Source organism: Neolamprologus brichardi, chromosome 6 (genome assembly GCF_056152115.1).
Source record: "Neolamprologus brichardi isolate AB-2024 chromosome 6, ASM5615211v1, whole genome shotgun sequence".
Classification (NCBI taxonomy): domain Eukaryota; kingdom Metazoa; phylum Chordata; class Actinopteri; order Cichliformes; family Cichlidae; genus Neolamprologus; species Neolamprologus brichardi.
The window spans coordinates 31,388,710-31,532,888 of NC_142109.1; the positions used below are offsets into that span (position 1 = coordinate 31,388,710).

Sequence of the window (144,179 nt, forward strand, 5' to 3'; positions counted from 1 at the left end):
AAAAACCAGCTGAACATGAGAGGTTTTTGGACCAATTTTGTGTTCTCCATTCTTTAAGCACCGGTTTGAGCACCGTTTAAGCACCAGCACCGTTTCAAAAGTACCGGTTTGGCACCGGTATCGGATAAAACCTAAACGATACCCATCCCTAGTTACAACTATACAGTAGATTAGTTGGATACTTCAAAGCAAATGTTAAATACCTGTAAAGGGGAAAAATATTGTCACCGCACGTGAAATAAAATCCTGCTAGACTAAGAGGAATCACTCACTTTTTTCCCATTTAACAATCTCTTTGGCGTGTTACTTGCAGCATTCAGAAGTTCAAAGCTTATGTAAAAGAAATGTGAGTGTGGCAGAGGTGTGGTCTCTGAATCCGCTGTAGGGGTGGGGTGATGCAGCAGGGGGCAGTGTCATGTAGGCACTGCCCCTCGAGCAGTGCCTGCACGGTAATCAAGGACAATCCAGTAATCAAGGACAATCCGGAAATCAAGGACAATCCGGTAATCAAGATCTCCCTAATTTCAATGATGGCGGGGCCAGAGCATGGGAGACAACTGGAGAGCTATCTGACTGGAGCCAAAAAGTGCCAGTAAAGTTGAACATTTGTAATAAAAATTGCTTCACAAGCACGTTCTGTCTGGTGAGTGTTGACTGGGGTTGACAGTGAGAAATACAGGAAAGTTAAAACCCAAGAGGTTTCATGCAAACATAGGCATTTCCCAATAAGAATTGACAGTGAATGTTTCATGAGAATGCAGCCACTAAGGACTAAAATATATGAAAAAGAGTAAAATTAAGATGAAAACTAGAGACAGTGAAGAGACATGAGAGAAGGTGGAGTGGGCGTCAGAAGAGAAAAGCAGACGGCCTCACTGAGAGGGAAATATTGAACAGTAGTGCAAAGCGGCAACATATCACTTAAAGTGCTTTGCAAATTGGATGGACATAGACTCAGCAACAGTCTGAGTGAGTGAGGAAGCGGAGAGAATGAGGACAGAGGGCGTTGGCTCTGAAATGTGTAGTGGAGTGTAAAGAAATCTGTCGCTTGGAAGACAGCGTCAGACAGTAACATGTACAATGAAGACACTCATTAAAAAGCTGGAAGTGAGTAAAAAAGGACCACATGGAAAGGAATAAAATCAGAACCGAGATTTGAATGAAGTGTTGGTATATTTGTCTTTATCTTCCCGTGCGTGTGTGTAACATTTCATCAGCCCGCTTGCCTGTCTATCTGGAGAGACTGACTTCATGGTTGAATCAGCTGCTTGGCCTTTTTTGTTTTTAATCATGTTGGGGTCATAAAGTCCAGTAATGGTTTGCAAAATGCTATTATGGGTATATTCTGTAAAATAATCATGAGGATGCAATTTGTATATACAATATATTCATGGTTACGTGATACAGTATAAAATCATAATGTGGACCACTGACCTTAGAGAGGAAGTTATTGCAAAAGACTTCACTTATCACAGCTGCATGTTATTTAAGTATATGACAAAAGAAATTCACATGCGAGCAATTTTGAATATGAATGAGGCTTTTGAGGCAGAAAAGGGAGAGAAAGGCAATGAAACAGAGAGAGATGGGACTTTTTTTGTACATTGTTGATTCAGCAAAGTCGCATTGTACTTTGTTAAATGCTTCATTGAAGCATGCGCATGTATGTTTATGTGTGTCAGAGGAATACTCGCTGTCTTTAGTCCTTCCCCATGTGAACATACGCATACAAAAATTCATGCAAGCGTGTCACAAATGCAGCCCGAGCTTTGGGGTTCAAAGCCTGAGCCCAACTGAAGCTGTTTTGATACACACATAGACATGCGCCAGTGCCAACACACAAACACACACAACAACAACATCTTTACTCAGTGGTCCTGAATCAGCAAGAAGGTACTTGCAGACATTCCCACTGAGGTTAAAATGTTCTATTTACTGCTTTTCAGCCTTCAGACACAGGCATACACACCCATGCATAGAAAAATAAACACACACAGTGGTTTTGTTACTTTTGAGGACACAGAACGTTCATTCCTTTGAGGCTCACCACTAACCCTAAAATCAGCTACGATAGGTCACTCTGAGGCCCAGCCAAGACAAAGTCCTCCCAGCCTAAAATACACTAACAAGAACAAAGGGATGTCAAGAGACTGTCCTCAAAAGTATAGTTAAATCCCACTCACACGTGTGTGTGGATGTGCACACACAACCTCTAAATCCTAGTGCTGCAAGACTATAATTTAGCAACATTATATTTGCAGAATAGTAGTTACTCACTTTCTTTAAGCATGACTTTTGTGCATATGCTATATTCCAAATGATGCTTCCTTAAGAAAAATAAGCAAATATGATGCCTAACAACCTTAAAGAGAAAAAAAGAGCAATTTACTTACAGATTTTATTCTGTGCTCAAGATTTGCTGTTTGTCATTGTTAGAGACATGAAAGTGTGATGTACTTTTGTCCATAATATTCATATTTTTAGCAAGCTGGTGACTTAATATTTACATGCATACTGCATAATAATAGAAATGGAAATACCTTTATACATACAGTATAATAAAGTTACAAGCACCTGACGTGTTCTGTAGTACATACTTGAATTGAAGGCCACATATTTCTCAACACATTTTCCTGACATGCCTTAAATCAAGTAGTTAATCATGTTTCTTGGGCAGCAGGTGTGTTTGGCACAGTATATTGACAGATAGAAAAATAACAACCTGTTCAGGATTGCTAGGTTTTAGGACTAAATATGGGACTTCATAGCCAAGATTTTAATTTTTCTTAGTTCAGTCAGTTAAAAAAAAACCCTGAGGCACTCAAACACAACAACGTCCACCGTTAATTGAAATAAAAACCTAGTGCACTTTCAAAAATACATATGTGTATACACTGGCTATTTAAATGCAGTAATTCAAATGGAAAATAGTAGCTGTAGATTTCAGCAAAAAAAAAAAAAGCCTTTAGGATTGCACCCTTACATTAATCAAATTTTCCTTGGTGAATTTGTCCATTTAGAAGGAGAATTACTGCTTGTTAATAAACAAGACACACTTTTGTTTAGCACTTTCTAAGTGATACACAAATCTCTCTTTTTCTTTTCTTTCTGGTATGGGAAGATTTCTCACTTTACCTGCTTATATTATCAGTGAGTAGCTTATTATTTTTTTTATGGGCCTCACTGCATTAATTATTAACATTACTCTGTTTACGTATGTGTTCTGGCAACATGTTTTTGGACATGATACCGATCACTAAAATATTTGTGTAGAATTATTTAAGGTGAAGCAATAAAAGGCAAGAGTGCGATGCAGCATACAGAAATTGAATATAAATCATGGAAATATAATATGTTACTTTATCTTTAGAGCATCTCACTTGTTATATGATCATCAAATTCTGGCATTTTTCCATGTGTCTTTTGCCAAGTTCAACACTTGCTAATTATTTGCTGTATTATCCTCTGGGAAAGTTGAACCAGATAGGTGGTGGGAATTATGGTTGGAAGTTTTTAGAATAAAAAAAAAAGGATCCTGCATGTTAGACACTGATCCATAAAGCTGTTCACTGTTCACATTCCCATTTGAAGAAGGACTTGCATGCACTCGGCCGGGAAGTGGATCTGACACTCTAAAATCGGCTCAGGGATGCTCTTAGTGAATTTTCGCACATTAATGCTTTTAGAGCATCCACAAACATATGCACACACATGCGGGTACACACAGACACTCTTACAAACATACGCACCCCAGACTCACACACAAACTCATCTCTTGCTAATTCCTCTCTTCTCCTCCCTCTTTCGTCTCCTCTCCTCCCTCAACCTCCCTTCACAGGCTGCCAAGCTAAGCCCAGAGCAGTTAAATAATCACTAAGGCTTCCAGCTGGCATAAAATGCTGCAGTTTTTCTGAGAGGAGGGAATATAGCAGGGACAGCAGGACACAACAGCGGCATGCCAATATGTATTGATATTGTGCTGACAAAATGTGTTTGTGCATGTTTGTCTGTGTGTGCACTCAGGAAGAGCGGAGTGGGAATTGTCAGTATGACATACTTCATTTGAAGAGGCCTATTTTATTGGCAGGATGCTTTGATGAAGTTTTCAAGGCTTCCTTGGTCTGTGAAAGAGATCATTCCAACAGCACAAGCGGGCACTAAGGATCTAACTGTGTGGAAAAAGAGAAAACAAACTAAAACCCCTCACTTTACTTCGATCTGTTTTGTGTGTGTGTGTGTGTGTTTATGTGTGTGTGTGTGTGTGTGTGTGTGTGTGTGTATGTGTGTGAAAAATTATGTTTTCCTGTGCTTGTTTGTTGCTATGACTATTTGTCCCTGTGTGTCTTCACGGGGGGAAAAAAAGAAAATAGTGAACTTGAACTCTCAAAAATCATATCTTCAACCTGATGCAATAATTTGCAATTCTTATTTGCGCTCCCACATTCCCTTAACGTAGGGTCAGTTTTTAAAAAAAACTTTTGGTTTTTTGTTTATTAGACCGCTCTGCAATGCGGCAAAATGCAATTGTGATTCGAAATGCTGATTGGGAGTACAGAAAGACCTGTGAAAAAAATAACAATTTAGCTGAAGTATTTATTCCAATTTCACAACGCTGGCTTTCAAAGCTGGATGGTTAGGTTATTTTCTACAACAGTAAACCGGCTTTTGGGGCTTAATACCTACAGTATCTGCCACTGAAAGCAACTAAAGCAACTAAAGCTTAAAGCCATGCTGTTAAGTTTGGACACAGACAAACACACACATGGGTACACACATGCACACACACACTGAAATATTATATTTGAGCATTCCTTCCAGCTCAACATAGTTGCAGGTACCTAAATGCAATATTGGCCCATGGGTGATATCTGTAAATACGAACACTTCAAAGGAGCTCATGGCCACTGGGTTCCCTACACACACATTCACCTGGACACACTCCCATCTTGAGTTTAATCCATGTATTTTTAAAGTTGACTTGCCATCATATTTTGGGGTATAGGTAATGTGTGAGTAACTTTATCCCACTTGAAACAGCCAGAAAAACCCAAAGGTCTCAGAGAATCTTTAAAGAGTTTCTCCTCACTCCAGCCCTGATTTATGCTACTTACTTAGCAAAGACAGAAGGTAGTAAGTAAATCAATCATACATCCACTCAACCATTTAGGATGTCAGTTGGTCTGCCAGTCAATCATTCTCTCTGTCATATTCCCCTTTCTTTCTCTCTCCTGGTCCCTCTTTCTCCATATTTCTTTTTCTTTCACTAACCCCATACAAATGCTTACACACCCCCACCCACACACACACACAGAGCTCAAAGACACGCACACACAGACGGGGTGTAACAAGCAGCGGGGATTTTTGATGGCAGCTATTTTTAGCAGGTTGTATCTCGGTGGGTTTGGTAATTTTCTCTCCTCAGTAACAGTTACCATGCAGAGACTGTTGTTATGAGGAGCGGTCCGAGACGGCCAATCATCTGCCTCCCTGCATGATGGATGGGCAGACGAGGCATTTGGCACATTGGCAAGGGAGAGAGAGGGGGGAGAGAACAGCCATGACTGTTGAGTTTGGTTATCCATTAGAATACCTGTGCACACACAAAAGCACATACTGTAACCTACACATTATCTAATTACGGGACCTTTATGGATATAATGCACAAATATCCTTCGGTTTCCATGCAGACTTATACTGTAATGGGCACGTAAGGCGGCAGCATCTGTGGATGATTCATAAATTATATCAGCAGACATCTCAGATTTCACAGTATTGAAACAGAGTAATGAAATGATTTCAAAGCTGTGTTTGCGATTTCACACTTCTATCATCATGTTCGGTCTTTATTGATTTCTAATAAAGAAGACCGCATTTGTATAGCAGCTTTTTCTTTGGCTTTGAAGAAACAGTAGTAGTTCAGATATTTAGCAAAATGCAAACAAAACAAAGCAGTCAGCTACATCCGAGCACTACCTGTGATGCTGACTGCATTAATGTTTGAAGCTGACTCTGCAAAATTCAGAAATTGTATAGGAGTGCCAGCAACCAAATGAGCAATATTAATAATAAGAGCAAAAGCAAAACAGAAGAAAATGGCTTATCATTTACTCGCAGGTTTTTAAAGCATTTTCCTTTAAATTATTCTCTTAAAAGAGCAGAATATTGGTATATTTTCAGATACACTAGTTAGTCACTCTGATAAGCAATTTCTGCACAACCCTGCTCAGTGTTTGCTATCAGAGGTTTTTGCTGAGACAGCTTTACTCAGCTAATGTTAGTCGAACAGAAAGTAGTCTGATACTTTCCAGGTACCCTGTCCTTAGCTGCAGCTGTCCACAACAGTATCTTTATATTGTGAATTAGAAACAGACAAAGTAAAATTCTACCAGCAGCTAATTGATACCAGAGTTGTGTTGCACCCCTTCAAAAGAGAGGTTATCTACCAGCTATAGTGATTGCACGTTTTTCTTTTTCTTCTTCTTCTTCTTCTCCAGCCTACCTGTTAACTTTAAATAAATCTGCTGTGGAAAACTTTGCAAGAAATTACCACCACACCACAATAGCCATTTTAACCCACACAGTGCCAGATTAAAAATAAAATAGGCCAAAATCACGTTCCAGCACAATCCCCAAGGAGCACTGATAGATGTACTTAGTTTTGTGGGTGATTTGCAAAAGTTGTGCTAGTTTCTAGTCACAGATGCTGTCAGTGCATTACATTATAACAGCAAACCAAGAGATGATATTCAGTTGCGAGTAACAGGACAGGTGCACTTGCTTGCAGTCTCGATGACAGAGTTATTGTAATGGAAAAAGGCTTCAGTAATTTACAGGCTCTGATGCAGTCTATTTCTATATTCTGTGACTGGTGGTGTTAACAGTGCCACCACACTCTTGCTAGATTTGTTTATTAGAAGAAAAACTCAAAGTGGATTCAACTGCCTTTGTGTAAGTCCACCACAAAAGACTGTCACATGTTAAAAGTACAGCTCATGAGATTGTGGGGAAAACTGTGTGCTGTCCATTGTCCATATAAGAGTTAAAATTCAGTGTAATAATATTTTCTGAAGGAAAAATGTCTTTCTAAAGTTTATTAATGTAACTGAATTGATGAGAACAGGAAAAAAAAAAACAGCACCTTGAAAATATCAACCCAAAAACATCAAAATGAAAAATAGGCCACTTTAAGACTTCCCATGCCTAACGTCAATCTAAGGCCTGATGATGTTGAGAAAAGGGTCCAGTGTCAACGCTGTCACCCCTATTGTTCCTACTTCGTTTGTCAGTCATTTTGCTTTGAAATGACTGACACTGCACATGCTGTGAAAGAAGCCTGCCACAGAAGCCACAATGAAAAGTTCCAAAAGCAAGAAAGTAAAGAGCTGGAAGAAACGTTCTTGCTTCTGGTATTGTGTGACTCCTTTTAGTTGGAGGTTCCAGGTCTCTGTTCACAGTTAGGTGGTTTGGTAATCGGTGCGTTTTTATTGCATCATGATCTAGCATTCCAAATTAATTTACATGAGTGGACAATTGTCTCACCTAGCAATGTGTCTAGGAAGGTTCTCAGTCATCCAGGTCATCATAGTCTAAGGAGCTTGGAAAGAAAAGCGTCTGGACTTTTTAAGTTGCTTGTAACTTAAAGAAGTCCAGCTCCTTAAACCTCATTTAGCAAGAAAATTCATATACAAGGGGGTCAGTAGCAAAAATCTCACCTCCTACATGCATTCTTTTCACTGCCTATCTTAATAAATACTGAAAGTTTGTTTTTTTAAATGCCAGTTTGCCCTGGCCCAATTGTGAAGGAGGACTGCATACTGATAAAGGAAAACGAAGGAAAAGTAAAAATATAAACAGTAGTAGTGTTACGAAGCATAAGCTAGAAGATTAATGAAATGCATTGAATTTACCCTCCCAAGAAAAGGGTGAAAAGTTTGATGTATATAATACTGAATGTGTACAGCATTTTTTTCTTTCTCGCTTTTCTCGCCAAAATTGGCAGCGGTATATAAATAAAACAGTGATAGAAAACCTTGTTCTCCCTCTAGTAAATGCAAATAAATCTTAGATTTTAAGGTTTTAAGTGTTGTTAAGAGTGGCTGTTTTTATCCCTGTCGCTCTGCTCCCTGGAACTTGGAAGAGCTGTGAAGCACATTATTTGCTGAGTGTATCATTTGATTATATGTGACTGACACATGTCAGCAGAAACATATCTTTATAATAACTGAAGGGAGCATGTCCATGATAGAACTCTATGCTAACTACCTCAAGCCCTAGTGATTCCTCAGTGTGATGGTTTACACATTTGCCTAATGAGCATAAACTCTAGTTCAAAATCCTGGACGGAGACACAAATGGTGTTCTGCTGGGAAAGACATCCAGTTGTAAAAGTCTACCAAACCAAATAATGTGGGGTGACAAGGGAGAAGCAGAAAGCAGCATTTTGTATCTCAAATGTTCAACATGTCACGTAGTTTGGTTTTAAGACTTGCGTTAATGTCTGAATACATTTTATGCAATCAAACCAGAAGCAGGTACAAGAAGTGATGTTGCAACAATTCCCTGAGCAAAACTGCTATTTACCACAGAACAATAGTTGTTGCTGATTTTTTTCCTCTCTCTATCTCTCCCCAGGACACTCAAATGAATTTGCAGAGCCAGGTATGGTAAGCTTTTGATCTACTGGTGGAAATGGAGCATGAAGTAATAAAGAAAGAAATAGAGAATTTGAGCAGGCCAGGAAAAGCTGGTCATTTTCGGGCAAAAAATAAATATTTGAAGTTTCTTTTTTTCTTTTTTTTTAACGGTAGGTTTAACAGAGGATAGATTGTGATTTCTCTGCTATTGTGACGATAGGAAATGTGGGCAAAAGAAGTTCAGGGCACAGGGCATGGGGAACAAAAGAAATGATGAGTCGAAGCAAGCCAAAAAGGAGAAAGCCATTATAGAACTCATGCTGTTTTGGGTTGTTGTTTTTTTTTGTTACAACTTCTTGTCAAACTGCTAAAATTTTAACAGTGCCTTAAATAAATAAGTATAACAACATTGTAGATGCTATGCAGGTGACACTTGATTTATCTTTTCTAGAGCTCTTTCCAGCAGACACTGACTAGATGTCAGCAGCGTCCTTGTGATGTTACTTTGGCTCTGGCTTTTCTGGTCTGGTCATTGTTTGTCTGCCTTCCTAATAGACTCTTGGTGTGTTGCTCATCAGCTGAAGGTCAGAGTACCTGAAGCCAGTGCTCCACGGCTATAGTTCCAAGCTTCACCAGACATTTTGTTCCTTCCTGTACCATTAAACAGTGCTCACATTACTTTAAGGCCCCCACAAAGCCTAATATAGCTGATTATACTGACATTATTTCTTGGTTTGTTTTATTTAGAATGCTAACATAACAGTGTTTGACACCACATATACGCAGGAAAAAATATTGCAGAAAGCGTTTTTGTTTTTGTTTTTTGTGCGTGTGTATCTATATGTGTGTAAGACAAGCTTAAAAGAAGTGAGCCCTGACTCAGAGTCAGAAGCAATCATGTCCTGTAACTATATCTGCCATTTACTGGGTTATAGAGTTACGAGAAAACACAAGCGCGTCTATACCTTTGCCTCCAAACAAATGAAAAATGAAGGTGATTCTTGAAGGACAGTAGGACTGAATAGGTTAAAATTGCTTTTGGAAAGCTCCAGGGCAGTTAGGCTTGTGCTATCAAGGGTTTTTCATTGTATCTGAGAGAAAAGAAAATAGGACTAAATAATCAAAATGGGCAGAATGCTCTGTTTTATTTTACAGTTTTATTTGTAATGTATCCTTATATAGTCAGTCACTCAACCAATGACACGTCAGCAACAAAATGTGTTGAAAATACTATGGCCTGAAGCTTTAAAATGGAATGGATTGATTGGAAAATGTAAGTGGAGATGTATTTAAGATAGTAAGAGAGGAATTAAAACATTTCCGGTTAATTTCCAGTTGGAACATTGGGGATAACTGAAGTTATTGCTGATAAATATACAAAGAAAATGGTGTTGTACTTTTTGCGACCGGGCACCTGTGTCAGGTACCCTGCTGGGATAAATAAGCTGGCCTGTATACATATATATATATATCACTTGGAAATGGTGGCCCTGATGAAATGGGCTGGCCTTCTTAGAGTCTTTGAGGGCCATCAGTTGTGTTGTGCAAGGATGACATAGTAAACAGGCTTATTCAGCACTGGAGTATTACGTCTGGCTGTCCAAGTACATATCTGACTTTGCGTTTATTTATGGCCACATGCAAAAACCATGAAATGACGAGTGAATCAACTAAAGAAACCACAGTGAAGTAAGAAATCCTGCGGCTGAAGACGATGTTTATTAATAAGATTATCATAATAATAAATTAACAATTAACTGCTCTTTAGATTAGAGCGTGCATCAATGCTTCTCAGAGTTCAAGTAGTCAACACATTTTAGAATTGAGTGTTAAAAGAATACTGTGACTCTTCATGGTCAAATGGCCAGGAAGAAAGCACTTCAGTGGGAAACCAATAATAGAAGGGAACTTCTTGGGTAAAGAAACACATTTGACTAACAAATCGGTAGCGTACTTTAACAGTTTTTCTTCTAACTGGCATGTCTTGATGAGGTGCAGACTTATATCTAGCATTGCTTGGAATGTATGTATAACTTGCTGACATTCTGAAGCTCGTGTGTAAAGTGGAAATCAGCAACTAAGGCAACATAGACAGTTGCCAGTTAATAGCCAGAAATCTTTTTGGTAAGTGCAGTGAGTTTCTTTTTGAATTTAACTCCCTTTGAGAGCCTGAAAACTTTGAGTTTGAACTTTTACTGCTTGAAAACTAAATTTTCAATTCTTTGTTTGTGAGGGAATATAAAATAAGACCAGGGTACTTCGATTACAGTAGTCTCTAGTGTAGGTGGGCAACAGCTGCTAAAACCGCACCCCATACACTACAATCAGCTGCACCTATCCCAACCCTTTAAATATACCCTCCCCACAAACAATGGAATTGCAAAAATAAGTAATAATAATAAAAATGCTAAATAAGCATTTTCCAGTTCAAAATATTATTGTTTTATGCCAAAATGACACAAATATGATTGATATTAAATTGACAGCATATCTTCCACTCACTCTCAGATTTTACTTATTTATTATTTACTTATACTTATTTACTTATTAAGTGTTTTGAATAAATGTTAATATATGTGTTAATATTAAAATATGTATTTTTCTTTTGTTTTTGATATTTTGTCCTTGTGGTTGATCACATATTAGATTGTTTGTATATATCACAATAAAAGTCTGAATATACTGAATGAACCCTGAATATATAGAATGAAAGTCTGAGTATACTGAAAGAAAACTAATGTTACAGAGGCCCTAGCACCCTCTTGTATTTTAGATGTGTAACATTATATTATGTGACAAGAAGTAGAACTATGAATAACTCAGCAGGGAAGCACCATTTCTAAGTAATGAATACATAGTTCGGAATGGAAAATGCTTGTACTGTATAAACGAATACTAGTAAAAGGGTTCAGTACTGTACTACAGATAACAAAATTTAGGAACTATTTCATAATAGAAGATTCTATGTACTGAAGCTTTTGCTGGCCTTTAGCAGTGCTGTAAGATGAACATGTGGAATGAAATTTGAAATTCCTTTCCATTGTACAGGGTGGGCCAAAAAAAAATGCCCCCCAAGGTCTCTCGATCTGACCCCCTTAGACTTTTATCTTTGGGGTCATCTGAAGGCAATTGTCTATGGTGTGAAGATACGAGATGTGCAGCACCTGAAACTACGGATACTGGATGCCTGTGCTGGCATTTCTCCTGCGGTGTTGCTATCAGTGTGTGAAGAGTGGGAGAGGAGGGTTGCATTGACAATCCAACACAATGGGCAGCACATTGAACACATTTTATAAGTGGTCAGAAACTTGTAAATAACTCGTGAAAGAATAAAGTTACGTTGAAACCAAGCACACCATTGTTTTTCTTGTGACATTACCAATAAGTTTGATGTGTCACATGGCCCTCTTCCTATTGAAAAAACAAAAGTTGTATCCAAGATGGACGACTTCTAAATGGCCACCATGGTCACCACCCATCTTTAGGAGTTTGCCCCCTCACATATACTAATGTGCCACAAACAGGACTTTAATATCACCAACCATTCCCATTTTATTACGGTGTATCCATATAAATGGGCCACCCTGTATAATGTCGTTTTATTGCTAACAGGTAAGCAGTAAGTAAAGACAAAGTATAAAGCTAATACAAATTAAATTAACCCACTGACTGCAAAACATAAAAGTCCAAATAGGAACAGTTTATTTGTTCTGGGGTCTGTGTATTGCAGCTAATATTTCCAGTGCCATTACCACTGCTAAAGGTTAGCTAAGCGTTCCATACATTTGGTCTTTGACTGAATATACTGATTTACTCACTAAATTTCATCACCAGTAGTACAGTACTGCACCCTATTACTAGTATTAGTTTGGACAGTGCATGCATTTTTCATTACTGAGGAATGCTACTTCAGTGCTGAGTATTTTGCACTGCTACTTGTTGTACTGTCTTTATTACCCATCTAAAACAGAAGATGACACCAAAGCTTCTGTAACATCATTTTTCATTCGGTATATTCAGACTTTCATTCACTATAGTCATAGTTAATTTAATATATTTTTCATATATATATATTTGAGGTTCATTCCATATAGTCATGTTTCACCTCCTAATATTGCAGTAGTCATACCACCTACTGTGTAATACATTTATTCTCCAGGGTCTGGGAAAGCACTAATGAAGTATTACAGACCTTTACATGTATTCTTAGATCGGAAAGTTACTCCATAACTACCTGTTACCATTAGTTTCATATTCATATAATGTTGCAGTTAATGAGTACTCTTCCAACTGCCTGATTTGCTCCAGTCTGCATGCCAACTATCCCTGGCAAAATACTAACCCCAAGTGCTGTCTGATGCATCCATAGTATGCAAATGTGAGAATGATAGTTAGAAGCACTTCCATAGAAAGAGGATAGAAATGGGTGAATAAGGCAAGTTGTGTGAAGCGTTTTTACTTCAACAGCTTAGTTGAAGTAAAAACATGCTATATAAGAACCATTCTGTTTACCATTTCATTGCAGTTGTACAAAGAAGAACATACAGTAACATTTATTTGTGTAAACTTTATGTTTTCAGTGCTGATTTTCCTGAGGTAGGGAAAAATGTACCAAATAGAAATAATTAGGACTTACAACAACATAATTGGACTCAGTATTAATAATCCTCAATGCAAGTTTCAGTATACAACAAATTGTTGTATTATGACAAAGATAATAATTATATCAAATTCATTACTGCTTAATAAATGTTTTTGTGGCAGTAGATTCAGCCACCAAACATGCAGTGTATATATACACATACACACAACTCATCACTATAGCTATTCCAATTGCTTGTTATCACTGAAGACACACACTTCAGGTGAGCCGGTCTGTCTTGCCTGCACTTTCTCTCTCAGGAGTTCAGGTATAACAACACATTTCCAAACCTGACATTTAATCCACGCAAACAAATCACCGTGGAGATCCCCCATCTATCCATAAGCTGAAATGTATTTATGGTCACAACCACACACTGGCACACACACGCACACACATAGTACATGCACACAGTCATAGTAATATTACAGAGCACCTCTCTCAGAACCCATCCAGACTGTCAAGGGAATATGCTTATTTGTGATTTTATTGGAGAAAACGGTGTCCTCCATTTCCATTATTGGCGCCATCTCACAGCCCACTAGGGGATCTGGGATAGATGTACCTGTATGTGTGTCGGGTAGGTTATGTGTGTCTATGTTATAGTTAGGCAGGGGTAAGATATTGCTATCTGTGTTGAATTTAGGGCAATTGATTTGCACAACAAACTGGGTGAATGTCAGTGTTATTTGGGTGTGCTTCATGGAGCTAAGCATTATGTTAGCATTTGTTGTGTTTGTGCATATCTGTTGGTTTTTGGGTGACGTGGGGGCAGGAATTGGACAAAGTGAGACAGACTAAGGTAGAAAGACCAAGAGAGAGAGACAGAAAAAGAGAGAGAGGGTGTCGGCACTCCAAAAGAAAAAAAAATGGCAGTTTTCTGACAAGCTAAGCTGACTTAAAATGCTTACCAAGGGCCATATTGAATAAAGATGATGGGTTTAGCTAGGTGGAGGAGGAGGTAGGGGGCTGAACTGGAGGCTATGTGGGAAAAGGGTTACACTAGGGACAAGGAGAAAATAGTGGTGTATACAAAAACAGACATTCTTGAAGTCAGTTAATAATATTAGAAATGCAAGTAGACCTCATGATACTTAATTTAAGTTTGTTTACACTGAAGGAGATTCCACAGTCTGTAAGTAGATCATCTGAGAGCTATTATTATCACCATTTAATTGAAGTCAGTTTTTAATTCACCTACTTATTCCTTTGTCATTCTTTATTATAAGCACGAGGAATACTGCAGAAAGAGAGGTTGAGAGCAAAAAAGGATTTAGAAAGTTGTGTCCTCAGCAGGCTGCACTGACACTAATGACTTCTGACCATCTACTGGACAAACAGACAGATTTTCAATCCTCTGTGTTCCCCTCCTCCATCTCTTCTCCCCCCCATTGTCTTGAGGGCACACTATTATTTGGGTGGAATTAGCTTTTACCACCATCTTCCTCTATTTGCTTCCTCTCGTCTCTTCTGTTATCTGTTTTTCACTTTTTTTCCATTTCCTTCTACCTTGTTTTCCTCTCTTTTTTTCATTTTTCCTTCCTCTCATCTTTGCACTCTTTCCTCGTTTTGTGCCTTTCATTTATTTTTCTCACGGTCCTCCTCTCCTTTATTAGTTTATTTTTGCCTTTGCCTTTTCTTTCCTCTCAGTTTTCATTTACTATGCCCTCTTTTTGTTTTCTTTCCTTTTCTCTTGTTACTAAATTTACCTACTTTACCAATTTTCTTCTGTCCCTTGTGTCTCTTCCTGCCGTCTTTCAGATTTTTCTCATCTGCCTGTTTTTGTTTATTGCTTGTTCTCACGGTTTCTCCTTTAATTTCCTTTCCCATTTCTTCTCTACTCTATTCTCCTTGTTTTTCTGTTTTTGTTTTTTATATTACTTTCCATTTTCCCCATTTCCTCAGTTACTCTGAACTCTTACTTTCTAATTTTGCTGCTTTATCTGCCCCATTCTTGTTTTCTTTTCTCCTTTGATTACATTTAATTTCTCGTATTTTTCTTTTCCTCCCCCTTTCTACTTGTTGTCTTTTTTTTGTCTGTTCTTTGCCGTTTGTACTTTTCTTTAATTGCCATTCTTCTAATTTTCTCTCCTATTTTTTGTCTTATGAATCCCCCCCCCCCCCCCACACACACACACATCCCCATTCAACCCCCATCTTCCTCCTTTTCCTCCCTCTTTACCCCAGTCTTGCTTCTCAGTGTGTCCAGAGGGCGTCAGCCGGCAGCAGTTACTCCCGTCTGTCCTGCTGACCACCAGGCCATGCCACGGCGCAGACACTGATCTGATGTGACAGCTCTCTCATTATTTAAAGTCAGAGCCAGTCTGTGCGTTTGCCTGTGTGTGTGTGGGTATGCACACATGCACGTGAAAGTGTGTGAATGTGTATTTGAGGGTTGACTGGGCAATAGGATGTGAGTGTATTAGTGCCTTTCTTATTGTCTATGTATGTCTTTGCTCCTCTTTTCCAAGGGCCAATGAGGACAGAAGAGAAGAGGGCTAATGAAGTGAGTGTTTGATTGGAAAGCAGAGAACCATATCAATGTTAAACGGGATGTAAGAGAGGGTGACACTGATGGTCTCGTTTGGCCAAAAAAAAGTCCTTTCTTCATTGAAACGAATTGCAGGCAAGAAGAAGAAAACAAGCAAAAAAATAAATAAAAAAAACACCTTAAATCATCATCAGTCTGCCTTTTCTGCACTGCTCTCTCTCGCTCACACCCTCTCTCTGGTTAAGTCTTAATGCAGCCACGGCCCTCATCTTCAAACATCGTGGCCAGGTGAGTAATACAGTGTGCATCTCGACTGCATGTTGTTAAGTCACTAAATAGTACACAGGAGGCTAAACCATCAACAATCATCTTAACAGAGTAACCTAGCAACACCGATTCATCATATAAACACTGTTGTTTGGCAACCACTGAAAAATTGAAAACTTGCCAAATGGGAGATTTAAACGTGCCTTGTCTTACTTCTTGTGAATAGCCCAAAATGAGAGCAGCACAAGTGTCCACTTTGTAAAGTACATGCTAAATGGGCACTTAACGTGCCAAAAGACTGAAGTGGGCTGAGCTAGGACCACAGACACACACATATATATAACCACTCTCTCTCTCTAGCTTTTTCTATCCATCCTGTCATTTTCTCCTACACTCATATATTCTCACTGTCAGCTCAAACAGGGAGCATTTGACTTTTGACTTCTATTTGGCCGTCGACCACCAAGTCCAATCTAATCTAATAAATATTGTCCACATGCACAAACAACCCTACATGTGCGCACATGCACATGCACACACGCTCTCGCGCACGCACGCGCGCACACACACACACACGTTTAGAATAGAAGCACCGGCTTGAATTACTTCAGATCTGTAGCTCTCTCAGATGCCCAGGGCCAGAAACCTAACTTCAAGTGACCCTGAGTCAGCTTAAGAAAACTGAGGAGAACAGGTGGAAAAATGGTGTGAGGAAAAAAGATGAAATGAAGAGAGCAAGAATCAAATTGCTGAGGCCAACATGTACCTGTCAGTTACAGCATGTCAAGAAGGCGCTTTCCTGAACTTCAGGTTTGTGAAACGAGACTAACATATATGCATTTGGACAACAAATTCACTTGTGTTAAATTTAAGCATTCAAACGCATGATTTTTCTCTCACAGGAACATTCTTAGGCTATTCTGTCCCTGTGGATATCATAGAAACTGTATCCACCTGTGGCCTGTGCATGTAATGAGGTTAGAGAAAGCACAAGCTTCTCCTAGGGCTCTAATACCTGTGTTGATCTTTGCTGGAGTGTGTGCATGTTAGCTAGAATCACTGCGTGTGCATTCATGTGGTCGTGTATGTGTGGGTGCATACCCCTCTCCAGGCTGTAATACACGGTGGACTATTTCAGACCATGCCCTTGTGTCTGTCTCCATTCATATTGGCTGCTGGCTACCTGAGGGCTGCTGGAGCCCTCTGACAGATATTAAAGGAAGGAAGTCCGCCAGCAGCAGTACTATATGAGGAAACACAATTGGAGGCCTGACTTTATTGTCTTAAAGGTGCAGTTCAAGTAAAAGTAAAGTCAAGAGTCAGACTGGAAACATGATTAAATGAAGAAATGGTGGAAGAAAGCATGAGTTTATTGCAGATTTATTGTCTGTTTGTTCAAATGGAAGTGGGAGTGGTCAGAAAAAAACAACAGAAACAACAATCATTTATTGTTATACAAGTCTAGGACAGCTGAAATGAAGGTAGAGAGGTGTGCTGCAAGTGGGGCATGCTACAAATGCAAAAAAAGATTGATGGGAAGAAGTCAAATGAAGACAAGGAGGAAGGCATTACTTTACAGTGGAGTGTTTGTTGCTCTAAATCAAAGAACGATGAAGAATAATAGGACTATATTTCTGTACCAAAGTATCACAGGGGAAACTATAACCACGTTTTTCAGTCATTTGATGTCGGTTGAATATTCCTCAAACATGAAAATAAAACCGACTTCAAAACAGCGTGAAAGTCCTTAATCATCATATTTTTTCCTGATAAGATTTTGTAGGCTGATCTCTTGGCTTAAACCTATGCTTTTGCTTCTTGTTTGCACCACCAGTTATTTACATCTGCAGTTAATTAACAATGTAAACAATGCCATCTATAATATTAGCACTGATGCATACTGTTTGGGTCACATCCTGAGCCACTGGCAACCCTTAGGGAAACGAACCTTTTTGGATGTAAAGAACAAGAGAGCACAAAGGTGGAGTATGTGGGAATCTTGGCTTCGCTTGGTAAACATTATGCTATTCTCATCAGGCGGTAAATTCACGGCTAGGTAACAAGTTAAAAAGGAAAAAGGTTTTGACTTTGCTTCAAAGGTTTGCTTCTTCACATGTGGTGATCATATTCTGTTCTCTACAGGATGGTTTTTTTGCATTTCTCGGCTCTGCCTGTGAATCGGTGTTTTAGCCGTTAAAATTTAGAACACCAGTGTGTGATGTTGGAAAGCATTCATTCTCTTCTCTAGATATCTACAAGTGGTTTCCCAATGACTGTTTTGCAGCAACCCCCATACCTGACATCAGCTTAACCTGCAAATCCTCTTTGGCAGGTTGGCAGGTTGGCACATTGGGTATGTCCAGCATAATTTTCTCTGTGAGTTGGGATATGAAGAGTTCAAATGTGGATGTCATTTCATGAATTCAAGCAGAAAAGCTTTTAGGCCCGTGATCCACTCGGATTGGATGTTACTATGAACGCTGACTGTTTTTTCAGCTTGCCACAGTGAACTCATTTTGATCATTCTTTTATTTTGTTTTTTTGTGTCCTGTCCTTAATCCCCCCCCCCCCCCCCCAAAAAAAACCAAACAAAAACAAAACAAAAACAAAACAAAAAACCAAACAAAAAAAACACTCATGTCAAATGTAGTTGAGACTGTGGAGGCTCTTCATTCATCTGAATCTATTTCAAAGGAACTGTCACATCTCCAATTTGACTCTCTCTGTGAAATGGCTCTCTTTATCTCTATGAATCTGTCCAGAGCAACTTAAAACTGTTATTGCCTTCTAAATCTTCAATGCTTCATTGTTGAGATTTTCATCTTACAAATAACACAGAAACATCCATCTGATCACACTTTAATCTATCTTTTCAGGATGTGCAGCATTTTTAGAGTATCACTTATTTTCCAGTAGGTGTATTGATCAAATTTATCCAAAGACAGAATGTGAAACCGGGTTTGTATTCATCTACTCAAATAAGAGTCTGGCCTGGTTATAACCCTCCACACACTTGACTCATCAGTATCATCTTCCATCGCTTGTGTTCAACCTGTCGACATGAACTCAGAGGCAGCAGAGGTAGAACTTTAAATGGAATCAATCAATAACTGTCTCTAGATCAAAATGACCCAAGAAAGGACCTTTTGATATAAACTCTGCACTGAAATCGGGTGCACATATAGTGACTGTTAAAGACTAAGAATGAAGTCACTAAAGGATATAAATGTCCATCCATTCCATCCATTCACTTCCGCTTATCCTTTTCAGGGTCGCGGGGGGCGCTGGAGCCTATCCCAGCTGTCATAGGGCGAGAGGCGGGGTACACCCTGGACAGGTCGCCAGTCTGTCGCAGGGCCAACACACAGGGACAGACAACCATTCGCACTCACATTCATTCGCACATTCACACCTAGTGACAATTTGGATTATCCAATTAACTCATCCCCACAAGCTGCATGTCTTTGGACGGTGGGAGGAAGCCGGAGTACCCGGAGGGAACCCACACAAACACGGGGAGAACATGCAAACTCCACACAGAAAGACCCCAGCCTGATGTTGTTATGTTGGAATTGAACTCAGGACCTTCTTGCTGTGCGGCAACAGTGCTAACCACCGTGCCACCGTGCTGCCTAGGATATAAATGTAACTATGTTTTTCTTCATTCTCTAGTGCAGTAGTTCCCAAACTAGTGTACGCGTACCCTCGGGGGTACGCAAGTGGCTGTAGGGAGTACGCGTGGGTCGGACTTGGAGTGGGGATCAAAAATTTTAAAAGTCGAAATTTTCGCTAGTGCAGTTTTATGTGGCTATCAAATACATGACTATATACCACCCTCTGGTGTTCAGCAAAAAGATAGCTCTGACAAAATACATGGGCGTGACTTTCCCAAATGACTGACACCTAACAGTTGAAGTTGCCTCCAAGCATTCAGTTTAGCGCGAAAATGGACAAGTGGTTAACAAGAAAAAAAAAGGCCCTACCACAGAGACACCGGCCACAACAACCAATCAGCTCATGTCTGAAGATGCATTTTCCATTGACCCCACAGGTAATTGTTCAACAACAATGTGTTCGTCAGATTTGGATGCTAGCACGGAGGTATCTGTGGTTACTAGCCAAGTGGCTAGCATAGCTGGAGCAAGTCATGTGGAAAGTGATGAAGTGTCTGATGCAGAGCGTCAAAGTGGGAGAAAGCATGACAGCTCGGACTGTAACACAACCTCGTCAAAGAAGCGCAAATATGATGACAATTATATTTCGCTGGGGTTCACGTATATAAATATTGGTGGATTTTCCCGGCCACAATGTGTTATTTGTGCAAAAATATTGCCTCAGAACTCAATGAAACCTTCACTTTTGCGCAGACATTTAGAGACAAATCATCCCCATTTGAAAAATAAACCAAGAGAATATTTTGAGCGACAGCTAAAATCACTTTCAACAAGTAAAACCTGCATTCAGGTGCCAGATCTTATGAATAAAAACAGACTACAAGCATCTTACATGGTCAGTTACAGAGTGGCTAAAAACAACAAACCCCACACTATTGTGGAGGACCTCATTCTCCCTGCTGCTTTAGATATGGTAAGGACAATGTTGGGGGAAAAGGCAAAAAAGACGATACAGTCCATTCCATCATCAAACAATACTGTCTCACGGCGCATCAATGCAATGTCAGAAAATGTTTTACAGCAGCTACTTCTGCGCATACGCCACAGTGAATTTTATGCAATACAGCTAGATGAGTCCACGGATGTGGCTGGCCTGGCGCATCTCCTCATATATGTGCGCTACATTCATGAAGGAACCATCGAGGAGGACATGCTGTTCTGCAAACCGCTGGAAGAAAGGACAACTGCCGCAGATATTTTTCAAAAGCTGGACACATTCATGAACACACATGGACTTGTGTGGGACAGATGTGTTGGCGCACGGGCCAGGACTGGGAGACACAGAGGTGTGGTTTCGCGTGTGCAAGCAGTCGCGCCAGATGCCTCCTGGGTACACTGCAGCATCCACCGAGAGGTTCTTGCTGCAAAGGGAATACCTGTCCATTTGAAACATGTTTTGGACACGAGTGTAAAAATGGTTAACTTTGTGAAAGCCAGGCCGCTGAACTTCCGCTTATTTGCTGCGTTGTGCAATGAGATGGGCAGCGAGCATGAGACATTATTACTCCATGCAGAGGTTCGCTGGCTATCTAGAGGGAAAGTGCTGACACGTTTCTTTGAGCTGAAGGATGAACTTAAAGTTTTCTTCGGTAACCATCCCTTTGAGCTGTCTGAACATTTGCATTATGAAGAGTACCTTACGTGCCTGGCTTATCTGTGTGATATATTTTCTCGTCTGAATGAGCTCAATCTCGGATTACAAGGCATTTCTGCAACTATATTCAATGTTCAAGATAAAGTTGAGGCCATGATAAAGAAGTTAAACCTTTGGAAGAACTGCATGGATACAAACAACACTGAAGTCTTTCCCGTGCTGCATGATTTTCTGTGCTCTAATGATCTCACACTATCAAAAAGGGTAAAGCGCGAATGTAACGTGCACCTTGAGGAGCTGGCGGTGCAGTTACGCCGATACTTCCCAGAGACGGACGGCTCAAATGATTGGATACGTCACTCGTTCACCGCCGTGCCTACTTCATTATCACCGTCTGACCAGGAGAGCCTAATTGAGATCGCCACAGATGGATCTCTAAAAGTTGAACACGCTCAAAAGACCCTGGCGGATTTTCTGGATAGGACTACGCACTGAACAGCCCGCGTTGGCTAAGCGCGCTGTCAAGACTTTGATGCCTTTTGCCACCACATACTTATGCAAAAGGGGATTTTCTGCTTTAACAAACATGAAAACAAAATACAGAGCAAGACTTTGTGTGGAAAACGATTTAAGACTCAGCCTTTCCCAAATTGAGCCAAACATTGAAGAGCTGTGTGCATCTGCTCAAGCACATCCATCACATTAACCTCTTAAGCCCCAAGCCTAACTGATCTCCTGTCTTTTGCCCCCGTATCAGGGGGCGTTGGGGCTTAAGAGGTTAAATAAAGTTCTGTTTAATGAAAGTTCATATATGGCCTTTATGCTCTCGACAAAATGGTGAATTCTAATAAATCTTTTGATACACTGCTACTATTAAGTAGTAAAGTTCGTTATTAAAATTCTGTCATTACTAAAATATATTAATAAATTCATTTGGTGGGGAGAAATAATCGACTGTGCAGTATTTATTTTTATGCGTGCGGTATTGCAATGGTTTTATAGACACTAATTAAGAGTCGTTCGTAGCAGGGGGTATGCGGCTGAGGGTGACATGTCTCAAGGGGTACGTGGCTGGAAAAAGTTTGGGAAGCACTGCTCTAGTGGAATGCTGTAACCACATCACAGTGTCAGTAGTGGTCAGCAGCTTTGGACAACTCCATCTTTTCATTCCCAATTACTGAAGTTAAAGAAGAATATAATACTGTGCAAAATTCTTGAGCTACCCCTCATTTCTTTATATTTTACAAATGGGAAATAGATACAGTGATTCACTGAAACAGGTACAAATATATGTGAATACAATATAGAAGGCAAAAATCGACATTTCATAAGTCTGCATTTGATATGACAATCTTTATTCTTCAGCATGGGCTGAACTTTCTTAGGTAAGCTTTATTTTAATTTTTCTAAGTAGTTTTCAGTAATAGTGCTCCAAGCTTCTTGAAGGACATTCAACCCTCTTCTTCTGATGTTGGCTGCCTTTTCTTCCATTCTCTGTCAAGATGATCCAACATTGCTTAATTAATGTTGAGGTTCAGGCTCTGAGGAAGTATGCTGGAGAAATACGTAGTCTTAATTCCATCAGTTTTGACAAAGTCCCCAATACCATTGGCTGAAATGCAGCGCTAAAATACGACAGAGGCACTACCATGTTTTACAGGTAGCTGTAGACTCACAACACTCACTGTTCTATGTGTCTCGTGACCTCCTGATAATGATTTGAGCCAAAAAATTCTAATTTAGATTTATGACTCCATAAGAGCTGTTGCCATTGATTTTGAGTCCAATTCTTGTGTAATTTGGTATACCTTAGCCTTTTCTTGAATTTCTTTTCCTTAAGAAGGGCTTTGTGACAGCCAGCCTTCCACTGAGACCATTTCTGATAAGGTTTCAGCAACTGTAAATGGATCGATTCAACAGCCAGATGCATTTCTCAGGTCTTTTGTCAGGCCTTTGCTGAAGTTTTTCTATTTCTTATGGAAATGACATTTAGATACTGTTCATCTCCTGTAGATTGTTTTTGGGCCTGTGACTTCTTTTTGTCCTGCACTTGCCCATTTTCTTGATTTTTGTAAGAACACCCATGAGATCAAGACCACTTTCAAAAAACATAGCAGAAAGTGACCCAAGACTTTTGCACAGTACTACATATATGTATCAAGTCAAGATTAGACATCATACTCCAATAACTCCAGCAGAATGAGAACAACCTGTGGTAAAGGATAATGAAGAAGCTGCCTGGAACACAACTAAATGCAACTAGGGACAGGAGGTTGTGTGTCACATTTTAAAACACCAAAATATACTAGGACAGTAGTATATGGACTTCCTCGAGTAAAATTGTGGCATAAGGCTTTTATCTATTTTGTTCGGACAGATTTCCCTTTTTTTAAATGCATCCAAACAATAGCTTTGTCAAAATGAAACACAAAACAAAGCTGTTAAAATAATCCCCTTGCCTTTCACAAAAGAGGAATTTAAACTTTATAGTGAGAATGTTTTTTAATTAAGTTTGATTTAGTTTCTTTGAAAAGAAAGAAAAATATAAGGTCAAAATGAAACCCTTGGCTTCATGGATGAAAGAAGTCCACTTGTCGTTATTATTAGTCCAGTGTGGGATTCTAAAACTTCAGTAACATAATTATAATATTATTTGCTGCAATTGTGAATAAAAAAGCAAATTTCAGGCATAAAACAGTGAGTCGGTGACACTGGTGTTACTGAACCTTTTCTAAAACATTCTTCTCTGGAACTACAACAAAAATTATGCACATCCTGCTTCCATTGTAGTCATGAAAATAGCAGCTGGCCACCTAGGTCAATGTTCCATGTTTGTTTCAGTTAAGTGTTTATGACAAAAATGACCTACTGTCATGGTCTGGGTGTGTGGCTGTAAAATTCCATTGAAGGTCTGGACCTCCCTGGTATCCACCCATGGGCAGGGCCTACAGCCCCCCTCACCTGAAGCTGATTGAGGCAATCAGGTTGGAGATTTAAGCTGCTTGCTGACACTGCTTCCTTGCCAGTTCGTCAACTACCCTATTTACTCCAGGAAAACTCCATCATACTGAACCACTCATCTTGGAAATCTGGTTAACCCGCCAGCTCTCGGAATCATCTCCTTGCCTCACCTGCCTGCCCTCCTGCCCTTACACCACCTCGGGACCTTCACCACTCAGGACAGCTGCCACACGCCACCTAACCCACCTGGACCGCACCACCTCTCCCTCAACGCTTCCATCTCCCACCTGCACATACTTACCTAATCACCAGCAGCTGCCGTTGCTTTCTTGGACCTGTCCCCTTGCTTGTCCCTCTCCCCTGGCCAAGACCCTCATGCCCCACATATCAAGCCTTAAATCAAGTACTAACGTGAACGTCATTTTGGTGTTAGTTAATAAACCTTTGTTAAACCCTTTACTCCGCCTTCCTGCACGTGGGTTTGATTTTTGGTGCTCAGCCTCCGGTCGTTTTGTGACACCTACTATCCAAAGGCTCTATCTATCTATCTATCTATCTATCTGATAGATCACCAAATCGCATCAATATCACACAGTGCTTTATACTGTAAGGTAAAGAGTCTAGAATAATATAGAGAAAACCGCAACAATCAAGTGACCTCTCATGAGCAAATATTTGGCAACAGGGGAAGGAAAAACTACCTACCTTAACAGGAAGAAACTAGAGGACCAGGCTCAGGGAGGGGGAGGTATTTGTCACAACCTATAAGGGGTGAGGAGAGGGAATCAGGTCAAAAGATGAACTGTTGAAAATTAAACTGTATTGTTTCTTTGTACAGGTGTTATCGGACCATCTGTATTTGAATTATGTAGACATTAAACTGAGTGAGAGCAGTGCCCTTAGAATTCATGGTTTAAGACTAACATCAGAGAATTAATCTAAATTTACTACTTAATTAAGGCAAAGGATTCTAATTCAACCTTCTGCTAGTTCCTGGCATCCATTCTAATCAGGTTATCTGAATACCTAACACACATATAAATGACACACAGACAAGCACCTGCTGAGAATCACACATATGTACTTCTGACAAATAGAATAAGTGATTGGCACTGATACGTAGAACTCGTGTACTGTATGGAGAAAAATACAAACTGTTTTGGTGATAAACGGTGAGACTATGAAAATTACTGGTGAGATCAATCCTGAGTCCAGCAGCCAGCACTGGAGATCAATAATAATTTATTGGTTACTTTCTTGCTTTTATTTTTTTTTATTCTGTGCTTTTCAGTCTGCAGAGGTGGACAGAAGACAGGATTAAGAAAGTGTTTGTGTGGCCTTGGAAGTTGATTAAAAACAGGTGCTGTGACAATCACATCAAAGTGATGGAAGCCGTATGAGAGTGTGTGTGTGTGTATGTGTGTGTGTGTGTGTGTGTTTCAATGGCTATTGATTGTTGATCATAATTCTCTAGGTGCAGTCCAGGACTCTCCATCACAACAATTCACTGGAGTCTGCATTGACTTATGGGTTGCAAACTTCTGTCAGCACCAACATGCACTGAATAACAGAACAGAGGGAGCTGATAGATGGATATCGGGAAGGACTCAGAAAGAGGAGTGAAGGAAAGCAGGAAATCCATTCAATAGAAGTTAATTTCAATCTCCAGCAGATTCCACCAGTAACCCAGTATAAACTGAAACATTGCTCCATCACTGCGAGAGACCCATGGCTTGTTTTGCTTCCACTACCAGCCCTCGCCCTCTTCATTTCCCTTGCATTGTAGCGCCCTCCACTGACCATTTTCCAAACTGCGGGGATGAAACAGCAGAATTTAGAGCCTCCCCACTGACAGCGGTTCATTTTTTCTACAACGAATCAAACCACGAATGTAGTGAGGCGTCTCCATGGTGTTGCTAAGGAAACGCAAAGGCATTATTACACACATTATCAATCCAACAACCAGAACCCCTAAGGCGGTTCACAGACACTACAGCAGGTTTTTTACTGGGACTATGGAGAAGGGAAAAGGGAGGAAAGGAAGGGAGTCACGAAGAGGTTCATGTCAGAGTCCATGACTGACTACAACAAAAGAAGAGAGAAGAAGACCCACAGAAAAGACCAGTAGTTAATGAAGACTGACAAAGGACTGTGGGAAAGACAGTTGGATGGAGCATTAGACAGATATTAAGATGGAAGATGAAAATAAGACAGAAATGGCAAAAAAAAGAAAATCAAACAACCAGATGGAAGATAGACAGTCCAACAGACAGCAAACAGTGAAAGACAGGCAGATGAACAGACAGGCCAACAAACACATAGATGGACAGGCAAGCTGACAAACAGGAGAACTAAGAGGACAAAATGACTCCATAACCCATAAAGTATTTTTCCATGGTAAACATACATACAATCCACTGGCCACCTGGTTGGATTTAACTGTGTACTGGTTATCAGGAGAAGACACACACATGCACAATTACACACACACACACAGACACAGCTTCTGTTTTCTCAAGTTAAACTATAACCCATCACACATTGTCTTCCAAGCTCCTTCTGCACAGACCAAACTTCATATTGTTTGTACGCACTTCAGTGTGTGTGTGTGTTGTGTGTGTGCTCGTTTCAAGTGTCTGAGTACAGTATGTGTGTGATGAATCCAGTATTTAGGACTGTGTGATTGGAGGAATATATAACAAAAGGTCAAGCTGTCAGAAAAACAGCCAAGCTCACAGAGCCCACAGCACTGCGGAATACCAAAGATCCTGCACTGCCATCACGGATTCTCTGCATGTGTGTATGGACCAATGCTGGTTTACTATACTGGATGTGCTCTAATGTGTGTGCAAGGCAAAGAAAGATGGCACGCATTTTTCCTTTTTCCTTCACACTCACACGTACAAATTACACACACACTCATTGCATCGCTGCATGATTCTTTTACCATCCATTCCTTTTGCTGTGTGTGTTTACTCTAACTGTGAGCAAATCGATTAACATGCTCCACATGTAAACGGATGGATAGTGAGGGAGAGAGGAGATGAAAGCAGAGAGGATTAGTTAACACAGCAACTCCTGATAAATGCATAGACCCCTTATTATTCCCTTAATGAAAAAGGATGATTCTCTTCATTGCCTCCCATCCGCTTCGTTCTTTTTCTCTGCCCTCACTGTCTCCCTGACCTGATAAAAGTTTCAGTCCACCTCCTTTCCTTCCTGCTTTTATTTCCCTCCTCCTTTGTTTCTCCTGTGGCTTATCCCAATCTTCTTCACACAGCCTAAATTCTCTCTTCCTGCCCTCCAATCGTATTCTCATTGTTTCATATATCTTTTTCTTTTGCCAGTTTTATTGTTCCCTCTTTTCATATCTCATCCTTTTCCCCCACTTCCTTTCCTCTCCTCTTCTCTTCATTACTTCTGCCACCCTCCCACAGCATTCCCTTCCCTCCTCCCAACCTCCATGTCACAGGGTATCATGGTTAATTAGGCAGTAGTGGATTTGGACTCTCATTAGCGTTTCAACAGGAGCGAGGAATGCCTTCGTTCTTATTCTGCCAGTGTACGCCCCCAGCCCCACCCCACCCCTCTACCTCCGCTTTTCCTTCTGCTTCTCTTTCACCATCGTCTTCCTCTCTCCTTCCCTTTTTTCTCTTCCCTCTCTGAAGACAGGATAAGCTGGCCCTGAATTGGTTGTCCTGAACTTTAACTTGTTCCCTTTTTGCTTTGATGAAAAGTTGGGCTTTTTTTTCCCTACCAAGGAAGAAGGGACATGTGCCAGTTTGTGCTTGTGCTTGATAAACTGCCAAAAATAAGGAGGAAAAAAAGAGAAATGGAAAGTGTCACTTTGAAGTGGGACCTACATTGTCATTTTCGGAGGCTTTATATATTGCAATAACATGTGGCGTCATAAATAAATTGTCCTTGTTGGGCATTCTTGTTGTATAAACTTGCTTTTACTGCAAAGTTTCACTTTGAAAATCGGTTAGCATTTGCACAAGTTAAAATCTGTCGTTCCAAAGCAGCAGGTAACCTGTCGCTAAATTTTACCTCTTTGCACTCTTTTGAAAGTATTCGTGCTCTGTTTTCCACCATTTTGTTTCCAGTTTGTATTTTGTGCTGCTGAGCTTGTAAATGGCCTCTCCCAGTGAGACTGCACCTGCATTAGTCAACCCGATAATTGTGATTAATTATAGTAACACGCACGAATGTGCTTGCACGTAGGCGCACACACACACACACACACAAACAGCTCATTGCTACAAGGTACCTTTGTCCTCTGTCTCTTGCAATTGCACAGCACAGGCATTCAAAAACAGGATACACTAAATGCTTTGGATTTTGATTTTTTTTTCCAGTACAAAAAATATCTTTGTACATATACGGAACCTGGCACATTATCTTGCCAATTGTGCTGGAGCAGGATTTTTGTTTTCTAGCCAGTGAAGAGGTGGGTTCATTTTTTTCCAGTTTTATACCCTTGCCCCTCCCCCAAAGGACTGCTATTTTACCACTTGCATTGTGTAACTTTTTTCTTGCTGCACTGCGATATTTACAATCCCTCTGTCATTATGTTACAAATGGGCATATACTAAGCCATTCTGCAGCAGAAATGTATGCAACTATGTGACAGGTGAGCATGAATTATACGATCGATGGAGGAATGCACACACCCTCAGAGACTGCCGTGTAATAGCTGAATGTGAGGGAGCAAATAGAAATTGCTCAATCCAAGCTGATCTTCGTGATGTATTGAGTAATAAATTGCACATTCACTTTTTTAAAAAACATATTCACAAACACAGTCGCAAAGGGAGTTTCTTTTGTCTTAAGCATTGTGGGCGAAGCATTTTTGCATTTCATTTGATACGAGTGACGCTGGGTAACGGTAAACAGAAGTCTTACAGACACGGTTTTGGCAAAGTGGCATGCTGTCGGAGATTTGAGACACTTCAAGGTTGAGAAAACTGTAAATGCCACAGATTCAGGAATGGCAGACAGGTCTTATACTTTTTGCTCTCAAAAGAACAGCCATCAGTTCATCAGTCTGGACTATCGTGCATCAAATGTCACAATGGCTCTTTTTTTCCTGAGGAGTTTCAAGTTTGAAATTTATATTTCAACTGATCTTAGTCTTGCTACTTAATAAGGCCTCAAACACAACAGTTGCACAAGTCATTGAAAGAACAGTTTGGGCTCTTAGTAAATTCTTTCATTTTCTTCTTTTGCCAAGACCTAGATGAGAACACAGATGCCAGTCTCATGTCTGTATGGTTAATATGAAAGTACCGCTAGAAGTGTTTTTGATGTTTTTTAAGCCCGTTTTGCATGGATTAATTAAATGAGATATAACTGTGACATTTCTACTGTAGCTACAGGCATGAGAGTGGTATCAGTTTTCTCATCTAATTAGCATGAACAATTTGCTATGTGCAGTTCAGCAGCTCATGCACACACTAAGATTGTTCCACACCTGAGATGGTCTTCCAGTGAACTGATGAGGTCAGAGACACAAAGGGGAACAGTGTAGGCTAACTGTCTAACTTGGCACATCTCTAAACAGAGAGAACGAAAGAGAGAGATGGTGATAGCCTCACTGCAGTATGTTGGATCTGGGCTGAATGCCAGGTGAGCTCTCTCACATGTGACTCTGCAGCGTTAACTTCAGCTGCCCAGCAGGACCTTGGCAACCCTGTGTGCGTGTGAGTGTGTGTCTGTGTGTGAACTGACTGTGTATGCATCTGTGAGCCTACATGTTTTTGTGTCATATAGTACAGTGGCTGCAGGCCAGTGGCCCTGTGCACATCACAGACAACATTTCATTGCCAGGATTTTGGAGGTAATCAATTGCCGTTGAAACAGCACTACTTGCAAAACCACAACGGCTACTGTGGCCTGTGCTCCATCTGTGCTCGTCGTCTCTGCCTTGCTATTAAATTCAGCTGTAATATCCCTCAATCTTACATCCAGACTTTTAACTATGGCTTTTTCCTTCTCACACCATGACAAAAAAATAAATAAATCTTTGGATTTGCCTTGAGGAAGAGAATCTGTTAAACAATAATTTACAGTTTGAATTCACAGCAATAATAAAGATTACCCTATCTACCAACTCTGCCAAAGGGACCCAGATCAAGGCAGTGTACCCTTTTACGGAGGCACTGAACTGAAACTCTTAAATTACATGTATAATGTTGGGTCAGGAAAGATATGCGAAAAGCCAATTTTCATCTGCTGCCTGCAAATTGGTTAACAAAGTAATCTTGATCTTAATTTTCATCTGTGCTGTACTTCCTTTTTCATTATTTTCTTTCCCCATTTCCCTTACTCGAACTTCAATTTCCTCAATTAGCCTTTCACTTCTACTCTAGCGCGTTCCCGTCGCGGTCACTTTTCTGTGCGTCAGATCTCTGTTTCCTGCCATATCAATTCTTCTTTCCTCTTCTCCCTCATGCCTCTGCATCATTACAGACCTTCACACCCTATTGTACTCCTGCTAAATCCACTGCTCATTTTCTAAGCTATTAATATTATCGAAAACTTTTTTTTTGGCAAGCTTAGCTGATTGTTTGTGTGTGTGTGTGTGTGTGTACGTGTGTATGTGTGTGTGTACGTGTTTGGTCAAGAAGGCAGCTCATATTTCCACTCATGTCAGGTGATTCTGGTGCAGACAGGCCAGGGTCACACTGGCTGTAAACCTAATAACACACAACTCACATCATTCATTGGCAATGTGAACACATATACACACATATAAATTGATTGATATATGTGTAGGTGTATGCCAGATTTATATGTCTCACTAAATGCAAACATGTGATGTTAGTGTATGTGGTCCGAGCTTCTGCTAAGGAAAAATGTGTGATTGTAGAAGGTTGGTGGCACAGTGACTGACCAGTACCAGCCTGGATATGCCAGTGCTAGTGAGGCTCATGCTTATTCTCTGCACAGGGCAGTTTATCAGAACAAACAGTTCCATTTAATAAATGGTTTTATTAAAGAGTACCGAAAATGCTGTCTGAAAGAACAAGCTTCCCAAATGCTAAAGTTCACAAACATTTGCTAATTGTCACTTAGTGAGATAATTACCTCTGTAACAAGCCGGACAATGACTTCACACATTTTATTTAAAAGGCATATTTGTACTAATAGCTCCTATCTCATAATTCTCAATGAACTTTTACTCTTTTAACCAAAGAATTTATTTGTTATTTTTCGACTTCACTGTCAGAGTCATGGATCAAGGTTAAAGAGTGAATCCTACAAAAAATGAAATAAAATAAGATTCTCACACAGGGGCTGGATCTAGCCTGTGCTGATTTGACTGAGCTGTTAAAAAAATAAGCAAGACAAAGAACAGACGCTAGAACAGCTGACTAGTAAATCACTAGTTGCTGGTTTGAGCCCCTGTTCAGGTGCAAGAATTTCTGCGATGACTGTATTTACATGATCCATGACAAAAAGCAATCATAATGAACCTAATTTAAAAGTGATGCATGAGTATATATATTTTTTCTTTTACAAACAGTAGGACCATGTGCACTGCATACTGGCTTATTTTGAGTTCTGTGCATGATCTTAGAGTCACAGCAGTCTGTTGCTTCTGACCTCTGTGTTTATACCTCTGATCGTGTTAAGAGGTTGTGCTGTGGGAGCCCGTAGGCCATATTCAGCCTCAGATACAGACAATAAAAAGAGGGAAATAGCCTTCTGGTCAAAATAACAACAACAACACTGAAGTGCCTAAAAACCAGCAATACCTGTGGTTTCAAAAGTACTTCACGTGTTATTGACGGCTGAAGGAAAATGGCTTACTATAAACACTTCTTAAATGTATTTTGCAAATCTTGTCAGTTACAAGTCATTAGCCAATGAGCTAGTGGTTTTATAGTTAGATTCACCCCTTCTCACCAGAGCCTGTTTCTTGCTACCAAAATGCCATCAACTGAAACCTTCATTTTGAGGCTTCAAATCGAGACTTCATAAACAAACAGGTAATGTCATGGTAGCTACATCCATCTTTTATACTTTCTATGAGTCCACATTAGAAAAGATACTTGCATATTCTGCGCTGCCTTTTTCATAGGCTAAAAGAAATAAGAAAAAAAACATCTTGTATCCATAGCTAGATCTCGCCTAGTTCCACGAACTTAGAAATCAACTGAAACTTAAATGCTTCAAAGGCACAGTTTTGAATTTTAAGTCTTGCAAGTTTGCAAAAAACAAGGGGAAACCCAGTGTGTGTGCAGTATATTGAGTGACTGTACAATATGTGGGATGCATGCTCACCTTTCTCTTTTGGATGACTTTCAAAGATTTTGCCAGTTTGCAATAGGAGTTTGGCTCAGCTTCTGCTGGCAAGAGAGGCAGAAAAATACTAGAAGCTATAGAGGAGGAAAGAGTGCTTAAATCAGCTCTGTGCAGTACTTGCACCATCATTCACAGCTCCCCTTTTCTAAATCAATTTCTTATTCTTTGGTTATGAGTAAAATACTATAGCCACGCAACACCTACCCATGAATTTACACTGAATATATGAAATATGCACCGAGATAAAAAGAAAATGTGACCACAGTTTTTTTGATCCATTCAAACTTGTGACAGTATGTGCTCTTGGTCCATGACCTCAAAACGTAGAGCTTCTTCACAACGCATGTGTGTACGTGTGTGTTTTTCTTTTGTTTAAACTTGGTATTCTAAGCTGTAGTTGTTACAGTCAGATTTATCAAATAAGTCAAAGGGAGCTCAAGAGGCATACTGAACAGTCTGAACTTCCTTTGACTCCCTTCAACTACTGTAAAGGCAAAAAGTAACAACTGATATTAATCTGCCCATCCAGTCGATGATGGAAGAGGGCTGAGCTCCTCTCGGAATATCACAGGCTCATTTACAAAAGAGCTAGAGGAAGACAAGAAGACGGGGCATGGGATAAATTGTCTGGCATCTGTCCAAGGATGTTTATGTTAATTCAGAGTGGCCCAGCAGCAGGGGGCTCCCGGTGAGTGTGTTGTTAATGAAATGGAATTGAAAGAAAGCCTTATTAATGATCTGTAATCTTCTAAGGGTGATTTCTTTATAAATGAGAGTAATCCTGAGATTTTTTCCATTAGTAAGGACAATTTAAAAGGAACACAGTGCAGCTTTGAACGCTGTCTTGATGAAAAATTGTTAGCAAAAGGAAAAAAGAAGAATAAAAAGCAAAGGCTTGTTGCCTCGCAGATACTGAGCGCAAATTCAATACGGATGCCTCATGCATTTAATGTCAGCATCACTGCAAATACCTTTTGAGATCTGCGATTTTTGAAACATCAAAACATCAAAAAGTGAATCTCGAAGCTACAGTTGGAGGCCTGCCTGATCTCCCAGGGACTGACTTTAATCTTTACACCGTCTGTTTATACCAAAGTTGGCTTGAGCCAAAAACATCCCTACAATATTCTGTTCTTTTTGAAGACCTCAGGCTTGAGCACCGTTTTCTGCAGCAATCCTTGAAATCGTACATTATTTTACAAGCTTACTACTGACCATACATTAAAGATAAGGTCATGCACTCAAAAGTACAACAAAATACTCACACATCAATGGACAGGCAGGCGCATGAACACACGTTTACATCTATGCATGCACACAAAGACACACACGCCAAACTTCTCAGCTCTTTTGACCGCAGGATTTCCGTAGAAACAAAGTATTGATTGAGCGGGTTGCAGAGACCTTTGAAACGTAGCTGAATTGTGTCTCTGATAATAGGATCTCTTCAAGTTCCACTCCAATAGAATGGCTTCCAGCAGCTTTCTGCATGGCTCCTTTACACTTTATGCTACTTTTGTCTCTCCAAATGATCTGCTAGGCCTTGGGGAAAACTGAGCAAGCCCCACTGTGCTGCTGTAGACTTGGATCATGATGAGACAATAATGACTTTCTTTACACTACAGTATGTCATCAGAATTATCTGGGATTGGGTTAAACGCAGCATGTTCACATCCTGGGGCATAGTATGATGTCATGATGCCACCCATGTCTCCCTGTTATACACAAGTACCTTGGCTTCAGTGCCTTAACACACCAGCTGCAGCATTACTGGCTGACCTCCATGATCATGCTGAAAAAAAAGTTTGGGAAAAAATCCTTAACCTATTAAGTTGACTATCACATTAATATTTCAAGTTTGGTGCTTAAGTCTTAAGTCTCTTAACCTCCTAGGACCTGCCGTCCACATATGTGGACATCACATTTTGGGTTATTTAGACCAAAATACTAAATTTTGCTCAACAATGGCCTGATATCCACTTACAAGGACATTACACTGCTACTGTTCTATCGAAATTTAAAACAAATATCCTCATATGTGGCTCTCATTTTTCTTAGAAACAAAAATCAGGTAAAAAAAAATCTGGTAATTCTTTGTTTTTACATTCATCAGGTCCCAATGTGACCAACCCATATGGAAAAGATATATATATAAATCTTATAAAGTTTTTATCTGTCTTGTATGAAACTTGTATGAAAAGCATACAAGAGTGAAAACACATATAAGATCCCTTGAAAAATTATATAATGAAACTTGTATGTTTTGTATACTTACTAAAAAAATATATGAAAGTAATGAGAAAGTGGCCACTTTCATGAGTAAATCATATATGTTTTTTACTATTTCTTTTCCATATGGGAATTATCAAAGAGAAATTAAAAATGCATGCCATGGAAGAGTTTGGGTCTTAGGAGGTTAAATCTCACAATAGCTGGTTTACTTTAGTGGTATTATTATCAGATTGTCATAGAGCTGGCAAAATACCGACTTTCATCTCTTAAGTAGAAGTAGATAGTTGTGTTAAAAAGTCCCCGGTACAAAATTGAAGAACTGAATCTTTGCTCAAGTGAAAATGAAAAAGTGAAATGTACTTGAAATATATATTTTACAATTTTTCACATTTTACTATGTTACTCTGAAATGTACTCAACGTACAAAAAAATCTTGTTGAAGAACATGTCAGTCAGGCTTTTTGTTTTCCAAGCCAACCTCATGTCATATTAATATAGTAATAAAATAATATTAAAAGAAGATGAATGAACTCATCTTGGAAATAGAAAAATGTCTTTATTTTCTGTTGCCTATATTTTAAATGTGGGACTTTGCTTCCACACCCAAAGAGGACACTAAGTATAGTCAGGGGTTAAAGTAGGAATCAGGGGAACCTGAAGATCTGGTATAGTGGTGCAGCATAGGTCACTTAAGTCACAATAACTGTATTGTGAGTTCCAATAGATTTTGTCTACAGGCTGTGATCAACTGACTGTGCTGCTGGTGTTTGTGGATTTAGCCATATGAATTTAACAAGATAAAAGCAGATGTTACATGAGCTATCACGTCTGATCTCCCACCCCTAGACAGTATAAAGCTAGTATAAAAGGTGGAACACAGTGAGGGAATCTAATCAGCATCATCAGCTTAAATTTAATTTGATGTCTGTTATGTAAACTAACTCTGATAATGAACACCACAGCTGTTCTACACCAGTCGAACATATTGCATTTCTGTTACCTTCATCACAATACTGCAAACTAACCAATGTAGCTGCACTAGATGCAACCTTTGAGAAACACAATGTTAGTATGCTACTATAGTTTTGAAGCATCTTTCACAATGAGAAAAACAAAAAACTTCAGAAATACAGATCCAAGAAAAATATATTGTATATAAGCTTTAAATTTTCTATTTGTCTAATATTACTGAAGAGTCCTTACTTTTAACAATAATCTCTCTTCTTCCTCTCCTGTCCTGTCTTCCTCACATCTTTCTCCGTCTCTGAGTGAAGCTAGCTCACATTCTCGTCTCTCCTTGAGAGACCGCGCAGTCTGATATTTGTCGAGCTGTTAGAAAAGTTGCAAGTGGTATTACCTGCCACTTAAAGACATTACTTCCTTATTGCTCTCTCCTTTTCTGTAGCACTAGCTTGACGTGAAGCACAGGAGTGCAATTAATGAACACTTGCACCAAAAATACAATTCTGGATTCATCCAGCCCACTTTAACTCTTGAGCATAGTGTTATAAAGGATCCAGGAATTATAAGTTTTTTGTCTCTTTCATTTCTTTGTGTGCGATAAGCACTGCTGAATTGGTTTGATGTCCACTGGCTATGCAGTTACACAAAATAATCAATAACTCCCCTCAAATATGTTAAACCTAAAGGAATGGGTCTGTTTTAAAAATGTAAGGAGAAAAAAGTAGATGTATGTGTGTTGTAGAATGTATAGATAGTCTACTGATTGACTGATTACTTAAGTAGAGTAACAACGTATTTGTACTTTAACACTTGCACTTCTGAATTGGCATAATTTTTCTGATAATTTAAGTATACAATAAAATATAGCAATGGGTAGTGATAATAAAAGTTTATTTTTGTTACCATTCATTAATTACATAAATTGTCATACATGGACTGCTTTTTCTGTGAAATGCTTTATATAAACCATCATAGACATATTTTATATCTATGACGTTATGTATATAGCATCTATATAGACAATAGGCTGCAGTAAAAGACCAATACATGGGCTGTATAAATAAAGCAAAAAAGCAAGGTTTCAACTGCTTTAATAAAAGAATTTCCCCAAATTGAGATATATGCAACATATAGTATTTAATTTTAAAAAGGTATCATTGTGTTGTTGAACCTCCAAGTACATTTAATCTGTCACTTTTTAAAAAGACTTTATGTCCATTGCTTAACTTTAATACAAGGTATGACACTTCAGAAAAGAATATGTCTTGTACCTGTACCTATCTCTTTATTTATAACCTTATGTGATCTTTGTTTCAAGTATTCGCTAGCTGCGAAAATTAAGTAACTCAGTACAATCAATTTTTCTTGCATTGACTTTAGAGCCGTTCGGGTTTCCTTAAACCTGCCTCATATTCTGCATTTGAGTGGTCTTTAACTGAACTGATCATTATTGAAATACATTCCTCTGTGAGATATATGAGATGTTGCACATCATTACAAATTTGAAAATTAAATTTAAAAATGTATTTTTTTCATACAATGTTGTATGTTCATAATATATCAAAAGAATCTAGTCTTAAATCTATTCTCCAATTAGCACTGTCAAGCATAAGAAGTAAAGATGGAGTCTCTGACCTTCATGCATGCACATGTCACACATCATGGCCCAGTTTTTTCCGGGGCGGTCATCTGGGAACATTTCCAGAGTGCTTTTTCATTTGCATGTTCTTCTTGTCCTAGCACCCTCCCATTCCCTCTTTATATATATTGCAAATTATTTACCAAACACCGCATTGAGACAGCATGATGTGTTTATTCACTCAAAATGATTTCCCTGGACACCACTGAGGGACCATGCTAAGTTAATTGAACCTGGGCTTAATCCATGCCTTTCCCTTGTTCTGTTTCCCCCAGTCCCACAGTCTCTAGACAGTTCTGTACCGAGGTCCAGTGGGAAGCTGTAAGTTTAAGTGGTGTTAAATATTAACCGAGGAGAAGGTATTAATTCATATTTTACGGAAAGTCTTTTATTCCTCAGTGCTTCCAGTAAGGTCTCCTGTGGAAGCGAGTAGTGGAGTGAGAGGCATATACAGAGCAGAGAGAACATGTTGGATGAGAATGCAGGATTTATTTGCTGTTAGAGGCTTATAAATAACCCTCTAAAAGCAAATATTGAACAATTTGTTGATATAGATCAAACCAGAATTTAACCCCTCCTTGGCGAGCTTTGCCAGTGCTAACTGCATAAATACCATAAAGCCATCTTATCAGGTCATCTATAAGATCACTCTTTGAATTCAGATGATATATTTGTGACTTTTAGCTAGGTTTGTTGGATGCAGCTCCCATTATTGATATGAGAAACCAAAAGTGAACCATAGCCATATCCCATCCGCTTCAATAAACCTGTCTGTAGCATTGACAGTGATATATTAAATTACAATGAGACATATAATCCATCAACAGATAAAGTACCCAAAAGTTCTCTTAGCTCAGTACCAAGCAAGTAGTTGGTAGTTACCAAATACTGTTGGTAGTTAAGTACGTATATCATCTGACCTAAATTATATAATTCCCTTGGTGCAAATATTGTATTTGCACCTGTATTGCCAGGAGGATGCTGCTGGCATTATACATCTACAGCAATATTTGCCACAAAGACTGAGAAGAGCAACAAAGTCCACAACAGTAGGTAAAAAGATGTAAACTGTCATTGAGGAGACTACAGCTTTTTGTTTTGTTTTGTATTTATTTTTGCTGTAGGGAAATTTTTTAATTTAAATAAGTATTTTGTCTTGCTTATTGCATAATATTGTTTCTAATACACCATCTAAAATGGCTACTTCTTATAGGAAAGCTGGGTGTGTTGCACTATAGGGAGGTATCATGATACCTAACTATGAAAGTGATTCTGCCCAACCATCCATGTGTGTGGAACAGTATAAAAAACCTGCCGACATGCATGTTGTCACTTTTCTGAATAATGATTGCACATGACATGTTTACTCACACAATGTGTAAAATATAATAATATCTTACACATAATAAGTCAAGTTGATATATACAACAAATGTCACGTTTCATGACACCACATTCCTTGTTTGCTTCTGAAATTATAAATAATTTACGGTTTTATGCTAACATGTTCCTGCCAGTGATTATTCTGCTTCACAGAAATGTTGTTGTCTGCACTGGACTTGCAACTCACTTGTGTATGTGACTGTGGTGATACATGTCACTGGCATGTGCTGAAAAGTGGCACCTTTATTTGGCAGGAGTTCAGACATTGTCCGTTGGCAGATGGCATTGAGTAATCACTTTGGAAATTCTCTTGGTGTCTGTAGGTGTCTACAGGCATATGTGTCTTTTCAGCTTAAGAAGAAGAGATATGAAGGTATCACTGTGTACAATGAGATGGAATAAAAGGGGCTGGTATTGTTCAACCAATATAGTTGGCATGAGATCAAACTTGTCTCTAATATCATGAACAAAATAGTTTGAAAGTGACTAAAGTCATTACACAGTATAAAGACAGTGTACCTTTCATATATTCATATCTAAAAAACGATGTCCTTAAGATATAGAAGATGTATTCTAGCCCGTACTAAAGTCTCAGGGAATCTTCACCTATTTTCCATATTTGTACAAAAATATAAAGAAATGAGGGGTGTAAGACTTTTGCACAGTACTGTATATTTGGCATCCCCTAACCAAAACTGAGACAGATAAAAATAAGAAAAACTTCAGTGCTAAGTTTTTGGTGGCCTGAACTACTTAACAATGGTCAATGATTGTTGTAATTAATAAGAAATATGTTCTCACTTAATTCTGACAGGCTGTGTGAGGAATACTGAAATATGACTAAAATCCAAATCTGCATTTGTTTTCTTTTGTCTATTTGAATGTCTGAATGTGTGTATTACTGTGTTTGTGTGATTTTAGTGGGGTATGTTTGTGAGTCTTTTGTCATGATGGTCCCCTGATTGAACAGCTGTCACTACTGGCTGAGTGTGTGTACCAGCCAGATGGGGAACACAGGGGTCAGTGGCACTGACACATTGCCACAAGATGAGCTCATACACACACACACCCACACACACACCCACCCACACACACACACACACACACCAATCCACTGGGTTATAATTATAAATAATTATAATGAATTTATAATTATTATTATAAATAATAATTTATATTTAATTGTGTTGTGGTTTGCAGTGTTTTGTGTAGTTTCACTTTAAATTTGTTTAAAAGGAAAAAGCTAAAAATGTAAATAGTTAAAAGTTGAAATATAAATAGTTGGTTTTTGTATTTTATCATTTATTTATTACATATTATATGGAGTGAATAAATAAAAGTATTGTGGCGTGTTGGGGGAGCAGCGAGTTCTCTCCCATCATGCCTTGGGACATGTGCTGCTGTTTAGATGTTCTTGTTTTATTGTTTATGGTTACGTTACTTTTAACTGTTATCTTCAATGTTGTGTTTATACTACGGTACAAAGTCACTGACAGTTATTGTTTAATAGAAAGAATGCAGTACCATAAGTGAGTTCCATTATGCTGTTATTGACCCTTGGAGCACATTGTAGCATCAGTAAGTATTTAATAAAGAGCTCCCCCTATTAGCTTGGATTTGAACAGCAAATTCCAACTTCCTGCAGAGCTTCTTTGCTAAGTTTTCTTAGTATATTTATGGTGGCCCCTAGAGACAAAGCATGTAAAAATTCCATAGAACGTACAAACTCTGAAGCATGTACAAACTCAAGAAACATACAAACTCCAAAACACGCAAAAACTCCATAGCATATACAAACTCCAAAACACGTACAAAACACAACGGAAGTGCTCCAGGATGCTAGGGGCAGTGTTGAGCTTTGTTACCTAGTGGCTACACAAGCCAGGAAGTACCAACGGCCGGATTTGATGTGTGGTACTAACAGGTAAATGAAAATTTGAATATATATGAGTGCTTGTGTATAAATACACAAACACTACACATAAGCTTTCAATTGTGTAATTTAAGTGATCTAGGTAGCTCTGTTTTGGAAGTTCAGTTAACGCTAGAAATGTGTTTTGGAGTTTGTACATACATTGGAGTTTGTACGTGCTTTTTGGAGTTTGTACGTGTTTTGTCTCTAGGGGCCACCGTATATATTTAAATATAAACATATATAAATAAAACAACTTTTTTTTTACATTAGTAATTTCTTTTGTGCGTAATTTTATATTGTTGTTAATAATAAATTAATTAAAGTAACAACACAACCTGAAAAGCCGGTTGGAGGCTGAAAGAGCCGGCTCTTTTTAGTGAGCCGAGCCGAAAGAGCCGGTTCTCTAAAAAGAACTGGAATTCCCATCACCACATTCTACACATTTAACTCAAGGTCTTGTATGAGGTACTTTAGCCTGTTGTAGTAGCTGTACATCTGCAAGCTGCACTGCAACCCACCTCTAGCAAAGAACCTCTTTTCGACTTTTCGCCAGGGTCTGGCTGCTGTTCTTTCTGTTTTGTGCATAGAAAGTCTGCAAGCTCCAAACTTTGAGTATGCTGTTGGTAGACTGCATGTTTAACAACCTGCTACCAGCATATGTCAACAATCTGTCCTGCCAGATTCAAAGGAGATATTCAAAATGCGTTCTCCCATGTATATGTACATGTATCTGAATGACTGCCTGGGCATATGTACACATCCATGTAAAGACTGTTTGTTTAGTATTTGAATGTGCTTTTTGAGTTTATTTTTACTCCTATTTTTTGCTTACTTGTGTGCATCCATTTCTGCGTGAATGTGTTCACTGTTTGAGTATGAGCATTCATGATTCCATGGAAGATCTAACATGCGAAGTCTCTCATGTCACCCATCAGACAGGATGTAGACCGGAATTCATAATCAACTATTAAATTAACTATTAAAAACTACTTAATTAAAAATAAAACTTACCATGTTTATTAATTATAAATTAGCATGCTACACAGCAAATTCAAAAGTGTTAAATGTTTTGGTGTTAGTAGTCTTAGAGTTAATTTTACTCTAAGTAGAGTCACATGAAGGTACGTACCACAAGAAAAGGCTTTTGTGTTTCTGTTCATGGAGTGAAACTATGGAACAGTCTGAATATGGAATTAAAGCAATGTCCAAACATAAAACTGTTCAAAAAGAGTTATAAAAATATGATCTTCTCGAACTATAAAGAAAAGGAAAATATTGAAATTAAGTGAATGTCTCTATTTAAAAAACAAAAAAAACAAAACAAAACAACTCATGATGTGATATTATAGTATATAGTATATCAGAAATCTGTTCGCTGTTTTTATTACAAATTATATCAGTAAGGAAGCTGACTAAATATTAAACTGATAATTTATGGCAAAGGGGTGGGATTAAATAAGTGTTTACTTCTTCCCACTCCCTTTCAACATGTAAATTAATCATTTTTTTTGTATGTAATTTATACAGTATTTTTTTTTCTTTCTTATTTTATTTTCTTTTCTAAATGTACTTGTATATTGTTCACATGTTGAAATAAATAAAAAAAAATTACCAAAAAAAAAAAAAAAATTCTTTTAATGTAACTCTGAGGTGTAAAATGATAGTAGTTAAAATCGAGTGTTAAAAATGAGTGTTTCTATTTCAAATCTGGAGGTGTTACAATGGAAACATTAACTCTTGACCTCTTAACTCTGAACTCCTACAGGGGCTATGACACCAATAGAGTAAATTCACAGACTCCGCCCCCAGCACGGCTCCAATCGAAGCTGAAGTGAAGCCGTTTCAGAACATTTTGCTCTACATATTTGAGTTGTTTGCCATGCTTGGTAAGTCATTTTTTCAAAGATTGTTTTAATTATTATTATTAGCTTTTACTCCTGTGGCTCTTTGGAGTTGAGACAAAGCTGTGTGAAAGGCATTAGCCATGTTGCTCGCTGATAGCATAATATTCTGTTTTAGCTAGCTGAAAGGTATTGTTTGCGGGCAAATACCACAGCCTTGAAAAAAAGCTTGCATGTGAATTTTCAGTTAAATATTTTGGTCAAATACACCTAAAACAATGTCTAGAATGTGAAATGTTGGTATAATGGTGCTACTTGAAGCCTGAAAACGATCTCCCATAAAAAAACGAGCAAACAGCAGTAGCAGACATCCTGACTGGGTTCTACGTTAGCATTTAGATCCCTCCAAAGTTTTGTGCACACGGTTTAGGTAAAAATGAAAAAGGTTGAGGTTTTACATTTAGTTCAGTATTACCTGTTGCCTGTGTCCTTGTCTTTTGGGAAAATACTTTACACAAGTAATGGCTCAAAAAGGATTCCTTTTTTTTTTTTTTTTTACTGTGCTGCAATTGATTATTTGTGCCATTAATTAGTGTCAACTAATTTTTATTCAATCTCCACATAGGATATGCTTGTGAAGATGGAATATGAGGGAGAGCAGAAGTGCGTTGAGGTTCCACAAAGTGATGAATGAAGGACATGCATATTGTATTTTGTATTTATTGAAATAAGTGATGAGAAGGCTGTTATTTGCATTTACCAGCTCACCTATGTCAGACTTTTTGATAAACAAAATTCTAATGAAAGTGAAAACATGTACACTGTTACATCTTTCAGAAAATGTTTTGAAATTGTGGTGCACAGTTCAGAATAAATGTTTTTCAAAAACCATTGCATCTTTTTAGTAAATGTTTATTTCCAAAAGAAATTTCTAGAAGTTCAGAACAGTAAAATTCTCGCTTTTTAGAATTAATTAGAAGATAACTCTTACGTAGTTAAACTAAAATACTCTTTGAGAGTTAATATATAAACTCTTAACACCAAGTGTTAAATTATCAACTCCAGACAGATTTGGTGTTTAACACTAAATCAGAGTTAACGTACCAACTCTCCAAAAAGAGTTAAATTAACACTCTCTGGTGTGGACCCATATAGACACTTTAATAGTGTTGAAATCAAATCTGACAGTGTTAATTTGGACATGCTGGATTTGCTGTGTAGAAACATTATAATCACATTCTGTCCAGAATGTACCCATTTTTTCATTTCATTTTTAATTTATTTGCTAAAGGTGATTTTTCATGCTTATTATTATTATTATTATTATTATTATTATTAAGGCAACATGGACACTTTTTCCTGTGGCAACTCTTGTGAAGTCAAATTTTACAAGTCTGTTGTGTTTATATATAACACTGGCTCATTTTTAGGAACAATTTTAACGTTAGCAAAAACTGCTCACATTGCAAATTCGCAACTCTATTTAACTCTGGCCTGAAGGAGTAATCGCAACCATAGAGGACATACATTCAGATTCAGTCTATATAAGTTTGTAAACACAACATCTCCCTTTTTAAACAAAAAGCAATTCTCAGCTAACGTAAAGTGCAGATATTAATCAAACATTAAACAACATTTTCTTTTCTTTTAAGGGTGTCTAAGCAACACATCCATTCATTTTTTGTTTTCTGGCAACTTAAGGAATGGTAATTGCAAAAATAAAGCATGGTGTCTGTGATAAACCACATGGATCAAAAGGCCAAGCATCTGTCTTTAATTTAGCTTATCCAACTTTTAGTCTGGACCCCTATTTCAATAACTAAATCAGGTTTACTTTTGTTTTTGTTTGTTTTTATTTCTTTTGAAAATACCAAACACTTTGGCAGAAGTCATGACTGAAATTAAGCATAACTACTTTAAATCAAATTCACATTTTTGTTTCACAAACACGTCCTTTGTAAGATTAGCATAACAGTGTCTGCTGCATTTGGAAGTTTACCTTCATCACCGACCTATTTCATGACATAGTTTTTCGTCCGTGGTGGGGGTTGCCTATCCCTTTGCAGAGTTGAACGTTTCTGTGTTAGGCTGATGTTTTCTTTGCTGTATCAGCTCTTGGTGCTTATTTTGAGCTGTCTGGGCAGAGTGAAAGATGTGCTGCATTCCATCTCTTTCCATCACTGAGAAGGAAAGAACTCTGACCCATTTGCTGCCGTACCAACAATGGATTGTGCCTGAAGCACCTACAGTCACTTTAGTAGGTTTAGCACCTCTCCTCTTGTTTGTGTATAATGCACTTTTGTCCTGCGTCTGTACCACTTCAGCTCTGATGCGGTCATACTGTCCGATGGAGGCAGGATATCCAATTTAGTCCGCGTTGGGCTCCCTCGGAGGAGCTGGAAAGGGGACCCACCATGATAGCCGTGAAGCAGTTCTGAAGGCTAACTACAGTTTTCCAGGGTCGCTGAGTAGCTTGTGCTGTCTGAATAGAGTCTCTCAGTACTTTGTTAATGTTCCACACCTCCATTTCCCTGAGGATGGTACACACTTGTCCTGACGTGATTAATGTCACTTTCAGTCAGAAAATCAGCAAAGGGAGTGGATGTGAACTGTGGCCCACTATCGGTGGTAATGGTGCAGAGGTTTCCTTCATGGGCAAAAACAGAAGTCAGGAATGCAATCACACTTGCAGTTGTGGCATTTGGGGTGAATGCAACTTTAGGCCACTTACTAAAAAAGTCAGTAAGGGTGATAGCAAACCTGCAGTCATAGGTCCCATGTTCAAATGGACCAACAATGTCGACTGCATCATGTTGAAATGGACCTTCTGGAAACTTTGCAAAAAGGTTTGCATCGGGGGAGGTGAAACAGCAGCTGTTTTATCACAAGCCTGGCAGGTCATGCAGGCTGACAGGATTGAGTGGACAAGTTCATCCATGTGTGGCTACCAGTACAGTGCATTGTACTAAGTACTAAGGCATTGTTTAGTACGAACTATGCCTTGATGTCCTTGGTGTACCAGGTGAACTTTTCCTCGCAGAAATTTAGGAAATATGAGCCAAGTGCCTCTAAATATCAGAGTTGACTCTGCTGCCAGTTCATCTTGCATGAGGAAGTAAGGTTTGACTTCATCTGGAAGGGACTTTTCACTTTTACCCAGCCTGAAAGAATGGTCAGTCTCAGTTTAGTTAGTTTGGGCAAATCCTTACATTCTGCTTTAAAATCAACAAGTGGGATTGCTGTTAAGAGAGGAAAGATTTCAGCTATCTCTGTGATTAAATGCTGTTCAGCATCTTCAGCTGTGTTAATGGTATGCAAGGGGAACACATGACAGGCAGTCTGCCATGATGTTCTGGCTTTTTGGACGATATTCCATGTCATGTTGTAAACACATCCGTCTAGCTGAACAAGGTGCAATCCTCATGCCGGCTCTGTTCATCCCTTTAGTACTTAGCAGAGTGGTGAGAGCTTAATGATCTTTTCTGAGGGTAAACTGGTGTCCCCATACAAATATCCTCAATCTTTCAACCGCCCATACGCAGCCGAGGGCCCCTTTCTATATTGTCGAATATTTCCTCTCAGCTGGAGACAGGGTGCGAGAACCAAAAGCAATGATTTGTAACCCATTGCCTGAATGTAGCTGTGTCAGAACAGCCATGTCCTTTGGTGCAGGAGCTTTAGAGATAGCAGTCAGGTGGTCTGGGCTAGGGTGCAAGCCCTCCTTTGACATGTCCCAGGAACGGAATATGCATCTGCCCGAATGAATTTTTATTGGAATTGATCTGCAGACCAACATCCTTCAGATGCTGGAGAACAGCCTGTACGCGTTCATTGTGTTCTTCTTTGGAATTCCCATACAGAGGATTCCCAGAGGATATATGGTGGAAACCACAAGAATTTAGAGCTGGAGCAGTAACCTTCATGCGGAAGAGGAATAGAGGCCAAGATCAAGGTAGCATGGATATATGTAAGCCAAAAAATCAGAACTGCAAAAGAAGAGACAGCTTTCCTAGCAGCCTCTTTGTGGTTTCCATTTGCCTGTAGGATTCCCAGGTACTTGTAGCTGTCCTTGATGTCTGCAATTTTGCCTTCTGGTAGTGCGATCCCCTCAGTTCTGATTACCTTGCCTCTCTTTGTTATCATGCGACTACACTTTTCTCCAGTCCGAATGACATTACAGTGTCATTGCTGTATATCCTGGTGGTGTGGATCAGTGAATCAATGTCTCGTTCAGTCTTGGCATACAGCTTGATGTCATCCATGTAGAGGAGATGGCTATATATATATATATATATATATATATATATATATTTATATATATATATATATATATATATATATATATATATATATATATATATAAGGGCTGGGCGATATGACCCAAAATTCATATCTCGATATTTTTTAGCTGGATGGCGATATAAGATATATATCTCGATATTTTTTTAAAGTCATAAGGTAAGAACAAAAAGAGAGTTCTTAGTCAAAGCTGTGTCCCAGATGTCACACGGGCACTTTTATTAACATACAGCATAGATGTACATGAAAAAAAACTACTCAAAAATAAATTATGAGCATTTATTATATAATAAAAGTGCTCCATAAATAAAAGAAAACTATGTTGTTTTTGTGCATAACAAAGAGCTCACAATTGCGCAGTCAAAATGTAAACTAAAAGACGCTGAGCATAATAACAAGGGCAGATTTCACAGCTGCTCTGTTCCCAAGTTCGTGACTGACAGCCTTGAGTTTGAAATCCGCTTCATAACCGTGTCTCTTAACCAGTGTTGGGACTAACGCGTTATTAAGTAACGAGTTACAGTAACTACGTTATTATTGTGGTAACGAGCACGGTAACTATTTATTATGCCAAAATCAGGAACGCGTTAGTCGTTACTGGGATTTAGATAGGGTCGTTACTCGTTACTTCGTGTGGTGGCTATCGCGGAGCTTCCACAGATTCTGTAACATTGGCAAGTGGTGGAGGCCAGCAGGTGGATGAGGGAAAGGGGACACAGAAGGAAAAGAGACCCGAGGCGGCCGCCGGTCCAAGTGTGAACTGAACTTCAGGTAAGAAGTTATGACCTGCAGTCTATCTGGGTCAGATATAAACCAAGTTTAGGTGGAGTTTATTTTCGTTATTCTGACTTTTTCCGTACTGCGTACTAGCTAGCATGACGGAGTTTCTATACAGCTGGGTGGGTGCTATGAAGTTAATGTTGAACTTTATTTTGTTCATAAGTTATTAGAGTTGCCAACCGTCCCGTCTGGTATTCAGAGAAAATATTAGGCGTTTCTTATTGAGGTGAAAAGGAACAGTTTGTCCCGTAATTCAGCTACAATGAAAAAGGCACAAAGCTGGAGTTATTCTGTGTCTTTGCTGCACAGCTGCCTCTTCTTCTTTCATTCTCCCCCCTCCCTCTCCCGTTTCTACTTCAATCATGAAAACTGATCAATGATCAGCTGATCGGCTCTCTTGTTTGTTTATCGCCCACTTTGCGCCAGAAAGAGGAAACCAGCCGATGTTTAAACAACAGCAGCACGTTTAAGCTTGATCAGCTGTTGTTAGAATTTATTTAATATTAATTTCTAGTATCAGCTGATGTTTGCTGGAGCCACAGCTGCAAAAAAGCTGCTGGTCATGATATCGGTTTGGTTATCTGGTGAGAGGGAAACATGAAGATGAAACCAGGAGACGTCCTTACTGAATCATCAGAGCTGAACAGGTGATGGAGAAACAGGTTTACCTTTTAGGTGACATGAATGAGTTGAAGTGAAGTTATGAACTGTTTCTGAGAGACAAATAACCCCAGGATCCTTTTTAGGTAACTGACAGCTGGTAACTGTGCAGGTGCAGATCTTGCAAAGTTTTGCCAGGGGGGCCAGGTAGGGCATTAACAGGGAGAGGTGGGCAGAAAGAAATACTTCTTTCTTTCTTCTTATTCTCATTTAAAATGTCTAGCTTTTAAAAAATAATTATCTGAATCTTACAACAAACGATTGATAGATTGATGCATATATACCATCAAAACAGTGTACATCACTGTCACAAAAGCGTTTGTTTTCATTCAAAGGCTTTATGATTTTTCCTATAATGGTGGGCCAGTCTCTAGTCAAAATGCCCGGGCCGATTTTTTTGTCCCCATCCAGCCCTGTATGCAGCTCATCTGCAGTCTTGTGTTACCTACATCTTCCTATTCAGAAGGCAGAATTTCCGAGTTCTGAGTACAATCAAAGCACCACGACTGCAGTTTTTGTGTTGGATGTAAAAGGCGCACATGACGCTGTGACATAGGCTAGAATCATGGCAGCAGTCATTGACGGTCCAGGCGTGGGATTACTCTCGTGGAAATATGCACATTATCTTTTCCTTTCTATTGGTAGGTGGCACAGTGCACTTGTGGCAAGTAAGGAAGCTAGAAGACTGGCAAAGTTATGGAAGCAACACATTAACAAGAGAATTCTGAGTAAAACCAAAGTTACTTTCCCTAGTAACTAGTTACTTTGAAAGTAACGAGTAACTTGAAGTAACTGAGTTAATCCATCAAGCGGTGCAGCACCGTAGCTTACCAAAGTCGTACTAAAACATTTTTTGACAGATTTCTGAGCGCCGTGTACCACATAAAATTGGTTCGCGGTCATCAAGCACAACCAGAATTCATACATAAGGCGCACTGTCGATTTTTGAGAAAATGAAAGGATTTCAGGGCGTGCATGGCATTAGCGTGGTTAGCTCGTTAGCGTGGTTAGCTCGTTAACACGTTGACGCCGTCCAGCCCCACGCACGGGGCGATGCGCAGTAACTCGCTAACGGAGATTTGCCGTGTCCATCTTGTTGCTGCCTGCAGGTGAAGCGATGGGGGAGGAGGGGGAGTTGTGTTCAGTGAAGGAGAGGCGAGGCCGAGTAACGTTGCGTAAAGACAAAAGCGGACGAAAGAGAGGCAAACTTGTGGCTCCACAACTATAATTATAACGTAACATAGACTATATCGATATAAAAGATATTGTCACATCTTATATCTCGTATAAAAATATATCGATATTTTTTAAAAACTCGATATATCGCCCAGCCCTATACCAAACAGCCACTTCATAAATGCATGGCACAACATAGGCGAGACGAGACTCAGCTGTCCATCTGCATCAATAGGACAAAGGTCACTCTTTCGAGGGCACCCAGAGAAGACAGATGGTTTGAAAGAGGAGTAAAGGAAGCCATCTATGCCTACTGTGAATGACATCTTTGAACAGAGGGTGTGGCTTATGACACCAACTGTCTGCTATCTATAATCCAGTTTTGAGATCCCTTCCTGGATGCCTTAACGCCCATTCGGATCTTGGGTTATATGATCTCAGTAAGTCACATGTTTGGGTGGGGCAAGGACTCAAAATGGGTTCACCTGAAACCTTGGCTGATTGCAACCCATATCCATGTTCCCACCTTAGCTTGTGTGATTAGGCATAGGATCTATAGGGTGTCCACGAGGGACGCTCCCAATGAGGCTTAAAAATCTCTCCACCAATTGCTCTTAGAAGTGAAGAAGCTTCTCACATGAGAGATTAAACATCTTCAAGAAATTTTAAAAAGTCCAGACGCTTTTCTTTCCAAGCTCTTTAGACAAGCATAACACTCACATCTTGAATTTATTGCTGCTGATGACTCGTAAGCAGACCACTAAGTGCTGTTAATGCTTTTAATAGGTGAAAATTAGGACAGGCAAGAACAAGTTATCTTTTAAGTAATATCAGTAAGATGTTTACCACAAAGCCTTATCCCGTGGGTACAGGTAATCCATTGCCAATGGCATTACCATTTTTTGCAGCGGAATGGTAGGGACACTGCTAAGATTTAAGTTGAGCCCTTATTTCCCTTGAGGTTATGCAAAGCATCCCAGTTATATTCACATCACACCCTTTAGCTGGAAGTAAATGCACAAGAATGTTTTATTGAAAGGTGTTGATATGGAAACCAGTGAAGATGTACAAAAAAGCCATTGTGTTTGAGGAGTTCAAAAGAATATGTTAAAGAGTGATTACCAGATTAGATTGCTCATTAAGATGGGGATGTTTTACTGTGTGTGTGTGCTTTTAATGTCAAGTCAAGTCACTCAGCTTTTATATGATTTCACAGTAGCATTGCACCATGCTGGGATAATCTTATAAGAACATGAAGCTGCGTTTGTCTCTTAGATGAAGTCTGTATCCCAGTGTCTCCAGAAAATGACAGATTAAATATATTCTGCTTGCATCATGCCAGTGTTTTCATGGTTCTGTTGGGAGACAGCTGAGAAAAGAGGACCAAGGCAGTCAGTGCATGTTCAAATCCCTCTTCATTGAGTGAAAAAGAAAAAGCCAGCTCTGGCCTCCAGTCATATACCAAATACACACACTCTCATAAACACACAGACACACACATAAAAGTGCTTTTTTCACAGCTGCTCTCATACACTCTGTGATTTTCTGCTAGTGTCACTGCGACCAGCTTTGTATTGGCAGTATCAGGAAATGAGTCTATTCTGGAGTGAAACACACACATAGCTACATGCACATATAAACACAAACCTCTTCACAAGTGCACAGGCACTAGGCTGTAGAGTTAATGAAGGGTTCAGGCATGCTTTTGCCGAAGCCTTGGCCCAAAGTTGCCCCTTTGGCATGGCATGAATAATGCATAAATGCACAGTGGGTGCCATCAAATAATAACAGACTACTCAGACGCGCCCAAGCACACAGCCACCCACCTACCCCCGTACACACACAGACACAAACACACCCAGCCATGAACTCCCACCATGTGGGAGGAGAACCAGGAGTGCAAAATGCCAGAGTTGAATAATTCTGTGTCTGTGGGATTATTAAATCTCAAAGTGGGTGGGTGGGGCAATGCATGAAACCATATGAAGATCTGTCAACACAAACACCTCAGTCCAAGCGTGAACCCATTTCACAGACAAGAAAGATCTAGTGAGGATAGAATACAAACTTTTATATATAAGTACTCATGTTGAGGAGGAGAGAAAATAAAGAGAATGTGAAACAATGTTTGATATACAGTAAATCACATTTCATTAGTTTTTTTGTAAACTCTATAAAGATTTTTTTCTTAAAAGCGTTCCTTTTTCTCACTTTCTTGTTTTTTCTATTTTCCACCTGGTGCTTCTGGTGCCAGTAAATTTACAAATGCCATGCATCTGATGCATATTATGCATGATGCAGTTTCCCCAGCTTGTCCATTATGCCCATGGAAGAAAGAAGTTGATTGCCCAGCGCTCTGATTTGTTGATGCGAAGGAGATGTAGAGTTAATATTTTATTATTGACCGCCATGTTCATTCATGTGTAATGATGTCATAAAGTGAAATGGAGTTTGGAAAAACTCTTTATGTAGGCCTTCCTATCTCTCATTTTGTCATCATCTGTAAAATTTCACAATATAGCAGAAATGATGTGACTGAGTCTCTGACTGGGTATGCTAGCAGTTTTGTTAATAATATCAACCCAACATACAACTCAGGAAGTTCCCCAACCATAATCACTGGATAAACAGTCAGTATGCCGCATGCTGTATACTTACTCAATGAGGAAAGCTATCAGTGCAGCGTAGGGGTGGTACAGAGAGAAGCTAGATGGCTTTTATTCTACATCTGACTTCAGGCAGATGTGGTAAGGCCTTCAGAAGATCACAGAATACAGGACTACCAACAGCTTCAAGAACAGTCTGTTAGGTGATCTCAAAACCGTCTACACCCACTTTGAGACCTACAGCTATAGCGCAGAGAGAAGACGCACATACACAACATAGATAAAGTGCTGAGGATAATTAACCACTGAAGGGCAGCAGACCAGCAAACATCCTTGGGCGGGTTCTCAGAGTATGTGCTACCAAGCTGACTGATGTTCTCACCTATATCTTCAACCTTATTCTCAGCCAGGGGACCGTTTCATCTTGTTTCAAAACTACAATCATCGTCTCTAACTGCCCACCCACATGTCTGAATGATTACAAGCCAGTAACACTCACTGAGACTGGCTCCTAGACATCGACTACCAGGCCCCAGTTTGCCAAGATTGGTAACAGCTGTACTTTCTGTGCAGGCTGAGATAGTTTGGTATGCCACCTAAGATCCTCAGCAACTTCTACAGCTGCATGGTTGAGAGCATCTTGACCAGCTGCATCACCATGTGATACAGCAACGCTAATGCAGTGGTGAAGACTGACCCCTCAAAAATTATTAGGACTCCAATGTCCTCTTTGGCAAAGACCAAAGGATAGCTACCTCCATCCTGAAGTGGCCTGCATACCCCCAACATAAACTGTTTACACATCTATCCTCAATCTGGTGGTAGAGAAGTATGAAATCTAGGACCTGTAGACTAAAGGTCCATTAGTCCATTCCAAATTGTACGAATATGTACATAATATATTGTAGCTCAGATTCTTTTATTTTATTTTTATAGTTATATTTTTTGCTCATCTTATATTTCATCTGTATTTATAATTTCCTGTTTTCATCCACCTATTTCATTTAGGGTCTTTTTTTTTTGCATATGTAGTTGACAGCACTGCATATTTCTTTGCTGTGCATATGACAAAAAAACTTTGCAACTTTGTGAGTTGTTGCAGTATTCAAATGACTAGTGTTATGGAATGCATTTTGTCTAAATGTTTTGGCACCATCAGGGCAGAAACTAATTGGCCTGAATTCATTCTGCAACTTGTCAGTGACATTACAAATGCAGGCAGGATCATATAACAATCTCCAGCTACAAGAAGAACAAGCAATCCTACAACAGATGGCATGGCCTCCACAGAGCCAGAATCTTAACACCATGGAGTCAGTCTGCAATTACATGAAAAAGGAAGCAACTGAAACAGCCTAAATCCATAAAAATAAGCAGTAAGTTCTCCATGTACACCATAAAATGATCAATTTCAGTGCATACAGATAACTATCTAGTGATCTTTGTGGAAAAAAATATAGGCAAAAATAAACGGTGCTTCTATGGTACATCAAATGGATATCATATGGAAGTACTATACAAACAATTTAAATTAAGAAATTAATAAAGCTGGTGTTTGAAGAAAAGAGGTACAAACATCGATGAAAAGATAGACAAAACAAACAAGGGAGCAAAGGAAGAGTACAAAGGAACATGAAAGCAGTTTGTTGGTCAGAAAGGGTTATCCATGGATGGATGGGCTGATGAAGTGATGGAAAGAATCCTGGTACCAGTAGCCAGAGAACCAGCCGCAGAGCCATGGGTGGGAGCAAGCCAAGCCCAGGAGCGCAAGCCCAGCCCTGGGTCAGTCTGCTCCAAACTCCCCCACTGATCTCCACCCAATTAGCATGGAGTTCCATCTGCTGCCTGGAGTGTCACACAAACACCCACACACACCCACAGACTGAATTCGACACAAAAATACAACTACTCTCCCACACAGACAGAGAAACATGCTGACACACACATATACACACAAAAACACTCCGCTTCCATTACCCATAACAATTGCTCAGTGACAAGATAAGTGATAGCCTCATCCAGCCTCCTGCCAATTATAGCCTAATGTGAAAGAGACTGATTCACTATCATGCTCACACTGTTTGGAGCCTGTTTGCAGCTCTGTGTGTGTGTGTGTGTGTGTGTGTGCATCATATGTTTGTGTGACTTTTAGAAAGCTTTCTGTATTTGCAATGGTGCTGTGTTGCAAACATCTGTGGCCAAGTCCAGACAGAAGGCTGCTCCTTTCAGTGCTGGCTGCAGGCTATCTCTCTCTCTCTCTCTGTCTGGCTCTCTCTCTCTCTAAGGCCGTCAATCTTGCTTCTCGATCAATATTTAACAATATACCCCATACCGAGACACAAAGATGGGACATTAGGGGGTGGCAGAAAATAATGGAAATGGTCAAAGTTTTAGGAAGGCGAGAACAACAGTTATATTTGTTACTGTTTATTCCTTCTGTGAAAGGCAGATTTGGGATATTCAGCTTTGACATCAACATACAGCTGAGGGACATCTGAAAAGAGACCCGAGGCTATTTGTCCTTAATTAGAAATTCAACTATGACATCTGCTGTATGCTTTTAGAAATTCGGGGCAAATAGGCACAGCAAAATCATACGACTTCCCTGTGGAACTGAGCCTGTAATTGAGCTGATCAATTCACACTGGATGATCAACATGCTTGCTGATCACCTTTCACCATTGATTTCCCTTCGTAGTAATTTTAATCCCTCTTTAATGCAATATAATAGAAATGCACTCTTTAAGAAAAATATTCCAGCCCTTTTCATTGCAACACAAGCAATTGAAAATTCAGGCCTTTATGCAGCTCGGTTTTATTTAATATTACATCTGCAAGGCTGTTGCATTGTATTATTGAGCATTACTTGCAAAGGGAATGTAAGGGCATTTCATTGCAAAACTCACTCTAAACAAAGGATTTTAAACACACTACTCCTATAATTCACAACACGTCATAACCAGAATACGAAAAGGAGAAGAAATGAGAAAAACTGCCAAATAAATTCTAAAAATGATCATTTGGAATCAGTGTAAAACATGGTGATATTTCCCTGTGAATGAAATGTGATATGCAGAAATTGTTGCTTCTCATTCAATCAAAAAACGATTTTGCTTAAAGCAATAGTTCAACATTTTGCAAAATACATTTGTCTGCTTCCTTGCCAAAAGTTAAATGAGAAGATTAATGCCACACTCTGAATATTAAGCTACTGCCAGCTGCCAAACAGCTTAGCTTAGCATAAAGAAAGCAAATGGAGATGTAGATTCCCTGGCTGTGTCCCAAAGAAAAAAAATCCACCAAGCACAAATAAAACAACACTTGTTTCTTTTATCAGACAGTTTGGTTGTTTACCTTTTAGGCTATATCATAGCTGGATTACTGGGAATTACATTCAATTGTTTGTTTCCATTAAAAATATTACAAAATGTTATGCTGATTTTGTAAAGAGAAATTGCATCTACATTTTTATGAGTAATGTACTGGGCAAAGAAAAAGAAGGTAATCAAATCAAAGGTTTCTTGGATAACTACAAAATCAAATAGAGGATACTTAATCTTACCTACGCATGCGCATGCACACACACACACACACACACACACACAAACACAAGAATGGGAATCGATAAGAATTTAGCGAAACCAATTCCTTATTAGTGTCACTTATCGATTTGATTCTCTTACCAATTCTCATTGGCTCTGCTTTGAGAGTCACCACCATCGCTAAGCAGCATTTCGACGACATTACATTTGTGCAAATTAATTGCGGCTGTGGCCAAATATTTGTGCAGGTTGAAGGCATTTCCCCTCATTGTTGTGTTACTTTTCAAAAAAAGTAATGCATTATGCATATTACACAAATGTTTTCTTAAAAGTAAGTAAGTCCATTATTTAATTACTCCTAAGAGAAAGTTACTCATTACACTCCTCATTAGATTACTGTTTTCTTTGTAAAATGACCTGAAACCCATTGTCTCTTAATTACCATTTCACAAGTAAAATCTGTAGGCTACAGCCCCACACATCAACACAAATCCCTATTCTAATAAGGACACACATATGTGATTTTTCTCTTTATATTTAGGTATGAACAGAAAGCCAACAGCACAAAGCAAAGATGAAAACCAGCACAAAGAGACTTTAAAGCAGTGATTCTACCTTTGAAACATGAACAGGTAGAAAGAGTTTGCAGCCTGACTGTTCATCACTGCTTTTGTTACTTGGGTCTGGGTCTACTGGGCTATGGTTAACAGTCACTTAGCTTTAACATCGGTGTGGGTTCTTGGCACATAAACTGAAATCAGCTGACTGTAGAGAAAGTGCAGCCAATATGACAATATCCAAGGAATACAGGGGAGCGGCATTTTTTTTGTAAGAAATTAAAATGTAATCACTAGTCTTTGAAAATGTAACTATAATCTAAAACTGTAAAAAACTAAATAAGTGAAACCTTCTTTCACTGCATCCTATCAGTGAGTCTTTCACCAGAAATGTAAAAGCATGGCTTGCCCTACTCATGCCATGCATGAAAAAGAGAACGGATACTGCTACACTGCAGCCCCCAACTGAAGCAATAATGACCCTCCTGGGAATGAGGAAACTCCACCTGCTGATGCAACAGTCCAAAACATCCACTGGAGAATCTGTGTCAAATCATGTGCAGGTGACAAATTTTGTCACACGCACAGGCTTGTGTGACAGGATGATAATTAAATGACTACATAAATTCTTCACTCAGTTCTGGAGACAGTGTATTAAGATTTTCAAATAGTATTTGAATACAATTTTTCCGGCATGTGAACATTAAAAATGTAAAAAATAAATAAATAGGAAGAATTCTCTAAGGCAGATAAAGCTCAGTGAGTATGTTTAGCATGGATACTTCAACAGACAAGTACCAAAATCTGTTGCATTTTTTAAAGGTAAATTTGGCCTTTATACATCCTGTCAGATCACAGGATCATGTCACTGCCTGTAAAATAGGCATTGCAATGCATTTTATTGAACAAATTAAAGGTCTTGAGAAGATTCTTTCTAGACATCGACATCTTTCTTGCATGAGTTTGACAGAAGCTCACAGCAGTAACTCAACTAAGTGGAATGTATATACAAGTAAGAGCACACACTGACTGTGAATCAGAAAATGTTGTTTATTATTTAACAGGAACTTTTCCCGAATAATTTTACTTGTCTGGCTAATCTTTCATTTTATGTATATGAAAGTAACCCTCTTGCCCTGAATGTCCTGCCAAAGGAAACATTTTCCTCCTTGATCTTAATTGAAATATCTATTTCCATATTGAATAAGTTGAAAATAACCCTTGGCTTCAGGTATTCAGTGTGTCTCTTTCTCACTATGCCCCCAGATTCTGCTCCTACAAATATTTCAGTATCCTATAAACCTCAAATGTGATGTGTTATGTTTGCATTCTGCAGTAACCTGAATTAACCATAAACCATTAAAAAAGCAAGTTTATACAGCTTTGTCAAACACACTCATCGATACTCTTAATCTTAGTTAATATAATACATTCTTTATAGAGTATAAAATGTTTAATGTTAAAGATGAGCTTATTAACTGAGAATACAGAATTTATATCTGGTTTTATAATTACATAGTGATGGGGTTTGTAGTTTCATGATGACCATCCTATAAATGTTATTTGTCCTCCTCTATGTCATATACTTATCTATAAATTTCTGTTTTACCACAGTAATTCTAAATAGAAAATGGATTGCTAAATGTTGTTTCTAAATGTTAATTAACAAATTTCAGAGCTATTCTAAGACAGCAAAACACTTCCCTATCTTAAATAAAATATGGCCTTGTGCAGCACATTCGCGGTATGTTCCTCCGGGGGGGACGTGAATGTCCCACCTTGTTTTTTAAGGTCAACTGCTGACATTTTTAATTTGCACTGGGAAAGTTAAGCTCATGACAGAGTAATGACATGTTGAGACAACGCAGCAGCTGATGCTTAATGTCTTAATAATTCATGCAAGCTGAGGATTAAATGAAAATGCCTAGTTGCTGTTCTGAGACTGGATGGTTGGATGAGTGAATAGATTGGAGACACAGGACACTGCAACTGTGCTCTTTTTATTTGGTCTTTGTCGTGCTATCATAGCTTCCCTTGAAAAAATAGAACATGTTTGTCTGTGGAAAATTGACATTTTGTTTCCAACAAATTTTCAGTGGGAAATTGTACCATTGTGTTTATTTCAGTACTGTGCATGTTTCGGTGGAAACTATGCGAGGGATTTAAAGCAAGTTCAGTACCCAACAGCAGTAAAGTGGTAAAGGCTACTGTTCCTAGAGTCACACATGTTGCTTCTCCTGGCTTTACATCAGATCCTACTACAGTGTATTTTCCCTGCCTCTGTTTTCCAGCTTCTCAAATAATGAAATGCAGAAATACTTCTCTTTATGTGAAGCCCATTCGATTCTAAAAGTCAATGGTTGGCACTGGCTGGGAATCTGATACAAGTCTGTAGTGCTGTGTGCATTGCTTCTAGCCTCTCACCCGAACTGCAGCTCTTCAAACCACTTCTCTTTTCCATCCCATTCATGACTGCTGCTCATTGCTGACAAAAATACACTGCCAGTGGTTACTAATGTAATATGACCCTAATTCAATCTTGAAAACATACCACACACTGTGTAAGTTTATGTGTAGATCAGTGTGTGTTACAACACACTGAACCTTGAACCTTGGTTTTAAATTTTCCCCTCAGGGGTAGGGATGGGTATTGTTTAGGTTTTCATTTCAGCTACATTGGCAGGGCTAGGGGCCAGGACTCTACTCTTCGGGTTCTTGGGGGATGTTGCTAACTCCGGGTCCGATAACAGGCACCACACCCGCAGTAGATGTGCTCGGTGCTCGGTCTTGCAGCAAGCTATCAAATACGGTGCATTTCTCGGGTTTTAAAAAAACGCTATGCGTCGCCAGGTGTTTCATCAGATTCGAGGTGTTACCTCCTTTGCACAGTATCACCTTAAAGCACTTGTTGCAGGCTGCTGAGTTTGCATCTTTTGCTGTGAAGTACAGCCAGACTTTTGACCGCTTCACCTTGGGCCTTTGTAATCTGTAGCTCTGCTCTAAAAGAACATACGTACCTGGGCCCGCCTACTATCCTTGCAAAGGTAAAATGATTGGCTAGAATCCAAAGTTTTTTGACATATCAGGAAAAAAAAAGCACCGAAAAAAAAAAGCACCGAAATAAAGCACCAAAATGTGCGCTGCTTTTCGGTCTGGTTACTACCGTTTATGTCAGAACCGGTGCCATTATAGCACCAGATACCGGTACCCATCCCTACTCAGGGGCTTAAGTAAACGCAGAGTGTGGGGAAGGTTATCTGTCATAACTTTCTGAAAATGTAGCTCAAGTCAGTTGATGGAGCAAAAATCATTTACAATTGTGTGTTTTCTTACTTTTCCCTCCAAAGATGTAATTTGGCTATATCGGCACATTTTTTTTTTACATAGGTATCTGTGTTGAGAGGCACATTTTTGTGGTTTTAAGCCTGTATCAAGTTTTCAACTCATTCGTATAACTGCCTTATTATTTTACAGTTATCTGGATTGGCTTGCTAATGGTAGTGGGATGGGAAGTCTCAATGATGTCTTTCTTGTCGATTCTGTTTCGATATCCAATTATACACATACAAATGTTGACAAAGGTCTTTTAGGTACCAGACTTAATCTTAACTTTAATAAGCAGTGTGATCAATTTTGGCAAAATATTTATTTAAAAAAATAAATAATAATAAAACTCATCATATCATTAAATGAATGAACTAGCATACAAAACTAACAACTCATTCACAAATAAAACACTATTTTTATATGAGCTGGGAAGGAACTGATGGAGTCTTTTTGATTAGCTCTAACCAAGTATTTAATGTTAACTGTGGTCAGGTTTCACATCCTAAAAGTCAGGACACTAAAAAAAGAGTGTTGACTAGGGATGGGTATTGATAAGATTTTCACGATTCCGATTCCATTTTTGATTCTGTTTAACCATTCGATTCTTTATCGATTTTCTTATCGATTCTTTTTAAAAAAAGGAGAACACTAAGGTCGATTAGCTTAGAACTTTATATCTTCTCTTTGAACAAGATAGAAAATTAGGAGTAACATGGTCATCGCGTGTTTTGTGAGCAAATGCTTTTGCATATTCGTAGTGTTTCCTCCCTTAAATGAAATATCGACTTTGCAAGTATTGCAAGTTGCCCTGTTGTCATCCGTTCTCGTAAAGTATAATCAAACTTTTGAGCGTTTGAGCCGCCATGTTTCCTGCCAGGTAAATGACGCTCTGCAATGTGGTGACGTCATTCGGGGCGACTGGAATCGATAGGGGAATCGTTTGCAAAAATGGCAAACAATTCCAAGGAATTGAAACATTGGGAACCGGTTCTCAACAAGAACCGGGTTTTGATACCCATCCCTAGTGTTGACTCAACTTTGTAACTTTACTGTTTAATTGGTTTACGCTTGGCATCTCCATTTCTGTGTCTGCATTAAGATGCAGGATAATTCTAAAAACATAAACAAGACTTGTGTACATTAAAATATCTTAGTTCCTCTGCCAACTTGGAGAAGCAACCTGCAGATTGCCAAAAACAAGCACTGTCCCATGACAAAATGCTGCAGATATGACTGAATACATAATTTTAACCAGTGGCAGTTGATGATTTTTTTTTTTTTTTTTTAAACGTAGAGAGGCACAACCTCTGTTCAAAACTCAATGTTCTTTAATGTTTGATATATAAAACTTATGAGTGGCTAATTTCACAATTTAAATGTTTGTTTTGATTCATCAATTTATCTATATCATTTGTCCAAGCCATTGTCACAGGAGCACCAGTCCAAGATCTTCCTTTTTAGCCCCACTACTTGTTCAATTTCTAAATTTTACATTTCTAAATTATTATTTTTCTAAAGAATAAGAAATGTCTCAAATCCTGAGCCTACAAGGATAATATAACTCTTTAGCTGGCTGAACTAACGGGTTTTCTATTTCTCTTTTTATGAATACCACTCAAGGCACAGAGCACATGGAAGTGTCAGAATTTCAGTTGTGTGTCAACATCATAATTATAATATTTACTAATAAACACGGACAGATTTGGTTTGGCAAAGAAACAGCAGAGACCTTTAGATTCCTACAGTTCTAGAAATATCCCCAGTGACCAATTAGAAACTTAGCAAACTTTGCATGTTGCATTAGCAGAAAAATGAAAACCTGCCTCCTAAGGCAGTGCTGTCCTTTTATTAATAATTTTAGTAATTAATCAAAGGCCAAACAGTAAACAAGAGAGGAGTTAAAGATATTGACAAATTAGATTTAACTTAAACGTGTGGGGCTCCATATTATTTTCACTTAATTTATTTTTAATCTAATAAGCAATACACACACAGACACACACACACACACACACATACATATACATATATATATATATATACACATACACACACATACACGCGCACACACACACATACATATATATATATATATATATATATATATATACACACACACACACACACACACACACATATATTTTCTTTTTCAGTCATTACCGGTATTAAGCTCAATCCTAACCCTTCCCTCACCTTATATTTTGAAGAAAGGCAAAATCAAAACTAGTTTTTTAACAGACTTTAGAAAAACTAATTTTAATGTGTGATGTTCAGAATTATTTATGTGATGACATGAATCTGATTCAGAAAAGGGTCATTCTACATCAGACCTTCCCAAAGTGTGGGGCCCACCCTCTAGGGGGGGCGCAGAAACATTGCAAGGGGGGCGCGGTATGAAATGGGGGGGGGGACAAAGAGCTTGGACACTGCTAGCACGGGGCGCCCACACAAACGCAAAGCAGGAGATGAAGCATAGATGAATATCTTTCCAAACCAACTTTATTCTAAGCCAAAGACTAGAAAATATGGTGAAGCATGTCTTCCCTTTGGTTTCACCTGCACAAGTGCCAAGGTAGGTCTCCCTTGCAGAATTGGTTTTCCCTGTGTCGGGAGCACATGCTGGGCTGTTCAAATCACAGACAAACAGTATCCCACAGTTGTTTGTGTTTTAAAACCCATTGTGCACAGAGAGGCATTTTTTGAAAAATGCATTGATAGCAATGTTGAATATTACTACACATGAAGAAAAAAAACAAACTACAGTAAAATAATTACACCGTGAAGCCTCTGCCTTTTCTAAATGGAGGGACAATAACTGCGTGTGTATATGTAAGCGTGTAAAAACTGAAGATAGTAAGATTAACAGTAACAGTATATATACATTCGTCTCTATCTGCCATTCTGCATTTCATCTCATGTAAACGTGGCGCACAGCGTGACGTGAAAAAAGGCACATACCTTTGACGTTGCGTGAGGAACTCTGTATTCCTCTTCCACACGTAAACGGAAAAAAATGAGTTTTTAAAAATCTCGTTTTCGGTGATAGGAAATGCCGTTTACGTGTGGACGAAACAGCTGCGTTTTCAAAAATACCCGTGTAGGTGCGGACGTAGCCTAAAAGAGTTAGTAGTTTATTTTCTTACTACCTGTCATTTATTGCAGATTACTTGTATTTGCTTAATTGTTTACTAAATGTTTGAGGTGTGAAAGAAACCGCAATGGAGCAAAATATGGTTGTGCGTGGTTGGAGGATGTGTGCGTGTGTGCAAATAAAGGCAGCTTTATTTGCTGTAAAACACCTGAATACTTCTAAACAAAACCTAAACTGGAAACTAAGACCAGGGAACAGGAAACTAGGAGTTACAAGGGAACTCGGAGCACAGGAAAACCACACAGCTACGAAGGACAACGAGACAACAAGAAGGAGATGGCAGGGAACTAAAATACACATCGGAGAAATCAGGGACCCAGGACCATGACACTTTTACCTAAAAAAGAAGTTAAATTTCTTGTTTTCCATCCTTTTTTATACTAAAAAAAACTCTTGTGCATATGCATGTAATGGTTATCTGTAGTGATTGTCAGGTTTGTCATGAAATTTTGGGTTAACTTTTATGAAATAATCAAATTTCCAGGCAATATTTTATATGACTGTTGATACTTATTACATGCACTCTCATGCTGCTTATCTTTATTATAATATGATTTAAGGGATAGGATGTTTAGGAAAATGCTCATGGCTTGTGGTAAGCCAAACAACTTTGAATGCCAACAGCATGAAAGACCATGAGACTACAACAGAAAGCCTAATGTTAATAAGACACTTGTCAGCCTTGATCTGTATCGCTGATTTTGAGAAGAATAGTACCCTTGGTACCAATGTTCCCTCTAATTTTTCATGTGTCTGAGCAAACACACAAATTTACATTTATGTTAGACTACTTTTAATTAACTGCTTAAGGCCACTTACAATGAAAATTAAAAAGAAATCTTGTTCATAACCTGTGTAGTATGTTAACACTATTGGAAGTAAAAATAACTTAAAGTCAAATGTTTATTTTTATTTTCATAAAGCTCTGACTTATATTATGAGTCTGTGGTCTGGCAGAGAGTCCTCTAACTCTCTGTCTGCAAAATACAGTATATAATGACTCCGCTGCCCCAAGTGAATGTATGGCTATTGTGTCTTTAACTGAAGACCGTTTTTTCCTCTTTTAATTTGTAAGACTGTGAACATACAGTAAAAAAATACGTAAGCATCAGTATTGACATATTTTGTAACCAAAAACAGAAGTTAGCAACATAGCTTTTCTTATGCTTTACATTCAACATAAACATCTTTCCTTATGTGTTCAAATTACCTTTTAAGTAACAGGAAAGTAACAAATCCTACAGAAAATAAAGCTACACATTGATTACTTACAGATTATGGCTCAACAAACTCCCCAATGATGTAAACTGGGCTTAAAGTTGTGCAGCTTATTTTCTGCTCCATGTATTTTCTCACACTGCCTGCGTGAACTTTGTCTATCCTAAAAGCGATAGGCACATAGAGCATGCTTAATAATATTTTTGAAAATTTTTAAACAAGGAAATATTTGCAAATTAGCATAAAAGGAAAAAAATCATAGAGAGTGGGCAGTGAAAGTGTTTCTTTAGTTTGTGTGTGTTTTATTTGTGTGTGTGTGTGTGTGTGTGCAGCAGAGCAGTCATAAAAATCTAATTTGGCAGCTGAGCATATAAGCAAAAGATTGTGGAAGGCCTGTAATCCCAGAGAGGAAACCCAACTTTTCAATAATTAACAACATTTAAAAACATGGTTACCAGCCTTCACTTTGATTTCATCAGCTAGAGTAGTTGTGGCTAGTTAGCATATATGTAGAATATATGCATCACTTCCTATGTTTTTTTCTAAATTTCTAGACTTTTTACATTTTCTTCTGCATTGCAATGTGTTTGCATGCATGTGTGGTTTTGCTTTTTTCTATTTTGCCTCAAAACTTGCATAACCTACATCGGGCAGGACAAGGGTGATTAAACTTGTGTAAAAATGATGATGCTGCCTATAATGCAGTGGTAACATATGAGCCTTTCCTCCTGGCCAATGTTTGACAAGCTAACATGCACGCTTTGATCTCCAGGGTGATAGAGTGCATCGGTGTGTGCATAACCTGCCGTTGTGTAGCAGATCCATGCCCCTCCAAGTCTGCCTTGAATATGGAATGACTGCTGAATATTTCACATTCTACTTCTGACATGCCCCCCCACATCTCATAAATCATTGTTTATGGATCATTTAGTTACTGCCTGCTCTATGTGCTTCTGCGTGTGTAACAAAAGCATTTCATCAGGGAGGAACTTGTGCTGTTTGCTCAGTGTCATCAGATACACAGAAGTCTTGCAAGAATGCAAAGCTGATCAAGGACAAAAGCACAGTGATATGATTTGTAACACTTTCTACTTATCATAAAAAATATGTGTCTTTTAAGGATCAATAAACCACCAAGTGTTGCGCCTTTGGAGAACTATTCTAAACTCAAAGGCATCTAATCACAGGCAATACACTCTAGCAAACACCCTTAGATTGCTAAGCAACACATATACTGTTAGTCTGGCAGCCTTATTTGGTGTGTGTGCATGTGTGTGTGAGACAGAGAGGATGTGTATGTTTATCTCCATGCGGATCACGGGGCCGTTCTGTTTAGTGAGCTGTCAGACATTTGGCCAGGGTCAGAACCCAAGGGACTGAGCTGGAGGAGGTGGGGTGCTGGATAGTGTGGTGGGAGGAGAGCAGGAGAGAGGGGTGAGAGGTCTGGAGGGACACTGGTGAACTGTACAGACAGACAGTGTGAGAGGACTTACAATGGCCTTCGGCAATACGGAAAAAACACAGTCAGAGAACGAGTGGAAGAAAGTGCAAAACGGAGCCTTTAGAGAAACCCAAACCCTGGAAGCAGAGAGCTGCTCATACCAAGGAGAACTTGTTTCCCAGCAGTATACTGAAGTAGGCTGGTGCTGTCTGTATGCAAGGCCCCAGGTCAGATCTCTGAGCTCCAATCATGTTTTTGTTAAAGAGCAGCTGCATGATAAATTATTTGTTTGCACTGTATAATCACAATCTACATTTAAGAATATATATATATATATATATATATATATATTAGGGATGCACCGATACCGATACTGGTATCGGGTATTGGGGCCGATACTGTAAAATGTGTGTGTACTCATACTCGTAAAAGTTAACCGATACCATGAACCGATACTAACTTATTTCATTAATCAGAGGGTGGATTGTCATTTTTGTTGTAGTTCCGTGCTAAACAGGCACAGGGTTAGATGAGTCAGACTGGCGGCTCCAGATAAAAAAGAGAAACTGGAGGCTGCTGTAGCTAGGCTAAACAAAATGTCAGCAGTGAGGACCGGAACAGCCAACTTTAACTCAGGTTTTGGAAAAGCGATGAAAAATGCCAAGAGAAAATCCACGGGCAGTTAAAATAACAGAGGCTCTGACTCATTTTATCTGGATGACCAGCCAATGCCGGTCGTGGAAAACATAGGATTGCACCGTCTTCTCAGCATACTCGAGCTGCGATATGAAATTCCCTGCCGCCCACACATCAGGGAGATAATGGTGCCAAAACTTTCTAAAGAGGTAAAGACAAGCAGTGTGTGTGCGATGTCAGTCCTTGGTTTAACGGCACAGTGGACTGATGATCCACGGGCAGATGGGGAGTTCGTTCGTCAATGCCAAATACTTTCGTTATTTTGTTTGTTTGTTTACAATATGGACACTCTGCAACAATTTAAAAGTTTATTTTATTCTCAAACCTAATTTGTATTTATTTTATTCCAAACAGAAGTGTTTATTTATTATTCCGAAAGCTCGAGACAGTGCCAATAGTTCAGTGATATTTTGTTAAATTACAATGTGAAGACTCTGCAATAATTTAACAGAAGTGCTTATTTTTCACTTGAATTTTTTTTGTGGTCATTTTTATTAAGATATTATTTATTATCGGCAGAGAATAAATAAAACCTGTCTTCCAATTCATTGCATTTGTGTGTGTGTGTGTGTGGTAGAAGTATCGGTTTTTGTACTCGGTATCGGCAAGTACTCAGATCCAAGTATCGGTATCATATCGGTTTGAAAAAATTGGTATCGTTGCATCCCTAATATATATATGGATTTTTTTTCGTTCAAAAATTTTAGCTGTGATTTCCGTTTACTCTGAAGTCTATTTCATAACCCCACCCACACCCACCCGCTGCTATAGAACAAGCTGTTTTTATAAGTGTTAAAAAACAGCACACTTGATAACGATTGCCCCACTTTGCGTCTTTTACATGTAGCTGCAGAAACTTTCATTTCACAAACCTAATAACACTGAGCTCAAAATGATTTGTTTCTGCCAGTTAACACAATACCCTGGCTCACCAAAAACTGTGCTGCATTAATAAGTTAACAAGACATTTAGGACTGTGAAGTAAGATTGACTGTGGCAAACAGCTAACACATTGGTAACACATTTCCATAAAGTAAATGTACTAAAGCGAATCACTTACATGTATCTTTAGTGACTGTCAGAGAAAAACAGTCAGGTGTGACTTTTGATTGGTTAAAGCTTGCTAGCTATCTCCCTTTTGCTTGAACACTGGCAGAGAATAATGTAAGTAATTTTTCTTATTGCGTTTAGTGAATTAATGCTAAGAACATGTATGGAAAAAAATACAGGCATCTACAGGAGCTGTTCTGGCATGAAAAAACCCACCTTATGAAGCTTGTGGTGCACAGTTTTTATCCTGATGTTAATGCCATAGAAGATTTGTAACTCTGCATTTATTGAGTCAGCAGAGATTTGGCAGCTTTCCAGCCCTGTAACTTTGCAGTAAATAGTGTGCCACTTAGTGGGTGAGTTGATGTGGTTCATAAAGACTTCCATTTTTGAAATAATGATGAGCTGATCTTGAAATGTATAAAAGGGGAAAAAATAATAATGAAATACTAATAACAGTGGAATCTTATTACAGCACCACATTCAAATACAACAAGCTCTTTAGCATGACCCATTATTTCACAAACATTTGTAAAGACAGACTGCACAGTTAGGTTCTTTTTACATACTTGTGGCAATGGGAATGAAAATGTGTGGTCGAAAACATTTGTTCATATTGAATATTAAGACTGTTTTTTCTTACATAAGCCCACTCTTGTGTTTTGAAAAACACATTTCCTGGGTCATTGCTAGACTGACTAATGATCTACACCAACACAAACTCCACTTTTGATTTTGAAAAGCTACTGCTGGGATTTACTAAAGAGGTACAATGTCAATTTTGTGACTGGAAGAGCATTTTTGCAGCTGCCCTTAAATGGGGTTACCTTTTAAAAGATTTGGGTGTTGTTCACTTTTATTTCACTTGTTTACTTTACTTGTTGAATTTTTCATTTGTTTTTTATTTATGCTCACTGATTGGATTTAGGCATTAAAACACATTTGGTTAGATTTAGGCAAGAACTAATTAGATTTAGTTAGATTTAGTACCTAAATTTAATAAGTGAGATTTAGGTACTAAAATACTTACTAAAGTACCAGGGCACAGATTCACCTTTAATAGAACAGCATTGGAATGGGCTGACTCAATGGTGCATTGAACTGCACCTTTTTAGCTTGGTGCAGCCACTGGTTTAACCTAACAATGTGACAATGTAAAGTTACAAAACATTGTTCCAGTGCATTCTCCTCCCCCACCGACATGTCACATCTTGCATGGCAATGAGGTCATAACCCCTATTGCAAACTGTAACTATGCTGGCAGAGAGGCTTTAACCTGAAAGGTGTAGTTACCCTTAGAGACCTTACTCCTTCATATGAACTTCCTCAACAAGTCTTGGTTCTTCTTCAAAACAACTTTCTCTTCGACCCAAACTTTTGTTTAATTTATCCCATGAAACCCAACTCTCTGTCCCTTATTTGCCCTCTCAGAAAAAAAAAAACTGGGTGTCGGTGGAAGGTACCGATGGGAGAATGTAGTAGGAAGGGAGGGGTGAGTAGCTTTGTGTTTCTGTCATGCTTTTGTGTCTAGGCCAGACTGGGGCCCATGTGAGCATTAGAAATGGATATTGAAAAACAATACATAAATATTGTCCTCTGTCAGCAAGATTAGAAAAGCAATATCCCATCACTGGGTTGCATGCACAGCTGCTGGAGACAGAGAAAAAAAGATAGTGGTGGGGAGAGGGAAAGGAAGAGAAGGGGGGAGATGGAGAAACAAAATGCACGTAAATGACTGCAGGTGCTAAAGTGCTGAAAGAGAGGGTGAATAATACAAAGAGATAGAGAAAATAGAGACATAAATAAGCAATAGCTGCATATTTTTTTCCAAACTCAGATAAATACATTTACTTTGTGCAACAGGAATTTGGTGGGGGGGTTTTTTGTTTCGTTTTGCTTTTTTTGTTTTTTTGGAAGGATGTTTGGTACTGTTTTTTGGTTAAAGGAATTCTTTTATCTGTCCATTCCATATCTGTCCAGGGGGCATGTGTCTAAAGGGAAACCACTGAACGCAAGTGAATTTATATCATCTATCAATAAAACATTAGCTGTTCAAAAGTTCTCCTGGGACATATTGGCAAGTGAGCTAAACAAATGGAAATTTATATTGCACGAGGGTGCCATGCATGAAGTTATAGTGTATGTATGTGTGCAAAAATGTGAGCAGGAGTGTGTTTATTTGTATTTGCAACTGTTTACTATTTGACATTTCCATTTAATTTCTTGTTGGGCTGAGGTGAAATGACAATCAGTGCCAAAGATTGCATTTGTAGCAGTGAATAATTAGGAAATGGTGGCTGGCAGTCAGAGTCTCAGATGTTATTCCTTTATCATCGGGTCTGTGGGGACCCCACTTGTATAAGAGCAACTACAACAATATATAATTTTTTAAAAATAAAATCAGTGGTTATTGGAACTTACAGTGCAGCTTTTAGGTTTCAAACTGTTTCCCCCTACGTTTGTCTCTGTAGAATGTCAATGAGAGGGTACATCCCAGATAAGTTCATCTGAGGCACACAGCTTTGGCTTTGGGTACAGCAGCCCCAACAACCTTCTCCTTAAACTTTTTTTTCACAAAGTGCAGCTAATCACAAAACAGATAAAGGTAGAAGGAAGAGAGCTAAAACAGCTTGTCTCCATCAGTGAGGGGGTGCACCAAGGTTCAGTATAAGATAAATAACAATTATTATGAAATTAATATGTTTAAATTCAACAATGAAGGTCTGTAATCACTCTGGCAGCTTTCCCAGGTGTTCAGTTTGCTAGTCTTTTCTTTACATTACTGCTACTTTCCCATGCTGTCAATCTCTATACTGACATCATTACTCTAATCCAAACATCTACATTCATGCCTTCTTTGAGCCAATCAGCCTCCACTCTGCACGGTTTAAATCTGCATTCTCTGTCATTTTCCCTTTCAGATTCTCATTTGTGCATCCCACCTCCTCCCCATCTTCACCTCACCCAAGTCACTCAAAGCCTCAATCTTCATCTTCACCACCACCAGTGTCTAGACTCCAGGGGGTTCTGTCCTAAATCCTGTCACTGCTGAGATTTGATTCTGCCATGATGGTTCATTGGAGTCCAATTACCAAATACATTTCTGTCTCCATAAATTATGTTCAGTTATTACAAACAATATCTTCTTTTCAACTGTGGATTTAAAAACAAACAAACAATAACAAAAATTAGAAGTATAAAGATCACCTTCCAGCAGTAGCAGGATTCACAGTAAACCTACTAAACACACAAAATAGCTTGATTGTTTATTCGTTTTTATATTAGCTTTAAAGGAATAATTGGTGGGTGCATGTGCCGTAAGCAACAGATCCAAGACTCAATTCATCTAGGCACCATTGGGTCCATTCACTCTCTTCTTCACCGTCTCTGTTCAAAAATAAAAAATCAAAGCCAAACTGCCAGAAAATAATTTTTAAAAAAGCTTTCAACACTCACTACCTTTTTTTGTTTAGCATTTGGAGACTATGCTTTCTGAAATCGTCAAGTTGCACTTAATGGGTTCAAAGTGGAACACAAAACCAGAGGTGGGTAGTTATGGCGTTATTTTTGTGCCACTATTCTGAGTGCATGTAAAAAGAAAATTGAGCGCACGTAAAAAAAATTTTGCAGGTGCAAGTGTTGTATTTTGAGGAGAAGTTTATTTTGAGCAAAGAAAAGCTGAATTGGAGTGAACAAAATTCATTTCTGCGTGCAAAAAATGTATTTCAGTGTTTGCTATTATCCAGCTAGCCTGGTTAATGACGCTAGAGTTCAACGCACATGCAAACAGGTCGTCTCTACTGCTTTAACTGTTAAAACAGAAGCCAATACTGCGGCTGACAGGATTTATTATGTGAAAAAGCAGCTTGTTTAGTTTAAACAGTCTGCATTAAGCTGGGCAAACACTGTGCGATTTTTTTCAGTCGCGTTTTCAGCTCCTGCTCAAACTGTACAATTGAATCGCACGGGTTAGAAGTTCATAGGTCACGATGCAGGGTCTCGGCCTGATGCTCTGATGCGACCTGAGTGCTCAAATTGTGCATCCATAGCATGAAGCTTATCATACAAAATCTGTCTCTCGCTCTCCCTCTCTCTGTCTTACAGACACATACACCACCATCAACTTTGCTAAATTACTAATGGAAAACATTGACCAGGCAGCTGTAATTGAGCAGCAGTGTCCATCCAACTCTTTTCATGGTTATTGTAGTCATCACAATTTTGTGAGGCCACATTGAAAAGCCTCTTATTCGGAAGCGTAGTACGGAAGCGTAGAGCTGCCACCCAGGCAAAAGAAAAATAGAAAAGTATATTGTTCTAACAATATACCTTTCACGTTTGAACAATATAATATCTCGTTATTACAATATACATAATTATCATGTTCGTACAATATAAATATTATATAGGCTACATCGCAGCTCCAGTCACGCTTCCATCACTGTCTTTCTTGTCTTTTCCCAGAGTAACAGCCAAACAGGAGGATCCATTGGCTAGCACTGCTTAGCCTTGCATGCATTCTTATTTTAAACTTAATCTGGAATTCATTGCAAACTGTTTGTGCGGGATATGAATGACAGGATTTAGTTTTTCTACAAGAGTTAGTAAAAAAACATCTCCAGTGTGATCAAATCTTCTTGCCAAACATCTGTAGCTTGGCAGTGTATACAGCACTATAATGACCAGACCTAATTCTTTTTAAAGCCATACATCTTTCCACAGGTCTCAACTTCATCAGACATCACCTAGACTCAGAGCTGGATGAGACCAGCACAAACAGCAGCCTAACCAACTAAGATGATGGATCCATGGGGTCAGGAAAGCCAGAATCAGTTTAGCTGGAGAGGTACCTTTCATTTCCATTCACTGGAGGTGTGGATCTATTGCATGGCGTTCCTCAAATCAATACAGCTCTTCATGCATCTTGTGAAGGACTTCTTAGTCATGCAGGAATTCCTGTTCACTGCTAAACAGTTACAGCTTCACAGAAAGAACCTTGAGAGCAAACTGCTGCTGAAGCTTAACCATCACTTCACCGAGTGAAGAAATGGCACATTTTTGCTAAATATGCAGAAATAGATGCACACCCATACAATTTATGTTAAACTGAGCTGCCTTTTATGTACATATGTTGAAGTTGCCTCGTTCTAATGTTTTCTCTGAGGCTGCTGTGCCATTTGGAGCAAAAATGAATATAACGTTTACAGCATATCTTGTCACTGGAAATTGTTTGCACTGTTTATATGTTTATATTATTTACTGTAGGTATTGGTGAAAAAAGCTTTATGTTGTGAAAAACTGAAATCTGGAAATTTTTGTTTTGTTGATCTTTTTACATATATTCCTGTTGAAAATACTAAAATTTGTATATTTATTTATTTTTGTTTGTCTGATAGCATTTATTTAAAAAATAAATCAGACATTTCAAACAATTACTTGAGTAGTCTTTTCACCAAGTACTTTTTTACTCTTACTTGAGTAACATTTTTGAAGACTACTTTTCACTTTTACTTGAGTAATAATATTTTAAAGTAATGCTACTCTTACTTGAGTACAATTTTTGGATACTCGACCCACCTCTTCACGAAACTCATGTTTTTCAGCGTCTGGTTTCTAAACCTTTTGCTTTCACCTTCCAGCAGTCGGGAAGTAAACAACATTTAGCTTTCAAATGATTTCTTTCCAGCAGGCAGGCTAAAGGGTTACAGTCCCTTGCTGTACTGCCACAAGCTATCTACAATGAGTTTGATAACCTGATTCAACCACATTTATCAGTTCCAAACAGAAGCAAAAAATTCACTGCTTAATAATAGACTGGGAGTCGTTTTGTTATGTGAAAGTATCTCTGAAGAGATTGTAGCCAGATCAAGCTACACAATATTTTTGTATAAAGAGATGGTCACTCTATTTGATGAGGTGGGTCCAGAGTCATAAATTCTTCCTGTAACTTGGCAGAAAGACTACATGTTGGGCCCTGACCAATTGTAGCTTGTAATTTTTTACAACGAGCATGACATATATGATGAGAAAGAAGGAACCGGGGCCAACTTCATTGTTCACCTGGCAGCAGAGGAAACATTACTTCTCTTTGCCTTCGGCAAGTTTACAGTTATGCACACTTACTGTTCCAAGGACATAATGTCATGTGGAACTCATTAATTAAGATTAGAAAATCTTTAACACTGACTAATGTAATGAAACCTACCTCAAGTAAGTGTTAATTGTCAGTCACTGAATCACTACCTTTTACCAGTAGCAGTTCTTATTTTGTTTAAAGCTATAATTTATTGATTTCTCATTTGCCATCTTTGGGTTGTAGAAAGTGTAATACTAGACAACAGGGCAAAAGAAGTGTGCCATACACTTTTTTTTCTGAGCTTTTATGAACTGAGATGCTAACTTTTGTGCATGTGATCAAAGTAAGCAAAAACAAAGTAGTTTATTTTGGTTTAGTGACAGAATTTTCCTTTTTTTAATCAACATAATAAGTGAATGCAAAATTGATATTGTCTTTTAAGTTTAATCTGCCTGTTAGGTGGGACATAACAAAACCGTTTCTGGGTCCAAGCTCCTGCTTCATTCACTGAGGCTGTTGTCTTTTCAACATGTTGTAATATTTTGTGTTTTGTTTAATGGAAACAAGCCCCTAAAATAATTAATGGTAATTTTTAGCATCTATGGCTTTGTATTCGCACTGTCTTTAAACTTGGGTTCCTAAAACCTCACGTTGTACATTGGCTCGTAGTACAGAAGCTAAATTTCTGAATGCTTAAGAAAAGAATCATTCTCAGGCCAACAAATGGTTGAAGTTAAGGGTCATGTCATTTCATGCGATTGGATTATCCACCCACTTTTGTTAATGTTTTTGGTTTTTATGGACGCCTGTATGGAATACTTGTGACTCTTTGCCTGCTACATGTTTTTTTTGGGGGGGTTTTTTATGTTCATTGGCCAATTTTTGTGTGTAGTAACACCCCTAAGCATGATTTAGGAAATGGCGGTAATGTCTTGAAGATCCAACAGGAGAAGCAGCTGCAGCTTTCCTAGCTTCAGGCTCAAAAATGACATGTCCAAAATGAACTTTTGGTTGTTTACACAAACTCTGTGTAAAAAATATTGGTATCAAAATAAAGCTAAAACTTGTGAGAGTTCATGAAAGGTGTAAATATTGAAGCAGATGTTACTGAGGCTGGAACACAGAAAAAGTAAGTAGATTTTTCCTCGCCTAACGTATTTATTTACGTTTTTAGCATATAACCCCTTTAAAAATATGCTTTACTGATTTTCTGGAATAAAATGTGAACTAATCAACATATAAACATCATCTGTGCAAAGGTTTATGCTTCTAAAGTGAAATTGTGAAAAATGACTGCACTTTTAATAAATAGATGTCCAGGCAGTGCAGTTTGTCCAATTTTGGCACACTTTGGACACCACATGGGAGTTCAATTGTTTTAGGTATTAAACAGCAGAAATTATTGAATTGCATTAACATGACTAACAATGCTTGTTTGTTATTGAAGAATTAACCACATATTCACAGGCAGCGGGCCCTTTCTGCCATACACATAGAACGTTTAAATGGACTCAACCACTTTAAACTCTTCGGCTTCTATTGGCCGATTTGCATGATTGACACCTCTTTTTAATCACTTGAGCCAGTAGAATCATGGTAATGATACTGTGGGATTCCTTTGCCACACATTAGGTGACTATTCAAACAGCTCTCCGAAGGCCAACAAACTTCCAAACCCCCGTCCAAATATCCTTTCTATCCTATCACTGTGATTTTAACACATATAAATGGTATTCCAGGAATCACTATCAGAAAGTATTTACAGAACACTGTTATAAAAATAATAATTTTCTTTGTATTTTCCTGATCTTTATAACAAAGTTTAAGTGAGGGATTTTTGCTATTCTCATTTTAGTGCTTGTTTAGCTGCTCTCCTGAAACTCTTAATGATTGTGAAATAAGAGCATTCTACAGACAAGCACCAACCCCCATCTCTGCCTATCTGTAAAGCTTTCTTAGCGAATTTCATTGATGTGTTTTGTCTTTAAATAAAATGAATCACAAAATACTTGATTCTTAGATTACTGTTAAAATTCAGTTTTTAAATATAGGCAGCACAGAGTATGTTACCAAAAGTTGTTAATACATCTGCAATCTTTGTGACATTTGTTTAATTTATAACAGTCACTTAAAACGTATAACTGTCACTTAAAAATATGCGGAAGTAATTTCTACTTGATGGAATGATCTGACAAGTCAGAAGATGGTCCACTCAGTCAGAGAAACAGTTTTCAGCGCACAGCTAAATCCATGAAATCATCAGGTTTTTGGTCACATTTCTATAAAAAAGATGGTTCCAATGAAGTAATGAAGTACAAAGTCTTCTACAAGGAAGCGTGTACACTCATGGCTCTGTAACAACTTGACATCAAAAATATGGTGGTTTTTTTTGTCTTGGGGTAACTGCTAGAGCATGAGTCATCCTCAAAACAAATTAAAGAATTTCAACAGACAAAACAAAAACTGAATATCAAGTAGGAAAACCTTAAATTCATGAAAAACACATAGTACCCATCTAATGTCCTGTTTTCCAGCAGGCACCATGAGGATGCCTCTGTTTGCTCAGTCCTGTCCAACATTTCCAAAGACATCATCCCAGCCCCCATAAAACTAACCCCGAACAGCTAATAAGTTACACACCAATATACATCTATCAAGTTAACACTGGTGGAATACACTTTAATTTGTATGCCTGCAAGGTTAAAACAGAGCTTGAAAAAACATTCCCATCTAAGGTACGAGGACAGGACTGAAATTATTTAAAAAGCAGTCAATGTCCAAAGAACAACTTTGAAATACCTCCATAAAGCCTGGAGAGCACTTATTAAAAGAAAAACTGAGTGAAAGTCTGGCCTCTCTGATGCAAAAAATATAGCAAAATTTTGAGCACATTTTAAGAGGTTAAAGAAATCCAAAAAAGAAATCAAAATATTTTGCAACTTAACAGAAAAAAATGAAGGACAGGCTCATAATTCAAACAGAGGTCAGAAGATGTAGCAACTCACCAAACAACGGGCTAAATGAAAAATCAAGTTCTACCAGTCTCCAAAATAACTATGAGGAAGCTTGTGTGCAAGAATATAATTTTTCTGTATTTAATTTTTGTTTATATTGTATCTGTTTATTAGATTGGATTGAAATGGATGAATGAAGCACTGTGTACTAGAAATATTTTTTTTGGTCAGTTTTTTTTTAAGAAAACTCTTGGCAACACTCTGCAAATCAGTCAAAGGGGGGTGTTTACAGTGGATAGCAAATATGCCCCAGGAGAAGTAGGGGGGGATCCCAGTAGCTGTCTGTTAGCTGTCAGCTAATAGTCAGGTGGCTGATCTCTGGCTGAAAGTGGCAATTGTGAGTGGCTGTATCTGTATGTACCCGAACCACCACAGGGGGTTTGTACAACTGACCTTCATGTGCGTTGTGGGCTAGAAGATGGTGCTATTAAGGGTATCCCATACGGGTGGGTGCTCAGACTTCTTATAGGTAATATAGGTCCCTGTATAGCCCTAGTGAAAGTATAGTTTGCTTTGAATCCATTAAATCTTGTTTCTAGTGGGCAGTCAATGTCTCCAGGCTGATCTTTGTCACATATTCTCATCATAATTTTTATGGATGCTCTTTCTAGGCAAAGCCAATAGCAGACGTTTTTGGTTCTATGAACTCCAGCTCACACCGTGACTGTCTCCAGCTAAACATAAAGTAGCAGAAATGAGACCTCTGAAGGTCATGACTGTCACTCTCATGGTAACATGAGGGATTACAATACAGCAATACAGTACAGTGCAATGCAGAACTAATATGTACTCTCCTGTCTGACAGTTTGGTTCCACCATGAAAAAGATCTACTTGAATTATGCTTACCTGCTTTCTGACCTCCATAAGTTTTATCCTTGCTGTCTTGTTAAACTAAAAAATTTGAAAACTTGCATTTGGTCTCATGGGTTCTGTTTTTGAGTCCTCTCATCCTGGTAATTATGACAGGCAAGGTCTTCCATTACAAATTGATGGGGGCAGTGTAGAATCTAGGAGACTGGGGCAGCTGCTCTCTGGACAAATCAAAGACAGCTCATGTGAAGCGTAGAATTTATCCAGTGAAGGGCTGCTTTATTACAAACATTTCTACGACACAAGCCTGAAATCTACACCTAAAATGTATAAAAAGTGTAGGATAACACAAAATATTATGTACTACCATTTCCTGGGCAAACTACCTGTTAAATGACGTTACTGTTTCTCTGCCACTTGTGTAATTTTGCACATTTGTTTTTATGCACACCATGGAGCTAAAGCTAGTTATTACTTGGGATCTTGTTTCTACAATACCCCCAATTATAGTCAGTGACACCTAAATTATTTATTCTAAGACTCAGACGTAAATTTAACACAGACAGACATTTTGACAGACATTTCAATCAATCAGTCAATCAATCAATCAAATTTCTTTATAAGCACATTTGAAAACAGCACAAGGTTAACCAAAATGCTGTACAAAGTAAAAAGTAAAAAATTAAGTCTAAAAGTATTTATATATAATATATACATATATATAAAATTAAACCAAGGCATTTCATGAATGGATCATAAATTCATGAATGGATCTAAAAAAAATTGAGAGGCAGAGTAAAAATAAAAAAGAAAATGCATTTACAAATTGTATATGCATGTTCCTTGATGTAAAATTGTTAAGACTTTGAATTTCTCATAATTTAAAGTACATATCATAATAAGATTTCAAGAAATCTCTGTCCACAGGGGACTAGGCTGCAGTCAATATTGGAATGCCATCATCTTTTGGCCCTCAAACAGCAGTGCATTAAAAACAGACATGACTCTGTCATGGAAATCACTGCATGGTCTCAGGAACACTTCCAGAAATCACTGTGTATAAAGAAGAAGTCTTATGTGAAAATGATCCAGAAACATTGCCATCTTCTCTGGCCCAAAGCCCATTAAAAAGGGACTGAGGCAATGTGGAAAACTGTTCTGTGGTCAAATTAATTGAAATTTTAAATACTTTTTCAGAAACACAGGCACTGCATCCTCATTACAAAAGAGGAGAAGGACTTTCCAGCTAGTTATTGGTGCTCAGTTCATAATCTGCATCTGTGAGGGTTCGTGGTGCACTAGTACAAAGGAAAGTCTGGGAAAGGTACAATCAATGCTGAAAGGTATATACAGATTTTAGAGCAAGAAATTCTGCCATCGCATTTTGTTTAGAGTTGCATTTTAAACAGCATCCCAGAGTTTTTGCAAAATGTTTTTCAGTCATGAATATTTGCAACCCTTTGGGTTAAGGGCTGCATTATTTTACTTGGAAGCACAAGTGGTCTGTTTGTTCTTCATGTAAACTGAAAGAAATAAATCATATCGTGTTACGTGAAGTCCCATTTTGGTGTGAATCCCCGCTGTGTCTTTAACTGGGACCAGAGTGTGAGTTTGGTGGATATGCACTTGTATGGAATAAAAATTTCACTAGTATTTACTTCTGATGCTTCATTATCCAATCATAGCTTCCCCTTGATCTGACAAGCTCTCTTCCTACCTTTCATCCCCTTTTCCTCCACCCTTTAATCACTCCATCTCCCAAAATTCTCTGCTATTTGGAAGATGAACACTCATTCACATGCTGTGCCATTTCTCATTTTTCTCTTTCAAACTTATCTTTGATTTGGTATGCGCTAAGTAGTTTCATCTGATTCACTCAGCAGATGCAAGCTAACTCATTTTTGTTCTTTTCGCGCTAGGTGTATATATATACAGTGGGGCAAAAAAGTATTTAGTCAGCCACCGATTGTGCAAGTTCCCCCACTTAAAATGATGACAGAGGTCAGTAATTTGCACCAGAGGTACACTTCAACTGTGAGAGACAGAATGTGAAAAAAAAATCCATGAATTCACATGGTAGGATTTGTAAAGAATTTATTCGTAAATCAGGGTGGAAAATAAGTATTTGGTCACCTCAAACAAGGAAAATCCCTGGCTCTCACAGACCTGTAACGTCTTCTGTAAGAAGCTTTTCTGTCCCCCACTCGTTACCTGTATGAATGGCACCTGTTTGACCTCATCATCTGTATACAAGACACCTGTCCACAGCCTCAACCAGTCAGACTCCAAACTCCGCCATGGCCAAGACCAAAGAGCTTTCGAAGGACACCAGGAAAAGAATTGTAGACCTGCACCAGACTGGGAAGAGTGAATCTACAATAGGCAAGCAGCTTGGTGTGAAAAAATCAACTGTGGGAGCAATCATCAGAAAATGGAAGACATACAAGACCACTGATAATCTCCCTCGATCTGGGGCTCCACGCAAGATCTCATCCCGTGGGGTCAAAATGATCATGAGAACGGTGAGCAAAGATCCCAGAACCACACGGGGGGACCTGGTGAATGACCTGCAGAGAGCTGGGACCAAAGTAACAAAGGTCACCATCAGTAACACACTACAACGGCAGGGAATCAAATCCCGCAGTGCCAGACGTGTTCCGCTGCTGAAGCCAGTGCATGTCCAGGCCCGTCTGAAGTTTGCCAGAGAGCACATGGATGATACAGCAGAGGATTGGGAGAATGTCATGTGGTCAGATGAAACCAAAGTAGAACTTTTTGGTATAAACTCAACTCGTCGTGTTTGGAGGAAGAAGAATACTGAGTTGCATCCCAAGAACACCATACCTACTGTGAAGCATGGGGGTGGAAACATCATGCTATAGGGCTGTTTTTCTGCCAAGGGGACAGGACGACTGATCCGTGTTAAGGACAGAATGAATGGGGCCAAGTATCGTGAGATTTTGAGCCAAAACCTCCTTCCATCAGTGAGAACTTTGAAGATGAAACGAGGCTGGGTCTTCCAACATGACAATGATCCAAAACACACCGCCCGGGCAACAAAGGAGTGGCTCCGTAAGAAGCATTTGAAAGTCCTGGAGTGGCCTAGCCAGTCTCCAGACCTCAACCCCATAGAAAATCTGTGGCGGGAGTTGAAAGTCCGTGTTGCTCGGCGACAGCCCCAAAACATCACTGCTCTTGAGAAGATCTGCATGGAGGAATGGGCCAAAATACCAGCTACTGTGTGTGCAAACCTGGTAAAGACCTATAGTAAACGTTTGACCTCTGTTATTGCCAACAAAGGTTGTGTTACAAAGTATTGAGTTGTATTTTTGTTATTGACCAAATACTTATTTTCCACCCTGATTTACGAATAAATTCTTTACAAATCCTACCATGTGAATTCATGGATTTTTTTTTTCACATTCTGTCTCTCACAGTTGAAGTGTACCTCTGGTGCAAATTACTGACCTCTGTCATCATTTTAAGTGGGGGAACTTGCACAATCGGTGGCTGACTAAATACTTTTTTGCCCCACTGTATATATATATATATATATATATATATATAAACAGCATAGTGGGCTACTGTTGGGGTTCTGGGGTTGTCATGGTGAGGTCTTTTAACTTTCATCTGCTGGAGGCAAGGCCTGAGGCATTTGGAAGGCCACTGCTGGACCGTGGCACTGAGAGTGACAGGAAAATGACCAGCAATAACACACATGCACACATAGTCAGAAAGTGGGCTGAACATAAAAACTGACGACGTAGATAAAACATTATTTTCTGTTTCTTCACCATTGCTCCTATTTTTAATGATAATAATATCCAAGCCTGCAAATTCTCATAAATAGGAGTCAGCACTAGAGTAGTGTATATATATATATATATATATATATATATATATATTTATTAGGGGTGCAACGATACTCGTATCGATATTGAACCGTTCGATACAGTGCTTTCTGTTCAGTACGCATATGTATTGAACAATACAAAATTTTTAATTTATTTTATCAACTTTCCTTCTGACGGTGCTGTCTGTGTTGAGCACTCAGTGGATCTGCGCTCGACAGTGCAGCCTAGGTGGAGTAGTCGAACGCAGATTCACTGAGCGCAGGGCAAGCTAGCAAGACAGAAGCTAAGCTCTCCTTGCAACATGGCAAATTGAACCTCCCCCACCCTGATTCAGATGTGGTGTTTGGAACTATTTTGGTTTTCATGTGAAGTATGACCCTGAAGGTAAGCCTATCATGGACAAAAGTAAAACAGTATGTTGGATGTGCCACGCAATGCTCAATTACATTGGTGGGAACTAGTGTGTTAGCAGGTTAGCTTGTTAACATGTTGGCCGTCCGCTAAACAAACAAAACTGAACCAGAAATTCTTCAGACTTCGTGTAACCGGCTAAAGATGGGCTGGTTAGCTTCCAGAGCTATCACTGACTCCACACGCCAAGTTTCACCACGATCAGACCAAAATTCACTGAATGAGCCACAAAAGAAGACCACAAAAACACACAGCAGCGCAAATGCGCTAAGACAGAAATTGGCTTACTGTCCTGATTTCCTCCGTTATTTTCGCCGGTAGCCGGTAGCCACGTGATTAACAGTAGTTGCCATGCCTACCTAGCCCGCATCAGAGCAGTTTTCCGTCAACAACCTCCATTTTAGACCCACCTACAGACACGTGACTGAACAGACGCCACATGCAGTAAATTTGGGACACGTGGGTTTTGGCATCACAACGTCTGATTGGTTGAAGTGACATGAACGTGGCATCGTCACTGTGAATCTATTGGCTCAAACATTAAAAAGAGGTGTCAATCACGCAAATTGACCAAAAGAAACCAAAGTTACAGCCCCTCAGAGTTTAAAGGGCCAGAGGCCAATCAAACGCTCTATACACGCTGCAGAAAAGGGCCATTGCCATGTAAATGTGTGGTTAATTCTTCAAAAATATATATTTAAAAAAAGCATGTTTAGGCCTGTTAATAAAATTTATTAATTTCTGCTCTTTAATACCTAAAAAAATCAACTGGCATGGTGTCCAATTGTGTGCCAAAATTGGACATTTTTGTACAATGTCTGGATATTCATGTATTGACAGCGCTGTAATTTTTCACTGTTTCACTTTAGAAACATAAATCTTTGCACAGATGATATTTATATGTTGGTTACTGGATTTCTGGAACCAAATGTGATCTGAGGCATATTTTTCAAAGGGTTATATGCTAAAAATTTTTAAAAAAAATTAGGCGAGGATAAAAGCTACTTCCTTTTCTGTGTTCCAGTCTCAGTAACTTTGACACAGTAATATCTGATTCAGTATTTACACCTCTGATGAAATTTCCCAAGTGTTAGCTTTATTTTGATACCAAGATTGTAAGGACAGAGTTTGTAATTGCAGAGAAATAATCAATTAAATTTGGGCATTACATTTTCGAGCAGGAAGCTCAGAAACCCCCTTGGGGCTGAAGAGGTTAATATGCTGCTGAGAATATACCCCAGAAGAAGTGTATAGTATAGCTTTTATTTTGGAAAGAGCCATTTCTCTGTAATAAACTCTCTTTTCAAGAGATGAGTGATTCCTCAATCAGATATTAATTTTTTTTATTACTTTGTTGTTTCAGCAACATTAAATTTAAAAACTGTACTTTTGAGTTAAAATATATATTTATAATTTTAATAAATGACAAACTAAAAAGGCATGAATATTTTTTGTATCGAAAAAATATCAAACCGTGACACCAAAGTATCACCGAACCGAACCGTGAATTTTGTGTATCGTTGCACCCCTAATATATCTACAGTTCAGTTATGTACATAGCATGGTGAACATGTAGTGGGTGAGAGTTGAGTATGTATGAATCCATACCTTTTAAGATATTGTATTGAATGTGTTTTGGTATGTTTCTTCTTATGTACATAATTTAAGCTCTGTAGCCTATGTACAGGCTACCTGTGTGTGTGTGTGTGTCTACAGTTGGATGAGTGACTGACTACAGAGGTATGACAGCCAAGCATATGGCAGCACAGTTATGGATTTTAGCTTGAGGGATGCTGTAGGGTTTGACGAATCAGTGTGTTCCTCTCTTTCTTTTTTCTCTTCCTTCTCTCATCTCCCCCACCTCTTCTCTGTGACTTCAGTCACATTTTTGAATCAAAACTCCACTTTAACCCCACAGACGACAGCATTTGATAACACCAGATGCCCTTCAGTCAGTGTTTGCCTGCAAAAGTTCATCAAGGTTGCTTCTGATTTGGGTGAAAAAGTTGACACTGAGCAAAGTTTCTCCTCGAGGCCCTGGTTACGGTTGATGAAATTACTTGTAAAGTTTTATTTACTTTTCACTAACAGTGGCAAACATTTATTATGAAAGAGGATATGCTTTGCTCAAACATGCTTCAGAGAATATTTCAGAAAGAAAAGACACAAAATGGTCAACTTTAAACTCTGCAAACAGAAAGACAAGAAACATGAAGCCACAAATACAGAAAAAAATTCTGTGTTGCCGTTTTCTATTTTACATCTGCTTTTTGCCGATCAAATGCAACAAGGTGGTCAAAAAAATGACACAACCCACGTTGTAAGACATCTCTTAAACAAAAGCCCTCTAAACTAGGTGTGTTTCTGGCTGTCAGAACTGAAGGTTATGGAAAATAAAAATGCACATATTCAGCCTCTGTGCTTTTGGGAGCTCTTTCTGTTTCCATCCATGGAGCAATTTGAGTATAGAGGAAAGAACAAAACAGGTAAACACATGTCACTCAGTTTCTGCAAGCTTCAGTGGGGACTGGTGCGTTGAGAGTGAGTCAACATTTGTTTTTTTTTCTTATTTTGCCCCTGTTTTTTGTTTGCCTTGGCTGTCTGTTTTTGTCAGCATAGATATATGTGATTTTGTAAAATTAAAATAAACAAACAGACAAAAACACAGCTAAAGACAAAGGCTAACATTTTAAATATTCGTATGTAAAATGAAGATCCCCTGGTCATTAAAAGCATGTGTGATACACATGTGCCATGCTTTGTTGTATATTTAACTTTACACTTTTTATGTGAGTATGAACAATATATTTGCCCCTGTGCCACCAAACAATATGTTTAATCTGAAAAGCTGCTGTTTTTTATGGTGAACAGTAATGGTCTAATAGATGAAAAAAAAGACAGTCTTGACAGGCTAACAGGTTGGAATGACAATACCTCTGAAGCAAGCTGTCACTCAGATGACCAGAAAAGTGGTGACAGCTCTAGAAGAAAAGTATTAAGCCATCCGCTTTCTTGCGAGCTTGCAGTGAAATCAGTGAGGTATAATGTGAGTCTTGGATGGTGGTAGAGAAAAGAAAGGGTGGGGAATGAGTGGAGATTTACTTCTGTTTTTGCCCCTTAAAGGGTTGTCAGAATCTTTAAAATATGCTTTTTGTTAGTTCCTCAGTCGACATATATGCAAATCTGGTCCTCTCTTAATCTTAGTAAGTGATGTGTTCTCCTAGCTTACAGGAACTATTGTAAAGAAAATACATTGCTAATGCTTAAAAAAGCCATCAAAGAAATGTGTTGCTTCGGGAAAGCTTACTTTGAGGCTTCGGCTACTTATTTATTTCTGCTTGCTGTCAGGTTCTAAAGATAATTAGCTGGCATGGAGTCCAGCTTTAGAATCAGCTAATCACATAAATCCATCAACTTTTGGCTGAGGTTCATTTACAAACATGAAGCTCTGGTTTGTTTTGTAGGACAGCACAAAGCTGTTTCCTTTCTAAAATGTATAATTGCATGTAATTGGTGATGATAATTAAACAAAGGGTCAATTTTGTATATCCCTGGTTGAAAAGCCTTCAAATTTCCACATAGCAATTGGATTATCTGCATGAGTTTGCTTTTTGGACCATGGTTGGTGCATTATTACTTTAATAAATGACCACTCTACATCCACACTAGAAACTTTTTCCATTAAGCAGAGGGATTTGAAAATAGAAGCAGAATCATAAGAAATATTTCATTCACTATTGTCTGAAAGGGTTCACACTGAGTGCAGTGTATGATAGTAAATAAAGTATTGTATTTTGATTAAATGTAGTGGAAGTGTTATCCTTTAAGAAAATAATTATATTCTTTGTAAAGTTAACTAACATCTAGGAATATCAACATAGAAAAAGTGCATCTCTTTAAATGCAAACAAAAGAGATCAAAAGTCAAAGAGAAATTCTATCATTTTTGAGCAATATATGAAATGTGACGACTGTGGCCACTTCTTTTTGGGCTGCTACTTATCAACCAAATGTAATACAGTTTTCAAATACTGGGTCAACCTAACATTTAAAAGATAGAATGCAATTCATACACACTACAAAGAAATCTGGTTCCATTAAAATTGAGTCCTTTTCTTTTATTATTTTGGGGGGGATTTTGGAATGGGCTTGATATTGGATTCATACCAAGGAAAATGAACATACAATATACAACAATATACAGTTTAGAATTCAGTACAATGGCTTATTGAATGGGCTAACACTCCCCATATGGTGCGAATCCAACTGAGGTGCACAAATAACTATGGCACATAAAAGATCCTGTCACCAGACAATTGACAATGTGCTTGTGTTTGAAATAACACATAATGTGTTAATTTTGTCTTTTTCGGCTGTTTATAGGATTTTAACAAATCTGAGAGTGTTAATTTTTTTTTTTTTAAAGATGCGTAACAGTCCTTTTACACTGAAATTGGCTATAAAGCATCAGTATACAATCTTGGGTCAACCCTCATTTCTTTCTATTTTGCCTCCAACAAGCCACACCTTCATGACTGACAGGGACTAGAAAGAGAGAGCATATTTCTCCTGTATTGGCTTCCTATTAAATCCAGAATTGAATTCAAAATCCTGCTCCTCACATCATGGTCTTAAATAATCAGGCCCCATCTTATCTTAATGACCTTGTAGTACCATATCACCCCATTAGAGCACTTTGCTCTCGCACTGCAGGCTTACTTGTTGTTCCTAGAGTATTTAAAAGTAGAATGGGAGGGAGAGCCTTCAGTTTTCAGACCCCTCTTCTATGGAGCCAGCTTCCAGTTTGGATTCGGGAGACAGACATTATCTCTACTTTTAAGATTAGGCTTAAAACTTTCCTTTTTGCTAAAGCATATAGTTAGGGCTGGACCAGGTGACCCTGAATCCTCCCTTAGTTATGCTGCAATAGGCATAGGCTGCTGGGTGCTTTCCTTTTCAGTCACCTTTCTCACTCAGTATGTGTTAATAGACCTCCCTGCATTGACTCGTACTTGTTAGTAATCTCTGTCTCTTTTCCGCAGCATGTTTTCTATCCTGTCTTCCTTCTCTCACCCCAACGGGTTGCAGCAGATGGCCTGATGAGCTTGGTTCTGCCGGAGGTTTCTTCCTGTTCCTGAGTTTTTCCTCCCTACTGTCGCCAAAGTGCTTGCTCATAGGGGGTCATTTGATTGTTGGGTTTTCTCTGTATGTATTATTGTGGGGTCTACCTTACAATATAAAGCGCTTTGAGGAGACTGTTGTTGTGATTTGGCACTATGTAAATAAAATTGAATTGAAATTGAATTGAATTCATTTAATTTTCCAAAGTGGCCTCAAGTTCTCCACATTTTCTCAAGGTTTTTCGACATTTGCCGTTTTTCAATCAGTCCTTGTATCTAAATATTTTGAGAGGAATGTTTTTTTTGCTTGTGAAGCTACTTAAAACTGACCTACGAATCATTCAAGCATAAAAAAGGCACCTAACTCAAGGGATGAACCATCAATAGATTTTTGTTTCATCATGATAGCAATTTATCTTCAACAGAAGAAACATCAAGAGGCTACAGCAAAAAATATGAACAATAGTGAGCTGTAAGAAAATTACAATTCAACCCTGGAAGAAGAGACCAGTATAACTAAACGAGATGATCCCCAACCTCCTGCAACAGCAGATGTAGCTACTGAGCTGACGATGAAGATTGTGGCCAACCAAGGGCAAAACTCCACGGCACACTGACAGTAACCCAGATACTAAGAGCACAGCTCTACTTCACCATCCCAACTACCAGTATCACTTAAACTGAAATTGTCAAACAAAACCTAGCAGCATGTGGGTATAACATGGAGAACGGAGCTAGAGAAAGCGCCCGATAGAGAAGAAGTCTAGCTACCAAAATTATGGAAACGTGGAAGGATATCAGTCAGCTAACAGCAGGCCGTTCTCACTCCCGAGGCGTAACATGCCGACGTTTTGTCATGTCCCGCGGCGTTCCCGAGGAACGCGAAAGGAGACTATCGGCGTTCTTATGGTACGCGGCGGGTTATGGCTGAAATCCAGTGCAAAGACGCTCCCGCGGTAATAGATGTTCCAGCCCTGTATTCCAGCCCTAAACCTAACCTTATCCCTAGCCCTAATCATAACCTTTTTCCTGATCTTAACCAGGACTTTAATGATGTTAAATAGCGTGTTTCTAAGCGATTTGCAGAAAAAGAGCGAACATGTGTAGATTGAGTCCATACGGTTCTCATATTTCCTCATTTTTCCAAGTTTGTCATTTAGGAACGTCGTGGGTAGCCGAAAACGTAATATGTTGACGATTTGTCACCTAGCGTAAAATGTTACGCTTTGGGAGTGAGAACATGTTGCTAACAGAGGTGCAGAGGGCCATCACGACAGACAGGCTGTGGATGGATAAGAGGAACATTAAGATGTCCATAACTTAGGTTCTAGAAATTCTCAAACAAACATTAGTACATTAAAACACTGCCTTCAGTTCTCCTGACCTGAAGGCAGTGTTGCGGGCCTTCAGGAGGAGACGAACATCCCGGTTCATCCAAGGCTTCTGGTTGAGGTACATGGTGATCCGTTTCTGGGTGGTGACACTGAAAACGCTTTTCTGCCTTATTCACGCGAACAATTAGTGCGACTGATGCGTTTGAAGCGCGAAGTAAAATATACGCTTCATTTTATATGGTGCATTTTGCACCATATAAAATGTGCACGACAACCAATCAGGTGACGGGTGTCAGTGATGCTGTGACTGAGTGAATGGAGTCACAGCATCAGCAGGACATGGATACTGATAAACACCGTGGCTCATCACCCCAAGCTACATGACACCAGCTGTTTTCTATACAGAAACAGGAATAAAATAATAAACATTATAAAGAGATTAAACTATTTAGACAGGAAAGCTATTAAGAGGTTTGTGGGTGCCTCTTTTTTTTTTTTTGCCTGTCCCATTTGGTTCTTTAGCTGTCAGAATTGTTGTCTGAAGACCAACAAGGATACCCAATGGATTTACTTGCTTTACTTACTTACAAAATGGATCATCACGGCCTTGCCGTATTGGTCCATTTGATCGACCTTTGTTGTTATTATTTATTTTATTTTCAGTTGTTACAGATGGGAAAGACATGACTGAGGGATAGGAAAGGGAGAAAGAAAGATGAAGGAAAAGAAAAGCAGAAGGGAAGAGGGACAGTGAGAAAGGGCACTCAAAAAGAGAAAGAAGAGAAAAAGAAATCTCCTGGATCACCTTTTGAGAGAAAAAGAAGAGAAAACAAGCAAAAACAAAAACAGAGCAACATACTAAGCACAACACCATCACGTTAATCTAGCTAAGTGTAAACAGCAGTAAATACTAAATATTGAATGTTGTTGTGTAGCAAACAGGACCGACAGCGCACAATGTGCTTGGAAATAGCAGCCAATAAAGGTGTAGTTTATGTCTATGAACAGTGAACACCCGTATGCACACCTGTGTGGATCAGCGTGCTTGTATTCAAAAGGTTTCCATGGTTTCCCATTCTAGAGGATGTAGAGAGCCATAGCCCTGTCCCCCAGGGGCATGAAGCAGAGGAGATCCAGGCTCCAAACATCCAGAAGCCCCAGAGTGCGAGAGCCCAAAGAGGACCACCAGAGGGGCATCCGTGCCACCCTCCTGGGAAGAGCTGAGGAGAGCCCCAGATGAGGGGTCACCCAGTAGCCACGGAGCAGAGGCCAGAGGGGGCTGCAGTGGCGTGCCCGCCGGCTCTGCCGGCAGCCAGCTGTGCCAGAGTGAACCGAGCCGCAGGCCCAGAGGCCCGAGGCCCCCCTTTGCCCCAGAAGAGGCCTGACCCCCTAAATTTCAAATACAGTTGAACCATTGCTTCATCATTTGTGGTTGTGTTTTCATTGTGGTTACCCATCCTCTAGGCTCCTGCCGTTCCTGAAGTCTTCTGATTTGCCCATGGTTTACATATTTTGTTACATACTGGTTACATCCACCTCTGACAGAAAGTGTGACTTGCTGTGCGTCCCAAAGCAGGCATATAAGGTTTAGCCCATTCCATATGTGCCTGATGTTTGAGCCAATGTAGCAGGACTCCACCTTTTCCCTATACTGTCCCTTAGCTGTATTTATTGCTCTTCTGACAGTGTACCAGGCTACAGCAATGGATGGCACAACATTATCAGATCAGACCCACATTATGGATATATCCAGTAATGCATTCTGCCTTAGTTAAAAAAAAAAAAAAAACTTCACAGTCTTTAGTGTACAGGGTGGGCCATTCATATGGATACACCGTAATAACATGGGAATGGTTGGTGATATTAAAGTCCTGTTTGTGGCACATTAGTATATGTGAGGGGGCAAACTCCTCAAGATGTGACACATCAAACTTATTGGTAATGTCACAAGAAAAACAATGGTGTGCTTGGTTTCAACATAACTTTATTCTTTCATGAGTTATTTACAAGTTTCTCTTTGTTCACAGCCATTGACATGTCGAAGAGGTTAACACGTGAGGAGCGGATCAAAATTGTGTTGATATCTGGTGAACGCAGTAACCGGGTCATTGCAGCAGATTTCAATGTAAGTTGGGCAAATGGCACCCTTGCAAACTCCAGCTACTGCAGCATCTCAACGAGGATGACCCAGATTGGCGCACAGAATTTGCAGAATGGGCAAAACAAAAATTGGAACAGGACCCTCAGTTCACGCAGAAGATTTTGTTCAGTGATGAGGCAAACTTTTATGTGAATGGCGAGGTTAACAAACAAAACCACTGCTATTGATTTGACACTAACCCACATTGGATGGATCCCTCCAAGACTGTTGGAACAACAAAAGTGATGGTTTGGTGTTGTATATGGGGTACAACAATAGTGGGTCCATTCTTCATCAATGGTAACCTCAAGGCCTCTGGATATTTGAAATTGCTACATGATGATGTGTTTCCCTCTTTATGCACTGAAGCTGGCACGTTCCCTGAGTTTTTCCAGCAAGATGGTGCACCACGACATTATGGGTGCCAGGTCCGAGCATTCCTAAATGAACACTTTCCTGGAAAGTGGATTGGTCTTCGTGAGCCATTTGAATGGTCCCCAAGGTCTCCCGATCTGACCCCCTCAGACTTTTGTCTTTGGGGTCATCTGAAGGCAATTGTCTATGTTGTGAAGATACGAGATGTGCAGCACCTGAAACTACGGATACTGGATGCCTGTGCTAGCATTTCTCCTGCGGTGTTGCTATCAGTGTGTGAAGAGTGGGAGAAGAGGGTTGCATTGACAATCCAACACAATGGGCAGCACAATGAACACATTTTATAAGTGGTCAGAAAAAAGTTTACGTGGTGGTAGTACTTTGGCAGAACCTTCTTCAGGTTGAAGTCACCAGCTACGATAAAAGCTGCTTCCAATGTTATTGATTCCTCTGGGTCAATAACATCATTCAGCTTGTCTAGCACCCACATGATGTTGGTGTGGGGTGGAATATAAGCAGCAGACCAGAACACAGCTGTAAAAGAAAAAAATACAAATCTTAATATACCAATGGAAAGTCATCCTGGCCTGTAGTTCATCCACTTTGCTTTCCAAAGTTTGGACATTAGCTAGAAGACTGATGAAAAGCGAGGAATGGTGTTGTCTGGCATCAGTGTAGCATCAATATGGAGACAGAGGCAATATGTTCCAACTGACATTCAGCCCATCAACTATCTTTGACAGCTTTATGGTCTCTGACTGTGAGGTTGCTGTTCTGGAATTTGATATCACCCCAAAAAAAAGAAGCGTGTTCAGGCTAATGGTTTTGCTGGTGCACACAATGTATTTTAACGTACTAATGTTGTGTGATCTTAAAACTTAATTTTGTGTTTATTTTTGAAGATTTTGAAGATTTAGTTTTGAAAATTTTGTGTTTATTTTTCTCTATTTCACTGTCTGGCTCCACATTGATGCCCTAATCCATAAAAAAAATGTCTAATAATAGTGTTATTACTATTCGATTAATACAAAAGTGAGCCATATATATTTTTCTATATTTTTGATTTCACATTTATAAATACAACTTGCTTATTTGTATGTGTCTGGATAGGTGCATGTTCCTGCCAGTCTCGTGCTTTCTGGCTGTCTGTCGCCACGTTGACACACTACTCAGTTCTAGAACTCCCATGAGTTTACATTCAGTCATACTGTCTCCAGGAGCCCTGTGAAGTGTTGTCAACTGAAGGACATGTTCATAATACAGCTATAAACTGACCTTGTAGGTCAAAAAGAAACATCCAACACCAGTTATTCAGGAAGTATAATAATTGATTAATTAGCTGCTTTTCAGTCTAAAAAAAAAAATCGCCTCTCCAACTTAACACAAATGAGGAAGCACTCACACAAATACATGCATAGACATTGACGCACTTACTCTCAGATTCAATATGTGATGCCATCACACACACACACACACACAGGTAAAAGTTGTACTTTCCTTTCCTGTGCACTCCTACCTGCTTGTCTGAGTCTTGAGAGGGATTCTTTAATGAGAGAGCAGTGCGGGCGCTCATGAAATCATTTAAATTTCAAATGCATGAGGTGATTATGCTAGTGAATTAGCCCAGTGACTTATTGTGGAATAATTTAGCTCAGTCAGGCAGAATGGAGACAGCTAATGTCTATGGAGACCTCACAAAGACAGGGCTAGGGTGGGGCTTTGTGGGTTTACGGGTGGAAGGGTTAGTGGGAGGCAAAAAAATGAAAACTGAAAACAGAGAAGAGATGGAGTAAGACAGAACAGCAGGGGTGGTTACTGTGTACACACACCCTACAAAAGACATGGACAGATGAAGAAAAGGAAAGCCCAAAGACAGTGAGGCATAAACCCAGAAGTATGAATAGATATTAGAGCAAGAGAGAAAGGAAGAGGAAAGTGATAAACACAGGGAGAGGAGAAATCAATAGATAGGAGGCATGGAGATGGTAATTGCCTGACAGACATGAATGGAAAGAAGAGCTGAAGATGGTGAGCATGCAGGTGCAGAACAGTAGCAGAAAAGAAAGAAAGAGAGGCTGTGAAGGCAGTTAGATGACAGAGAAAAAACTTTGGGTAAGGGGGATGAGGATATCTGCTATGAAATTTTGAGACAGTTAAATACTGAGAATCTGGTAAAAAGGGAGACAAGTGGGAGGAATAACATAGATGAATACTGTTTCTTCTATCACAACAGTTTTGTTGGGGTTTTTTTGCATCTTTTAAAAAAACTATTTTTTTGTAGATTTTTCTTATCTATCATCGTGTTATTTGCATTTCTGTTTTACTCATTTCCTCTTTTATTTCGCTCATCACTTTCTTGTGTATTTTAATTGGTTGTATATCCTGTCTTTGTTTCCGCTGATTTTGATTGTCTGCCTCATTTTCACTCCACCTGCATCTTAGTTCTATTGTATTTGTAAACCTGTTTTTCCCATTACGTTTTTCATTTTCTTGAATTTGTTTTGAACTTTTCCCGGTTGTGACTAATATCTTGTTTTCCTACTTATTTGTAAATTCATATAAAGTTGTTTTGCTTTACTTCACCTTCCAGCTTCAAAAGGTTTTAGATTAAACAACATAACATTAAAATTCAACAAAACAGATGTATTGTAAATTTTATGAGGATGAGCCCAGATTATGCATATCAATCCATATATGCATCTTCTTCAACTGGCCAGTGTGGTGATGCAATAGTTAATACTATCACCTTACAGCAACACAGTCTTTTCAATATACTGGCTGACTGAGGCCCTGGTCTGTGGAATTTGTATGTTCTTCCCATGTCTGTATGGCTTCCTCCCACAGTCGAAATACTTGAATGTAAGGTTACTTGGTGATTCTAAACTGATCATATGTGTGAATGTAAGACTGAGTGATTGTCAGTCTCTACAGCCCTTTTACCTACTCGGATCAACTTGATGCAACTAGAAGCGGTATGACTCAGCTCGACTCGTTTTCCATTACAATCAAGTACTGCCAATGCCCAACTAGGGTAGTTGCATATAATACTTATATTATTAATTAGTATCTATCAACTTGATTTTTATGTTTTTACATTTGCAGGCAGCTTCAACAGACACAAGGTAAGCCTAGAACAGTCCCAGAAAAAGTTTTCTTATGAGCATGGAAAGCTAATTATAGTACAATTCCATAAATATGGGCACTTCCTACAACTGGGGTTGTCAAGAAATTGATTTTCAGACGCTAATCAATACTAAAAATTGCTATCAGATTAGATACACAACTCATTTGTGACAGTATTGATATAAACAGTGCCATCTTTGAATCCTCCAGCTGGTACATAACTTCCTATAGCACCATTGTAGACACGCAGGGACACAGCCTTACTAGCAGCTGTGTACTTGAATATCATGTCTAAGTAATTGATGTCCACAACACTTAAGAGGAATTTCCAAAAGTATATAGAGGATAAATCATCATGCATATTAACTTGGCTGGTGCACATGTTAATGTTAGCCGCTAAATTATTAGCAATTACTCAGTAGCAGCAAACACAGCCTCAGAGACTCACAAGCTAGTGTACTCCTAATGCTGGTACTGGCTTGGGACCAACAACAGCATTAGTAATTGGTAGCACATAAAATCTTTGCGAAATCAAACATGCAGATCCATCCACTGTGTTAACACCTGTAGAAATAAAGGCACATCTGATGGCAATCTTATCCAATAGTTACATTAGGTGTCTAATATTGTAACGGCTATAATTAATAATAAAATGACAATGCTAATGTGGAATGTAGACATGTTATCAGTCCTGCAAGTCTGTGATGTTATAATGGATGGCCTAAATTTAAAAGGCTAAAACAATTATTTGTCTAAAATTTGTTATCTTCTTCTTCTCTCCATAACAAATCACACTGATAGTTGTGTTGACCCACTGCATCATGCCTGCAAACTCTTCTTCACCTCCTCTGTCCACTGTCCGTTGCTTTGGATGGTGACCCCAGGTATTAAAAAATCATCTAGCTTCACTATTTATTAGGGGTGGGGGAAAAAATCAATACTGTGTAGTATGGTGATATTTTGTTTGCTAATAATGTTTCAATACAGGGACAGCCGAAATCGATATTTTGTTACAAAAAAAGTTTTTGTGGAATGGAACATGCTCTGACTTCAGAGGATGTTGATCAGCACCTTTTTCTGAGCAAGAATCCTGACATTCCTTCACTGTCCAAATGTGTTTAACTTTTTTTTTGGCAGCAACATGACAGTTTACTTATTTTAATTTAAAACATGTTTTATTTTAATTAAGTTTAAAACTTGTTTATTTAATGTAAAATTATATTTTGTTTTAATTTACTTTCAAATTCTTCAGTTGCTGAATGGGCTGCATAGTTTTCATAAATTGCATAGTTCAGAATAGCTATAATTGTACCAGATGGTTGCATTCAGTTAAGTTGGACTAGACTGTAATACAAACCATTCAGTTTGTCAACAATAAAACTGACTGAAGTGAGAGAAAGACTGAGAGTGGGACTTTGATATTAGATAAAATGAATATTGATAAAGTTTACCTTTATGTACAGAATCTGAATATCGCAAAATATTTTAAAAAATTGCAATAATATCGTATCGTGCGTTAAGTATTGTGATAATATCGTATCGTGGGATGTATGGTGATCCCCACCTCTACTATTTATGTTGTGATGTTCACCTTTCCACCTTTCTCCCTCTTATTCACATAGAAGCTTTCTGTCTTGTCTCAACTGGCTTTAATTCCTCTTTTCTCCAGTGCATAGCTCCACTTCTCCAGTCTCTCTTCAAATTGTTCCCTACTCTCTCTACAGATTACAATGTTTTCTGCAAGCATCACAATCAACTATAAAGAATCCTAATAAATTCTTCCTTGACCTCATCTGTCAGTCTATTCATCACAAAAAAAGAGGTTTAGGGGTAATTCTTGATGTAATCTCAGCCCCACCTAGAACCTATCTATAATTTCTATTGCACACCTCACCACTGTCTAATTGTCTGTACACATGTCCTGCACCAACCTCACATACTGCCACTTCTGACTTCCTCAGTACTACCGTTCTTCTCTTGGCACCCTATCAAATGCTTTCTCTAGCTCCACAAAGACATTGTGCGACTCCCTCTGACCTTCACTATACTATATACTCCTCCATCAACACAAATGCCATATGCCAAAAAGCAAATCACATCTGTAGTTGTCCAGCCTGGACTTCTCCAGTGGTCTGGTAACTCTTCCCTACTACCCAGAGTCTGTGTCACTTCTTCCTAAACTCAAAATTCTTCCTTCTTCGACATCCCCCACTTAATGCTTTCCTCTGTTTTACACTCACTTTCTCTTCTTAATGTCCAAAGTCAAACCTATGTGCACCTTTCTCCACTCTTATAAGTCTCCCTTTGTACCTCCCAATTCATAAAAAATGTCTTCACCACAACCATTTCTACCCTTTTCGCAAATTCCCCACCATCTGTCATCCTGCTTTTCGCCTAGTCATGCGACCCAACTCTTCCTCGTCACTTCTGTTCCCTGCACCTACATGCCCACTGAAGTCTGCTGAAATCACTAATCTTTCCTCTGGGAACACTCTCAACCCCTAATTCTGTCAAAGAAGTGATATGGTTCTATTAAGTACCAGACTGAAACTAAAAAAAGTCTTTCAGCACTTAGACCAACTCTACAAGAAAACCAAAGAAAATGTCGAGCCAAATCCCAAGAAACAATACATTACCTCAGAATACCTAAAATTTTTGTCTTTTTTGTTTTTTGGCAACCCCTAAGAGAATCATAAAATATTTTTCATATGTACATCTTAAAATTATGTTAATAATTACACCTGTGATATCCAATATTTTATTGAATGTCAAGTATTTTCCTTGAGTACTGAGTATTGTGATAACCCTACTCACAAGCAGTGTTGGGAAGGTTACTTTTAAAATGTATTCCATTACAGAATACATGCCCCAAAATGTATTCTGTAACGTATTCCGTTACGTTACTCAATGAGAGTAACGTATTCTGAATACTTTGGATTACTTAATATATTATCATGCTGTTTACAACTACATGAATGTACTATTGCTGTGATTTATTACTGTTACTGAAGGTCCGCGGCTCCGAACCGTAGTAAAGGGACCTCTGGCAAATACGGTGGGTTCTGTGTCGGGCTCGTAGCTGAAAACTAGCTTTACTTTGTTGTCTGGGTCAACTTTAGTTGCGAGAGACAAAGAGAGGCGTTGAAAGGCTGCTCCAACAGAACTTATTGTTTTTGGAGGAAAACACGAACACGGTGTACAGTCGAGTCTTAATAGCTTACTTACAACTGGGCTCGTCAGGCACTCTTCTTGGCTGCAGTGGTTATTATTATATTTACATGGTTCCAGCTCCCGTTTCTGCTCGATGACAGCTCGTCCTTTTCCTTTTTCTCCCTCCCTCGCTCACAGACACATCACGGGTATGGCAGTCCATTCTCCCTGCAGCACGGACTACACTGCCCATGATGCTACATTCTTTAGAGCTATACCTGTAGCATTCTGCCTATTAGCTTAGCACAACAACAACAAAAAGGCCTCTCTCACCCAGGAAACACGCAGAGAGAGAGCGTCACCCTGTAACCATGGCAACCGTAACGCTGCCACCTGGAACAACAGAACGTAGCTGTCAAACAAACCCAAACAGTCCTGACCCGCGACAATATGAAACAGGGAAGTACCGCCGTGTAATCCATTTATTTCAACAAAGTAACTGTATTCTAAATACCACCTTTTTAAACGGTAACTGTAACGGAATACAGTTACTCATATTTTGTATTTTAAATAAGTAACGGCGGTACATGTATTCCGTTACTTCCCAACACTGCTCACAAGTGAGTGGCTGCATATGTCAAGAACTGGGTGTTGGTGTGCGGCGTGTACCCGAAAGCAGACTCATTACATGTGTAAACTATTTAGAAGGTTTTATTTTAAAAAAAGGCAAACTCAAACTAGAACATCCCATATGGAAAAGATATATATAAATTGTGTGTCTGTCTAGTATGAAACTTGTATGAAAAGCATACAAGAGTGAAAACAGATATAAGATCCCTTGAAAAATCATATAAATGAAACTTGTATGTTTTGGATACTTACTAAAACAATATATGAAAGTAATGAGAAAGTGGCCATTTTCATAAGTAAATCATATAAGCCTTACATGATTCACTATATGAAGTAGGTCACATCTTATGCAAGTTTTTACTATTTCTTTTCCATATGGGATGGCTTGAAACTGAAAACATAAACAGGAGACCCGGAGCCAAGGAAGGTCAAGGATGGAGAAACGTTCGAACATGGGGGACACAAGGAGAGCGATGGAACGGGAAACTCTGTAACAGAGGAAGACAAGCAGGAAGACGAGAGAATGGCTAGAAGTGAGTAGGTATTGCAGTGGGGTGTGCTTACTTGTGGATGAAGACCAATTAGCCTTGGAGGGCATGGCCGTGGGAGTGTCTTGTAGGGGGTCAGCATGGTGAGAGGAGATGGTCCAGTTCTAGGAAGTCCAGACAGCAAATCCAAGAGAGTCACGACAGGCAGGAGGGGAGGCAAGTGAGCGCAGTGAGTATGAAACCTTCCATTTGTAGTTGACTGTAGTAGTTGAACTGAACAGGACCAGCGCTGAAGAGTAGCACAACAGGGGGTGAATCTGATGGAACTGCAAACCGGGAGGCAATGTTAAACATGGGAAAGACAAGCATGAAGCTTAACACAAGGAGGCAGAGTTACCACCAATGGTAGCAGGACAAACTGGTGGAGAGTGGCAGGTGGTGCTGGTTTAAAAACCCTCCTGCTTATTTCCCTGGAATGAGCAGTATGTGAGGTGCTAGAAACTCCATCCCAGAGGATGGAAATCTGGAACTCCTCTCACAAACAGGAAACCACCTAGACACTCTAACGGCACAAGATTTTTGGATGACCCATCTGTGGATCCCAGTGCTAAGGATGTGGAATCCATTAGAACTCCAATTGCCTGACCAGAAAGCACTAAAATGCTGTGTAGCACTGATGACAACTGTACTCAGATGATCATTTGTTATGGGCTTGTTACCATAAGCAACCATTTGTATTACACACATTAATATAATATTGATTTTGTATGCCTACAAAAGAAAAGCAGTATTCATGCTTGACTTGTCAGTGCAAGGACATTCACACTGTGAATGAGTTTCAAAGAACTGTAAACAATACACAGTCTCTATGAGAGTTAACAAAAATACAACTCACCTTCCTCTCTCCACTGTACTGTATTTAACCCTCCACTCCACACACATAACACACACACACACACACACACACACTATAGAGTATATTATGTTCAGCTGTCAAGGCAATTATTTGTGATTAATCATTTGATTGATGTGGCAAACATGTTTCTGCTTACGACCAAATAATGGATCAATCAGGGACAGGAGAGAGATCATTTAGAAACACAGGAGAAGCCATAAATTATCTGTGATTGCCTTACACATGATTAATGTTCTAGTCTACATCGCCCTAATGTGATTCATCAGTGTTTTATATGTAATTGGTGTATATGGAGAGGGATAAATTCCATAGGTGAAGCTGGAAATAAAACATCCCAAAAGTGATTGCATGTGGGGTTGTTGTATGAAGAGTGTGTCTTTAATAGCAGCTTTGAATTTAATAAGCTTGTCATGCATATAGACAACATATACTTGTATGTGTTACCTGTGGAAGTTACAGTATCTAGTTAAATTAAAAATCTTTAGGCACTTACTGTACTGTTACTACCAATTAGTCAGAAAAACACATTTTTCCAGTTTTACAAGCACAAAATAGTATTATTGCACCAACAAGGTGATATTCACAAGGCTATTAGCTGAACAAGGCTTTACAGCTAAAAACTTGGTGTGGAGTTTGTCTAGACATGGTGTGCAATATGTCCTTAAAAATCTGTGTAAACTGGACAAGTGGAAGACACAGGAAGAACTGGTAGGCCTAAAACAGCCATCCATACTAAATGAAAAGAATCTTAATGTCATGCCCTTAAGAAATAGGGAAAAATCCAGCAATGACCTAACACAGGATCTGAGAGATTGATCTGGCCATCTTATTTAATGGTTTTTTATTTATTTTTACTACTTTCTACATTATCGATACATACTGAAGACATCAAATATGGAAGGAAGATATAGGGAATTATGTAGCAAAGAAAAAAACGGATAAATAACTCCAAATATGTCTTATATTTTAGATTCCTCCAAGTTGCCACCCTTTCCTTTCTTGGTAGCACTGCAAACCCTTGGTTCATGATGTAGTCACCTGAAATGGTTTACACTTCACAGGTGTGCCATATCAGGGTTCATTTGTGGAATTCTTAATGGGGATGGGGCCATCAGTTATGTTGTGCAGAAGTCAGGTTGGTACATAGCTGACAACCTTATTTGACAACTGTTAGAATTCATATTATGGCAAGAACCAGTCAGCTAAGTAAGGAGAAACTACAGTCCATAATTACTGAAACTGAATGTCACTCAGTCCAGAAAATTGCTACAACTTTGAATGTAATTTGAGTGCAGCACTAAAAATCATCGAGCGCTACGACGAAACCAGCTCACATGAGGACCACCCCAGGAAAGGAAGACCAAGAGTCACCTCTGCTGCTGAGGATAAATTCATCCGAGTCGCCAGCCTCAGAAATCACAAGTTAACAGCACCTCAGATTAGAGCCCAGACAAATGCCAGAGTTCCAGCAGCAGACACATCTCTACATCAACTGTTCAGTGGAGATTGCACAAATCAGGCCTATATGGTCAAATAGCTGCTATGAAATCACTACTAAAGAAACAGAACAAGCAGAAGAGATTTATTTGGGACAAGAATCACAAGGAATGGACATTAGACCAGTGGAAATCTGTGCATTGGTCTGATGGGTCCACGTTTGAGATCTTTGGTTCCACCCGTCGTGTCTTTGTGTGACACAGAAAGGATGAATGGATGCATGATTCCCACCATGAAACATGGAGGATGGAGCATGTGATGGTGTGAGGATGTTTTGCTTATGATTGTGTGTGGGTGCTTTGCTGGTGACACTGTTGGGGATTTATTCGAAACTGAAGGCACACTGAACCAGCATCCTCCAGCGACATGCCATCTCATCTGGTTTGCATTTATTTTTCAACAGGATACTGCTCCCAAACAAACTTCCAGGCTGTGTTGGGGCTATTTGACCAAGAAGGAGAGTGATGGTGTGCTGCACCAGATGGTCTGGCTTCCACAGTCACCTGATCTAAACCCAATTGATATGGTTTGGGATGAATGGACCACAGAGTGAAGGCACAAGTCCCAAAGAGTACTCAGCATCTCTGGGAACTCCTTCAAGACTCCTTCATGTTGGAAAACCACTTCAGGTGACTACGTCGTGAAGCTCATCAAAGGAATGCGAAGAGTGTGCAAAGCAATAAAGCAAAGGGTGGCTATTTTGAAGAATCTAAAATAGAAAACATGTTTTAAATTATTTCACACTTTTTTGTTTACTACATAAGGCCACAGGTGTACTATATTGGAAACTGAATAGAAAATCAGTATCAGTGGCAACAGATCTGTGAAATAAAGAATCTAAATTTGAACATTTTGGTTCAAATCAATGTCAATATATACATCAGAGGTCAGGAAAGACAACGGTGAGTATATTTAACCATCTGTACAACACAGTAGGCTCTGTCATTGTTTTGGGCTGAATCTCAGCCAGTGGTGTTGAATATCTTGTCAAATTGATGGAGCCTTCTTTGGCTTCCCTTATCTTCCCTGCTTATGTCCTTGTCTAGTCTCATGGGTTTTTTTTGTATTTTCCCTGGAACATTCTCTCACAGTCTGTTCTCTAAAACCTAAAAGAGGAATTATGGATTGGATCAACTGGTCCCTAAATGCAATTGACACCCCTTTCTCAACGAGAAGTCTCGGCTCGGGTGAGCCTGAGTGCTGAAGATATCTACCTATTCGGAACCATAGTAACAGGGTTCTGGCTGATCGGAGCTGGCTTGGCCCTGACTTATCGAAGAATTAAGAAAGCCGAACCGGCTGTTCAAACCCCCACGAGGCTGCCCGCTGGGATTGGAACAATGGGAGAGGTTTGAGTTTCTCAAAATGGGCTCATTGAGTCAGCACAGATAAGATCTTGGAGAGGCTACGGCTGCTGTGAATACTCAGAATAAGATCTCTGACTGCAGACTGGATACATCTCGGAAGGCTAGCCCGGAATAACATCTCTGGGCGCAAAATTGGATGACATCTCGGGGAGGCACACTGCCGTGAGTTCTCAGAATCGGCTCCTTGAGCACAAGAAATGACAACATCACAGAACGCAAGTATGGCGAAGCTCGCGGCTCTCCAACGGGAGATTGAGAGACCAGTGTTGGACTGTAGAACTGCTTTAAAATTCATATGAGCTGTTTGCACTAAAGTAAAAAATACCATCACTTCATGCGGATACCCTCTCGGCGCCAGCTGCAAGGCCGGAGCTGAACAAAACACCCTGATAACGACTGTGTTTAGTCTGTTCCTTCCCATTCCATGCAAGGCCACTTGGGTTGGCTGGAAGACTGTTTACTTAGCCTGGCAGGGCGAAGGACACTGTCTCAGCTGAACTATGGACACGCACACACATACATATACTGATAAGCACTCACTGACGCATCACCCTCCCTACCCCGGATCCAACGCCACCTCCAACGCTTACCTCCCCTCTGATGTGGACATCGGGTCAGTTGGAGGCGCAGTCTAAAGATTGCAGCGGTCCCAGATCAGATGTACACACTAGAACTCTTTCCCATGTTGCTTGTCTGTGTTTATTATGCTATGGTGTGTTGATACAGTGGGGCAAAAAAGTATTTAGTCAGCCACCGATTGTGCAAGTTCCCCCACTTAAAATGATGACAGAGGTCAGTAATTTGCACCAGAGGTACACTTCAACTGTGAGAGACAGAATGTGAAAAAAAAATCCATGAATTCACATGGTAGGATTTGTAAAGAATTTATTCGTAAATCAGGGTGGAAAATAAGTATTTGGTCAATAACAAAAATACAACTCAATACTTTGTAACATAACCTTTGTTGGCAATAACAGAGGTCAAACGTTTACTATAGGTCTTTACCAGGTTTGCACACACAGTAGCTGGTATTTTGGCCCATTCCTCCATGCAGATCTTCTCAAGAGCAGTGATGTTTTGGGGCTGTCGCCAAGCAACACGGACTTTCAACTCCCGCCACAGATTTTCTATGGGGTTGAGGTCTGGAGACTGGCTAGGCCACTCCAGGACTTTCAAATGCTTCTTACGGAGCCACTCCTTTGTTGCCCGGGCGGTGTGTTTTGGATCATTGTCATGTTGGAAGACCCAGCCTCGTTTCATCTTCAAAGTTCTCACTGATGGAAGGAGGTTTTGGCTCAAAATCTCACGATACTTGGCCCCATTCATTCTGTCCTTAACACGGATCAGTCGTCCTGTCCCCTTGGCAGAAAAACAGCCCCATAGCATGATGTTTCCACCCCCATGCTTCACAGTAGGTATGGTGTTCTTGGGATGCAACTCAGTATTCTTCTTCCTCCAAACACGACGAGTTGAGTTTATACCAAAAAGTTCTACTTTGGTTTCATCTGACCACATGACATTCTCCCAATCCTCTGCTGTATCATCCATGTGCTCTCTGGCAAACTTCAGACGGGCCTGGACATGCACTGGCTTCAGCAGCGGAACACGTCTGGCACTGCGGGATTTGATTCCCTGCCGTTGTAGTGTGTTACTGATGGTGACCTTTGTTACTTTGGTCCCAGCTCTCTGCAGGTCATTCACCAGGTCCCCCCGTGTGGTTCTGGGATCTTTGCTCACCGTTCTTATGATCATTTTGACCCCACGGGATGAGATCTTGCGTGGAGCCCCAGATCGAGGGAGATTATCAGTGGTCTTGTATGTCTTCCATTTTCTGATGATTGCTCCCACAGTTGATTTTTTCACACCAAGCTGCTTGCCTATTGTAGATTCACTCTTCCCAGTCTGGTGCAGGTCTACAATTCTTTTCCTGGTGTCCTTCGAAAGCTCTTTGGTCTTGGCCATGGCGGAGTTTGGAGTCTGACTGGTTGAGGCTGTGGACAGGTGTCTTTTATACAGATGATGAGGTCAAACAGGTGCCATTCATACAGGTAACGAGTGGGGGACAGAAAAGCTTCTTACAGAAGACGTTACAGGTCTGTGAGAGCCAGGGATTTTCCTTGTTTGAGGTGACCAAATACTTATTTTCCACCCTGATTTACGAATAAATTCTTTACAAATCCTACCATGTGAATTCATGGATTTTTTTTTCACATTCTGTCTCTCACAGTTGAAGTGTACCTCTGGTGCAAATTACTGACCTCTGTCATCATTTTAAGTGGGGGAACTTGCACAATCGGTGGCTGACTAAATACTTTTTTGCCCCACTGTATCTGTGCATTCCTGTATTATCCTTCTGTGTTACACATTTCGATGTTTTTTTCCTCGCTACCTAGCCTGACCTGTCTCCCCAATGGGATGTTTGTGTATTGTATGGTCGGCAAGGTCTGTCATCTCGGTTGTGGGCAAAAGACCTGCAACTGACAAATAAAGGCTATAACACTCTCTCAATTATACTGAAAAGTGCAGTAAAATTGTGATCCATAATGTAATACCCTCTGAAAATCACTTGACTGACAACAACTTTGTTTTTTAACATGACAGAAACACGCTGCCAGTGCTGCATAGCTGGATAGAAAAAATACACAATGGAACACAATCAGTCATGAAGCCTGAGCCTTCTGAGCCTGGACTTCAACATTACCAAAGCAGTGTCTCATCTTGAACTTCTAAAGAAGAGCTTTGGAAATCATTTAAGAAGCCTGGACAACTATTCCTAAAGGTAACTTCAAGAAATTATATGAAAGCGTGCCTAATGAAAGCTTGGAAACATAAAATGTTTGGCTAGAATCTGAAGTGTATCACATCTCAGGGAAAAAAAAGCACTGAAATGTGCGCTGCTTTTCGGTCTGGTTACTACCGTTTATGTCAGAACCGGTGCCATGGTAACCACCCCTACTCTCGACATGCAGACTGGAGGAGACAGGGATCGAACCACTAACCTTCCAATCAGTAGGTGATCTGCTCTACCTGGTGAGCTACAGCCACCCGGTGGCAAAGATGAGTAAACTGTCACTAGTTTGGATAAAGTGTGCACTCACAAACCTGTCAAACCTGCATTTCAAACATTGGCTACCATAGCAGTATAGTACTGCAACATGGCATTTGGGTCTTCTAAATAAAATGGGAAAATAGGAACATAAATAGTGCCATCATTGCCAGACCTGGCCCACATCTGGTTGACATACACCCTGCCATGACGCCAGTCAGTCAGAAGTGCCAGCTTGATGCCAGACCCAGGCTAGGTTTTCTATGGGCCTGGGCCACATAAACCAAACCACAATTGAGCCAGATGTGGCATGCCATCACATAGACAGTGCCATCTATGCCAGGCCGGGCCCATATCTGGATGACATACGTCACTTGTCATGCCACAAGTCAGCCAGCTGTGCCGGCTTGATACCAGATCCGGGCCAGACCTGCTTGCTATGTGGGACTGTGTACATTTCGTACTTTTCCTCTCCAAGGCGTGAAATGGATGCGCATGCAGTAAGTTGTAATAAGCTGCAGAACCAGCAGAGGAATTTATTTTATTTCAAGCCAATATCAGAATAAACATGGTAACGTGTTTAAACAGACATTGCTGACACATTTACATGTAAATACATATTAGCCACCTATCTTAGTTTCTAGCGTTGGAGGACCCAGGGATGTAATTCATACCTACCCCTGCTGGTACTGCAACTTCCGCATGAATGTCCATTTTACACTTTTGAGAGGCAAAGCATGAAATGGATATGGTGGACACTTTGCCAATGACATTGGGTTGCATATATCGATCCCTAAAAAGGATCCTAAAATTTCATTTAAAAAGCTTTTTTTTTTTAATAATCAACTGCTTTGAAAATGGCAAAATCTGTGTATTAAATTTGAAAAAGTATTGTAAAAATAATGCTTATTAGAATGAATTTCAACTTTTTTGGTCTTGTTTTTAGGACTGAAGATAAACGATGTCCTATTTTCTATTTTACACTTTATGCCTGAATAACATTTTCTTTTTCAATTAAACTAATTTTTATTCATTTTGGAATCAACCACATAGTGCTCATCTAGTTGCAGTCCTCATCTAGCAGTAAGCACGGAGATAATTCAAATTCATGAAAGAAAATTGCCAAAAGAAAAAAAAAGTTTTTCATTGGGGTCATCACTGGGAAAATTGTGCATATTTGTATGTATTACTGTCATTGCTGCAATATCTAACATCACACACGAAGGCAAGTTCCCCTTAATCCACACACCGTTGGTTAAAATAAATTTAACATGGCATAAAATTGAATAAATTTTCATATTACTCTTTCTCAATACTTCATCAATAAGTTCTCAAATGACCACATACTCTATTTTCTAAGATGGGTAACTGGTGAAAAGCCCACATAAGATGATCACCAAAGTATTCAATTAAATCTACAAAAGGTCTTTTAGTTCATACTTTTTGTTCCACAGCTTTAATATAAGCTATAATATCTTTATATGAATACTACATGTCTATTGACATGTACAACAATTAAGCATTGCCTGCACAAATTATCTGAAATAGCAAGTTCTACTGATAGCCCAACACAGCTTTATCATATTTGATACATTTATTTCTGATTACATCTAAGTAGTGATGTAAAGGATGGCACCACACAGTGTTTTAAGACATACAGTTCTCATTGTCATTCATCTACAACGATGAAAACTGGATCTACTGAAGCAACTGAAATTGCAGCATTACCTATATACTGTGGCTATTTAGAGATAACGGATAAGTGTTGGAAAATGCTATGTGAGCTGTACACTCTGGTAGCTTTTACGAACAGAAACACTGTCTTACTTGCTCAACTTTCCATAGATAAATAAAGACTAAAAAAGCAAAACTTTAATTTGAGCTTCTTTTTTTTCATGAAATCTTGCTCACTGATCACGAATGCGATAAGTATTAATGGAGAATGATTATCACCATTTTCATCTCTTTGGAATTGAGACAGAGGGAATGACAGTTAATTGCAGGGCACTGCATCTGAAAATCTGCAATATCTGCCATAAAAAGGAGTTTTAGTGCATGCTCATATTAGAGACTTGACATTTTGAAAGCGGGTAGTCATGGTTATGTGCTGCTGTTATGTTATATCACCCCACATCTCAGCATCCCTTGTATTGTAAAAGAGGTAGCAGGGTTTAGGCATGGAAATGAGGCTTAAGCTATGATGCAAAATGCCTCATCTCTCCCCTATCCCTGCTCTCTATGCATGGCTGTGGATACAACAGATCTCACCATGCCAGAGCTTCCCTATTCCACTTTTAGTTATCCATCTCCCAACTCAGATTCCCTGCCTTCTTCACACACTTGCTCTTCCTGTCTCTCTCACAGCTTACATTAATTTTGTGGACCTTCATTAAGACAGCAAAAATTTGTAATACAGAAAAAAATGACTATTGTCTGGCTCCAGTACCACAGTGCCACCAAGTGGTTTATAACAACATGACTGTCTTTGAAAGAATCTACTGTAAGCACTTATTCTATATGCTCACACATACCCAGTGTGATGATGGATCTGTAGAGTTAGAGTATGAAGGTTAACAGTTAACGGGTGCTCTGAGTGAAACCAACGCATGTGAAACAGAATCATCTGATGAAAGAGGGTGAAAGACAAAGAGGTAGGGGAGCCTTGGATCGATAGGACAGAGGAATAAAGAAAAATGAAGCCAATAGAAAAAAAAAGGAATGAAAGAAATTCACTCCAATTCTCCATCACTTTGTATATGCTTTTTTTTTCTTCGGTGATTCGTTGTGTGTAGAAACGTAACCATATCTTTGTTCTAGAACACCTGTCCCTGCCACCATGAGGCCAGAAGGCTAGGTTGGAAACTTATGCACAAACCTACAAATACAGACACATGCATGTACTGAAACACTCACAGCCAAATGACTAGCTCTAAAAATTATCCTTTGACACAAGGTAGCACATAACCGTTTTAGTGCTTTTTCATTCTAATATCTATCACTCATCACCTTGAATAATTTGCAGATTTGTTTCCATCTAAAATATACTTTTTCCTATTCAGGAAAGGCTGGCCCTTCTGATGTTAGCCTACAATTCCCTCCAAAACTTCAATCTTTTGTTCTTTTCTGATAAAAAAAAAAAAAAAGGCTTTTAACTTAGATTCGATTTAGATTTAGATTCTAACCTCAAAAATATGCTTACTGGTTTCTCAAGATGGTTTATTGAGTATCAAGAAAAACAAGGTAAGCAATAAAACAGAGGAAGAGAGTAAGAAAACACTACATTTAAATTTGCATGCAGATATTGGATGAAAACAAAAGGACTGACAGTTTCAGGTTTTGATTTAAACGCTTGTTTTTCTAGAAGTGCCTTTTCTCACAAGAAATTTCCAATAACTGTCAACACATATGTGGTGAGCCTTCCTCTTAGTGTTCCCTTAACCCAGCAAAACTGAACTATTGGTATATTTATTATATTTGCTCATTAATTTATTGTTTGCATAGTTAGTACTACACTGTGAGTTAAATATCTCATATAAATTATATGTCAGAGGTATACATTTCTGATAATCTAAATTTTGGAGTTTGGAGATCAGAAAAATAAAGGTGCCAACTGGAACCAAAAGTGGTTCTTTAGACTGATGCCATAGAAGAACCTTTTTTGGTGCCACAAAGAACCCTTCAAACAATGGTTCTTTGAAGAACCATTTCTTTCAGTGGTTCATTGAAGAACCTTTAAATGTGCCCCAAAGAACCATGAAGAAATGGTTCTTTGGGGCACCTTTATAGGTTTTTCAAAGAACCATTTTTAAAAAGGTCCTTCAAATGGTTCTTTTAAAAAACACTTTTAAAGAACCTTTTTTGAAATGGTTCTGCAAAGAGTACAGCATAGACATATATTAATGGTTTATTGCCATTTCGTAGTATACCAAAAGACAAAAGGGCATTTTAACCTTCAGCACAACATCACTACTAATACATGTCACATATTAGTCATTTAAACAGTAATAATTATTTTTTTTACTATACTATAAATAAATATAAATAAATACTATATCTATAGATAACACAACATGTATTGTTTAATTAAAAAAACATCAGAAAGTGATAACAACACATTAGAATGGCCTGTATTTGTATAGCGCTTTACTAGTCCCTAAGGACCCCAAAGCTGACAGAGGCGAGGCTGCCGGACACTGGCGCCACCGGGCCCTCTGACCACCACCAGTAGGCAGTGGGTGAAGTGTCTTGCCCAGGGACACAACGGCCGAGACTCGAACCGGCAACCTTCCGATTACAAGACGAACGCACAACTCTTGAGTCATGATTGCCCCACAGCCTCACTTTGTACAAGCCTGCTATTAAAGTTCTCCTCTATGCAGACAACGTTCCTGTTTTCAAGGCACAACTTGGATCTGCTGTACAAATCTTATGGATCCACGCTAAAGATTCTGATCCCTCATCCTAATATGGTCCCAAAAGGCTAACAAAAAACAACATAGCAATAGCAATACAACAAATGTTGAGGCTTCAAAATACAAAGTCCATAAACCAATGGCTGACATGGGTTTTATCATAAGGGTGATAAGACTAAAAGTATAATACAGATTTTAGTCTGAGAGATTTGATGTTCATTTACCTGCAGATGCACTATATGCACCTGCTCTGTGGTTTTCCACATTTACGTTGAAATACAGGAAGTAGGTTAACTAAAACAAGTCATCTTTCTTGGTGAGAGGACCATATTAATGAAACAAACCTCAATGACATCATAGATATCACTAAAGATGCTCCTGCTGCTTCTCTGCCTCCTCATCCTAAGCTTCCTTCTCCTTGTCCTCAACTTCCATCCATTTGTAATTCAATCTAATTGTTTTTCCTCCCCCTCCTCTTCCTCATTTTGTTGGAGCTGTGAAAAGAATTAGTGCGAATCTGAATTAATTTGTCCATACAAGAAAAATCTACAGCTTTTCGGTCAGAGGTGGTCTTGTGATTTAAGCCGGGTAGAGTAGATTTATGTATTGATGCTGCCTGCTTCAGCTCTACGACTAGCTGCTGAGTGATATTTACACCCTGGCTGGATTACAAACTTTAACCACGTGCTGAACTTTGGCCCAGTGTTGATACCTCTTGTTAGTATAATGACCTCTTCTTGGCTTAATGTATGATGGTGGATAAATGAAATGTACAAAGAAAATGTAACTATATTACAAAAGGACATGCATCTTGGTAACATCAAATGACTGGAGCATAACTTGTTAACTAGTCCGAAAAGAAGTTATACAGGAACAGTCAAAGACACACCTTCTCATGTGTCACATTTCTATTCATTCAAAACACCTATGCATAGCTGTATTTTATACAGCTCTTACAGAATTCAAAGTACAGGGTGATGTGAGTATTTAACGTACGGCTCCGCTCTACTGAATTTCTGAGTTACTAGAGCAGACACACAATTCACATCACAACAAGCTTCAGGCGCCATTTTAATGACTTTAAAGATATTATAAATTTTAATTTCGGTCTAGCTGACATTACGTTATGTACACAGCAGGCAATTGAACCACATATTTTAGAGGCCAAAGGTTCAAATTAGATGGCAGCACCTTCACTTAATTATAACAGTGGTTTTGTTAGGAAAACAGTTATGTATACTAAATTGCGTTAACGTCAACGGCTAACGTATCTAACATTGCTAACTGTTATTGGTAGCACAACATTAACAGCAAGCTACAATGACGGGTAACAAAAACAAAACATTAAAAAGGTTTTAATGAAAATGTTTTACCTTTTCCAACAGTCCCAGAATCCAGAGCGTCAAAGACCAGTAGGTACTCAAGACTGTTATCCGCTTCGCTGTCACCGGCCGTGAGAAATAGTTTTTTTCCCTTAGGAGGGAGACTCTCTCTTCAAGCGCTAGCTCGACAGCTGCCATCTAGCAAAGATACCGGTCTGGCACAACTTCCTCCCACATCCCTCCCACATTTCCGGTTCACGTGTCTATCGCGGTCGGCGTGAACACACCGTTAGAAAGTTCAAGGCCCGCCGATCGCGCAATCTGTCTGCGCATGCGCATCCCAACGACTGCCCCCCCCCCCCTCTCTTTCGAGAGGTTGCCATAATTTGACGTGTTCTAACATCTCTCTCTCTCTCTCTTTCTCTCATTTATTTAGCTTGAAACACATATTAACAAATTGCTCAGTGATAAACAACTACTGAGATCCTTTACCTAAGGAGTGTGCTTTGTAAAAACTAAGTAAGTGTGTTGGTGTGCTCATTACATTGACATTCTGTTGTGCAATTGTTATTTACTTGTATTTTATAATTTGACTTTACGTACTGCTGGATGGTTTGCAAAGTTACAATAACTAGTATTATCATTATGCTATATTTTCAGCATAATAATTTTCTGTATAATAATCTCAAAAGTAATGCCTTGAAGCAGAAAATAGTAATACTTTACTAAAATTTAAAACTAAAGTACAATATTTGAATGTGTGTATTGTGTCTACTGTTTGTTAACTCACCATAATCATAAACATCTTAATAATAAATTCCATATTCTATTACCACATTATTTGTGATCAGTGGGTTTGCAGGGTTAGGGGTGTTGGGGGTAGGGTCTTTAGGCTTTGGCCACCACTCCTGCCACCAGTATATTTTTAAGCAAGTATTTCTAACTTTTATTTGAATATTCAGTTTCCTACCATCTGCTCTTAACGGTTAATTGCCAGGTAACCCGCCCTCCCCCTTCGCACACAGATGCACACAAACAAAACACACAGTATAATTCACACCCTCATTATAGTGAATAAATATTTATGCCATTTTACACCATCAAACTTAGATAGCTAAGGATGAAGAACCTTTTGTTTTTAAAGAACCATTTGTAATAGCTAAAGAACCATGTACAAAATAAAAAGGTTCTTTGACATATGATGGTTCTTTAAAGAACCATGAAGACATCTGAAGAACCATTTAAGAACCATAATTTTTCTGAGAGTACTCAGCTGTTATGTTTTCCTTTCAACTTTAGCAACTCTCATCAACTGTTATTTATGTTCCAGTTAGTTTCCAGCATGTGCTTCAGGTCTCACTGATTCTCATTGTCGACAAGGTAAACAGCTTCAAGCCATGTCTGTCAAGATGAGCACACAAACAAAACAATATGAATGTGAGTTTGTCGAAGGTATATATTTGTTGCCAGTGACATATTCACAAATATGTCACACCTCTAAATATCCTATAACCCTGCTCATAAAAAGCAAAAATCCTATCCAATTTAAATTTGGCTAGTCTACCCTTTAAGGTAGTCACCTTGGGCAGCACCGTCACACTTCCAGCATGGCTTCTATTTTTAGAAGTCCATTTCTGACCACTGACCACTGTCACAACTCCTGCAGTTACACTGTGCTGTAACCAAGCACAGGCCGACAACGGCATGATGGAACACAACATATTTACATACATACATACATACAAATGCATGAAGCTTGGGGTACAGTGAGCAATTGATGTTTTCTCATTGCACAAGTTTAAGATCTGATGAAGCATCCAAATTTAAGTCACATAATCACAGTGAAATCAATGTTTCTGGTTTTTCAGGGATGCAAAATGAGTTTTGTGCAAAATGCATACTCTAATACTGCAACTTGGCAAAATTATGAAGGTATTCACTTATCAAGGTTTATATCGTCTATTCTGTAAAATAGTCAGATTCACTTTATGTACAAAATTCACCTGCTTGCTGCATACATGCTACTACTGCACATTCACCTAATGTATATATTATATATCTAATGTTCTTTCTCTACCCCCCCCCCCCCCCCCCCCCCGCCCCATTTTTGCACAAGTCGAGGAGCGTGTCAGGTTACATTTCACTGCGTGTTATACTTGTATACTTGACAAATAAAGAAGGGGCATTTATCATCAAAGAAGTTTTCCTGCTTTATTTAAGACATAAAGGCTGACTTTGTTTCAGAAATCTTGTTCATGACTCATTAATACTTGCTAATTTTAATATTGCAAAAATGGGCAGAAGTGCCTCGCTCTATGAGAGTAAAAACAATCAAGACATTGAAGGGGTTTTTTTTGCTAATTAGTAAGTGAGAAGTAACAGAAAAAACTAACCAAAAAAAGTCGATCAGTATTCACTTCAAACTTCAGCCTCATCAACCCAAATTTTTTTAAAGAAAAATAGTAACTTATTTCCAACTTTGCCTTACCTGTGTGTGTGTGTGTGTTTTTACTCTTTCACTTTCTGTTTATTATCAATTCGTTCCCTCACAAGAATCCCACTGCTGGTTAATTGGGCATACAGTACCACCGAGCATGATTTTTCTAAAATTAAAAAGAGAGAACACTTTCACTGATGAGGAGAAAGAATCACACAACTTGATGCAGCAGCCTGAATGGCAGCATTAAGATTTCCATGCTGACACACACGTTCATTCTCGCTAACTCTTCTTCAGGCTTCTCTCTGAGATCTTTTCTCTTCCTCTTTTTTCCTCCCTTCCCCGTCTGTTTGTTGTGCTCCACCTCCCTCGGTTCTTTGAGTGCATTAATCAGTCAAGCCACAGCATCACAGCTATTACTCATCTGGTCAGAATAAGAGAGGGAGAGCGAGGAGGGGAGAGAGTCCATAACAGAGAGAGAAACAATGACAGAGCGAGACAGAGACCCAGAGAAAAGAGAGCGAGAGCTGGGGGAAAGAAAGAAAATGGAGAAGTGCAGAGAGTGAACTGCTCGGTATTCATTCATCTTTTAAAATCTCTCCTCACCTCAAGGCTTTTCATCTCTCCACCCATCCATCCATTCATCCATCCATCCACTCATTCAGCCAGCAACGAGCCAGGTATCCATTCATTCACCTATTTATAGATGCCACTAACTTCACTGCCCCCCCCTACAACCACCCACCCACCTAATCATGCAGCCATCTTTCTATCCATCTTTCCATTTCCCCTTTCACCCCACTCCCCATCTTCTATTCATCTCTCCATCTCTTCAACTACACCTGTCTCTATCTTTATTTCTTTCCTCATCTATCCATTTCATGTTTTGAGCCCCTTTAAGAAAACAACTCAGGCCCAGAAAGAAAATCTGTTTTGCTGTGCAGCAACAGGTTATAGAAAAGGTAAGAAGGGAAATTTAATTTTCCAACTCAAGGACAAAGAAATAATCACACTTCTCTCACTTTTTCTTCCAAGAGGAGTAAGAGTCTCAAAAATATTTCATGATGTGTTTAAGGCTGAATAATTTTGAGCTATGTGCTAACTTTAGCAGGTGAACAAGCTCACAGTGATGCATATATGCACTCATACAGAGTGATATTAAGGATACTTGTTTAAATTTTTTGCTAGCCAACTCTAATCTACTGAAGAAAACTGACAAAATAGTGCAGTTTTGCATTTTGTGTCATGTTATAAACCAAATGATACAACAGGCAGAAATTCTCACCTGATGACTACACCATAAAAAATAATTTAGTTGCCATCAAAGTAATAACTATTACGTGTATGTATAAAATGTTCCATATTGTACCACTTTAAGACATATTAGTGTTAATCTCACGTGTGCACAGACTGTAGATTCCAAGCTTCAGCCTGAAAAACCACAGAGATAATTTTTTTTTATGTCATGCCTGTATGCTCCTGGTTTTAAGCTCCATTTCTAATGGTGTGTTGTTATTTGGAACTTTAAATAAAACTGGTACAGTTGCTACCCACTGTCTTTGATGAAGAGATCTGTGAATGACAGAGAGAAGCAGCCAACTTTGCATGTACATATATCATTATGAATGATAACTTTACTTGTTAATACAGCTAAATTCTCAGAATTGTTGTTTTTAACATATCTGATGTAGAATTTGTCAGATTGCTTTCATTAGTAGTACTTGTAGTTTAATGCCCCGTTAATGTCAATATTTCAGAGTCATTTGGTTGAGTGATTGTCGGGCCCCCTGTCCCTTTAGGTGCTGTTGGAATGCTACTCTGCAAGTAACCCCAGTGGAAAGCGTTACATGAATAGTATGTGGGACCTATGAAATCTTCAATACACAGCTATCCAGATTGACAGCAAAAGTAGTATCTCAGTGTTCCAACATCTGGAAGAAGGAACTGCTCTCACGGCTAGAGATTGAAGAGGTACAACACAAATTCTATGGCAGGGAGCCAAGATGACAGGTCGGGGGGGGGGGGGGGGGGGGGATATCATTATCACCCCCGCCGGAGATAGTGTACCAAGCCCCAAGTATGATGGAAGGAGGAGTTGAGTGCGAGAGAAACTGGCCTGAAAGACAGGATTGTGGTGAAGTTTGAAACCTGGACCCTCCGTAGCCACTTACCAAGGTTACGTGAAGTGCCCTCTATCTGCTATATGATGTGAATGCAGCACTAGGGACACTTACTACTGCAACCATCATGGAGACTTATCGGGCTGATCTACACCATGGCAGCAGTGATCAGTGAGATGCTTGGCTATAAAGTGAACAGCCACGAGCAGAACCCTCGATGGAGAAGGACATTGGACAAAATCAGAAGCAAAGTTAGCCTGAGTTGCAGAAAGGTGCAATGAAGAAAGTGCCTAAGAAGTATAGCTAGCTGTTCATACCTGGGGCATTTAGAAAATACCAAGCAAAGACTCACAGCCTTTGCCAGCCGCTTGAAGAGCTGTACCAGAGAAATAGAAGGCAGGCGGATAACCCAGCTGTTCTCCACATAACTATACAGAAAAGCCCCACCAAGGCTAAAGACTGACCGACACTGGAAGAGCCTATGACAGAAGGTTGCGACCCATAATGACAATGCTCAATGGCTAGTGGATCCAAGAGCAGACCACAGCAACCTCTCTAAACAGGGTCCAGTAACCATCAGAGTGGCAGATATCCAAGAAAGGGTCTCCGGTATGAAGAGTTGGACAGCACCAGGCCGTGACATGATTCACACCTACTGGCTGAAGAAGCTGACTGCACTCCATGAATGTCTGGCAGCAAGAATGAACCAGCTGCTAATTGACGAGACACGGCAAGAATGGCTAACTGAAAGCTGGACAATAACCTGCCTCAGTACCACATGGAATCTCCTGTCAGGCATCATAGCGGCGGAGATGAACAGGCACATGGCTCAATGCATAAGATGGGGAACAGAAAGAAATTGGTAGGAATACCAAAGGGACAAAACAGCAGTTTCTGGTAGGCAGAGCAGTTGCCTGAGACTGTAGAATCAGACTGAGCAACCTGTGCACTCCCTGGACTGATTACAAGAAGGCTTTTGACTTGATGACCACACATGGAGAAGTGGGCTACTGGAACAAGATGACATCAGTGGACAAGAGATGAAAATAGGGCGCCGTTGGAATGCTACTATGCAAGTAACCCCAGCGGAAGGGGTTTCATGAATAGGACGAGGGAGCTATTGAATCTTCGATACCCAGCATCCACATTGATGGCAAAACAACTAGTAGCTCAGCCCTTCGGAAGAAGGGACTGCTCTCACAGCTAGATATTGACGAGGTACAACACTCAGTGCGGAGGTCAGGGGGGAGATATCATCACCCCCACCTGAGATTAAGTACCAAGCCCCAAGTGCAATAGAAGAAGGATTGTTGAGTGCAAGAGGAACTGACTTGAAAGACAGGATCATAGCGAAGCTTGAAACCTTGACCCTCTGTAGCCGGTTACCAAGACTACGTGAAGTACCCTTAGAAGGGTACTACTTGATGTGAATGCAGCACTACTGACAATACCTACCGCGACCATTACAGAGACTAAACAGCTGATTTACACTATGACAGCAGCCACAAGCGTCAGTACCCTCCATGGAGAAGGAGATCAGAGGGTTCAGAGACGAGTTCAAGAAGATATTGATAGTGAAGGTAACAGTGGTCCCAGTGGTAATCTGAGCACTTTGACCATAAAGGCCTGATTTGTGTAGTCTCTTCTGAACAGTTGATGTATAGATTTGTCTGCTCCTGGAACTCTCTGTGGCATTTATCTGGGCTCTAATCTGAGGTGCTGTTAACTTGCCATTTCAGAGGCTGGTGACTTGGATGAATTTATCCTAAGCAGCAGAGGTGACTCTTGATCTTCCTTTCATCTTCCTCATGTGAGCAAATTTCGTCTTTACGGTTTTTGCAGCTGCACTTGGGGACACATTCAAAGTTTTAGCAGTTTTCCAGACTGACTGGCCTTCAGTTCTTAAAGTAATGATGGACTGTAGTTTCTCCTTACTTAGCTGATTGGTTCTTGCCATAATATGAATTCTAACAGTTGTCAAATATGGCTCTCAGCTGAGTTGATCATTTTTTTCTTTGCTACATAATTCCCTATATCTTGTTTCATATATTCACTGTTTTCAGTATAATACAACGTGGAAAATAGTGAAAATAAGTAAAAACCATTAAATGAGAAGGCATGTCCAAACCTTTGACTGGTAGTGTGTATATACAGTATACCCAGTTATTCAGTGTGGTAGAGTTCTTCACGCATCTTACTTTGAGGCCTGTTACCTGTTAACTCATGCTCTGTAGCTAGTTGCTGTATCTGATCTGCCCTCCTTCATCATAGATTCTGTCCTAGTGTGCTTACCTGCCATGCTTCTGGAAAACCTGCCTGACCCATTCTCACTCATAAAGAGAGACCTTACCTGCACCAGAGACTCTGGAGAAAAAGAGAATCATTACGAGAGAATACATCTTTACAAATCAGAAATCTATCTTACCTGCAGTTTCACCTGTGAAAGTAACCACAACAAACATGCGCCTGCAACCTGCGTGGATACTGAACACTTACCTGTCATACCACCGTGTGGTAACTGGCCTTTAATCTACAAAAAGAAAGACTGAAAGTTGAATATCAACTTCTGTATCATTCTGAAAAGCTGCATATTCTGTTGTGAACCTCTACCTGTTGCGAATTTAAAAGAGTTAATTAAAGTCCTTGAACTTTTTCCAATGGATCCAGCTTATGAGTCTTTCGCATCAGCTATCACACTGACAACAGTTTATGTCTACATCAGGAAAGATTTGTGAATATGATTTTATTCAAATGCAGTATCTTTGGTGTTTATAAATCAGCCTGTAAAGTTTCCAGATTTTATTCATGTTACATTTTCCACAGATTTCTGACCTGTGTGCATGCAGTCAAAGCCAATAATTACATTAGCCCCACTAGGCAACAACACAGGTGTCCTGTTACTTGGGAGGTATCTTTAGTTTAGCCCTTTCACACATAGTGGTCACTAAAGCGGACAGCTATTCAAAGCCTGTTTTCTTGTATTTCTTGTAAAAATCCAGATTGAGGTTGTCGTAATTCATACATGAAGGGTTAAAGTATTCCATAGTGTTTTTAGTTCTTCAAGTGACTGGAGAACATGAACGTGTTAGTTTGGATATTCCTAGGGTGTATTAAGAGTATTTTCATCACTTTGTATGCTGTCATACAGCCCTTTTAGATATTATATTGTGAATTTATATCTCTGCTAAACTGACCGGACTGCATTGACAACAACAAAAAAGCACACATTCACACATGCACATTAATTTCCCTCAGAATAGCAGAGGTTGTTGTATGACTGAAGTTTAACACATTAGTTAATTATGTTAAAATACTCATCACAAAAAGAAACTAAGCTAATGAGACAGCAACAGGTTGCATGTTTTTCTTTTCTTTTTTTCCAACCAAGAGGTTAGTGTCAGTTCATCCACAAAGGAGCTGAAAGTCCAAAATAACTTTAAATACACATAGAAACTGATAATGATTTTTCTTGGCAAAAATATGTCTTGCTTCCGACTGTCGTCAGCAGCACATTTAACATCCATGTTAACAGCTTTTCTGTGACATTTGCCTAATACTGACCGAGGAAAAAGTGAACAGCAATGAGGAGGGACTATTGTTCAATTTCTTGCTCAACTCTTCTATGTAGACAGTTCTTACTGGCCTATAAAGTGTTGCCTGAATTCTTTAAGCCAAGCAGTTAGAAGAATTGCAGCTCATCCTTTACACCTTGATGCTTATAAAATTCTCTTAACAGTATTTAGGAAATGAGAATTGTAATTTTTTTGTGGTGATATTCCCAACAGATTCTCTGAAACAAGTCATTAGTGGACATTCTCTGTGAACTATAAATGATTTACAAAATGTGCTAATCTATTTTGTAAGTGCCAAGAATAATAAATGGGCAAAAGCAGCTAGTGAGAATAATAGAATTCCTCTGGTAACCATGAGCCAAATTTTTCTCCTAAAATCAACTGGCGTTTGGTGCTAGGAAAGAGTCAGGCATTATACTTTTCCAAGTGAATGTCAGTACAAAATCCACCAGCTGTACCAATGGATTACGGCAACCTTTGACCTGCTGAAGATATTCCAGGGAAACTGGAAGGTAGATAGTAACTGGAATGAATCCTCTGTGAACAATGAATTTATGTCTAAAACTTGATGGAAACATAATACTTAATTTTCTGATGTCATGAAAACCTCAAAAATCATATTATTGTTTGTACAAGGGAATAGTAATTCTCCCTGAATAAAAGCAGTGGAAAGAATTAAGCTTTTTATATGAATTTCGGCAACTGCATCCAAATATTAGCCATGCTTTAACACACTGGCACAATTAATTTTATTTTATTAAGATAATTGTATGAATTATTTTTTTCTATTAAGGAGCTAGATGAGACATTTGTGGTACTTTATGTACCTCTCTTAGATTATTTTTATCTAAGTTCATAGACTGACATTGACAAAATTTAAAATTCTAAATAAGGTTGTCACTTGTCAAAGGACAACACCAATTAAAAATGGTCCCACATAGTTATGCAGTGAAAGCCTTTCTTCTTGCAGAAGAAACTGCATTTGGGACAGATGGCTCTCTAAATTCACTGATTCCTAGCCAAACCATGAAAAGGTTAGTGCACAGACAGCAGGCAATCAAGCTACAGTCTTCCCCAAGTTTTATGGTCATGGTATAATGCTTTGACTCATATCGTGATGTGTACTCAATCCATGTACATGCACAACATTTACCACACCTAACAAGCCTTCGAGTAGGCTTCTCACGCCTAGGGCTCACAGGGTTAATGTGAGTGAGTCAAAACTGTACACGCATCTGGAGACTGGTATATATACCTCATTCAGGGGAGGAAGCATGCAATTATCAACTTAAGATTGTGTGAGCTCATATAACTCAGCTTGTAACTTTCAGATGTATGTTCAGTGCTTTAACAACATTTTTATAGAAGCCCCAAAAAGAGAAATAGAGCAGAGAAAATGAAAAACAGTAGTAGGCAAAAAGACTGACATTTAGATTTCATTAATTTGACTGACATTCTCATTCCGAGTAACTTAATTGGAGCTCAACAGTTGAATTCATAAAAAAAAGGCTGGTAAGACGCCAGAATTATAATAAAAAGTTATGAAATAAATACAACACATTTGAAGAGAGAAATGAGAGAAGAGATGGAAAAACAAGGAGAAATCAGGAAGTCTGGGAAGGAATCAAAATGATGAACTAAGTGCCCTGTCTGTCAGCTGGTGTGTGTAGACCTGGACAGTGCCCTGGTTGTATGCATGTGTGAATCCCTTTGCAACCTTGTTTGACAACAACAGGATTTTGTATGCAATACAAGCAGCCTTGTGGAGGAACTGTAAGAGTGGGATAACATAGGAGGGTCTGAGCATGTTAAAAACGAGGCATGCTGCTGTGTTCTGGATTAGATGCAGAGGTTGGATGGAGTGTGGTCACAGAGGGAATCAGAGTAGCCCAGACAAGAGGTGACTAAATTTGAGCGAGGAACTTGACAGAATCTCTGGTGAGGAAAGGTCTCATGTTGTGCTGCATTTTGGGTTTGGAGTTGTACTACATTTTTGGGATTCTGGGTGCCTGTCACCATTGTATTGTCACTGCCATCATGGATGAATGGGCTTGGTTTAAGGCAAGATTTCCCAAGGAGTGAGAATGCATGAATATTTTCAAGGCTGAATCTGAGGTTGTGATGTCAGGGGAAAAACACAAGTATGGAAAAGAGCAGTAGAAATCAATTTCCGTGGATTTACACTGAATTTGAGGTGACACATCAAAATGGAAATAATGAATATACTTAAAAAGCAGAGATATTAAATATTCCCTTCTGTGAGTCCTTTTTTTTGCATTAACCTGTAAATAGACCGTGTGTTTGTGTACAAATTACAGCTTTTCTTTCAAACCACAGCTCAAATAAAATGCTTGAGAAGAAATTAATAAATAACAAATTGCCTTCAGGATATCATCACATTCAACATTTCCTGTCTTGAACACACAGAAATAGCAGCTGGCCCCAGGGATAAACTTGACATATTTTGTTTTTCTAAAATTAATGATTTCCCACATAGACAGCTAATAACGGTTTGCCAGACGGTTACTGGGAGGAAGCTGCCAGAGTACACAGTTCTTCGGTTTACATTTTGTTTCTTTATTTTTACTCGGCTTTGAACTCCACCCACTCCCCTGCTGCTGAAGAATCCCGAGAGATGAAGAAGGAGATTGCAAGATGGTCATGACTGTCTCCTTGCTGTTTATGCAGTGTCATGAGTAGTGTTTATCAAATGAATGTGCGTGTATGTGTGTACAGTTTTGCTATGGAGGTTGAGAAAAAAAGTCTTTAAATATGAATCCACCTGGTTTTTAATGTAATGTAAAATTGCACTATCTATAAAAAAAACCTACATATTCTATTGCTCAACAGCACTACTTTCGATACATTATTATATAGTTAGAGCTGCATTTTACTACATTATATTGCTTGAAATTGTCAAAAAATTAAATATAAAAAACATATAAAATATAAAAAAACTTGTCCAGCATCCCCTACAAAATAATAATAATTGCTACACTATGTTATCATTTATGAAGTTTTCACAGGACTCAAGTGTTCACACACAGTCCTCTGAAAAACAAATGATATCTTTATTGTTCCCTTAGTGCTTCCTTATGTGAGCAATAACCAGGTTATGCAGTGCTAATCACACATACTTGTTACAGTGTTACAATTTCTATAACAGCAGATGTTTTGACAGTTTGCTGATCAGATGTGTGGAAACCATAATTTTCCCAGGAGTGGACAATTTACTCCAAGGTCAGACAATGTAATTCACAGAGAAACTGCAAAAATCCAAAGAGCTACATGTCAGGCTTCAGTTAGCCTATTAACTGTTTACTTTCATGACCATTTAATTGTTAAAAAACTGGAAAAGTTGCCAGGATAAAGCAAGCAATTCTGCAAGAAACTGTCTGAAAAAGAAAAGGGTAAAGTCCACACCAACCCCCAACTAAAATGCTTTGGCAAGACATTAAGAGAGCCGTGCACAAACAAATGCCTGCAAACCTAAAGGAGAACTAAAGCAGCGTTATAAGGAAGAGTGGGCCAGAATTCCTCAACAGTGAAGTGGGACACATGATGAAGTCATACAGAAAATAATTACTTTAAAATTACTGCTGCTAGAATTGGTTCTCCAAACTACTGAATCATGGGGTATTAGGTTTTTACACAGGACTACATAGAATGTTTTTTTCACATGACTGTATATTTATTTCAAAATTTAGCTTACCTCCATGCCCTACAGGCACTCTGTGGGACTACTAAGACTGGATTTAATTGTATTTTTATATATCGCCAAATAGACATAGGCAAAGATATAGACTTTATTTAATCCCACACCCATTATAGCAGCACAAGGGACAAAAAGAAAAGGTGAACTGGAGATATATTAGAAAAATAAAAATAGGAAAAAATAAGTCTACAAAAAAGACAGAATACTATACCATGTATAGTTGGTTACTATATGCAGTAAGATGCACCAATATTTTTCTTTTTTATATATACATAAAGTGCAGTAGGAGTGAAAATAATATACCATTGCTGTAGCAATCTACTACTGAAAGATCTGCTCAGGGTCTTCATAGTGTCATGAAGGAGGCAAGTAGTGTTGTCCATAATCGACATTAGCTTGGCTAACACATAAATTAGTATAGCTCAGTTTGTTTTGCAGACCGTTTCACAATAATAATAATAAAAAACCTTCACTGACTGCAAAGTATTTTAATATAAGTATTTCATTTTTTTTAGTTTGCCCAAATTATGTTTGAGCCTCTGAAAATAGGTGAATATATAAAAAAATGGCTGTAATTCCTAAACATCTATTTCAAAAATGTACAAAAACCCATTTATTTAAAATAAAATTCTGCACTGTGATCACATCTTTACTGTCGGTTTAAAGGTTCATAGATTCTGCGTGGCCTGAAAAGATGTTTTGATATCCAAGGTCTCGTGTCTGTAGGAATGCACTACATTTATTTCATGTTCTTCTGAATTTTCAATTTCAGGCAAGTTAAACTTTAAATAAATCTTTGTGATATGTTACAGGTCAAACTGACATGCTCTCTGATATTGACTGGGTATTTAATGATAAACAGTTCTACATTTATTCTGTTCAAATACTTAGCAGACAGAGCACAACGTAAGTAGTCTTTATCTCTACATATTAGTTTAATGTTAAATGTAGTGCATTTACTTTGGGTTTATTTCAAGCACTTCTACACTAGTTTAACCAATTTGTGGTTCAGTGTTTTTGTTTTTTAAACATGTTCAAGTTTGACATTTGATTACACAAGGTCAAAGCTTGTGTAATCAATATACACACATATTTATTTTTTTCTCATTTCCTGTTTGTATTTTAAGAATGAACAATCTGTGTCCCAGATGAGTCACTTAGAAAGTCTAAAGAAAAATACTTCTCTTAATTATACTTTAAAGGGGAAAAGTACATATTGTACAAATTGTCAATATTGTTTACACTTGAAACAAATGTTTACCTTACACATTTTATTGAGAGAACAGCTATCATTAACTTGGCTTTGTGTTATTTCAGTTAATTAAAGGAAACGTACAGATTTTCTCTATAGACAAATATCTGCATATAAATATGTAGAATGTGCAGGAAAGAAATTAGAATATTTGATTTGGGATTTCTGTTTTCTGTTTGTACTGAAGTCAAGTAGTCTGGGTTATAATCATAACCAGGGTTTGGCTGCCTGCAGATAAACAAGTCATTTGAAGATCAAAAAACAAATTGTGTAACACAGATTGAAGATAATTTGGCTTTTTATGAACTTTAAAAAAATCGAATGTACATCAATTTCTAAACTATTTCTTGCAGAAAAGTTTTGAATTGGATATTCATTACATACATCAGAAGTGCTAGAAAAATTGTTGATGAATGATTTAATTGTGTATTTATTTGTAAATCGTAAGCCTACTCAAATGTAGTGCTTCATTTATACATGCTACAACTGTAAATGTTTCTGAATTGGTATGTAGACTATCAATCCTTTAAAACTTAGTTTACACATTTAACTTACTTAGCAAGATTGAGGGCTATTATCTCCAACCACCTTGTGGCTGCAGTTCCGTACAGCCACCTCAGCAATGGAGGTGTGGAATATGGTTCATCCAGACTCAATCAATCTAGCCTCCCTGTTGAAGTTTTGTCTGAGGCGGGAGTTGAATTTTAAATTCAAATTCAGTTTATTTATGTACCAAGAAATTACAACATTAGTCGACTCGAGGCGCTTTATATTGTAAGGTAGACCGACCCTACAATAATACATACAGAGAGAAACTCAACAAGCATATGACCCCCTATGAACAAGCACTTTGACTGGTAACAGTGGGAAGGAAAAACTCCCTTTTAACAGGAAGAAACCTTCAACAGGACCAGGCTCGGGGAGGGCGGGGACAACTGCCACGACCACTTGGGGTAAGGGGAGGAAGACAGGACAAAAGACATGCTGTGGAAGAGAGCCAGACATTGATAACAAGTATGATTCAATGCACAGAGGTCTATTAACACATAGTGAGTGAGAAAAGTGACTGAAGAAGAAATACTCAATGTATCATTGAAGGGATTGTCGGGGCCTTGCCCAGACAATCCCTCACAATATGTTTCGACAAACCAGGCTTGTCCAGCATCCTCTACCACCATATGACGTGTCTGTAGATGTGATAATATGATATGATTACAAAAGTGATCATCACATGTGGCCAAAATTGACCTGTTACCCTTTTGTTCGAACAAGTTGTTTGTTATAGGCAAACTGTGATTATCACAGAAGTTCAGCAATGAAATACAGTTCAGATTCAGGTCATGTAGGCAGTTCCTCCCAGTCACAATGTCCCAGGTCCCATGAGAATGTTGTTCCCCATTAAGATAGTGAATCTAAGAAGGTGTATTCGAAAAGCCCTGTAATCTCAACTCTTGTTCACCACATAAGTGCACACAACCGTTAGAACCCATTAAATTAAATTAAACATTAATCATTATACATAAATTAAATTAAACAAGTAATAGCACATCACCAAGATATTAAACTATTTATCATGATATTAAATTTTTTTTTCTCCACACTTCTGTCATTGTTTGATTTTACATGCGGACTCAAGATGTTATCAAAAATATTGCAACAAATGTAACATCTGTTACATTATGGTTGAATTTCACTAAGAAAAATGGATAATAATTTTAGTACAAGAAGTCTGTGAAGGTTCTCAGTCATCCAGGTCATCATAGTCTAAGGAGCTTGGAAAGAAAAGCGTCTGGACTTTTTTAAGTTGCTTGAAGACGTTTCACCTCTCATCCGAGAAGCTAAGGGTCAAATGGTGGAGAGTCCAAGATTTAAACCCAGTGGGAGTATCACCCCAAAGAGGGACAAAGGACCCCCTGATGGTCCTCTACCTAATCGCATGAGCCAAGAAAGGGCTAGGAGAGTACCCAGCCACTGGTACAGATATATAGACAACACTTCAAGAAGAAAGTATAACTGTTTGCCTTTCCTGGACTGCGCTGTGCACATTGAAGAGAATGGCAACCTCAACATTGAAGTTTACTGGAAGCCCAAACACACGGACCAGTACCTCCTCTTTGTCTCCCATCACCCCCTGGAACACAAACTTGGGGTAATCAGGACCCTACACCACTGGGCAGAACATGTTCCCTCTAAGCCTGAAGGGAAAAAGAAGGAACACACACATGTAAAGGAAGCACTTAAAACATGCGGTTATCCCAATTGGGCGTTCATAAAGTCAGCAAAGAGGCACAGAAAAGAAGATCAGACACCAACTAGGAAGGATAAGAAAAACAGACGCAACAACATTGTCATCCCCTATGTAGCCGGTGTATCAGAGAAACTCAGGAGGGTTTTCTCCAAGCACAACATCCCAGTGTAATTCAGACCCAGCAAAAACACTCAGACAAAAACTGGTTCACCTGAAACACAAAACTCCTAAACACAAACTTAACAATGTGGTGTATGCTGTACAGTGCAGCGAGGAATGCCCAGACCTCTACATTGGAGAGACCAAACAGCCACTTCACAAGCGGATGGCACAACATAGAAGAGCCACCTCCACAGGACAAGACTCAGCAGTCCATCTGCATCTAAAGGACAAAGGTCACTCTTTCGAGGATGCCAATGTTCACACTTTGGACAGAGAGGACAGATGGTTTGAAAGAGGAGTGAAAGAAACCATTTATGTCCACTGTGAGCGACCATCTTTGAACAGAGGCGGTGGTTTACGACACCAACTGTCTGCCATCTATAATCCAATTTTGAGATCCCTTCCCAGACGCCTTAATGCCCACTCACACCCTGGGCCATCTGACCTCAGGAAATCACATGAATGGGTGGGGCCAGGTTTCACAATGAGCTCACCCGAAACCCTGGCTGATTGTGACCCACACCCGCTTTCACACCTTGGCTCATGTGATTAGGTAGAGGATCATCAGGGGGTCCTTTGTCCCTCTTTTGTCCCACTGGGTTTAAATCTGGGACTCTCCACCATTTGACCCTTAGAACTGAAGAAGCTTCTCGGATGAGAGGTGAAACGTCTTCAAGCAACTTAAAGAAGTCCAGACGCTTTTCTTTCCAAGCTCCTTAGACTTTAGTACAAGAAGTAATAGTTCCAAATAGTCCTTTTGAATTCTCCGTATGGAACTGCTTAAACTTTAGCAAGTTTTGCTTCTTATGTAGGATTTTATTTGTGTTCTTCTGTTTCTAAAATCCCTGTTCCTTATTGTCACACAAACACTTTCTTTTGCCTAAAGCGCTGCATTTATCTGCCTGTCAATCAAAAAATGACACAAAAAATAACCCCTAATGAAAATATTTGTCTACCTTTTCTCTCAGGCAGGTTCAAGTGTATGCATCAAGTTCAGTGCTGAGAATACAAAAATAATAAAATAAAATAAAAATCAGCTAAATCTACCTATTTATCACTACGTAGAAATATGCACAGGTGAAAGAAAGCGCTGCAGGCAATGTGAGAAGGTAAACATATGAGTGCATTCATGGAAATCAAAGTTGTGGGTACAGAACAGAAATAGGGGGAAATAAAACTTTAGATTAATGTTAGAAACATGGCAATTTTTACTCATTTATTGCTGGCTTTGGCCTATCATGATAGTACATCCAACATATAAAAACACCTTGGTGCTGCATGTTAAAACATTGTGTGATAAAGTTTATTTTTGTACCATTTTGATCTTTGCATATATTTAAGAATCTGCTATACAGTGCTTGACATTGTTTTGTTTAAATTCCTAAACTGAACTAAAACATTGAGTTTCTTTTATTTATCTCTTTTATTTCTTTTGCCATACTTTTGTCCCCATTGGTATAAATACATTGTACCACCACATCTCAGGCAGTACTGTACTTGCCCTGATGCTGAATTAGTTACTGTAGGAAGCTTAATGCGTTGCCTTTCAAAAGCATAATGATCTCCTTTCACCCAAAATACCAGACAGCCAAATTAAGCAACCACATAATGTTGTGAACTGTGCTATCCAACAAGCGAGGTTCTCCACATGCATTGAGAGAATATTGTCATGACTGCCTTCCTCAAGTGTGAAATTACTATCAAATTGTGGATGAGTTGTAAAATGGCCTGCCTATGTGTGGTGCTTGGCAGTAGTTCCAGTGACTTAACACATTATATTTCCCACAAAACAAAAACATGAAGGGATAAAACACTGCAATACAAAATCTGAGCTGTAAAGAAGAGAGGGTGATAAGATGCAACAAGAATGTAAAATATGGAAAGAATATAAAATATGTTTGTTGAAAATAAGGGCAAACATATAAAATGTACCATTCGTTTTAAATTTTCAGAATTTCCCTTTTTGTGTGGCAGCAATAGTCTGTTCTACCTTTTATACTTGTATGTATATTTGTGAGGACCATTGCTCATGCCTTGTTTGGGTTGTTCTTATTAAAGAAAAGCCCATTGCTAGAGAATGTCACTATAGTACTATATGTCAGTATAGTACATATAGTGTACATCTGACATTTTGGTATCACACTGGACAAAGTGCATTCCTCTTTAAATGACAATCACTTCTTTGAACAAATCAAGCTCCATCAACAAAGCTTGGTGGGAAGGAACATCTATCAGCACTGAGATAAAGTTATGGATCTGCTACAAACCAGACCCTGTCGCAAATTATTTATCAGTGCTCATTTGTTATAAGTCACTTGTAGACTTGTGACTGAATAAAATCAAATATAAAGTTTTTTACTGTCTATGAAAAAAGCTGATTAGCCACATAAACAAACAAAAAAAAAAAGTAAATTTAGAGTATCTTCTGATAACCTGTGCATCTAAGAAATATAGTTTGATCACCACTAAAACAAGCACCCAGATTTCTGGCCTCGACATACAAAAGACAACGCTTCCATGATCCAACCTGTAGATAAAAAAATAGCTTTTAGTTTTATTGTTTAAGCGGCTGCTCAGTACCATAGTGTGCAGCGGTCACCAACTTTACAATGACCTCTGAAACTTAATTTGGCCTTCAGATTAGCTCAAGCAGTTGCCAGGAGAATGGTACTTGTCTGATTGCATTTTGTCAAATGTAAAGTTTGGTGGAGGGGGGAATTACAGTAGGGGTATTTTTCGGGAGCTGAGCTCAGCCCCTAGTTTCAGTGAAATGAACTCTCAATGCTTCCAACTTTGTGGGAACAGTTTGGGGATGGACCCATCTTGTTCCAACACGATGGCATACAAAGCAAGGTGTAAAAACGACATGGATGAGTGAGATAGGAAGAACTTGACCAGACTGCACAGAGTCCTAACCTCACCCTTGACAGAACACCAATTACAGCATTGATTAGAGTGTAGTGATGGGTCGGTCGCGAACGAAATGGCTCTTAGAGCCGGATCTTTGAAGTGAACGCTGCGAGCTGGCTCCTTATTGGGAGCCGTGGTTTTTTTTTTCTTTCTCTTGCCCTCTCTTTCACTTTTTTTTGCTTTACGCTGCAAGTCACCCTTGTGTTTGCGTTGAGCAGAGACGCCAAACAGAGCCTTGCGTTTGCGCTGAGGACGGTAGTTACACTCGTAACAGCAGTAGCACACAACAAGACCAGGAGGGAGAGGGAAAGAAAGAGAGCCGGGAGCAACAAGAGACAACACCGTCACATTGGAAAGGTACAGTAAAGAAAATGAGTGACACCAAGAAAAGAAGCAAAGTCTGGAACCATTTCAATCTTATTGACAAAACAAAGGCAGAATGTAGAGTCTACAAGAAAAGGATATCATATAGAGCCGGCTCCACAAACAACATGCACAGGCACCTAAGAACTGTCCACCCATCAGTGCAATGGGAAGATAAAACGCAGTCAGTTGAGTGTGATATTAATATTTCTAAATGCCAACCTTTCCCTTAATTAAAGATCTGGGCGTTCTTTCCCCCCTTTTTTCCCCCATATTTTAATTTATATTTTACTGTGTTGTGGTTTGCAGTGTTTTGTGTTGTTTCACTTTAAATTTGTTTAAAAGGAAAAAGCTGAAAATTTAAGTAGTTAAAAGTTGAAATGTATGAAATGTAAATAGTTGGTTTTTGTATTTTATAATTTATTTATTACATTTTATGTGGAGTGAATAAATAAAAGTTTATTTACAGTGGCCCCTAGAGACAAAGCACGTACACACTCCGGAGCACGTACAAACTCCAAAACACAACGGAAGTGCTCCAGGATGCTAGGGGCCGTGTTGAGCTTTTGTTACCTAGTGGCTACACAAGCCAGGAAGTACCAACAATCAGATTGGGTGTGTGGTAGTGACAGGTAAATGAATTTTTTTTTTTTTTTTTAATTATTTGAATATATATGTGTATATATATATATATATATATATATATATATATATATATATATATATATATATATATGAGTGTTTGTGTATTAATACAAAAACAATAGACATGCATTTGATTAGTGTAATTTAAGTGAGCTAGGTATCTCTGTTTTGGAAGTTCAGTTAACGCTAGAAATGTGTTTTGGAGTTTGTACGTGTTTCGTCTCGAGGGGCCCCCATAAATATTTATATATAAACATACATAAAGAAAACCACGTTTTTTTACATTACTAATTCCTTTTGTGCATCATTTTATGTTGTTGTTGATAATTAATTAAAGCAACAAAACAACCTGAAGAGCCGGTTGGGAGCCGAAAGAGCCGGCTCTTTTTAGTGAGCCGAGCCGAAAGAGCCGGTTCTCTAGAAAGAGCCAGAAATCCCATCACTATTAGAGTGGTGACTGCAAGCCTTCTCAGTGACCTCACAAATGCACTTCTGAAAGCCTTCCCAAGACCTGAAGCTGTTATAGCTGCAAAGGGTGGTCCAACATCATATTAAACCCTATCGATTGAGAAAGGATGTTTGTCTAGCTGTTCAGCACTTTGTTTGAAAGCAGTTTATATTATTATTGTTATAATAATAATAATAATACTAATACTGATACTACTACTACTAATAATAATAATGATAATAATAATAATAATAATAATAACAACAACAACAACAACAACAACAACAACAATAATAATAATAACAATAACTATTATTATTATTATTATTATTATTATTATTATTATTATTATTATTATGTTACTCAAGTTCATATCTATGTGAAGGAAAATGAGTGAATATTTTGGGGAATATAGTGTATACATTTAAAATAATCATGTATTTAAAATTTGCAATCAAATTTACTATTTTCAGCAATGAAAATGTTCCACAATTACTATACTCTCTTTTAATTTACAGTGTTCAAAATTTTTGGGCAACAGCATGGTATTAAATATCTGTTCAATTGGCTTTCACTTTACCTTCCTGTTGATACAAAAAGACAAGCCACAGGGCTAAAACATGAAGTCATTGTGGAAATGAGAAAAACTAGAGACCTGGTATGTTCCACCTGAGGCTGCTTCAAAAAAAAAAAAGAGTCAAAAGTCTAGTAGAGTTATTTTTCATTCCATTTTTTAATCCACCTAGATAACTGAGTTATGTGGCCACACTGACAGCTGTCACAATACAGGCAGCTGAAGCTTTTAGTGTCAGTTCGCCCTCATCCACTATTTCATCATCTAACTGGAGTGTTTCAATTTATGTGTCTGTCCCCTTTAATTTACTATTATATTAATCAGATAATCCATTAAAAATGTTTCTTTAAGCACTTTTAATGGCTTATCAGACTAATATAATGGTTTGTCTTATGGTAGACACCATCCCAGTAATTTGAGTTGCACTTCAGGTGAGTAAATATCGATTATTTATGGAGTTCTTTACTTAGCACTAAACCAGCCAAATACTAATGTCGAAGGTTTAAAATGAGGGTTCCTAAACTAATGGGTGATGTCTAGGTAGTTATACCCCTCAGGCTGTCTATGAATAACATGTACAGCAAATACAGCTTGACATGGTAGAAATATCAGGTTCTTCAGATACTAAATGCCCCAAGGCTGTTTGTTTTAACTAGCTGGTCAATAACTACTGTTTAACTTTGGGTAGTTAGTTTACAATAGAATCAACAGACTGTTGATGCTGATAAAAGTTGGTGCTGTATAAAAATACAGCAACAAAAAAATCATGATATGCTCATAGGGCCAAGAGTAACTGCAGGTTCAATCCTTTGATAAATTATAGTTCTAAAAAAATGACTTAGGCTATGTTCACACTAATGCTCAATTCCGATTTTTTGATCAAATCCTATTTTTTTGTCTGCTTGTTCACACTACAAATAAAATGTGACAGCAAACGTGCTCTAGTGTGAACCCTCAAAGCGGCCCGCATGCGCAAAAGCAGACGTCACACACAACGCGCTCTGTTTAGACCCAGACCGAACAGCATTGTTTGACTGATGTTCTTAATATAAAGACTTGTTTTGGACTTTACGTTTCCCAATTTTGCTTGAAGTTATAAAGTTATTTTGTTATTTACATGTGGCCTAATAATGATCCTTATTGCTGTTTTAGAGGAGCGGTGCTTCAAAGGATAGTTGGAAATTTCTGTCAGAATCTGCAGATTATACAGTACAAATAAAATGTCTTCCCAACAGTTTCACTAACATCTACACTGGATGGCCAGTAAGCGTTCACGATGTCTTCTCCGGCACTGATAATTGGCGTCTGTCTTGTGTCAGTGACGTAAAAGACAGATTTAATGCGACATGACCATTCAAACAGCAGTCGCTTTCTAAAACATCAGATATGTATCGGATTCAGTACCACATACGAAAGTGACCTGGATCAGATTCTAAAATATCGGATTTGTGCTGTTCACACCATCATACCACGTCATACCATAATAGGATATGGGTCGCATACGGTCAGAAAAGTCGGATTTGACGCGCTTTCGCCTGCAGTGTGAACGTAGCCTTAGATCTGTGATCTGAACCCCTATGGTGTGTAACATGTTTTGTATCGTACGTTTTGAACAAAACAAGAATTAATGAAAAGTTTGTTTTAAAGTTGGTGTAAACAGCATTGGAAGGGCATGATCATACAGGAATTTGCACTAAGCTGACTAAAAAATATATGCTTGAACAGAATAGAGATGAGAAAGAAGGAAAAAAAAAACAGAGGAGCTGATAGGAATGAAAGGTTGCCCTGTTTTTCATTTTAAGATCACATGTAAAATGCATATTTCTAAAAATGAATCACAAGTACACTAAAGTAAGAAGCTGTAGCCCCTGAACCTCCACACTGTTGTATGTCACTGTGTTATATGAGTACTGCACATGTGTCTGTATAAATGTGTGTGGCTTCATACCTGAGAGGGCTAAGCCGTTAATGAAATGCCTTTGTTTGAGTTAATGAGGACCAAAGTAGTTAAAAGGTTTAACAGACATTTGCTGTAATTGATAATTAGACCATACTGTAGCAGTTATTTAGAGATTATTTAACCCTGTGTTCGTGTGTGGTATGTAAGAGTATTTGAGTCTTCAAAACATATGAATGTTTGTGTTGATTATTCTATCTATAGCAAAGAGTGTGACTGTGATGTGGTTTCATTTTTTTCATTCTATCGGTTTCTTTTTCCCTTGAAAGTTGAGCTGAGATATGACTTCTTCGTTCATGTGTCATACTTTACAGCTTGTGACCAGGCCAATCCATACATATCAATGCTTCATAGAGATGAACATTCCTATTTATGTAGACACATGCACACGTAAGTTCTCTGTAGTGCAAAATTAAGTAAATAAACCATGTTAGCGGCCACAGAATTTGCAAGTATCATCAGCATTAACTGTATCCTCCTTTGATCTCCTTATTTCACTTTCTTTCGGATCGTACCACTCACTTCTCTAAATAAAGTCACACAGTACTGCATGAAGAACCACATCAACAAAACAAATGTAAAGGAGGTTTATACAAAAAAAAGCCCCATAAATGAATACAAGCTCACACACAAACAGTTCATCAGACAGACAAGTACAAATTTGCACAAATACACACACAGTTAAACATGTTTAACTGCAGTAATAAGGCCACAGGGCAGTTCCTTCTGTTCACAGGAGAAGTGTGAGGAAATGGAAGAAGGCAGAGGAGGGAAAATAGGTTTGTGCAAACAATCTGTGCTGCTGTTCCCATACATTTATTTATGTACTATGTGGGGTTCATTTCACTCATATATCATTTGTTTTCCTAAGTGCGCATTTGCATAAAGCCTTGAGCAAGGCAAGGGCGTGAATTAAAGCAAAGAGTAGAGGGAATAAGATTGAGAGCATCACAATACACACATTGATCCACCAAACATTTCTTCCTTTCCATCCTGTAGCATCTTCATATACACATTTATACACCAACACATTCACAGTATGCACAGTATATCATCTTGATGCCGATCATACTGAGGTTCACCTATAGATTGAGAAACTGAAAAATAGATGAATATGAAAAAATTATAACTGGTAATAAATTATTCTGTCTTTTCTCTGTAGCACTTTGCCTGTTGTAGCAACTGTCTGTTATATACTGGCTACATTTTTTAATCAAAGTTTTATGGCTTTGACCTTGCTTTTACAACGACTTTTTTACTTCTTTGTTTAAGTTAATTTCAGGTCTTCAATTGCTTGCTCATGAAAAGATAACGAAATTAATTGCGTTTTATATAATCTCATGAAACAATAACTGAACTCTTTGTCCTGAATGCCAAGTGACACGTCTGGAGAAAAGCAGGCACCGCTCATCGTCTGGCCAACAACATTCCTACAGTGAAGCATGGTGGTGGCATCATCATGATGTTGGGATTTTTTTTGGCAAAAGGAACTGGGAGACTTTTTAGGATCAGGGAAAGATCAATGCAACAACGTACAGGTCAGTGGGTTTCTGTCGGAACAAGCAAGGCAAGTAGTGCTTGCTTTGTCAAATCTAAAAACTGACATAAATTAAAATGTACTAAAGTAAAGTGATCTGTCTCCTTTTATTTCAGACAGCACCATCATGAAACTCCTCACCTTTTCACATCCATCCTTGACATTACTGCCACAGTGGGCTATCGTTGCTAAAACCTGTACTTATTTTCTACTTAAAGGAAATCATAGCTTTCACTGTTTTACAGGTGTGTCCATCTCCTGTTAACAATGACTTGAACTGAGCAAATTGAGAGGCCAGCAGTGTTTGTCTGGTGGTTTTGCACACTATCGATGAAGCACTATTAAACTGACAGGAGAGCAGTGTGTGAGGCGAGCCGCCGTTGGCTCAGCTGCTCTGAGATCCGTTACAATTTGTTCCTTGTGTAAAAGAACAGCTAGCATTAGCAGAAAAAAGGTTCCAGTCATTTATCATCATAACAGATGAGTTTCTATTTGCTAACTACCTTGAACAACATGTGTGAACTAGAAAAATGGAGCATGAAAAACGTTTTAATAACTAACTTATTATCTTGATGCATGCTCAATCATTAAGGTAAGAAAACCCAAAAAATGTAATACTGTTCATCTGAAGTAGCATTTTAATCCGGAGAAATGTTTTTGTCACAAAAACATTTTTTCCCAACGTTTTTACAACCTACTACAATATGGAAAGCTTAGCGCATGATTTAGCCTCAGAGGACAACCGCTAATATTTCGGGGCCAGTGAATATTCTGGGGCCAAGATGTCCTCACACGTTCACTGTTTAAAAAATTCAAGCTAAAAGAAAATAATAAAATATTTTGACAATAGCTGACGGCTTTGTGATTGTTTGCCAGTGCATGCAAAACTTCTGTTTTTCACACCCACTGGAAGGATAGGTGCACTGAAATGCACCTATCATGTCTGAGCAGGTGATAAATCAGTACTACTTGGGAAATAAAAGCATATTACAGTTGAGCCCAACTTTTATGGTCAGTCCTTGAGGGTGAGTGAAATTAAGTCATGCAGTTTGTTAATGGAAAAAGATCAACACAAACATTGCAATAAGTTATTGCCTCAACAGCCATGTTAATTATTTGGATAAGAGTGGCTAAGTGCATCTGCAATAATTGCAGTGGCATGACTGAGAAAAACGCTGTTTTTTGGGTGCATGAACCTATCCGAGTCAAACTTGGGGAGTTAGCGCTCACATGTTCTTCTCCTTGCATGTTCTCATTAGTTCTTTTGAACTAAAAAGAGGTAATTTGTGAGCTCATGAGGCTAGCTTTGAAGCCTGATCTCACTGGCAAAAATGGCAAAAAGAAATGGAAATGTGCTTGAGGATATTTTTCACTTTCCTAGTGTACGGCGAGTTAATTAATCCACATACGCACCTTGAGAAAACCTCTCTCTAGGTTTTCTAAGACAGATTTATTGTTTTACCATGTATCCTAGTTTATAGCATATGTTTTTGTGGCTACAGCATGTGTGACTGTATTGACAACATTGTGTATGTATATGAATGTACCCTCTGTTTTTCTCTTGAAAGAGCAAGTTGAGTTGAGACAAATGCCAGCTCTCATAACTGGTTGCCCAGTTGGCTGTAGCCTTAACCAGTGGTTATATAGTGGTTATAACTGTTAAAAGCATTCATATTTTCTCCATAACACAGAAGTGAATTTTCATGTATTTTCTATAATGTCAATGTTAGTTGAGCTAATGGAAAAAGCTTCACTGCTGGAAATCTTGTCCACACATCTTGCCACCTCGTTTATTAGTCCAGGAATTATTTCAATATTTACTGCCACTGCTAAAATCTATTTTATACCCGATGCAGTGTTGCTAATATACTATTTAACATATCTTAATTCATATTAAGCACGTGGTGTTTGAATTCCACTGGTTTTGTGTGTCAACAGTGTTCACAGCTCTGAAATGCAGCAACTGGCTTGCATTAACCCAGCAGATTCTTACTCAATTCAACAAGTTTAACATCAGCTTGAGGCTCAGGTCATTGAGTAAACCAAACAACATTCATATAGTTTTACCGTGTTTATTATCCTATTTTCATCAGCCTGACCAACACAATTCTACTTGACCCAAAGGGAGCTGTACAAGTTTTGCTGTTTGTGCAGTTTTTATTGGTCATCAGCAAACGATAAAACCTGCTGTCAAAGTCAAACACGTTTTCTTTCTCAAAACGACTTTGTGGCTTGTTAAAATGTGTGATTAACTTAATGCTTGTGTTTCTTTTGTGCTATTTTCCCCTTACAATGATTACTGTGGGATGACATGATGCACACATGCTCGGGGGGGAGAAAATACACAAACACACCCACACAAAGATCACAAGATAAGGCCCTTATTCTGGACTACATTGTGAGGCCTTGTAGAGACAGGAGAGTTCCATTAGCCAAAGCAGCCGAGCATGGCCACTGCTGGCTCATCACTATCTGCCACCCTATCTAGTCACAAGTCTGGAGAGAGAGTGAAAAGGAGAGGAAGGGAGAGGGTGAGGTGCACAGACAATGAAAGCAAGTGAAGAAAAACAGCCGTGATAGAAGACATTCTAAGGAGCGAACATAGAGGGAGGGAGAGAAGAGAAAAGAGATGGAAATAAATCAGTGAATATCACTTCACACATCACAGTCTATTTGGTCAGCAGATGATTAGTCAGCATACATGGTACAAAAGAGCTGAGGGACCAATATATGTACCATTAAAGCAGTAGTTTAATGTTTCAGTGTGATTTACGAAGGTTTAAATAGCATATCATTCCCCAGTTACTCACCATATTGTTAACAATACATCAATGCTACTGCGCTCTTATTGGAATCTAACTAGACATATAGAACAATTACTCACAATGCTACTGGGCTTATTCTCAGGATGCTCATCATGCAGAAGTTGATTACGTTAGAGAATGTGTTTGCCTGATTGTTTGTCCATCTGCTTCCAAAACAATTAGGCACATGCCTTGGTTTTCTCTACTCTTCTGTCTTGTATTCTCCTCTCCCTCTGTGTTTGGTATCCTCCTGGGAGCTAACTTCTCTACTTCACTCCCCTTTCTCTCCCTCTCCTCCTCTCCTTTAATTCCCAGCCCGCAGAACACTGAGGAAAGTGCTGATGAACAATTAAACATGGTCCTTCCCATGGGAGGCAAGGTCACTTCTGCTTGTGGGGCTGTGTGTGTATGAGATTGCATGGGAAATGCAAAGTGTGTGTGTGTGTGTGTTTGTGTGTGTGTTTGAGAGAGAGAGAGAGAGAGATAAAAAGGTGGATGCTTGGCAGAGGTACAGACACTGTGTATCCCAGTAATGCTGAGTAATGTTATATAGTTTGATGAAGAGGGGGAGCACAGATATCACAGTGAAGTGTGTAATTTCTAAGATGCTCCACAGTGAATAACATGGTGTTTTTACAGTTATGGCATTATCAGGTTGGAAATATTCTAAGAATACCAGCTTTGCAAGCTTTTAAAATAATTAATGAAGATTTGTGTTGTAGTTAATCTTGTTAAATTGTCTATTTTACCCCAAAGTATGACCTTAAAAAAGTGGTGGTGGGGGGTTATATACAAAAATATGTTTTGTTGAGATTACACACAATAACCATATGGAAGTTGGCTGTAGAGGCTTCACTGGAAAATCTACCAAACAATGAGTAAGGGTTCTTGGTGTGATGAGAGCCAGCAAGAGGAAGGTCATGAAGGATTTTGCTGAGAAGGTACAACTTGGGCATTGTGGCTTAGGAGGGTAGTTGCAAAGTAGGGCAGAAAGGGATCTTAGGGCTGTAGGGAGCAGCAGGGAGACATCTCTACTGCTGCCTCACCACCTGGACATGGTCTGGCATCAAAGGGGTGAAACATCTGTAACGGATGGCACCCAGCTGATGACCCTACCAGAGTATTCACACAGGACACGAATCCCAGTCTCTGTATTTGAGTCACCCTAAAAACACTATCACTTGTTTTAGTAGATTTATAGAATAGACTAGAATAGAATCCCTGTGGAATCCCACGAATATAGCATGTGCTGCCGTTGGCATGTATCTGATGCAGCTTTTTTTTTCTTTTATTATTAGTATTATTTTGGCATGGCTTCAAATTTGTGTCTCTTTTAAAAGTGTTAAAAGTTTATGATGTTTCCTTGTTGTCAAGACTTGAAAGAAGATTATAATATTGTGAAAGGACAGGCACGACTCATTTTTATTCTCGTGTACTTTTGCTTTTATTTTCCACTCCTGCCTTAGACGACACAGTCACAACTGCTTTTTGGTAACTTTCCAAAACCCTCGCACCCAATGGATGACAGTCTGCTTGACGTTTCTGCTCCTGTCATCGCTCGATCAGCTGCTCCGACTTCTTCTTTCTCCATCCCTGGCAGCTACTAAAATAGGGAAGGGTTGATTAGATGATGTTCACCAAAAGTGACAAACAGCCTGCCCCTGACACCACACCCTGGACCCACTACTCCACCCCTCCTCTGCAGCCGAGCCACCAGCCACACCCCATCACACACCCCCACCACCCAACTTAGGTCAGGGAGCAATCCAGCCTAGTCTTACCCACCAAAATCAGCCAAAACTAACTCCGCCCCCCAACCTATGGACCACTGTAAACTTTAAAGGCTGGAGAGCATAGATACCACCATGTGATCCAGTCATTGGTATCCTTCATGTGGTGGAGCCCCTGCAGCGGTGCATGATCCGAACAGAGGGTAAAAGTGTAGTCCAGGAGGTAATAACAAAGAGAGTCAACAACCTACCAAAGCACTCTTTCTCCACGGTGGTAAACCGGCCTTCTTGATCTGACAATTTCCAGTTAATGTACACAATTGGGCGTTCAACCCAACTTGCCTGCTGGGACAAAACTGCCCTCCGTTGCAGAATGAAAGGGAGGGAAAAGTTAGGCGTGTGGAGCAGGGATTATCCACATGCCTAAAGCATTCTTTATCAGCACAAGCACTGCCAGGACACTGCCGTTTCTGTGTTGCAAGTATCACAGTAGTTCCTGGCATCAGATCTGAAGCACCTTATTGGTTGAGGTTAGTCAGGGGGCTGGTCAGGTCCACAAAGTTCGGGCACAAGCCGGTGGTAATAGCCAGCCATCCAGCCCCAAGAATCGCCTCACCTCTTTCTTGGTTTGGTTGTTCTGAACTAAGTTTATATTTCTATATGAATAATTTGTAATACTCTGAGAAAACATGTCTGTATATCAATAAATATTGCCCAAACTCGGCAAGTAGCTCGAACAGATCCCAAGAACAACTTCCAAGATCATTGCCTAGAAGATCGTTGTCTCATAGAAACAGAAAGATAGTGTGCAGGACCCTCAAGCTCCTAGACCTCTGGTAAAGGACCTGAAATTGAAGGATACCGTATTTTTTGGACCATAAGGCACACCGGATTATAAGCAGACGGAGTTTTGGACTCAGATTACTTCGTGAGGCTCCTCACAAAAGAGTAATGCTCAGTCAATCTATCAAGCAGTGTGGCTTCGTAGCTTACCAAAGTCATACTAGAACATTTTTTGACAGATTTTTGAGCACTGTGTACCACATAAAATCAGTTCAAGGTCAGTAAGCACAACCAGAATTCATACATAAGGCAAACTGGATTATAAGACGCAGTGTAGATTTTTGAGATTTTAAGTGTACCTCATAGTGCGGAAAATAGGGTAAATTAAAAAAATAAATAAATACATTCCCAACCCACCCTGGGGGGTGGTCTTTCTCTTTCAATCTATATATATGAGAGAAAGACACACACTTTAAATACCATATGATAAACTCACAGCAGCGCCTGTTTAAGGAGCATCTGGTGCTGGTAAATCCTTTGTGTCAGCAAAAATTTGGCAATCAGTACATTTCTAATGAAATGGCTTTTTATGAGCTTTAAAAGGTCGTGGTAACATTTGTTTCCTCACTGGAAATTGGCTAGCATCATGTTTGTAGAGATAATGCAGTATTGTTATGAAGAAGCTGTCTATTCACAGAACCTCTTATTTTTCTGTGTTGCAAGCAATCACAGTGGTTAAAACTGAAAACATTTTTTAAGACAAAAACTACGAAACATTGAAATCAACAAAGAATGACCAACAATTGTGTGATTTCCACTCTTAGCAGCACTCTTGAGTTTTCCCTTGCCCCATGAAACCCAGAACCCTATGTGGACAATCCAACAAAAAAAAAAGAAGAAGAAAAAGAAAACATCTAAATAGTAGCCTCAAAGAAAAAATATCAAATAGGTGTATTTAAAGAAAAATGCTGGAAAATTTTAAATAAATACATGAGGTTTTCTCCAGCCCAGTAGTCATTATGGTAAATACTTTTTTTTAAACTTCCCTTCTACATACTTAAACTTTGCACATACGTCTTACAAATAACACACATACCTCAACTGAAATATAGTAGTATTGTATCATTCTGCAGGTCAAACAACAGCCAATCAAACTGTGAGTCTTTGAAAAATGAGACCTTCTCCACCACAGTCTGGTAAATGTCATGATTTTCCTCAGATGAGATATTGTGATGGATGCAGATTGCTGCTGTGAAACAGTGGCATTATGGAAAAAATGTGGAAAGGACTCATTCCAGGTTCCATTATTTCACCATGTTTTTGCTTCTGACCTTACCGATTAAAAACACGTCCTTTACAGTCCAAGCCACTGCAGCTAATTGCTTTTTCTGCAGTCAGTGATAGGCACTAAACAATGTAGAAATATCATGGCACGTTTACAGGATGTGGAAAGCTTAAAATGAACATGATAAAATCTGTGAAATGTCAGTAAGAGGGCTGTACGATGATTTAAAATCCAGATATGTTGGCAAACGAAACAAAAACCATCTGCTATCAGTAGTGGAAAGATTTAAAACTGCAGTAGCATGTCAGATGAGGTGTTTGACAGTGACCTAATTTAGTGGTCTCTTTATACCGACGTTAAAATAAATAAATAAATGAAAAATCATTGTGTATTAATTTTCATATTCAAGTTGTAAAGCACAGAAACGCTGGGCGATATCCACATATGCACTTCAATAAGGAGAGATCACTTGAAAGAACTGAACATTTATTTGATGTAAAGAACGGAAAAGGACCCAAACACCCAGAAGAGCAGGCACATGAGTGATTACATAGCTTCCTCATTGAACTTTTGCATAAGAGTCTTACATACAGAATTAGTACATGTAGCGATTCTTAAATAGGTTCCAGCATGCCGAAATTCTGAAAGAGACCACACCTTGTCAAAAATTATATTCCTTAACTAAAATATTCTTTAAAATCCTTAGAATCTCCCTAACTAGTATAGAAATTTCAGAAAATATTTGTCTGCAGTAAGCTCCTTCTCTCGATCTTCAAGTTGGTGATGACATGAGTTATTTACCATTCTTATTCCTATACCCTCCCACTCCACTCTACCAAAAAGTGTAATTCTGCATAACTTCAGTTACACCTGCACAAACTATCTTAAGAAGAACACTAACATCTGCCCGTTGGCTGCCTCGAGCCATCACATGCTGGAATTTGATTTACATTGGGGCGACCGTGGCCCCACGACCGTGGCTCAGGGGGTTGGGAAGCGTATCTGTAACCGGAAGGTCGCCAGTTCGATCCCCGGGCTCTCTGTCCTGGTCGTTGTGTCCTTGGGCAAGACACTTTACCATAATGCCTACTGGTGTTGCCCAGAGGGGCCGATGGCGCGATATGGCAGCCTCACTTCTGTCAGTCTGCCCCAGGGCAGCTGTGGCTACAACCGTAGCTTGCCTCCACCAGTGTGTGAATGAATAGTGGCATTGTAAAGCGCTTTGGGTGCGTTGAAAAGCGCTATATAAATCCAATCCAATATTATTATTATTATTACATTTGATGTTTCAACTTTACTGTGATCATGGAAAATAGTGTATAGTGTATGATATACGTCTATTTATCTCATGACATGATTATACAGCGCTAAGGGTTGGGTGTCGATGGCTTTGCCGAGCTCTTCAGTAGGAAGGCAAGTTGTCTAGCTCCTCCATAACTGGGAGACTCAGGGTAACATCAGTCACCACAGTGATGACACCTCCTATCTTGGACTTCAGCAGTGTGGTCTTGATGGCTGTGTGGCCTGTAGCTGTTTTGACCCTCGTACATGCCCCTGATATTTCCGTTGTCTGCATTTGACTGAATCCTCCCGCAGAGGTTCAGAGGTGTGCATCAGCACACTGGAAGGCAGTTTGCTGGGTCTTATTCTGAGCAGCTCGGAGAGCATCACATGTACTAGAGCAGGGGTTCTGCTTGTTCTCTAGCAGTATGTTCCTCTTGGCTTCTGATACTGGTTGCATCTCTGTCCAGTGTATTTTGTACCAAACTGTGTTCCTGTGCTCTTTCCTTCCAAAACCTGGGATTCTTGGAATCTTGGAGTTGGGACCATTTAGTTTCAGCATCATTGTCAGTAGTTATTGAGGTCTTCAGGTTCTTTTTGAAGGTGTCTTTAAGTGCTTTTAATCATACAGGATAGTTTCACAGCAGGAGTTATGTGTATTGAAAGCCTTTGGTTCTGGGATGGTGGCTCTTCTTGAACACCAGTCTCACACTGGTGACAACAAGGGAGTGGTCTGTGTTAAAGTCAGCACTGTGGTAACAGCGAGTGTGTAAGATGCTGCTCAGGTCCGCATACCTGGTGATGGCAATGTTGAAATGGTCCAGTGGCAGGACACTGGGTGTCTGCAGTGTCTCCTGTGATAACATACAGACCATATGAAAGCAAAGTCAAGCGGTTTCTGTCCATTGTCATTCATTCTGCCCATGTTACCCCATGGTGACCTAGGCAAAATGTTCAGGCTTCAAAATCGACCCACAACTTAGCATTGAAGTCTCCCAAAAGGTACAGTCCTTCACTGCTGGGAATCCTGGATACTGCCTTATCCAGTTCCTCAATGCTCTCTCCATCAGGAGCGAGTGTGTGAATGTTAAGCTAAAAGTGCTCAGGCATAGGAAAACATGCTTATATAGATATGTTTGTGTAAATTAGGCGTGTATTAAGAAAAGGTTTTATATAGTCAAACAAACAGAAAAGTGCTATTGCAGTAGCAGTTGTTTTTTTTACAATCAGACAATATTGTTACCTAATTTTTGCATTCTTAAAAATAGTCCTGACTCTGATTCCACCTGTTTTTGCTGAGATCATACACCTTCCTCAGGTTGCATATGGGTGAAAAAATAGCAAAATTCACTTTCACATCATTCCATCAAGAAAACTGTACAAAGCAAACACAAATCCTAACAAAATCTACTATTAAGATCAGGGATGATGTTGTTACTATGGTAACAATATTTTTTTGGCCACTGCAGTGTAGTGTGTGTTTGCTTTCTCTGAGTATTGAGGGCACATTAACCTTAATTCCATTTTGGCATTACCCAAAATCAGAGTTTTATTTGGGAGCCAAGAAAAAAAAGTTCTTACACTACTTATTATTGTATTCAATATTTCTTGGCAGCAGCTCGATACAAAAAAGTTTTGATTCATCCTCCATGTAAAACTGTATTCCTTTGGTTTGGCTTTGTGATATGGTAATTAGAGGGCCTTTTTAGCAATAGCAAGTAAATATTCCTGGCCATAAAATCCATCGGATATGCCAAGCATGTGTTTGGGATAAAGGTATAACAATACAGCACCTTGATCTTTAATAAGAAGAGAAGATATAAAGCTCTCCACTTGGACAGTATTCTGCTCTCATATCTGAGTGTAAACTCATCTGTGGCTTACTGCAGATAACAAACTGTACATTCTTTATATTGCTTAAACAATGTTTAATCATAATTTATTATAATATTTTATCAAATAATGTTTTAAAAAATCTCCTATAAAATTAGAACTATAAATAACTCTTTTTCTTCATTTGGCTGCTTCCTTGGTCACACCAACCCTCTGCATGTCTTCCGTCATCACATCCATGAACCTCCTGTGTTGTCTTTCTCTTTTCCTCCTATCTCGCAGCACCATATTAAACATCCTTTGTTCTATATATCCACTGCCTCCTCTGTATATATCTGATTTATCTCAGCCTTGCCTGTCTTAACTTTGTGTCCAAATTCCTCAACTTAAG

At 39.0% G+C, this 144,179-nt stretch overlaps 1 protein-coding gene and 1 long non-coding RNA gene across 6 annotated transcripts; one reads left to right on the plus strand and one right to left on the minus strand.

Moving 5' to 3' along the window:
• The first annotated feature begins 20,629 nt into the window (after nucleotides 1-20,629).
• On the plus strand, nucleotides 20,630-21,796 carry LOC148102605 (zinc finger BED domain-containing protein 5-like). Its single transcript, XM_087842656.1, has one exon. The coding sequence runs from the start codon at nucleotides 20,630-20,632 to the stop codon at nucleotides 21,794-21,796; it is 1,167 nt and encodes a 388-aa protein (XP_087698782.1).
• Nucleotides 21,797-25,001: 3,205 nt separating this feature from the next.
• Nucleotides 25,002-110,342, minus strand: LOC102786964 (uncharacterized). 5 transcript variants are annotated; one of them, XR_015719192.1, is made up of 4 exons: nucleotides 110,184-110,342; nucleotides 109,155-109,304; nucleotides 97,649-97,898; nucleotides 25,002-25,024 (listed from the first exon to the last, which is right to left on the minus strand). It is a non-coding gene; the product is annotated as an uncharacterized LOC102786964 (long non-coding RNA). The 5 variants fall into 5 exon arrangements; XR_004843620.2 differs by lacking the exon at nucleotides 25,002-25,024 and adding an exon at nucleotides 89,640-90,715; XR_015719191.1 differs by lacking the exon at nucleotides 25,002-25,024 and adding an exon at nucleotides 97,086-97,572.
• Nucleotides 110,343-144,179: the final 33,837 nt, after the last annotated feature.

Excerpts from the sequence above, each read along its gene's own strand:
- LOC148102605 (XM_087842656.1), top strand. The coding sequence starts at position 20,630 with ATGTTGGGGGAAAAGGCAAAAAAGACGATACAGTCCATTCCATCATCA.